Source organism: Peromyscus californicus, unplaced genomic scaffold, assembly GCF_007827085.1.
Source record: "Peromyscus californicus insignis strain IS unplaced genomic scaffold, ASM782708v3 Scaffold_20__1_contigs__length_68692818, whole genome shotgun sequence".
NCBI classification, from domain to species: Eukaryota; Metazoa; Chordata; class Mammalia; order Rodentia; family Cricetidae; genus Peromyscus; species Peromyscus californicus.
The window spans coordinates 42,676,363-42,816,605 of record NW_026294503.1 but is presented as its reverse complement, the minus strand read 5'-3'; the positions used below and the strand labels follow the sequence as shown (position 1 = coordinate 42,816,605).

Here is a 140,243-nt window from a genome sequence, read left to right as displayed (position 1 = left end):
CTGTCCTCCCAGCACAAGCAAACTGAGAAAGAGGCAGAAAAAGAAGCACCAAGGGACCCACCCTTCCCCAATCTGTCCCACATGATACCCAGCTGCACCCTGGAAGCCAAGGAAGACTGACACCCCCCCCCCACCCCCTGCACCGTCCCCATCAGTTGAGCAGACAGGCCCCACAGCCAACTATCTCAGCTGTCACATGACCTATCACAAGGGCTTCAGATGCCCAAGGAACACGAACTGTATCATAAGCCATTTAATAAGCCTGGTTGCCACCTAAGAGCACACTGACCGTATCCCAGGTGCATTCACTCTCAAGAACATTCACCGGGGTCTTGCAGGAGTAAGGGAGTAAGGCCTTGCCTTAGCCCCAGTTTGCCGATTGGAAAACTCAGACTATGGCCACTGTGGCCAAAGGCTTCGGGCCCCCTTGCCATTCCAGCTGAGGATTGAGCACGGTGTTTAAGTCCTCTGTGCTCTATTTCCCCGTCTGCAGCCTGTTTATGGAGCGCTGGATAGGGAAAGCGGTTGTGAGTGCTCAGTTAACGGTATCTATTGCTATCACTACCCCATGCTTCACAGGACACCTCTGTCTGCCCATGTTTGCTGACACTGGCCCCTCCCCTTGTGACTTTATGAACCATCGGCATGATAAGATGTTAAAGCCGGGCCAGCAAGATGGCTCAGAGGGTAAAGAATCTTTCCATCAAGTCTTAGGGCCCGAGTTTCATTCCTGGGACTCACACAATAAAAGGAGAGAACCAATTCCCAAAAGGTATCTGACCTCCACACCCAATCCTCGGTTCACTCGTACCCAAATAAATAAGAAATAAACAAAGTTTACAACTTGAGACAGCCAGGGCAGTGGTGGCTCACGCCTTTAATCCCAGCACTCCCAGCACTCCGGAGGCAGAGGCAGGTGGATCTCTGTGAGTTCAAGGGCAGCCTGGGCTACAGAGTGAGTTCCAGGAAAGGCTCCAAAGCTACACAAAGAAACCCTGTCTCCAAAAAAAAAAAAAAAAAGAAAAGAAAAGAAAGAAAAGAAAACTTGAGATAGTAATAGGAAGCTTCAGGTCTACCCTTCCATGTCCATCAATTCATGGAAACGCAAGATCAAGCCCCACCCCACGCCTCTCCCCGCCTCCCCAAACACACACACACACACCCCAGCATCTCAAGCTCCTCTCTCTGACCCCCCCCCCACCCCTCTTCCGCTGCAGGTCTGAGTAACATCATCGGGATCATCGTGTATATATCAGCCAATGCTGGAGACCCCTCCAAGAGTGACTCCAAAAAGAACAGCTACTCCTACGGCTGGTCCTTCTACTTCGGGGCCCTGTCCTTCATCATCGCCGAGATGGTCGGGGTGCTGGCCGTGCACATGTTTATCGACCGCCACAAACAGCTGCGGGCCACGGCCCGTGCCACCGACTACCTCCAGGCCTCCGCCATCACCCGCATCCCTAGCTACCGCTACCGCTACCAGCGCCGCAGCCGCTCCAGCTCCCGCTCCACCGAGCCCTCTCACTCCAGGGACGCCTCGCCCGTGGGCGTGAAGGGCTTCAACACCCTGCCGTCCACGGAGATCTCCATGTACACCCTCAGTAGGGACCCCCTGAAGGCTGCCACCACACCCACCGCCACCTACAACTCGGACAGGGATAACAGCTTTCTCCAGGTCCACAACTGTATCCAGAAGGACAGCAAGGACTCTCTCCACGCCAACACAGCCAACCGCCGGACCACGCCCGTATGAAGACCGTGGAACCGGGGGGACCTGGGAGGCTTGGCCCGCGGGCGGGGGAGGGACCGCAGCAGCCACGGGGGAGACCTTCCACACGCAAAAACAAACAAAAACAAGCAAACAAACAAACAAAACAAAAAAACAAAAAAAAGAGAAAAACATAGCAAGCAAATTATTTAAAAAAAAAAAAGAACAAAATACAAGAGGAACAAAATCAAAACCACAGGCTATGCGGGGGAGGGAAATATAACCGAGGGAAGACAAACTTTAAACAAAGCAAGAGGGATAAAATTAAAATAGAAAATAAATCTAAAAGAAAATGCATGATTTCCCATGTACCATTATTTTAACATTTAATAAAAACCAATTTAAATGAAAAAAAATAAAAGGGAATCAAGATAAAGTAAAGCAAAAAAAAAAAGACAAAAAAACAAAAAAAAATGAAGAAAGCAAGAGAGTATTTATTAGGGTTTTATGTTGCCTTTGTTTTTGTTCTTGTTTTGTTTTAAACTGCAGGGAGAGTTTAAAAATATAAACACATTCTTTTCCCTTTAACCCCAGAGGGTCCTGCCTCCCGGGGAGAGTAAGGGTAGAGACTCAGGGCCCCCAGGGCCAGGGGAGCAATGGTCACTGCCAAGCCCCTGGATCCCTGGCTGGGCCCTGGGATGCTGGGCAAGTTCAATGGCTCTGCAGCCAGCTCTACCCAGCACCAAGGGGGCAGTTGCAGGCCTCCGGGTGACCCAAGCCCTTGGTCCGCCCCTGTCCGTTAGGTGCCTGGAGGTGGTGCACTTGGGGCCACCCAGCCCCAGGTTCCCAGTCCTTAATGGTCCTTAACCCACTGTGATGACTTCCTAGGCCTTGGGGAAAGAGGAGGAGAAGGGATGTCTGTGGGAGGCTCCCGGAGAAGCCGGATCCCTGGAATCCTCAGGGGGGAGCTTTTGGGGGTCAGTAACTTGAGCTCCTGTCCTCCGAGGCAGGAGACGCCCACCCCCAAAGGATATAGAGCAGCCATCCCTTCTCGCCCCTCACCCCAGGGCCACTCGATGACCCTGGGGCGATGGTGGACCCCCACACTCACAGGCCCCCAGCCCCCTGGGAAGGGGGCTCTTTGACCCTTTGGGGGGTCTGTGGACTCACTGATGCCCCTCTGGGGGCTCAGTGAGTCCAACAATGACATTGCAAAAAGGTTTCTTTTTACAAAAGAAAAAGGAAAAAACAAGTGGTGATTTTTTTTTTAATAAAAAAACCACAGACTATAAATAAATGTAAATATATAATAAGTGAATTTACTTGCAAGAAAATCAAGTAGTATTTTTTTCTTTTAATTCTTTTTCCAGCTTTAAACTGTGAAAACAAAAATCGGGGTAGGGTGGGGGACTTAAAATTTAGCAGGGAACTTGTAAAGTCAAAACAGAAAACAAATATAGAAATCCATTAAAACAAACAAATAAAACCCATTGGGAGAGATGTGAGCTGGGCACAGAGCCAGAGAGAAAGGAGAAAGGGCCTACCATCTTCCTGGGGACTGCAGAAGAGGTCTCTTCTTGCCTGCAGGGAGGTGTGGCTGATGGAGAGAGGAGACACCACTACCACTCCCCTGCTTCCACCCACAGTCACTGTCCCCTGGCTCAGTGCTGCCCCAACTACTCATGTTCACACTCAATGAAAACCCTTCCCATCCAACACACAGTCAGGGGTGTGGCTCGAGGCAGCTGACCTATGCCCTCCAAAGCCATGGAAACCAGCCCAACAACTCCATCACTAGCCTCTGTGCTCCTGTGCGCCCCACACTGTACCTTGCATACACACTCCAACACATGAACATGCCACATTCTCGTACATAGAAGGGCTTCCATCTGTATTCCAGACTTCATTGCTGTGTGGCCTCTCGGGGCCTTGGTGTCTCACTGTCAGCTCATGCACAGACTGGCTTGAACTCCAAAGGCCCATTCTTAGTTTGCATGTGACTTCTAAGATCTGCCACTAGCCCAATCCAGTGGAAAATGACCAGGAGCAACCAAAGCACTTCTGATGACATTGAGAGCATTCCTAAATCTCTCTCAATCTCTCTCTCTCTCTCTCTCTCTCTCTCTCTCTCTCTCTCTCTCTCTCTCTCTCTCTCTCACACACACACACACACACACCATGTGCCTCCTCACTGTGTTCCCCAGCCCCCACCCCCACATCCAGTGTCAAAGCAAAAATTCACATATGTGAGCAACCTATCCTGCCATGAAGACAGAGGGAGACACACTGTCCCCAAAGTTCCTCATTCACCTTCCTTTTTTGAATGTTATAACCCCAGTCGTAGTGAGTGGGGGAGGCTTCTTTGAAAGATGGGTCCCCTGCTGTCTTTGGGGGTCAGTGAAAAAGCGGGTCTCCTGGGGTGAAAGATCTCCCTGTATGGAAATTGTTTGCAGAACATTCTCCCAGGCAAATGTCAGCCCAGTTAGGCTTGCACTCCAGAGTGAATTGAGGGAGCACTCAAGTTTCCCCTTCTCCTTCCCCAAGTGGCAAGGGCCAGATCAGACAATGAGAACCAGGCTAACCATTTCCTAGCAGCCCCAGTGAGAGGCTACCCCCCACCCCGAGTGAGAGTCCTGCTCCTCCAGGATCAACCAGCTTCCTGCTTGTCTTTGCTATGCTGACACGAGCCTGCTCTGAGTGTTCTCTGATAGAACTCTCTGGAATTGGAGGGCATGCTGAGGAAGGCTTCTATAGCTTCCTGTCTTGTGTCTGGAAGAGGAACATTCTCCTCTCAGGTCCACACAAGGCAGACCACCTGCTAGTCCAGCCCAGAAGTTCAGGGGAGGCCTCGGGCCCATGGCTCAGATCTGTGGGCCTGTTAACATGCAGGGAGGTCAGAGCACCTTCCAAACTGGGCAAAAACAGCACCTTATCCCTCCTCACTCAGCCCTGCCCAAGCCCCAGCAAATTCCAAACCACCCCAGATCAAGGCCTAGAGACACAGGAGAAGGCCACACAAGTAAGCACCTCTCTGTGGAGGAACTGTGGCCCCAGCTTCCTGAGCTCTGGCCAAGTATTTGAGCAGCAACTGGACTTCTTCCCAGGCAGTGAGACCTGGGGTCAGGCCACCCAAAGACTTGTGGGTGAGAGGTGACATCAGCTTGGCTGACCAAGAAAGGGCTAGGGGGCCTGGAGGGAAGGGACAATGCTTCCTGTGATGACTGACAGCTCATGCCCAGCTCTGCTCAATTCAAGAAACCAATTTCCATTTTATTTTCTTGGTGGGTCCTTTTATTTTTTTTTTCCAGACTGTTAACAGAAAAAAAAAATTTTAAAAAGAAGAAACCTAAAAACAAAACGAAATGACAAAAAAACAAAAAATCCTGGTACATGAAATAAAGATTTTTTTTATAGCTTGGTCCTCATGTCCATGAATTCCTTTAACTCCTCGCACCATACTTAAAGCAGTCCTCAGAGTGGCTATGAACTTTCAGAGTTGAGGGGCGGTGGACTTAGATGACATGCAGTAGGGGGTCCCAACTTCCAAAGTCAGGAATCCCCTCTCCTCAGCATTCCTTAGTGACAATTCATGCCTCCTGTGATAGCACCCCCGCCCCCCAAAGGTGGCGGAGGCCAGTGCTAAGCAGCTCTCTGGCCAAGTCCCTGCTGTCACTGTCCATCCATTCCCTTCATGCTCCAGCCACACTGGTCCTTTCCAACGTGACTGTGCCCTATCTTTAAAAGCAGAGCTTATACCATCTTTGAGCTCTCCCCTCTTAACAAGCCAAGTTGGTTTCTAGTGGAGCCATTAGCTTGCCAGCCAGAGCTCCAGCTACCTCACCGACAGCCATCATCACCAGAGACACAGGAACACTCCTTTGTTAAAACGGGTGGCACTCGCCGGCCTGTTTTATTAGTATCATTGGAAGGGGGCAAGCACGCACACCCTAAGCCCAGCTTTTACATGGGGATTCAAACTCGGGTCTTCGTGTTTGTGTGGCCAGTGTCTTACCCACGGAGCCATCTCTCAAGCCCGACCTGGTTATTTTAATAGGATCATTTAGAAAGCCAAGATGAGGCAGAGGAAGGGGATAGAAGTCACTGTAGACAAGCCACAGGACATCACCCAGCTCTGGGGACTATAGGGTGCCAGATGCTATGGTCCCAATGCTGACATGAACGGGGTGGCTGACTGTGGCTGACTGTGCCTGGAGTACCAGGAGGTCTTTGTGAGGCAAGCTACTGTCTAATGTTAGAGGAGAGAGCTGAGCCAGCATCCAGCTCCCAGGACTAGAGAGGAAGAGGATGAAATGGGAGCCACACCAATCCAAGTGGAGCAAAGGTCCCACACCCAGAGGCCCAGAAAGGTCCATAGGAAGAGCTACGGTTCAGAATGGCCTGCTCAATTCAGCCCCTAGGGCACACATTGTCAAGCCCCACCCCCATAAATCCCGGGCTCTTTGAGGTTCACCCTGAATGAGCATGGGACCCAAGGCAAGCTCACCAAAGAAGGTTCAGGGATCGGGGTTGGGGATTTAGCTCAGCGGTAGAGCGCTTGCCTAGCAAGCGCAAGGCCCTGGGTTCGGTCCTCAGCTCCAGAAAAAAAAAAAAAAAAAGGTTCAGGGATCATCATAAGCCAAATGCCAATAGCTACAAATCAAACTGAGAACCTGGCAACATGTTCTCTCTTGTCCTGACCACACATCTTCGAGGCAAGGGGAACTCAAGGTTCATTTGGAGAATTCTTAACACTGCCTGGTCCTGTGCCTCAGTAACAGCAGGGGTAGTCCTGAGCCTGGCTTCTCCACCCCCAGTCTGCCCCTCCCTCCAGTTCCCCACTCCACCCAACAGGAGCAGGAGACCTCCCACTGAGGGACACTCTCTCAGCCTCCTCAGAACAGCCCCTTCTAAAACAGCTCACCTTTTGGAGTACACATAGAAACCGGTTCCACAAGCCCTTTCAGGCAGGAATTCAGAGAGCTAGGCTCCAAAGTGGAGCCTAGAACATGGTGGGGCCTGGGGCAAGAGCATCTCCTTGGCCAGAAGTCTGTCCTCTTCTGCTCTAGACTGGGCTAAAGCAGTCCCTGAGGGCCAGCCAAGGCCCCAGCAGGGCTCCTGACTACCTAGTGTTAGCTGAGCCTCACCATGTTTTATAAGACACTCACTCTCCTGTGGCCCAGGCTGGCCTTGAACACCCTATGTAACCGAGGATCGCCTTGAACGTTTGATCTTCCTGCCTGCCTCCCAAGTGTACCACCACGGTGCTTATGGTTTGAGAACTGGAGCAGGGGATTCACAAAGCATGCTAGGCAGGAACTCCACTGATGCAAACTACATTACTGTGGGATGTTCTGTATGGCAAATGTGTTGCTGATTGGTCAATAAATAAATCACTGATTGGCCAGTGACCAGGCAGGAAGTGTAGGCGGGACAAGGAGGAGAATAAAGCTGGGAAGTGGAAGGTTGAGTCAGAGAGACGCTGCCAGCCGCCATGATGACAAACAGCATGTGAAGATGCCGGTAAGCCACGAGCCACGTGGCAAGGTATAGATTAATGGAAATGGATTAATTTAAGCTGTAAGAACAGTTAGCAAGAAGCCTGCCACGGCCATACAGTTTGTAACCAGTATAAGTCTCTGTGTTTACTTGGTTGGGTCTGAGTGGCTGTGGGACTGGCAGGTGAGAGAGATTTGTCCTGACTGTGGGCCAGGCAGGAAAACTCAAGCTACACGACATCCCCAACCTCCCTATGGCTTTGGAACAGAGAGCCCAACACTACTAACCCAGCCTCAGGACTCTGGCTCCAGAAGGTCCAGTCAAGGGCTATAGAAATTTCTGGAAAGTCCTGTCTCTTGTTGATGAAGGCCCCAGTTGGAGGCCAGAGAGAGAAGGTCAAGTGTCCAGCAAACTGGCTTTAAGCAGCCTAGGGCCCCAGCTTCTTGCCCCCTCAACCCTACCCACTATCCCACAGATAGAGGTCTGAGGTACACCTCCCTCCTCCTTCATCCCCACACCAAGCTGGTTCCTTTTCTGCACCCTTCCAGCCACCCAGCCACCATCTCTCAGCGCATCCATACAGTAAGGCAGAGAGTCGAGGCCAGCCTAACAAGGAGTATCAGTCTGGACCAACTTCCAAATGACAGGTAAAAAGCTGGCTGGTACACAGCCACCTCCCTCCTGTCCCACTAGCTCAGAGGTTCTGCATCTCCTGGCCAGCATGTAGACTTCTCTCTGCCAGCCACAGACAGGACTGAGCCCCGCCTACACTGGCCATGACAGATGCAAATCCAGTCCTCAGGTATTCAGCAGACTTACACAGCCCCTGTAGTCCAAACACGTACATCTCCTTCCCCTTCCCAGCTGAGAAGGTGCTACACACCCTTGGCGGCTTACTGTGACCCCATGGAAATGTTTACACCACAAAGGCCAAAGAGTAGAGTTGTTTTGTTTTTTAATGAAGAACCAGTTGTTAAACATTTACCTGAATATCACTGCCAAAATCCATAGGGGCGTGTTTGCCTCTGGGCTCAGTTGTATATGCCTTAGAGATACAACTATGCCCCCAAATCACATATACATGTGTGTGCATCCATGCCTGCAATGGTGCATGTACATCCTACACCTACACACACACATACATGCACACACACTTCTGGAATTTGATCCATTCACAGAAGCATGTTTGTTCAGACTGCAAGACTTGATCTCACTCCCACAGGAGCAGAAACTTACTGTGGCAAGGAAAGGAGGGAAGACTGGCATGGGACAGAGGGTGTGCCTGGCCCCCACTAGTGATTCCCTGCACTCCTCATCTCTGTGGCCCAGGTCACCTATACACTGATGTGTGGGGGCAGGCATGGAGACCTCACTATGTCACAGAGGTCGGGATCACAGGACACACACATACCATGCATCAAGGGTATGTGGCTATGTGTGTTGCGCTCCGTGTGTGCGTGTGCGTGTGCGTGCGTGCGTGCGTGCGTGTGTGTGTGTGACTCCTTCTCTTTCTCAGCCTCCCTCTCCTGTGTTACCCAGAAGGACAGAAAAGATACAGTAACACACATCAGTAGCACACATTGAAAGAGGATTTATTACATCAGCTTCCACGGCAGTCTGAGTAGTTCAACAATGGCTATCTTCACACTGGAGAGGCCAAGAAGCCAGTAAAAGGCCAGCTCACGAGGCTGGGTGCCCCAGTAGTCCCAAACTGATGATGAAGGCTTGGAGAATTCCTGGAGAGCTGCTGGTCTTCAGTCTACATTGGGCTGGGTGTTATGATACATGTCTTTAATCCCAGCACTCCAGGGGCAGGGGCAGGTGGATCTTGGTGGCTTCAAGACCAGCCTGGTCTACATAGAGAGCTCTGGCCCAGCCAGAGCTATACAGTGAGACTCTGTCTGAAAACAAAACCAAACCCACTTCTCATTCAGCCCATATTAGAAGTGGGAGGAAGCTGGGAACAGATGTAGAGCAGGCAGCTGTGACATGGTAGAGAAAATCAAGCTCGCAGCAAAACGCAAAGGCAAGGAGACAAAAAGCAAAGTTATTTCCCTCCTATGTCTGGGCTGCTGCATTTAGGGTGGATGTCTCTACTCAAATAACCCTCTGGAGAAGACCCCTCCAGATGGACCAGCAACGGATCTCTTAGTTGATTCCAACTCCAGTCAAGTGGACAACCAAGATCAGCTATCCTGCCCCCCCCCCCCCCCCCGCACACACACACACATCAGGGGTCTCCTGTGAATAGTCCCGGAGCTGAGATACAGGGTGTGAGGGTGTGATACACACAGCAGTATCAGGCCGATGGATGTGGTGATGAGGAGGGAGTGAACAGGGTGGGACTTGAATTAAACCATGGTTCCTTCTCACTCCAAAGCATTCAGCAGCTCCCCAGTGCCCAAGCAGTTCAGCCTTCGAAGCTTCCCCTAGCCACTCTACACTTGTTTCTTGTTTTTATCGGATCGAACCCAGAGCCTCATACATGCTAGGCAAGTGCTACATCCTCGGCCCATGTCAGGTTTCTTCTTCTTTTTTTTTTTTTTTTTTTTTTTTTTTTTTAATGCAACAGGATCTTCCTATATAGCTCAGGCTGGCTTTGAACCTGCCTTGTTTTCCTGCATGCTGAGACTGCAGTCATGTGATCCCATGTCCAGCCCTGCTACCTATTTTGTCCCAGTGAGCTGGGATTTACTGGAAGCTACAACATGCCAGGCGTTGTCAAACTACCTACTGTCACAGTTCTGGGAAGTGGACACTGGTATCCCCTTTGCAGAGATGAAAACTGAGTCCATAGGAAGCCAAGTGACAGGGTGGTTAAGGTGCATTCTGGAGCCCTCTGTCAAAGTTCAGACCAGGCCACTCCATATCTAAGCATGGTGGCACACATCTGCAATCCCGCACTCAGGAAGCCGAAGCAGGAGGATCAAGAATTTGATGCTGCCTGAACTGGTTCCGTAAGGATGAGAAAAAGATCCCCTCTTTGGATGGGAGGAGCGGCTTGCGTGTGAGACACAAAGAGAGTGAGTATTGGCTTCGAAGGGTCATCACCTCAGCTCTACAGGCAGAGCAGTCAGTGGGGTTGGGGAAACCCGTGGTGTGCTCTGAACTGCTGGCCATTCACTGAGAGTTGAAGGGTCAGGAGGACAATCCAGACCAAAGTAGGGTGTGGATGGTGTGGAGGATTCAAGACAGAGAAGGACATGGGCAGTAAGAGTGAGCGGTGTGCAAGCATCAGGACCCGAATCCTCAGCTCCCACAAAAAGGCTGGGTATAAGGACAAGAGAAGTGACTCAACAGCTAAGAGCACTGCTGCTACAGAGGACCAGAGTCCCAGCCCCAGTACCCACAGCAGCTGGCTCACAAGCAACTCTGAGTCCAGCTCCAGGACATCAGGCACTCTTCTGTCCTTCACAAGCACACTTATATGCCCAGACCCACAGACATACAAGCGCATGGACATATAACTGAACAGCTACATGTGGCCTCACATGCACCTATAAACCCTGTCACTAGGAGGGGTGTCGAGATGAGGATCACTGGGGTTTGCCAGTTGCCAGCCTAGCTCCAGGTCTGGTGAGAGACCCTGTCTCTGGGAAATAAGGCAGACAGAGATAGAGCGCAACACCCAACATCCTCCTCCGGCCTCCATACATGTACATGAGGGTGCACACTATCCCTCATACACACATGCACATGCACCATCCACACATACCATACACACACACATTCATGCACAATAAGTAAATAATATAACTAAACTTAAAAGAGCCGTTGCCCGCAACACCACAGAGAAAACCACCATGGAGCTTCCATGCAAGCTCAGCAAGCCAGAGGCAGAGCCAGACTTTGAGAGAGGGAAGGGCAGACACACTCCCATCCTGTCCCTGCAGCTCATAGTTTTGGTGAAGGCATTTCCTTGTGATTTATAATCGTCCATCTTCAGTTCAGCCTCTGCCCACTTCCCTCCTCTGTGAGTGGAACAGCTCACAGCAAAGGACACATAAATCATAAGGTAGAGAACACAAGCCGTCCAGAAGCAGGAAAGAAGCAACATGACAAAGGGCACACGCTTCCTAACGTGAGAGGCGAAAGGGGGAGAAGCATCATGACTTCTGCAGCGTTCACTGTCAAAGCTGACATCTCAGAGGTTTGGTTGAGCTTTCTGGGAAAAAGAGAAAACACAGAAAATAACCATTTTATTTTTATATGTATACAAGACCGTTTATGTAAAAGTTTCAACTTGTCATGAGGAAAACTATTCATGGTAACAAAAACCAAAACAAAGAAAGCCCAGAGAGGGCCCCAGATAGCCATCTGGATGGCTACCTCAGAGTCTTTGCATCTCAGAGAACTGAGTCCTCGAGAAGCAGCAATTTCTTGGCTTTTGAAAATGCAGGAAAGAATGGGAAATGGAGAAGAAATGTCTGTCTGCTATCCAACACACATACACATACAGAGAGAGAGAGAGAGAGAGAGAGAGAGAGAGAGAGAGAGAGAGAGAGAGAGACCCTGTGTGATGTCCGCACAGGACAGCCAGTCTGAGCCTTCCTTTCCTATGGTTCAACAATCCTCACACAGCATTAGGAGCCCGGATGCTCAGAGGAGACACCAAAAGTGAAAGAACATTCCCAGTTCAGTGCTTGGCACTGAGAACATGGCTCAGGGCATAAGAGACCTTACCCAGCATGCACAAGGCCCTGAACTTGATCTCCAGCACTATATGAACTGGACATGGTGCCACACATCTGTGATACCGATACCCAGACGTTCAAGTTTTATCTTCAGATATGTAGAGGGTTGGAGGCCAGCCTGGGCTATAGGAGACCCTATGAACAGGGGAGAAGGAAAGAGGGAGGGAATGAGGGAGAGAGGGTGGGCAACAGGGAAGGAGGGATACCATAGCACAACACTGCTGCACTGTCCCCTGCACCAGGCACAGACTGAACCACTTTAAGTGTCTGCCCTGACAGCAATGTTACACAATAGCTCTCAATACTGCTCCCATTTTTTAAATGGAGTTCAGAGAGGTTAGGCTACATGTCCGGGTCATACAGCAAGAGAATGGTGGCCCCGTAATGATAAGCCAGGCAGGCCACTGTCTCGGGAGCTTACGTCTTCACAGGACATCAGCCCTCATGGGTCAGAGGAGACCACACTTCTCCGGGAGTGGGCTCCTTGCCCTCTCGCTTGCCTTCGGCTCTCAAGTCATACCCACTCATCTCTGCTCACCTCTGCTTGACTTCGGCTCACAGCCCCTCCCCGCCTGGAGCCCAACTCCTGTTCTACTGGCTGCCCTCTCTCCTGCCTCAGCTATCTCCTACGGGGTTCATGAAGGCCAGTGCTCTTCCACAGGACAGCTCTTTCGAACCAAGGACTTCTGCTAAAGGGACCCGCAAATGGGTTAGCAGGGGTGTCGGTCAGAGACAGCTGTGGAGGATGGTGAGGTCTCTGCTCACTGGCCCCTGCACAGCACATGGTAAAGCCACTAATCCTAGGAACTCAATACAGGCAAAATGAATTAGTTGAACTGAACTGTGTTGAGTCTAACCAAACAATGTTGAATTGCAGGATGGATGGATGGATGAATGGATGGATGGGTGGGTGGGTGGATGGATGGTGAATGGACAGATGATGGACTGTGAGAGAAACAGATGGACCTACAGACGTCTGGGAGCAGATTTGATGGCCACACCTGCTAAGGAATTTGGTGACTGCAGGTACAGAGGTAAAGCTGCCTGAGACATTTGGGAACCAGGGCTTGTGGCTGGGAGATGTACTCACATTCCCTCTGGAGAAAGGCAGCGAGGGTACTTCCAAGTTGTGTGCTCAGTGGGAAGCTGAGGGGAAAGAGGGGTTAACAGCAGGACGGCTCCCCAGCCAGCTGTGCTCAGGGAGACATTGACAGATTACAGCGTGTCTTCGTACTAATAGCACTGCGGCATCCTCCTGCTGCCGCTCCAGCCAGCTCCAACCCCAGTGGATCAATACCAAGAGCCAGTGGGTGCAGAAGGGAGGGGCCTGGGGATCAGCTCATTGCCTGGAACTGGTGTTCCTTGGGACCAGGGCTCTGTCCCCTCTGCCTTGTGGTGCCGTCACAGTGCCCAGCAAGGAAATCTTCTCCAGAGGTCTGCTGGATAAAAGAGCCGACCTCCTGGCCAATGCGGAGACCTCACAAGGTTGTCTACATGGCACCTGTCTCCTTAGCCTCAGGCCTGCATCTCTCCAGCCCCCAGGAGGACCTTGCACCCCCCCCACACACACACACACCAGAAGCCAGAGCCGCTGGTTTAAATCACCATTTTGACTAAATTCCATCTCTTTTGCTTGTCCTTGGCCTTCTGCTTCCCAATCTCTTCCTCGTCGCCTGTTCCTGACCGTCCAGTAACCCAAGCCTCGCTTCTTCGTGTTGAGGCAGGTAACTGAGCCGAGACGCGAAGCCTCACCCTCTGAGTTCTTGTCTGCTGTAATCCTCAGGAGCATCCCTTAAGGGGCCTCTGCTACCCTCCTCTCAGAGACGAGGAGCTAGGGCTCAGAGAGTTCAAACAATATGCTCAGAGTCACCCAGAATCAGAGAAGGCTTGGACCCAACGGTTCTGCCTGCCGATCCCGAGTGCTGGGACTACGGGCACACGCCATCACACTCAGTTTTATGTGCTGCGGGGGATGGCTTTTCGCACATTTCGCACATGGCAAGTATGCTACCAACTGGGCTACAGCCCCTCCCATATCATCTTCCCAGCCTCGGATCTTTCCAGAAAGGACTTAATGGGTCTTCTACGGTTCCATACCCAAGGGAAGCAAAGGACTGGTTCCAGGCCACTAGACCCCAGGGACTGCCTAGATCTGGTATCCTCTCTTCTGCCACCAGATGGGCTCCTAAGCTGTATCACTCACGGGTAAAACCCAGGACTCACTGGAAACCAGAGAACCATTGGGCAAGGGCTGGGCCGTACCTCTGGTGTCAGGAAAAATAGGAGGACATTGGGGGAGCAATTTTTATCAAAAAAAGGAGAGGTGAGAATCAAGTGAAATAAAACATGTTACACTGTGGATGTGGTACCACACATCACATGTGGTATCGTGCGTGTATATATGTTTGTATGTGTGTTGCCCCCCCACACACTCTGTGTGTGTGTGTGTGTGTGTGTGTGTGTGTGTGTGTGCGCGCGCGTGTGTGTGATGCCTGGGGAGCCCCGGAAGTCTGTGGAAAGCAGTCCCTGACTGCAGTCCCTTTCAGCTCACAATTCAATCTTCCAAGTTCCCCTGTCCTGTCTCCCAGCCCCCAGCCCCCGCCTTCATGTATGGTACAGAGAAGAGCTGCAGGCTTCTGCATGGCCCTGACCTACACAGAAGCCTGGAGAGGGAAATGACCAGCTCAGACCTCCCATCATGCTCTAAGGCAGCCCTCCTGGTTCCTGAGCTCAGAGCACCAGAATGTAACCCAATGAGCTAGAACTGTTTCAGGTGTCCCCGTTAGACCCACACCACACCCAGCTGTCCTGGAAACTCCACAGAGGCCTCACCTCTGTCTCATCCCCATTCAGTACCTCCAGGCCCCATCAGAGTCCATTCCCACATCTCTACCCTATCAGCCACCAATGCCAGCCTACCATCAAATGCATGCATATGGATCCCCAAACATCCACGCCCCACCCCTGCCCTCCACCCCACCTCACTCCCAAGCTTTCTCCAATCAGAACTTTGTAATAGCACTCTCCAAAAAGTCAAGATGGAAACCCAACAGGCTCTTCCCCAAGGCCTGTCCAGGACTCATCACTCACTGTTCTCCTGTAACTTTCCTCCTCTTCTCCCAATAAAACTGCTGGAGGAGAGCACAAGAAAGGGTGCTAGTGTGAGGGGAAGGGGAAAGGATGGGGACACACACACACACACACATACACACACACACACACACACACACACACACACACACACACACACACACCAGAAAAATAACACCAAAGAAGAAAAAAGAAAGAGGTGGATGGGAAAAATGCCTAACATTTTCCATCTAATAGGCTCCATCCCCAGGATATCTATCTGTCTGTCTATCTATCTATCTATCTATCTATCTATCTATCATCTATCATCTGTTCTATCTATTCTATCATCTGTTCTATCTAGTCTATCTTCTATCTATCATCTGCTTTATCTATCTATTCTATCTATCACCTATTCTATCTATCTATCTATTCTATCTATCTTTCTATCTGATCTATCCATCCATCCATCTATCATCTATTCTATCTATCTATCTATCTATCTATCTATCTATCTATCTATCATCTATTCTATCTATCTATCTACCTATCTAATCTATCCATCCATCCATCCATCCATCTCTCCCTCTCACTGTCCCAACTACACCACCGCGAGCTTTACAACCTTGGACACCTTCCACCATCAGAGCCTCAGCTGGCCATCTACAAAGGGCGGTGGGACAGTATCCGCTTGCTGACCTTCAGATGTATGGTGGACATGCTTTGGCAGCGCTTTCCTGGGCACACACACGCTCTCCTCTCTGCCACCCTCAGGCACCTTTCTTCACCCGACGGCTCGCAAACAGGCCTCGCCCTTCCTCTGCGTGCTTCCCTCCTGCTCAGGCATTTAGACCCGCTTGTGAGAAGTCTGTCCCAAACTGTACTGTCAGTTACTTGTCCCCTGTGCAGGAAGCTGCGGAGCACTGGGCTCTGTTTACACCACTGGATTCCTACTGCTTAGTACGGAGCAAGCCCTGAGAGAATACTGGTTGCATGAATGAATGATTCATTCATTCATTCGTTCGTTCGTTCGTTCCTGGCCACTCCACCACTGGCCGCCTTCAGGGACCAAATTCCGGTGAGTCACCAATGCCCTATAAATGCCACATGGAGAACAGAATGACCTCCTCTTTGCAGTCTCTCCCCAGCTGCAGCCCAGAGGCTGCAGCTCCCAGCCAGCACACCCAAAGAGCCTTCCAGGCTGGCAGAGGCTGCACTGACCCGCCACACTGCAGCTCGGAAAGGCTGAGCACCTGGCAGGAAGCCCATACCTTCCCACCCCTGCCACAGAGGTCCTCCAAAGCCCTTGACCATGAACTGGGTTAGCAGTGGGAACAGTCCTTGTCCTGTGTCCTGAGGCACACATGGGCAGAAGTGTGGAGACACTCTGCCAGCCTGATTCATCTGCTGAGGACCATGTGCCCTCCACTCTGTGTTATCCTGTCACTTCTGTGTGCCTCAGTTTCCTCCTCAAAGAGCAGTCAGTGAAAAGAGCCGCGTCTAACAGACTTGAGCGGCATGGCAGATGGGAGCAGCTAAGCAGGCAATCTGATAAGGCAAGAAGCCCTGTATCAATGCTAATGCTATTGCTCATATTGAGATTATTTATATGTGTTAACACAGCAGTCATAAACAGCCAGTGACTCACTTTTAAAGGGTATCTGATGCACTGAATTGCAGCCCTGGAGCTGGCTGTGTTTTCCTGACTTGAGCAGCAGCGCCATCCTGTGGCCGCAGTGCAGAATACAAGAACCTTCTAATGGGCAGCGCTGAGGTACCTGGTAGGGAGAAGGCTACCGAGGTTCCATTAGAACAAACACCAAGTCAGTCTGACACCACAGAGTGAGGAGAGACCCCCTTCACCCCTGGAGATGGTTTTCGTCAGGATATAAGCAGGTATCATAGGCGTTTGAAGCAATATTGAGACCATTTCTCTACCTAGTTTAGGGGCAAAACAAGCACCCACGGGGCAGCCTGACCACATGCTCAGGTCTAGCCAGACCCTGCAGAAAATGCTATCCATTCTCCACCTAAGAAGACTTGAACTTGTCTCTGACATTTGGACACTGTGTGACCTTGAATACCATGACACTTGGCTCTTGATTTTTGTTGTTTTGTTTGTTTTTCTTTTTGAGACAGTCTCATACAGCCCAGGCTGACCTTGAACTCGGTATGTGGTTATCTTGAGCTTCTGATTCTCCTGCCTCCGTGCCCACTGCCCAAGTGCTGGAATTACAAGTGAGCATCATTGTGCTCGGCCTCCAGCTCTTACATCAAGCCCCACTGAAGAGGGGCTTGGTGGGCGTGTGACACAGAAGTAGAACACGCCTGTAGTCCTGACACCCGGGAGGCTGAGGCAGGAGGATCAATTCAAGCTGGAAGCTGGTGCGAACTACACAGTGAGATCCTATCTAAATACACAGACCAGAGAGTGGGCTATGGTTCACTTCCCTTGTGCACAGAGCCTTGCTTCTTCCCATCTCTCCCAGCACAGCTTTTGACCTTGGTGTCTCCTACAAGAGGGAGCCCTTGACCTCTGCACCCAGAGCCTTACTCACAGCTAAGCTTGGAGGATCAAACATGCTTTCCAAGGTCCAGGCCTAACAAAGGTGGTGTGCCCTAAGAGGGACCAGTCAGGCCGATGTGGGGATGGGGCCCTTTCAAGGCCTCTGTTAAACAGATGGCACCAAGTCTGCTAGAGAAGGTGGCTCTTTTCCAACTGTCAGAGTGACCCTCAAAAATCTAGTGTCCATAAGCCACTTTCTTGGTATTTGGCCCTTGTCCTATCAGAATGTCAGAATCCCAAGACCTATTGGCACAGGCAGACACCAGTTCAAAGAGAGGAAATGGCTAACCAGACGTCACATTGCCAGTGAATGACGGGCACAATCCTCAAGTCCAGGCCCCTAGACCTTCGAATCCCTAAGGAACCCAGAGCCAGGGAGGCAGGGCCCCAGCGGCTCCAGCACCAGCCTGTGCACAGAAGGCTGAGCAGCCACAAAAAAGCCACTGGCCTCAGCTCTGCATGCCGAGATCTGTGCCATCTCTGGCTTGGTGTCCTTGGTCCCTCTCCTTGGGCCATAAAGAGGAGGGTGTTCAGCTGCATCTGCAGGTTTTGTGGAGCAGCAGCTGTGGCTTTTCTCCCTTGAGGAGCTTTTCCCGACCGCCCTGGCTGAGTTACCATCCCTCTCACAGCGCCCACAGCATAGCACTCCAATCTATCTGCTAATCCCCCAGAGGGCCGGCCGGGGGAGAGCATGCGGGAATATGAGAAAGGCTGGGCCTGGAGTGATAGGGGGTGGCGGGGACTGCAGCAAATTTGTAAGCCCCAGGCTGAGGGGACAAGTCCTCTTCAGATGTCAGGAAGAGCGGAGCAGTCTGGCCAGATATTAAGGGAATCCCTATCAGGTAAGGTGGCGCATGCCTTTAATCCCAGCACTCAGGAGGCAGAGGCAGGAAGATCTCTGAGACCAGGCCAACTGGTCTACATAGTGAGTTCCAAGACATCCAGGGCTGTGTAGAGAGACCCTGTCTCCAAAACAAGTGAGAGAGAGAGAGAGAGAGACAGAGAGAGACAGAGAGAGAGAGAGAGACCCTAAATCTGGCTGTATGATTCAGAATTACAGAATTTAAATGTAAATTCAACATATATTTCATAGCTGGGAACATGACTTGGCAGTAGAGAATTCACCTCCCATGTACAAGACCCTGGGTTCAATCTCCTGTACCACAAAATAAACAAAGTTATAAAACATATTTCACTAAGTACCTTGTAAATGTCACATCCCAGCCCGACCACATCTCCTCCCTAGACTCTGGGCTGCTGGGGGCTTGAACTAAGTTACCAGTCACAGATGACCAATGACTGCTTTTAGAGCCTAGCCCCAGGCAAAGCTACCCAGGCTCCTGTCAGCCCATTGACCCGAACTCAAAGTCTGACTGCCAGACACCATCGTGAGCAGCCACCATCCTCTGACGCGATTCTCTACCCCTCCCTGAGCAAGAAGAACTGTGATTTCATGTGTTCCACAAACAAGGTTCTGAGGACTATGTCATCTGCCCAAGGTCACATGTCTACCGGAAACCTGGATCCAAAGTCAGTCTGACCCTTCACACATCTACCTGCACTACCTGCAGAGAAGACCCCTAAGCAAGCCTTGCAGTCACTCAGCCCCGGTGAAAAGACTCCGCACACACCCGTCAGGACAGTGGGAACCAGGTTCCAGATCACAACAGACGTAAGAGCAGCACAATGCTGCTCAAGGCAGGGCTGTGCTCAGAGGGGCCCCTCCCAACCCAACCCAACCCAGCCAGACGAAGCCAACAACAGTTCGTCTTTGGCCTCAGGACCCTGAACCCCATTTCCAACGGGGGAAAAAAAAACTGTGAAGTAGAGGAAGGAGCTAGGGGGAGGCCTGGTTATTGCTCACCCCGCTGAAACGAACTCTCGGTAAACTAGCTAAACGGCTCTAAAAGAGAAGGGGGTTCTATTTTGTCCCTTGTCGTCAGGGCTGCAAATCCTGATATATCTTGAGCAGAGCAGAGAAGTGGATGGCTCAGCACTTGGAGCGATGCCCACGAGGCAGGAAGTGGGGAGGATGGCTCAACAGGTGCCTCTCTATTCTGAGCACGGTCCTGTGATGGGTGAGTGTACATCCAGCTGAAATAAAAAATAACTTTCAATACCCGTCACCGGCACAACCGACCGACAGCCTCCCTCTCTTCTGAGGGCAAGGAGCTCGCTCCAAGGCTCAGATCCTTTTGGCTCGGCTACTTTGGCAGTTTTGCTGGGGTGGTCAGTCCCCCCTGGAGGCTGAGGTGGGCTGGTGAGCTGAAAGTTTCCCCTGGCGTGGATGCATCGTCCCAAAGAAAGGCTAAATGCTGCAGCTCTATGGAACGTCTGCCTGGGTACTGTGTCCTCAACCCTGAGTCTTCATCATCTGGAAGGACAGAATACTGAACGTGGCCTCAGAAGGACAGAAGTATATGGGGGAGGGAAGGAACAGAGTTTCTTAACTGAAGTCCTTGTGGTCCAATTTGCTTTAAAAATTTAAATTCATTCTTAAGGGGTGTGTGTGTGTGTGTGTGTGTGTGTGTGTGTGTGTGTGTGTGTACACGAAATACACATGTGGAGGTCAGAGGACAACTTGTTAGGAGTCAGATCTCTCCTTCCACCATATGGATTCTGGGGATCAAACTCAGGGTATCAGGCTTGGCAGCAATCATCTTAACCGACTAAGTCTTATAGTCAGCCCTAGATTGCTCAAATTCTTTGGATGGTGAACGTTTTCCAGTGGGCTGACAACACCATCTATGAATGCTCAGTGAGCCCCATGCAGACCTCCGTAAGCCTTGGGTCTTTTCTTCTGCAAACTATATAAACCGTCACAATCTGTGGGATTTGACATGGACTCTAACCACTGTCTACTTCATCTCAGGGCTGTAGCCAAATGCTTGCCCAGCCTTGTGAAGAACTCCTAGCTTCAGATTCTGGGAACGTTAAAGCTGCAAATGAGTAATGGCCTCAGTCCTAGTGTGTCCCATGTCTGTTCCTACTGTACCCTGACTAGCTGGTCTTGAGCAAGGACATTCTCTCTGAACCCCAGTTTTTTTTTTTCATTGAAAAATGACCCTGTGGTTTTAAGATGTGAAGAGGAGATGCAGGCTGGCTTCACTGGAGGTGGGTCTGCTCACATCAACAGTCCCACAACACGTTGGCGACTCCGTTGTAGACCCTGGCATCTGTCTGCATTTCAAGTCAAGCATAGAAGGCTGGCACATAAACAGAAGGTCTGTCAGTAACAAAGAAGAAACACAGCCACAGGCCAGCGGAGACACTGTCACCCTGACTAGTCCAAGAACCATGACACTCAAAGCGTCAGGAGGTTCCCCCAGACTCCCAGGGCTGATGAGGAAAGGGGTCAGATTGAGTGCTAGCGTTAGCTCAGGAAGTGGTTGTCCACAGACCAGCATGTGCCCTCAACCCCTGCAGAGGCACAGCCTTGCCCAGGAAACAATGATGCTGGAGCCATCAAAGCCCATATCCTAGACAATGGCAGCTGGCTCCATGACTGTCCCCTCCTATGTTCCTGCACTGAGGGACACCTCCACGCACATTGTATTGTTTTTCTCATTGTATTGTTGTCATGAAATACCTGACAACTTAAGGAAGGGAGAGTTTGGGTTTGGGTCACAGTTCCTGGGTGAACCACCGTGGAGTCCACCGTGGGGTGGGGGAGCCATGGTGGCAGGAGTTCGAGACAGCTCTCATATTACATCCACAACCAGAAAGCAGAGAGACATAAATGGTGACATTCAGCTCACTTTCTCCTTTTTATTGACACTAGGCCTCCAGCCTAAGGGAGGTGCCATAACCATTAGAGTGTCTTCCCATCTCAGTCACCCCAATCCAATAACCCCAACAGACACACCAGAGCATCCTGAGGCCCGAGATCCTGTCAAATTGACAATCAGCATGAACCATGACACATGATTTCTCTAAAGAGGGCACAAGCTAAGTGGCCTGAGCTCCCTGGATGAGCCCTGGTGTCCAGGCTCCTCCCCCAGGAGGAATTCCTGGTATCTGCTGTGTCCCAAACCACTCAGTCACACATCTACAGACAACCAAACTGACAATTCTTGGGAAAAAACCGAACTACATAACCCGAAGCAACACCTCCCGCTCCACCTGCCCTCCAGAGCCTTTTACCTTACCCAACATGACACCTTAGTCTCTTTTCCTGTGATAAAATGCTCTGGCAAAAGTAACTTCAGGGAGAAAGGGCTAACTTCGGCTCACAGTCCCGGTTATAGTCCATCATGCAGGGGAAGTCAAGGCCTCAGGAGCTTGAAAACAGCTGGGCACAGTGCATCTAAGGTCAGAAGAGAGCAGTGAACGCCCGTGTTAATGCTCAGTGCTCTTTCTCTGTCTCCTACAGTCCAGGATACTCAGCCCAGGGGTCAGTGCCACTCACAATTAAGATGGGCCTTTCCACAGCAATTAGTAGAATCCAGATAACCCAGGGGAGTGTCAGAGTTCATCTCCCCGGTGACTGGAGATTCTGTCGCACTGACAATGTTAAACTAAGCATTACACCACTGATCTTCATTCCTTTCCTTTGACTCTGGAAAAGCTTTTGACTCACATGTGAACTCAAGAAGCTGGGAAACTACAGAGGCTACGTGGCCGGGAGAGGGTGATGTGGCTTCTGGCTCTGACATCACCAATGTCCACATGAGTGAGTGGTCTAACCACCCAGGACGCCATGTTAAAGAAGCCCCAACTCCCCACATGGAGTCAACACACACAGGCAGACTCAAGACTAAGTGGAGAGAGAAGCATCCATTATCTGCCGGCTGTGCCAACTCCATCAAATCTAACCCAGCCGCACCAGAGACCCCAGGCCAGAGCCTAGCAGCCAGCCTTCCCCAGGCCCTAACCCACAGGAACTGAAAGACCTGGACAGGCTTGCTGCTGTTTTAGTGACTAGATTTGGGGATGGTTTGTTGCACAGTGTAAATGTCTCCATTCTGTGACCAAAATCCTAACAGAAACAATGGAAAGGAGGATCTGGGGTCATGGTTTAGGAGGTGTGGTGGAACAGCCCCATCCTCACGTGGAGGCAGGAGTGTGAGGCAGTGGCTAGTCACATGACTGCAGACCAGGAGGCAGTGTGAGCCAGCCAGAGAAGGGGAGGATCCGACCTTCAAAGGTCCACCCTCTGTGACCAACACCCCTCAGATTCTACTTCCTAATGGGTCCACAGCCTCCCAAAATAGTTGACTAGCATCCAAGACACGAGCCTGTGGAGGGCAGTTCAGGTTCACACACTCACACACAACAGATAACAGAGCCTAGGGTGACCACGTGCTGGGAGAATTTCCTCCATGGGGAGACAGAGGCAAATATCTACCCCCTCCTTCCAATGCCTCAATAACAAACAAAGTATAAATCCACCAAAGTCCACCCCGAGGAACCAATGAGTTTATTGGGCTTTCTTACAGAGCATGGAAATAGTAACCACTTACAGAACCAACCCCAAAGTGGCCACACCAGCAGGGATGACAATGACCCTATTGCTGCATAGATGGTGCCCGACCCACCCCTTTATCAACCTTCCACAGTCTATACAATCTAGCACCACCTGAGTCCGTGGAGCCACCGGCAGTTAGGACAGAATCACCTAGTGTCCAGGTATAGGAGGAGCAGCTGGTCTCTCAGGTGACGGTCCCACGACCCTCCCCATCGCCTCCTCCACAGTTAACAGCCAGGACATCGGGGGTCTCTTACAAGTAGTCACAGCTGCTCTGCTGCTCAGAAAAGAGCACTCTACACACCACATCCCACCACTGACATCTCCTCAACATGTTCTCATTTGGGTGATGCATTATATGGTCACCCTTCATTAGGCCAAGCCATTCCCCTCACAGCCCTGAATGATAGGATACATGACACACCTTGAACACAGAGTTCGAGAAACTGATGCTCTCGGGCCTGCCTCTGTGGTAAGTCCATGTGGGGATCCTGGGCTTCCTCATAACACGGCAGCTTTGAATGGTCAGATCACTCCTGTAGGTACCAGCAACTTCAGAGCTGGAGAGTGTATCACCCACTCTCTGCCATGGAGCCTCAGAAGTCTGTCAGCATTCTGCTAAATCCAAAAAACGAGTTCTGGTTTCTTTTTTTTTTTTTTTTTTTTTTTTTTTTTTTTTTTGGTTTTTCGAGACAGGGTTTCTCTGTGTAGCTTTGCGCCTTTCCTGGAACTCACTTGGTAGCCCAGGCTGGCCTCGAACTCACAGAGATCCGCCTGGCTCTGCCTCCCGAGTGCTAGGATTAAAGGCGTGCACCACCACCGCCCGGCAAGTTCTGGTTTCTTGAACCCTGGATGTGAGGCAGGAGGGAGCAAGAGGGAGGAGGGTGGTGAGAAAGGGCAATGGGGATGGAGATGATCAATGCACGCTCATGGGGATGTGTGAAAATGTCAGAACAAAAACCATAATCAGGCTGGACGGTGGTGGCACACACCTTTAATCCCTGCACTCAGGAGGCAGAGCCAGGCGGATCTCTTTGAGTTCGAGGCCAGCCTGGTCTATAGAGCGAGATCTGGAACAGGCACCAAAAACTACACAGAGAAACCCTGTCTCAAAAAAAAAAAAAAAAAGAAAGAAAAGAAAAGAAAAGAAAAAAAACAACAAAAAAAAGAACAAAAAACATAATTAGGCAAATAATATGCACCAGTTAAAATCTGAAATAAAAATTTCAAAGCAAGAATCCCCTTCTGTCATCTCTGCACTCTGAAGTCTGGGGCAAGAAGATTACAAGTTCAAGGCCAGCCTAAACCTCAGGAGTTGACTCAGCCCCTAAAAGTGTTCAGAATGTCTTTTTCCACTCACCACACATACATGACACCAATGGGACACTCCCACACAAACCCAGAGTGCCCTCCCTTTGAATTGCAGTCCCTGAGCCCAGTCCATAGGAAAACATTGGAATTTCTGCTGACACTCACAGTAAAGCGTCTGTGAGAGAGGGAGAGAAGGAGAGACAGAAGACACAGACAGAGAACCATGCCACCCAGGGACGGCCTCCTCCACCTTTAAAGTCCATAAAACTGCTATCTAAGCCGGGCATAGTGGCGCACACCTTTAATCCCAGTACTTCCAAAGCAGAGGCAGGTGGATCTCTATGAGTTCAACGTCAGCCTGGTCTACAGAGTGAGTTCCAGGACAGCCAGAACTACACAAAGAAACCCTGTCTCAAAAAAACAAAAGACAAACAAACAAATCTGCCATCTAATCCTGCCTCTGCTGCCTGCTCAGTGAGCCATCTACCCAAATGCCCCGAGTCTCCTTCCCCCTAACATTAATAGGAAACTTGCCCATCTTATACAACTGTCCTTTTTTTTTTTTAAAAAAAAAAAAAAAAAAAAAAAAGGGCTGGAGAGATGGCTCAGAGGTTAAGAGCACTGCTTGTTCTTCCAAAGGTCCTGAGTTCAATTCCCAGCAACCACATGGTGGCTCACAACCATCTGTAATGAGATCTGGCGCCCTCTTCTGGCCTGCAGGGATATGTTCAGGCAGAACTGTATACATAATAAATAAATCTTTAAAAAAAAAAAAAAAAAAAAAAAAGTCATTCATGGAAAGCACCTAGCATGTTGCCTGGCATAGTCAGCACTCAGTAACTGTTATATCACTCCTTAAGGCACTGTAGGTTCTCATTAGAACATGCACTTCTCTTATCTAGACAGATGTTTTATCAGAACAGGACAGTATAGCACAGGATGGGGCCTCTTGCTCTCAGATATGACTTGTGGGGACATGTAGGAGGGCCTGGCAGGCTCTTACGGTCACTTCCATCTACATGGGAGTTCTCTGAAACAAGAATCAGCTCTGTCCATCATTAAACACAAAGGATCCTGATGCAGGGGAAAGCTCTTAGTGATTCAGGAAGAGTTCCTCCTTGCCCGCTGCCTCTAGTCCTTTCATGCCTTTACTTAGTTGGCAAATCCTTATTAAGCACCCGCTCTGTGCCAAAGGCTCCCTGTGCTGCCAGAAACACGTGAATCGAGTAAGTACTCAGGTAACATGTCCTAGTTAGGGTTTCTATTGCTGTGAAGAGGCACCATGACCATGGCAACTCTTAAAAAGGAAAACATTTCATTGTGGTGGCTTGCTTACAGTTTCAAAGGCTTAGTCAGGAAGCAAGGCAGATGTGGTGCTAGAGAAGGAGCTGAGAGTTCTTACATCTTAACTCACAGGAAACAGGAAGTGGTCTGTCTCACTGGGTGTGGCTTGAGCATATAAATATGAGACCTCAAAGCCCACTTCCACAGTGACACACTTCCTCCAACAAGACCACACCTACACTAACAAGGCCACAACTCCTAATAATGCCACTCCCTTTGGGAGCCATTTTCTTTCAAACCACTACATAATACAAATGTCAAAATGTGGTGATATATTGTGTACCCTAATAAACTTGCCTGAGGATCAGAGGACAAAGCCTGCCACTAGATTAGACATAGAGGCCAGGTAGTGGTGGCACACACCCTTAATCCCAGCACTTGAGATCTTATGCCTTTGCTTGGGAAGCATACATGCCTTTAATCCCAGGAAGTAATGTGGCAGGGCAGAGAAAGGTACATAAGATGTGAGGAAACAGGAACTCACTCTCTTTAGGCTGAGGATTTCATAGAGGTAAGAACTAGTGGCTGGCTGTTCTGCTTCTCTGATCTGTCAGCTTTCACCCTGATATCTGGCTCTGGGTTTTTATTAAAAGACCATTTAAGATTCAAACAACATCAAAAAGAAAAGAGAGAAGGTACCTGCCTTGCTCACCTGTGTTCAACTCTTGGTCAAATGTCACTTTCTTTTAATGTGTATAGATGTTTTGCCTGCATGTATGTCCATGCATCACTTGCATGCCTGGTGTCCACAAAAGCCAGAAAAGGGGGCTGGAGAGATGGCTCAGAGGTTAAGAGCACTGGCTGTTCTTCCAGAGGTCCTGAGTTCAATTCCCAGCAACCACATGGTGGCTCACAGCCATTTACAATGAGATCTGGTGCCCTCTTCTGGCCTGCAGGCTGAACACTCACTGTATACATGATAAATAAATAAATCTTTAAAAAAAAAAAAAAAAAGCCAGAAAAGAGCATGTGGATCCCCTAGAACTGGTGTTACAGATGGTTGTGAGCCACCACGTGGGCACTAGGAACCAAACCTGGGTACTCAGTGCTCTAACTGCTGAGCCATCTCACCAGCCCCCAAATGTTACTTCTTAAGAGACACCTTTCCGTCTACCTCAGCCCCCCTCTCACATCACACTGAACACCCCAAGGGGATGGAGCACACACCTCTCAGTTGCTAGAAGAAACCCTGATGGAGTAGGTGGAGGTCTCTCACTAGCCATGTGAACTTGAGTTAGCATATGCACCTCTCTAAATTTCTTTTGGCCTGTGTAAAGTTGATATTGAAATACTGTAATCAGTGCTGGATGTGGTAGCACATGCCTTTGAACCTAGCACTGGGGAGAGGCAGGTAGATCTCTGTGAGGAGGCAATCTTGGTCTACATAGCAAATTCTGAGCTATCCAGAGATACATAGAGACCCTGACTAAAACAGATGGATGGATGGATGAGAGAGAGAGAGAGAGGCAGTCTGATACATATCTCCTTATATTTTGGGGGTCGTGCTATGGAGCCCAGGCTGGTGCCGGGTTTGCAGCAATCCTGCCTCAGGTTCTCAGGTGCTGGGAGTTCAAGGTCAGGTTGGGCAATTCAGTGAAACCCTGTTTCAAATTTTTAAAAAATTTCTTACTGAAGCTGGGTGGTGGTGGTGGTAGTGGTGGTGGCACCATTGCCATTAATCCCAGCACTCAGGAGGCAGAGCCAGGCAGATCTCTGAGTTCCAGGACAGGCTCCAAAGCTACACAAAGAAACCCTGTCTCAAAAAATAACAAACAAACAATGTTTTACTGTCAGTGAGATAGCTATTTTCCATGAAAGTGCCTTTTCTTGGAGCCTTCCCCAACTTCACCAGCTCCTGTCTGGCATTACGATCCTCCTGCCTCAGAGTACAGGGGTCCCAGGATGTGAGGCCACTCCTGGCTAGGAGCCAACTCTTAAAGACACAGACATGACAGGACCAAAGCAGTGACAGTAAACCTGCAGGGCAGAAAGAACAGCAAGCATAGGACCTGCTGAGGGTCACTTGCCACCCCCCCCCCCCCCCTCCAGGCGACGTTCAACCCGACCGACACCCAGACTGGAGGCGGCGACAGCCGCGAGGGACTGTGGGAGGCAGAAGGGTCGAGGCGGCCGCGAAGCATTGTGGGACACCGCGGGGCTGGCTCCTTCCCGCTCCCCGTCCCCAGCTTCCCTCGCACCGCGCGCGCGACCACGTTTGACTCCGGAGCCGCTCTGGGCGTCCCCAGATGCCGCTGACGTAATCACACCCCTCCCCTGGTGTCTGGCGTCTCAGAGGCCAAGAGCCGCGACAGACTTCCGGTTGTGTCTTCGCTTTACGGCTCGACGTTTTTCCGCTGACTAAGAAGGAAGTGGCGGGGGCCCGTCTTTACGACAGCGCTGGTCGCGCTTTACGGCGCCGGCCCCTGCGCGCGCAACTTTCCTCCTGTCTCGGGTCCCGGGAGCACGGGGCGTAATCGCAGTCTCTTGCCCACGCCATCTGTCGCCATCCGGGCCTGCGGAGCCCCTTGCAGGTGAGCGGCTTGCTTCGTAGAGCCCTGCGGACCTCGCGAGCCAGCCTGGGGGAGGCCTGGCTTCGGGGCGGGGGGGGGCCTCCCGGAAGAGCCCTCCTGTCGTCGCTGCTCCTCCGCTGGGCGGGGCGGGAGTCGGCCTGCGGTGGTCCCCAGGCGCGACCCTGTTCGTGCAGGACACCGGACACGGTGTGTGGATCCCTCACCCGATGCTAGCACGGCCGTGGGGGCCAAGTGTCCCCGCTCTGGGCGTTTTGAACGATTTCCTTCGCTGCTCCGAAATGGACGACTGAGGAGTAGGTTCCACTGTGGTCTGAAACCGAGTCCCGGGAGTTCATGGCTCCGTCTGTAGTGTCCACGGTGACAGTGGCCGGCCAACACAGCTGTCGCTTCGTCTTAAGTTTTCCCCTGCCAGTTACTTTCTGGTTCACATGTGCAGAAGCCAAAGGACTCCAAGCCCCTGCCCATCCAGGGAGGTGATGCATGTGGAGCCTTGAACTGTCTGGAACTTGTGACCACTAAAATCTTAGAGTTGCTTTTGAGACGGTATTGTGGGTATGGCTTACAGCCCCAGACTGTCAAGCTGCCACCTAACTACAGGATAGCCAAAGAAGGCCAGGCTTAGGCAGATAACCGTGGAAAGTGTTTTAGAGATGGTGGGCGGATGGACTGCTTCAGTTAGAGCCAACTTTTGTTTCTCAAAGGTGGTGGTATGAGGGAGCAGTGGTTCGAAACTCCCTAGCACAGAACCGACACACGCTGGGGCTCTTCTGTCATGTGAACTGTTTGAAGGCCACCACCCTCCCCCATGTCCTCTTCCTAGAGCTTAGGATAAGTTCCCATATGGGCATGAAGCTCCCAAGTTTATTCCTTGTGGCTGTCAACCTAAATAAATAGCTTCAGCTTCCCTGTTTTCAGAGCAAGGAGGAGAGATTACTAGACTCTCTGGACACTGTCAGACTTTTTTTTCCCGAGACAGGGTTTCTCTGTGTAGCCCTGGCTGTCCTGGAACTCACTTTGTAGACCAGGCTGGCCTCAAACGCACAGAGAGCCCCACCACCACCTGGCTATGTCAGACAGGTGGTTGATGCGTGGTTTTTGGGGTTTGTTGTTGTTGTTGTTGTTTTTGGTTTTTGGTTGTTTGTTTGGTTTTTTTTGGTTGTTGGTGGGAAGTGTCCAGCAAACCCCTGGGCTATACAGCTCTTGGTTTTTGTTTTTCTAAAATGAGCTGTAGCATTTATACAGACTGTGATTCTAAAGCTACACTGCCTGGGTTCAAATTTTTAAATCATCCAACACTGTAACTTTTATTTCACTGTACCTTTATATTTTTACCTGGGAAATGGGGGCAGAACTGGCCTCTGCCCCACAGGATCGATAGAAGGGTCTGATGAGGTGGAGTGTTGTAAGAAGTGAGAACGGTGCCCCAGTGCGTGTGTGTGTGTGTGTGTGTGTGTGTGTGTGTGTGTGTGTGTGTGTGTGCGCGCGCGCGCGCATTTGACAGCCGGCCGCTTCTGCAGCCGTCTCACCAGCCCTTACCCTGCTGATTTTGCTCTGAGGTTTACGGTGGCCTTGGTCACCAAGCAGTGCAGGGCAGTGCGTTTGCCTGGCTGCATGCACTGTACAGGATTTGTGCTGATGGGAAATTGGAAGAAACAGAAAGTCAAGTTCCAGGATCTGCTCGAGGCCCTTGGAAATGTTTGGTTTTAGTCCTTTATTTTTTTAATTTTGTTGCTGTGGGTGTGTGAGTATGCGATGTGAGTGCCAGCACATGCATGCCATGGCATTCACCTGGAGGTCAGAGGAGCGCATTTGGGAGTCACTTCTCTCCTTCCACTTCCAAGGGCCTTTAAAGCGCTCTGTGCTGGTGTGTTTGTGTATCTGAGTGGTGATTTTGTGGCGTGGTGATTAATAAGACTTTGACAATGGTCCCATGGTACAGGCTGTTCTTTATTTTAGAGCCTGGGGCTTAGAGAAATTGGGTGTTGGGTGCTTTGGTGAAGGTGTTTTTGAGGGAACTCATCATACCTTTACCATATTTCATGAATCTGAAACACCTTTATCTTACGTTATACTGAGAAAGAAAAGATGGGACACCCCATCAAGTATAAGGCACAGCCTCATTTCAAAGATATTCGCCAAAAAAGAACATGTCCTAGAGTTAATGAGACACAAGAAAATGTCGCTGCTATGGGCCATGTTCTGAGTTTCAAGTGTTCTTAGAGCAGTTAGAAGGAAGCCCTGTCCAGGCTGCTCCAGAGCCATGGCTCTGCTTTGTGTGCACCTCTGTAGTGCAGCTCCAGTGGAGGTCGGGGCTTGGGACTTAGTGGCCTTTCTTCATAAAGCCGCTCACAATGCTTGTTTTTTAAGGTTTTAGAAGATGGCAAAGTTCATGACACCTGTGATCCAGGACAACCCCTCGGGCTGGGGTCCCTGTGCCGTTCCTGAGCAGTTTCGGGATATGCCCTACCAGCCGTTCAGCAAAGGAGATCGGCTGGGGAAGGTACTGGGTCCCTTCAGCTGGGCCAGCTGCTCACAGCCGCCCATTTCCTTCTTACTCTTCATGGCTGTACTTCCTTCGGGGGCCACCAGCTGAGGAAGGCCTTGACTGCGGAATGAGTCAGAGGCGGAGTCATGTGCAGAAGCGTCAGAGGCGACGCCGATGCCTTTCTCACACCGTCTCCCTTGTATCTGGGGTTTCTGGGTCAGCAGAAGCTGCTCGCCTGACCTGTGCTCTTCCTTGTCTTCATTGCGCCTAACAGGTTGCAGACTGGACGGGGGCCACGTACCAGGACAAGAGGTACACCAGTAAGTGTTCCTTGGTGGGCTACCCACATCTGGGCCTTGGGAAGACTGTTGCTTTGTTCAGTAAGCTCCACACAACAGCTTTTTAGAAAGGAAATCATAGTTATTGGGGATCTATTCTGAAGTGTGTGCACTAACTAACCATGGTTTGGGAAATAGTCCCAGGAGTTCAAAGTTAGCTATTGTGGGGTGACAGCCAGACTCCTCTAAAAATATGTTGAGTGTGCTGCCATTTGCATTCTATTGCTTGGGACCTCCTGAAGCCACCAATTGGTGGACTCTAGGCTTTGGGCTCTGGTTTTAAGGTTCTGAGAAGGGAAAGCGCTTTTCTTGGTGCCAGTTAGATGGTTGGAAGTGGCTGCCTGGAATACTAAGTTAAGGTGGCGGAGGTGAGAAAGGAAGTCTGTCGTGGTCGATGGCAGTGTCCATGGCTCCGGTGATTCTTACTTGACTTGACCAGGCAGAGGTGAAGTGGGTTGGCTTGAGATTCGTGGGCTCTCTTGGTAAGTTTTTTAGACTCAAGCTCTTAAAACTTAAACGTGTGTATGAATCACCTGGGATCATGTTTAAATACAGGTTCCCATCTGTCAGGTCCTAGGCAGGGCAGTGAGTCTGCATACCTCACAAGCTTGTGGTCCTAAAAAGTACTGCAGGTCCCAGAACTACACTTCAGAGAGCAGGGCTCAAGGCTGTCGTGCACATGAGCAGTCTGTAGGGAGCACTTAGCTCGCTCGCTGTCACCTCTGCCTGCAGACAAGTACTCCTCTCAGTTCGGTGGGGGAAGTCAGTATGCATATTTCCATGAGGAGGATGAGACGAGCTTCCAGCTGGTGGACACGGCACGCACACAGAAGACTGCCTACCAGCGGAACCGGATGAGATTCGCACAGGTAGGCCTGAGCGCCTTGGAGCTCTTACCATTGAGAATTTCTGCACTTAGCAACCATCTTGGGAGCACTGATGAGACAGGAAAAGCTTGCAGGCCTCTGACCAATCCCAAGTAGCAGTTCAGTAACTAGTTGTATCGGAATACCTCGTCCAAGGATATGTTGGAGGGATTTAGATTTCTGTTCACGGTAGGTCAGACATCCTACACCTGTGCTGGGAACCTATTTTCTCGCTGAATTGCAACATGTAGGCTTTATTAACGAGGTGGCTTGGTTGGGTGCTACATAAAGATGCAGTCTTAGCAACTCCAGTAAAACTAGTAAGCCCACATTGGTGGAAAGAGTCCAAGCGCACCCAAGTGCTTCTCCCCTTAACTCACGTACTGGGGGTGCCGTAGAGCGAAAGGACAGGGACGTGAAACCTGGGCCTTCACGCCCCAAACTTTCTCTCAAGATATCAGTAAGCTATGACTCCTAAGAGGTTATCATGGGTTTCTTCCTGCTTCTCAGCGGAACCTCCGCAGAGACAAAGATCGCCGGAACATGGTGCAGTTCAACCTTCAGACACTGCCCAAGAGTGCCAAGCAGAAAGAGAGGTGAGCATCCCTTCCTGCCAGGTCAGAGTTGTGTTCCCAAATGGGCTGTATTCAGAAATCATGGAGCCAGAGCAGGGACTGGCTGTCTTTCACTATTGCAAAAGAAGCCAAAACCTCGTAGCCTGTTGCTGTCCGAGACTGGGTCATGGTGCCTGGTGGGAAGTAACTGAGGGAGGCATTTATGCTGTAACAAATCAACAACAACGGGTAGAATTGAAGTGGCCCCTGTAGCTTCTGGGTGCCTGGTTCCAGGCAGCACCATGTACACTGTATCCTATGGGTCCTTGGGGCTGAGCACAGCAGCCACCACACCCTAGCCAGGATTGCCAGTAACTGTGGGCTAAATGCACCCTACAGTTGGTTCTGGGGGTAGTGTGCCTCTGCTCTCATCCCCAGCATATGCCAACATGGTCTCTTCATCTCTGAGCCACCATTTTCTATCCTGGTAGCAGCAGGAAGGACACTGTGATTCAGCTAGAAGGAGCTACTGAAAGCACAGCATTCTGTCTGTCTGTCTGTCTTTGCAGAGAACGAATTCGCTTGCAGAAAAAATTCCAGAAGCAATTTGGAGTGAGGCAGAAATGGGACCAGAAGTCACAGGTAGTGTGTTCACACCAGAATTCCATTGGGAATTGGGTGGGTTTGTTTTCTTTTTGTCCTTCAAGATAGGAGCCACACAGTGCGGTTGTGTGGTCTCCAGTGTGCTCAGTTACTGCAGACAGCTTTATACCTGCATCACTCTTACAAAGAAACCTTGTGCCCTTAGGCATGGCCTGTCCTCCCCACTCCTAGCCAACACTGCTCTTGCCGTCTCTGGATTTCCTGATGTGTGCATTTCATGTAAATGGAATCATAAGCTGTGCCCTTTATTTAGTGTGGCATTTTTAAGATCTGTCCCCTGTCACAGTCTTTATTAATACAGTCTTTCCATTTTTCCTTCGTACTGTTAAGGGTTGATTCCAGGCACCCTCAAAGAGACCAAGATTTGTGGGTGCTGACTTTGTTTTGCATAAAATGGTGTGACAGTGCATGTATCTTATGTGCATCCCCTCATGGACTTTAACTCACCTCTGGGTTATTTATACGTGTTGATCTCACGTGATCCTCCTGCCTCAGCTACCCAGTAGTTAGGATTTTCAGCATGCAGGACTTTTCAGCATGCTGAGCACCCGGAATATTTTCAGTTCACACATGACTCTGGAATAGAGAACCCATGGGTATAGAACTTGCAGATATGGAGAACTGACTGTACTTACTCCATATTGCCAAGTAGCATTTCTTTGTATGAACTGCCACATTGCTTTCAGCCATTCACCATTCCACTTTGGCACTGTTAGGAATAACGCTAACACATTGTAGGAGCTGTGAGAATAGCAGACATGAACGACAGTGGAGTCTGGGCTAGGAGTATAGCCCAGCAGTGCAGTGGCTGCCTTGCATGCACAAAAACTTGGGTTCGATCCCCAGTGCCACAAGGAGGGGGAATGATGTGAAAGTTACACTTTGGTGAATTTGGTGCTTGTTGTGTCAAAAACTATGTAGTTGATACCCTGAGAGGTCCGTGTTGAGTCCCTGATCCCTTCTGTGAGCTTCTACAGATACCTTCTTAAAAAACAGCTAGGACTACACGTGCCTTTAATCCCAGTACTTGGGAGGCAGAAGCAAGCGAATCTCTTGAGTTCAAGGCCAGCCTGGTCTACAGAGTGAGTTCCAGGACAGCCAGGGCTACACAGAGAAACCCTGTCTCTCGAAAAACAAACAAACAAACAAACAAAAAAACCCAGCCAGGACCATAATGATTAAATAAAGGCCTTCCTGTGTTGGCCTCTTTTACTTCCTTGTGTGGGTATGAGTATCTTCCCTGTGTTCTCTCTACAGAAACCCCGAGACTCTTCAGTTGAAGTCCGCAGTGACTGGGAGGTGAAGGAGGAGATGGACTTCCCTCAGCTAATGAAGATGCGCTACTTGGAAGTGTCGGAGCCTCAAGACATGTGAGTAGCTTCTTCACTGCTGCCCACACACTCGGGCATGTGGACCAGCTGGGATCGAGGTCTCCTTAGGCCCTAGCAACTCGGATTTGAAGCCACTCATGGTACTACTTAAGACTAGTAGGTATGATTTTGAAAAATCAAGACCCACAAGAAAATGCATTAAGTTTACTGAAAGTTCCAATTTGTTCCCACTCTTGGTGTCTGCACGGAAGCACAGTAGGTCAGTCTCTAAGCTCTTTGGGCAGAAGAGGCATGACAGATATTCAGGAGACTCTGTTTTGTGCAGCCTCAGACACAGAACAGGGGCGTGGAGCTAAGACAGTGGCCAAGGTGCCTCTATAATGGGCTCTTCCCAGAGGAGGGTAGCTGGGGGAGGCGTGTTTCCCTGTGGGAGCTAAGAGGACAGGAAACAACTGGAGTGAGGATTTACCTCCTTTCCAAGGAGATTAATTCCATCTCTTTCATACATACTAGACTTCTGGGTGATGTTTCTTTCTGAGACAGGGCGCTTATTGTAGCTGAGTCTTAACTCAAATTTGTCATCCTCCTGCCTCTGCCTCTCTAGTGCTGAGATTATAGGTGTGCACCCTGTGCCCAGTAGATGAGACTTCTGATTCCATGGCATAAAAGAGCAGTGGGGAGGATCTCTGATTTTCCCTCTTCCCTCAGCGAGTGTTGTGGCGCACTGGAGTACTATGACAAAGCCTTTGACCGCATCACCACTCGGAGTGAGAAGCCTCTGCGGAGCATCAAGCGCATCTTCCACACGGTCACCACCACAGACGACCCTGTCATCCGGAAGGTATGCACTCTCTGCCCACTTTAGGGATGTTGCTGAGGCCCCAGAAAGAATAGGGTGTGAGATGTGCAGGTGTCCCTCAGTAGTCAGGGGGGTGATTCAGGACCACCCCGTGGATACCAAAACTCATGGGTGCTTCGGTAAGAATGATGTTGCTTACCTGTCAGTCCTGGCAATTTTCCGTGTTTCAGATCATTCTGGATTGCTCACAACACCTAAGACACTGGATACTACTACATAAGCAGTTGTAATACTGTTGTTGGGGAACCTGACAGAGAGAGGGTGTACGTGTTGATTAGGCACAATCTTCCCCCCCCCACACACACACACACACACATTTGGTGGATTTACTGGGAAGACCTCACAGAAACAGCTGACTGTGTGCGTGGTCCAGCCCTTGGATAAGGTTATTCTGTGTCAGACTTAGAATTTGATGGAAGTGGAGGCTCGTTGCTGGGTAGACTTAAATGTGCTGAGCAGAGGCATGCTCAACCCCAGCTCTGCCAGGCAGACTTCATTACACTGGAGCCTAGCTTTCTCACCAGCAAAGACAGGGATGAGCAGAGCATGGCGTGTGCCTCCACCACAGCCCAGCAGTGACTGAGCAGCCACGCCAGCCGGTTTGCTGCAGCCTTCTCGGGTGACTAAGGGAGTCCTTTCCCTTCCTGGTGACCTCAGCATCCTCACTTCACTCTCTCTCTTCCTCCCTTCTTGCAGCTGGCAAAAACACAGGGCAATGTGTTTGCCACTGACGCCATCCTGGCCACACTGATGAGCTGCACCCGCTCCGTGTACTCCTGGGACATTGTTGTGCAGAGAGTCGGGTCTAAACTCTTCTTTGACAAGAGGGACAACTCTGACTTTGGTAAGCAGCCTGTCTAGGGAGCAGCTGAGGCATAGGTATTGTTGGTTCCAAATAATTGCTTAGTCCTGAGAATGGGTCGTGTATCAACCCCTCCCAGCCTCCTGGAGTCCAAGGGCAGAGACCACTTCAGTGCTTCCCTGCTTCATCTCTGAGTCCTCACACCACTGCTGTGGCTGTGTGTGGTTCACTTGCACAGGACTGGCTTTTTAAAGGAAAATACGTATGTGTGTATTTTATGACACACACATATATTCACATTTAATGAATCACTCGCAAACTGCGTATGAAAACAAAGCCGTCTGATTCTGTTTGAGTCTTGAGCCTCATTTGTTAAAATGCCAACAGAGACACATTCTCTTGAGGAATCCAGAAAGAATGAGAAGGAATGGCCTTCTTACTGTGTGACTGGTGGTGTTAGGTCAGACGGAAGATTGTCCAAGAGCCACCCACCCTCCCCGCACATGCCACACATACACCTGGGAGAGACCCCTGTCGGCAGCACACAGTTCTTTGGAGATGGGCCCCTGTGGTCTAGGTCTCCATCCCTGTGCTGCTTTGCACACTGCCAGTGGCTGGTGGCTGCGTGAGCAGGTGACCGTCCATGCCTGGGCTTTTACAGATCTCCTGACTGTGAGTGAGACAGCCAATGAGCCCCCTCAAGACGAAGGCAATTCCTTCAACTCACCTCGCAACCTGGCCATGGAGGCCACCTACATCAACCACAACTTCTCCCAGCAGTGCCTGAGGATGGTGAGCACACAGGAGAGGGTGCCCCAGCCTGCTCTTTAGATGGGTTAGGAGGCCGCTGCTGCTGAGTCTCTGCTTTGCACTAGACTCAGGAGGTTGGCCAGGCATGGCCTCTCCTGGATCCAAGCCACGAACAGGTCTGTGAGCTTGGGCACATTTTCTCTGTGAGTTACAGTGTCAGTGCTTGTCTCACACAGATGAGCTGTGGAGGTGCCTTTGGCCAAAGTGCCTTTTTTTGCCTTGAGGATGTGATATTGGACATTGTCCACCTTTTACCATGATGAAGGAGGGTATGAAGGGCATTACTGTCCTGTTAGGTTCGCAGTCCGCCACCTGGGTGAAGAAGGAAGCAGGGAGGGGTGCTCACAGCATGTGTTGGTTTAGTCCTCAGTACAAGTGAGCCAGGCCCTCCAGGACGCACAGCAGTGCTGGGTCTGCTGACTTGAAGGCACAGCAGCTCCTGAAAGCTTTGTCACTCCTGCAGGGGAGAGAAAGATACAATTTCCCCAACCCCAACCCGTTTGTGGAGGATGACATGGACAAGAATGAGATCGCCTCTGTTGCTTACCGGTATGTCAGCTCTGATGGGGTGTGGCCAGACTGGAGCACAGGTCCTGTCCTCTGCTCTCTGGGATGGTCCAACCAGAGCGGCAGATCTTCTAGAACATGAATCTTGCCTTGTAGGTACCGAAGGTGGAAACTAGGAGATGACATTGACCTTATCGTCCGCTGTGAGCATGATGGTGTCATGACTGGAGCCAACGGGGAAGTGTCCTTCATCAACATCAAAACGCTCAACGAGTGGGACTCCAGGGTGAGGCACCACTGCAGCTGTGTCCCTGTTGTCTGTGCGGGGTGGGCTGGAGTAAGCTGACCGTCCTTTAAGTGCTCACAGAGCCATGGGGTGCTGGTTAGGGGTACCTGGGTATCTTGAGTTTCTTCATCCACTTAAGTCCCTGCTGATAAACAGTTCATTCTGGCTACCCATTGGCTCCAGCTCTCTACACATCTGATCTTGACCTTATCTTGTCTTGGGAAGCCTGGTCACTCTCTGGCCTCTTTCTGTACTCAGCCTCACTGCCACCTTGTGATCCCTTTGTCCAGCTCTGTCATCACTAACCTCAAAACTCTAAGATGGCAGTTCTCAACCTGTGGGTCATGACCCATTTGAGAGGCCACATATCAGATATCTACATCACGATTCGCAACAGTAGTGAAATTAGAGCTGTGAAGTAGCAGTGAAATAGTTTAGGGTTGGGGTCACCACAGCAGGAGAAACTGTGTTAAAACGTCACAGCTTTAGGAAAGTTGAGAACCAGTTCTGAGAGCTGGAGAAAACAGTGCGGCACTCTCTCTCTCCTCTTTCCATTGTTACCAGTGGACAGTCCACCAGGAGAGGCAGGTCTGGGGTCATTTTTTTCTCCCTGACTTTCTGTGTGGCAGTCTGTTGAAGTGAAGGGCGGGGCTGTTGTCTCTGCACAGGATAAAGAATGCTGGTAAGAATGATTCTGGGGCCCAGCCAGCTGGTGATGATTAGCTTGCCATCCAAATGTGGCTCAGAGAGCCCTTCTCTTCTGGGGCCAGTGGCCTTTTAGACTTCTACTGTGGCGTCTGCCTTCCCTGGTGTTTGTGCTGTTCTGAAATCACACGTCCCCGCCCCACTCACAGGTGAGATTGACCCCAGTAGAGCCTTAGGGTAACCCCCATGCGGCTCTTGTCCCAGAGTACCTTATACTTCACAAACACATAAAAAGAAATTTACTGGCCCAAAACAGTACCTACAACTGGATTTGGTGGGCAGACATCCAGCATGTTGTAGTTTCAATCTCTGTTGAGGTGTCGTGGGTGGCAATGACTGTCCCTAGAGCTCAGTGTGTTCCAGAAGAATGCTGGAAGCTCGTTCAGGGTGTTCAGAAGTCAGGTCCTTGCAGTGATAGAGCTGAGGCCCCTGTCCTTGTCAGCACCCAGGTACTCCTTCCCCAGAGTCCATTATCGTATTGCTCCATTCCTGGGTCTGCTCAGGCACTCTTTGTTCCTTGGGCCTGTCATTTGGCATCTAACTTCTGTCTGACTTCTGTCCACTCTATAGTCAGTTTGTCTCTGCCTGTGATTGTCCCCAGGATGGTGGCAGGGCTCTTCAGTGTCATGGCACTCTGTAGGTGCTACAGCAGATTTTCAAGTTTTAAGGGAAACAGAATCTGTCAGATACTCATTTTGGAATGGACCAAGAAAGTTTGGTGGGGATTTCCCTGCCCTATGACCTTGGGACTGCCCACATCTGTAAGTCCACATATGAAACATCAGGTGCTGGGCTCCTGCCCTCAGGCCCGCCCCCCCCCCATGGCTCGCCCACCTGCCCCTCAGATTCCAATCTTCCTTCTCTGCGTGTTCACCTTGGCACAGTGAAGCCCCTTGTCACTCCACAGCACCCTGGTCACTGAGTTTTACATGTCCATCATCGCCATCTGGTTGAGTGGCTACATCCAGAGATGGCCATGTCTTTATATCTGGGTTGATAATCGGTCTTCCTGACTCGGGCCTACTCTCATGTCTTAGTGGGCCCCTGTCTTCCGGGAGGCCCTGGGGCCTGGGGTGGGTGTGCCCCTCACCCAGGAACCGCCTTTCCTTCTGCAGCACTGTAACGGCGTTGACTGGCGGCAGAAGTTGGACTCTCAGCGTGGGGCTGTCATCGCCACTGAGCTGAAGAACAACAGCTACAAGCTGGCCCGGTGGACCTGCTGCGCTTTGCTGGCTGGATCCGAGTACTTGAAGCTCGGGTGAGACTGGTGTGGGTGCCGGGGCAGGCCTGGGGCAAAGGCTGCTCGCCCCTTTGCTTGAGAGCAGCAGGCCTGGCATTACCAAGGGACTGCACTGGCCCCGGGCATTGCCATCTCTGTGCGGCCCTGTATGACCACCACCGTCCTCCCCCACAGGTATGTGTCCCGGTACCATGTAAAGGACTCCTCACGCCATGTCATCCTGGGCACCCAGCAGTTTAAGCCCAATGAGTTTGCCAGCCAGATCAACCTGAGCGTAGAAAACGCCTGGGGCATCCTGCGCTGCGTCATTGACATCTGCATGAAGCTGGAGGAGGGCAAGTACCTCATCCTCAAGGACCCCAACAAGCAGGTCATCCGAGTCTACAGCTTGCCTGATGGCACCTTCAGCTCCGAGGAGGATGAAGAGGATGAGGAGGAAGAAGAGGAGGAGGAGGAAGGTGGGCAGAGTGGGCCTCTGAAGCCTGGGTGGTCTGAGGGCTGGTGAGGGAACCAGGCTGGTGCTGTGGTCACTTAGCTTCCTGGCACTTCCTGTGGGGTGGCACTGCCAGTCACCTAAGGAGACTAGGGAAAGCATCTAGAGAAGGCCCTGGGCAGCTGTTGAGAGGAAGCAAGGCCATGCAGATCATGACCGGAAAGCCTCACTGGTGGCTACAGAAAGTTGCTCAGCCCTAGAAGGGGCAGGAGGGTTCAGCAAAGAGGAGGCCTTCAGCAGTCCAGTTCCTCAGAGGGGAAAGATGCGTTGCATCACATGGTGAGGCTCACTTCTCTTGATGTTTTTGTCTTTCAGAGGAAGAAACTTAAATTTTGAGTTGGTTTGATGCCCACGTGTGTTCACCCGCCGTGCTTGGGCAGCGTGTATGTGGCTCCTACTCTGTGGCAGATGGAATAAAGTTTAAGTCTGTTTGGTTTCTTTCCTTCGTCCTGTGTTTCCCTTATGACCTGCAGCCCTTCCTTCTCCCAGCAGTTCCTGTAGCCTTCTGGCTGCCGTTCAGGGTTCCATCACTGCTGGAGCACTGTGAGAACTGCGTTCCCTGTAGAGGATGAGGCCTCTGGTGTTGGTTTCAGAACCCCATGACATGCCCCTTTCATGCAGTTTGAGGTGCCTTATGGAGGGAGAGCCCCCACAAGGAGTCCTCCAGCCCTAGAATAACCCAGCTGGTGTCTTCAAAGTTTACTGTCTCCAGGAGCAGGGTGTGGTGGGGTGGTGGCCCTTCTTGAAGAAGACAGCTTCAGAGTCTGCTGGGTGGTGACGCTAATGATTTCTGAGGTTGGCTTGAGCTGGAGAAAGTGTCTCCAGCCAGTCTGCACAAAGCAGTGTGTCACATGAGAACTGCATATGTTTAAAGGCAGTGTAGGCCTCTCTGTGAGTGCTGTTCTGAACACTTTAGTAATTGTCCCACCTGGGTAATCGCCCCAAGCTTTCTATAAATGGCCTCACCTGCCCCTTCAGAACTGGAATGTGGGTGGAAGCAGAGCTATGTAGATAAACAGGTTCAGTATTGGGATTGCCTTCCTGAAGATGCAGGTTACATCAACATAGCTGACCTTCAAGAATCCAGCAAAGGATGCTGGGTTGTCACCAGGGGTACCGGGAAGCAGAGCAGAAAACAGGAGTTTCTGAAAGTTTCACTGTAGCCCAGGAAAGTCTAATTGGCAGCATCTCTGGCTACAGGTTTTTAATGTAGGGTGCAAAGAACACAGAGTGGTGTGACAAGTGTCATGACCTTCTGGAATGGACTAGAATCCAGATCTTTAGCAGAACCCGTGGCCTAATCCACCAGCAAGAGCTCCCTAGGTGTTCATCAGAAGCTCCCATGGTTCTGCCCTGAGGGTAGTAGATCAATGGTTAGGAACCCAGCTCCGCAGCGCAGTCTGGTTTGAGGCTGGGGTCCTAGCCAGCATTTCATTTCCATCACCAAACCAACTTTCAGGTTCTAGTTCCCTCTGGCACCCGCACATCTCCATAGCAGCTATGAAAGGACATAGTCTGCCTTATTTTGGGTGCGGTACTTTGCCATAGCTCCGATAGACTGAAGTCTCCACAGTGACTACCAAGTAGTTTGTGCCTACCCCCAGGAGTTTTTCTTGCTTTGGTGCAGGCTGTAAAAAAAAAAAAAAAAAAAAAAAAAAAAGCAGCTGCATTCCTGGCTGTGATTTCATCAGGACAATCATAAAGGTATAAATTTTAAAGGCAAATGAGGAAAACTTCAGGTGGGCGGAGTTCCAAAGAAGGCCTCCAGAAGCACTGCTCCTTTTTAATAGGAAGCAGCTCCAGCCATGCAAAGCTGTAGAAAAGTCCTTCCCAGCTCTTTTCCCTAAGAAGCCTCGGCTTTGCTTCACTGCAGTCTGCGTCAGCCTGTGAAGGTAGGTCTCTGTTCTTCACACAGTCACATAGTATTCTTTCTAACCAGGTAACCCACCCTGAGGAGGCCAGCCTGGAGAATCAAATCATCTTCCTCCTTCCATTCTTCTTGCCTACACTGGGTTTCAAATTGAGACTTTGGTTTTAGGATTTAGAAACGGGATCTCCTCCCACTCGAGGCAATCCCCTAACTCATTCTCATGACGGTTGGGCTTACAAGAGTGAGCCATCATGCTGCCTCAAAATCCGCTTAGCTGTGGTCTTGTACAAACCATGTCACTTCTAAATGTGTATTGACAGTCAGTTACAAGGTGCTGGAAATTGATTCCCTTGCCCACCCCTCTGACAACTGGACGATTAAGTTTCTGTTTCAAATAATTGGTTCATCTGTCTTGGCCCCGTTATTCATCGGTCCCAAAACACTGGCCATTTAGTCTTTGGCTACAGTAATAAAGAGAGATAAATGCCAAGATTTTCTCATCTCTGGCACGTGGATTAGTACAGATCAAAAGCAGAGGCCTGGTGTCCCGTCACAGACCTGCTGTTCCCCTGGGTGCCTCTACCCTCAGGAACAGCGCTCTCAGCACGTGCGCGCACTCCGGCCCCGGCCACCCCACCGGTCCCGGCGTGCCGCGCGTGGCGCACGTGACCCCGCCCCCTGCCATTGGCCAGGAGGGGGAGGGGCGTGGCCGCCGTGGCGCGAGCCAGCCGGAGCTGCCCTCCCCTGCAGCCTGCGGTGGGAGCATCGCTGGGCCACCGGCAGCGGCGTGCGGGTCGGGAGCGCAGCCTGGGCACCGCGCACGCGCCAGAAGCAGCGCGGGGTAGCGGAGGCTGCGGCAGGTGTGCCGGGGCATCCTCATGTGATCCAGGGGGCTGGGGCGGGGCCTTAGAGGCCACACCTCCTTCAGGTTTCCCCCACCCACCCCCAGGGTCGAGGGTGGGTGTGCCTCTGCAGGGTCCTAGCTGGGGAGACCCCCAAAAATGTAGGGCACATCCAGAAGGCTTGGCAATTGGGGAAACTGCCTCTCCCCTGGGATGGAAGTTACCATGACAATAAGGGAGTCTTGGCGCCCTGGGAAAGAAGACTGTGGAGATGAGCTGTGGGGATTCAGGATTCCTATGGGCCCTTGATCCCACCTGGACGGGATGGAGGAATGATAGATGAGCCCCTAGGTCTCGGGGCTCGGTCCTGGCCCCGCCCCGGGTCCGTGGGAGGCTCAGGCGCGCCCCGGGTTTCTGGTTCCTCAGGAAAGTCGGCTGTCACCTGCTGCCAGCTACGAGGTGCGAGGCCTCCCCTCTGCTGCGCGGCAGGATGGGGCCCTCGGGGCTGCTGCTGGCCCTAGTCCTGCACCTGGCGGCGTGCTCCCGTCCGCACCGGGACTACTGCGTGCTGGGCGCGGGTCCCGCGGGCCTGCAGATGGCCGCCCTCCTGCAGCGGGCCGGCAGGGACTACGAGGTGTTCGAACGCGAGTCCGCGCCCGGCAGCTTCTTCACGCGCTACCCGCGCCACCGCAAGCTCATCAGCATCAACAAGCGGCACACCGGCAAGGCCAACGCCGAGTTCAACCTCCGCCACGACTGGAACTCTCTGCTCAGCGACGACCCACAGCTGCTCTTCAGGCACTACTCGCGGGCTTACTTCCCAGACGCCAGCGACATGGTGCACTACCTGGGTGACTTCGCGAAGCGCCTGGGGCTCCACGTGCTATACAACACGAACATCACCCACGTGACTCTGGACAAGGATCCACAAGCCTGGAATGGCCATCACTTCATCCTGACCGACCAGAACGGCCAGGCTTACCAGTGCAGGTAAGGACCCCAATTGACGGAGCTGGACCTCACCCAGAATCAGGACGTCACTGAACTGGCCTCGAGATCCGAAAGAATGGGAGAAAGGGGCACCACTTGCTCCCACTGGGGCTCAGTGCCGGGGTTTGGTACAGCGAGCACTTTCTAAGGTATGTCCTTACAAAGCTGTAGCTGAGTATGTCTGGAAAATTCTAACAATTGACCCTCTAGCATTTACCAGGCTTTATTGCCTTCTCTATGATCCTCTGGTGTTGGGTACTGCATATAAGCATAGCTTGTACCCACAAACCCTTGCAGGCAGGTCCAGCCTTTGATACTGCAACACTACATTGTCATCTTCATGATTCAAGTGCAAAAACCATGTCGTCAAGTTACAGAGCACACACACATACACAGCTCTCATGTTTTAAATAAGCTTTGCCAGTTACGTTGGGCCACATTCACAGCTATCGTGGACCCCATGTGGCCTAGAGACCATGGGTTAGACACACCTGATAGTTTCCTAAAATAAGTATCTCCAAAACCCATGCTGAGAAAAGCAGGGTGAAGTGTCCAGCCAGCATTAGACACTGGCCAGTCAGATTTCAGAACAGAACCAGAGCAGAAGTCCAACAAGCATGGCTTCCAGACACCAATGTTACCTTGCTTTGGCTGGGAGGCAGTATGTGGGCACCTCAAACTTGTTCAGGCCTCACAAGAGGATGTTCCCTAATTCCCGTTTTGCAGGAGCAGAGCTGAGGCTCAGTGACCTTGATCACCATGCTGTGTCACACCGCTAACATGGCGGGGCTACATTTGGGCTGGGATTTTGCTGACACCTAAGCCTCTGTTCTTTCTGCTACTCCAGGCTCCCTTCCTGGCTGTCAGCTTCACTCCTGACTCCAGACAAGGGTAGACCTTCTGTTCTTCTGTTCCTGCAGCCTGGAGAAGGGGGAGTGTCCCGACTGGGACTCTGGGGTTTTAGGTAGCTTCGTTAGGGTAGAAAGGAGTGAGGAGCAGAGAAAACAAGGGCCTGTTCCCTGTATGTGTCCCTTCAGTGGATAAGTTCTACATGAAAACTACCCCGTAGTCAAACTATTCTGCAGTCAGCAAAATCCAGAGAGCCGGCTGCCACACACACACACACACACACACACACACACACACACACACACCGCTGTAATCCCCACCAGTATAAAGAGCAGAGCTGGCCATGATGGCACACATGCCTGTAACCCCAGCATTTGGGAGACTGAGACAGGAGGGGTGCCAGATCCAAGGCTAGCCCGTGCGACATATCGAGACCATGTCTCAACAGCAGGACTTTGGGATCAGGCCCTTCTGTACTCAGATTGTGGTTCCACTGCTTTGAAGAGTTCTGATGCCCTGACCCACAGGGCCCTGTGTCTCCTCACCTGTGAAACAGGCGGGGACACCAGCTGAGGAGCGTACGAGATCGAGGAGTAGATAAGATGATAGGATGAACACACTGGCACAGTGGGGCTAGAAGGGGTGTGTGTGTGTGTGTGTGTGTGTGTGTGTGTGTGTGTGTGTGTCTGGCCTGCAAGTCAGGAGAGGAGACTTAATGCCAGGCTGGAGTGCATGCCCCCCAGGGGGAGAGGAACTGACCTCACTGCTGTGTTCAAAGTTAGGGGAAATGTTTTTGGTTTATCACAATATCAATGAGCAAACTTAATCCCCAAGTATGGTATTCTTCCAGTAAAGCATGAAGGACTGTGGCTAGCTTGGAGAGAGGCACACTGGGATGGGCCAGTAAATGGAGGAGGGAGTAAATGGGTAAACATGAGTGGACGTGTCTTTGAGGAGCCTGGAATCAGAATGAGGCTAGGGGAGCCCCACTGAGAGACTGTGTCGCTGAGGAACTGAGTCGTCTCTCTTTGTCCCCACCTGCAGCGTCCTGCTTGTAGCCACTGGTTTATCAGTCCCCAAACTGGTTGACTTCCCTGGCTCCGAGCATGCGGAGGGTTACGAGTCCGTATCCGTGGACCCGGAAGACTTTGTGGGTCAGAATGTGCTGATCCTGGGCCGTGGGAACTCAGCCTTCGAGACAGCAGAGAACATCTTGGGTGTCACGAACTTCGTCCACATGCTGAGTCGCTCGCGGGTTCGGCTCTCCTGGGCCACCCACTACGTTGGAGATGTCAGGTATGCTCCATCCCTGCTTGTGCGTTCTATGCTATCCATCCTGTACCAGTCTGTTTCCCGACACTGTAAGAAGATGTCTGAGGCGGGGCTTCATGCCTTCAGCAGTCCGGCAGTATGTTGCTCTCTCTAACAAGGGCTCACCAGCATCTACCTCAGAGCAGGTGCTATCACAGCAGCAGGCACATATGCCAGAGAGAAAGATTGCAGAACAATACCGGAAGCCAGAACAAGGGGGAGGTCGGGCTCCCTTCCTCTATAGCAACCCTCTATCTGGAACTAACAGGGGACACCAACAGAACTGTCTTAATCTCTTCAAGGGCATTACCCCAGTGAGTTGCCACTAGGATCTTAAGGTTCTACCTCCAAGGGCCTGGGGATATAGCTAAGTTTGGTAGAGTGCTCGACTCCCATGTACTAAAACCCTAGATTCAATCCCCAGGTCCACATAAGCAAGGTGTGGTGACGCACACCTGTAGTCTCAACTCAGCGCTCAGGAGGTGGAGGCTGGAGGATCAGAGTTCAAGGTCATCCTTGGCTACTTAGTGAATTTGAGGCCAGCTTGGGCTACATAGGATCTTCTCTTTACCAAAAAGAAAAAAAAAGGAGAAGAGAAGAATAAAGTTCACCACCTCCCAGTATTACCTACAAAGCCCCACAGGAGGGAGCCCCCCCCCACCCTCACCAGCATTAGACAGCCCCCCTGAACCTTCTTTCCTCTCCGGCCTGCTCGTGGGGCCCCCAGAGCCATCAACAATGGCCTGCTGGACACCTACCAGCTGAAATCGCTAGACGGACTCCTGGAGTCGGACCTGGAGGATCTGGCCCTCGTGAAGGACAGCAAGGGCAAGTTCCACATCACCCTCAGATTCTTCCTGGAGGAGGACAACAGCATCCAGAGTGCCGACTCCATCCCCCTCCCCCAGGATGACAACGACAACTTCGCCATGCGGGTGGCCTACGACCGTGTCATCCGCTGCCTGGGCTGGAAGTTCAACTTCTCCATTTTCAACCAGTGAGTCCAAGTGGGGTGGAGGTGGGGACCCCTCACCAGCACCTTTCGGAACTCCCTGGGGACTCGGTAGACTCCAGAAGAGCACTGCAAGAATGGAGGGAGACACCAAGGGCCTTGTCTCCAGCAACTCTTCTTATTCCTAACAACCCTCTCCACTGGCAGGTCCCTCCGACTCTCCTCAGGGACTGAGTTCAGCAAGAAGTACCCACTGATCAGAGCTAGCTATGAGTCCAAAGGAAGCCGGGGTCTCTTTATCCTTGGGACGGCCAGCCACTCCGTGGACTACCGGAAATCTGCTGGCGGCTTCATCCATGGGTTCCGATACACAGGTGAGCCTGGCTGAAGGACCACTCTCCCAGGACTTCCGACTTCCAGAAGCAGCAAAGGGATGTTTTCGTGGTCCGGGGATATGTCTAGGAAAAGCCTAACAGTCGGTGTCTCTAAGGGTAGCCTGTGACATGCTTAGTCCCACGCAGTTTGAATGGAGGTGTGTTCACGGGGATGGGTGGTCTCACACATGCCACTTTCACAGGGCTAAATAAGGCAGTACCCTAGTGTGTGTCCCTGTGAAGCAGATCCCACAGCATGTGGGAACACCTCAGTGAAAGTCCCAACGGGTTATGTCAATTCTCTTTTGAAACTTCCAGTACGGAACATGTTACTCTTCTATTATCTTGATAATGTTTGCCTGTAAAATACAAAAAAAAAAAAAATTTTTTTTCAGTAATTTGACGCCTGAGGACTAGCTCAGTGGCAGAGCACTCATATAGTGTACCTCAATATGATGATGATGATGATGACGATGATGATGATTCCATTTATTGCATGAGAATAATTCCCAACAAGAAACTGATGCTTTGTGACGTTAAGGATAAACGGAAAATGAAAAGGGAAGGAGAGGAGTAATTGCCAAATGTTGAGTATCTTCTAGAGGCTGAGGACATGCATCCCTGCAGGACCACTGGCACCCTTCACGGTGGCTAGAAAACCTTTCTTTTTATTTTCTTTCTTCTTCTTTTTTATTATAATTAGTGTGTGTGTGTGTGTGTGTGTGTGTGCGCATGTGCGTGTGTGTGTGTGTGTGTGCATGTGTGTATGTATGTGTGTGCATGTGTGTGTGTGTATGTGTGTGCATGTGCGTGCGTGTGTGTGTGTGTGTGTGTGTGCATGTGTGTGCATGTGTGCATGTGTGTGTGTGTGTGCATGTGTGTGTGTGTATGTGTGCGCGTGTGCATGTGTGTGTGTGTATGTGCGTGCGTGTGTGTGTGTGTATGTGTGCGCATGTGCGTGTGCGTGCGTGTGTGTGTGCGTGTGTGTGTGTGCGTGTGTGTGTGTGTGTGTGCGTGTGTGTGTGTGTGTGCGTGTGTGTGTGTGTGTGTGTGTAATATGCGGCATGCATGGGGAAGTCAGAAAATAACTTGCAGGAAGTCCGATCCCTCCTTCCACCATGGGATCAGTCCTTCAGTGTGCATAGCAAATGTTTTTATCCACTGAGCCATCTGGCCAACACAGCCTTTGTTTTTTCTGAGGAAACATCTGAGGGTCAGAGAGATCTGTTCGTGCTTGATTTGGTTTCTGGTTTTTAGAGAGTGTCCTTTCCTGCCCTTTTCTCCCCTCCGTGGAGGAAGCAGTGGACTGAAGCAGCTGAGTGAGCAGTTTAGCTGTTACCCACATTTTTTCGGGGTCAGGTGCCATCAGCTTGGTATGGATTTTACTTGCAGTGTTTGCTTTGAGTTCAGTGGATGGAGGGTCGAGTCTATAATCCTTCTTACCAGGGCTCCAATAGAAAGCTTTCACTCAGCCAAGCGGTGGTGGTGCATGCCTTTAATCCCAGCACTCTGGAGGCAGAGGCAGGCAGATGTCTGTGAGTTCGAGGCCAGCCTGGTCTACAGAGCGAGATCCAGGACAAACTCCAATGCTACATAGAGGAAACCTGTCTTGAAAAACTAAAAAAAAAAAAAGAAAGAAAGAAAGAAAGAAAAAGAAAACTTTCACTCAGGGGCCTGAATGTTGTTCTGTGTATCCTCCACCATGAGCCTAGGGTCCACAGTGCTGAGGCCAGAGAAAGAAAGATGACCTGTAAGAAGTAATGAATGGTAAGGGACTGGAGAGATGGCTCAGTGGTTAAGGCACTGACTGTTCTTCCAGAGGACCCGGGTTCAATTCCCAGCACCCACATGGCAGACAATTATAACTTACAACTGTCTATAATTCTAGTGCAGGCAAAACACTAATGCACATGAAATAAAATAAATAAATTATTTTTTAAAACAGGAAGAAGTAATGGTAGTAAAGCATTTGTATTAAGATCAGGGTATGGTAGCCCAGGCTAGCCTCAAATTCCCAATCCTCCTGCCTCAGCCTCCCTGGTACTGAGATCACAGATGTGCACTGCCACACCTGGTCTGTGTTTTGTTTTCTTCGTGAAGACAATAAGGCAGATGGTGTGGATGGAGAGCGATGGTGGGGCCGCTGTGAAGATCTTCATACCCAGCGGTTTTCTTTGTGACATAAAAAGAGGGAGTGGCAAACCCAGCGCAGACTCGTGGGTCCTCATGCCCTTCTGCACGTGGAGACTTGTGCCCCCACCTCCAGGTTAGGGTGGGCACTGTGGGGACAACTGAGCTGCCTCTGCTGGCTGATGCTTTAGAACGACAGTCTCCGGCTCTCCTGGCAGGTGGCAGTGGTAAACCCGTAAGCTCATCTGAGCATCCCTGGAGGTCAGCTGCCAACCCCCTGGCTTGCATCTTCAGAAGCAGAAAGGTGTTAGTGGGAGAGCCTACTTGCAGCCTCACATGTCCTCAGGTGGTGGCACCTAGCGTGACCCCTTAGCCCGTGGAGTGGGTGCCATATTGCCTGGCCACTACTACCTAGGCCACATCCAGACCCTAGGGGCCTTGAGTCCCCCAGCCTCCTGTTTCCATCTAGTTTGATGGCTTGCTATCACCTCAGGCCTCGGTTTTACTCTTTCTGACCCTCTCCAGCTGGCAGGGAGCACTACGTAGTAAGTCCAAGGCCAGCCTGGGCAACTCAGACCCTGTCTCAAAGTGAAAAGAGCTAAGAATGTAGCCTAGTGACAGAGCAGTTGTCTAACGTGCACAAGGCTCCCGGTTCCTTCCACAGTACCAGAAACAATGGGGAAAAAAGCTCGACGTTCTGAGTCTTGTTCTTGCATGATTTCTCTTCCACCTCCTGGAAAGTCCCACGCCTCAGCATGCTGTCACCCACTCTGCACAGGTCTTGCTTTCTCGAGTGCCAGGCTTGTTCTCCGTCCCAGGACCTCCCAGGCTCCTCCAGCGTCAGCTCTTACACCTTGCAAACTCAGCTTGACCACCCGTCTCCTCCAGGAAGCCAGAGGCCTAGAACAGAGGCCCACCGTGGCTCCCTTCTTATGAACGCCTGATTGTGGCACATCCTCATTGCGCTGGGGTGTTGGATTAGCTTTGGAAGAACAAGTGTCTGTGTTAGGCCATTCCGCGACAGGGTAGAACAGCCCCGGGTGGAAAGAAAACCACCTTGCTGCTGGTTCGGGCAGCCATCGCTTTCTACAAAAGATCTCAGGACAAGACAGGGACAGGTAGATTTGGGCTGAAAAGGAGAGAAGCAGCCTGAGTGTCCATTGGGCTCTAGAGAGAAATGGGGAGGTGGAACGCTCTGTGTCTGGGTTGGATGCACCCAGTGTAAAGGATGGCAGTTGGCCGGGGAATTTCCATGTGCAGATGGCCTCAAGCAAGGGTGGACCACTCAGACCCAAATCCACCCCCACCCATACTTTGCCCGATACCCAAGAGACAGAATCAGAGGGTCCCTGACTGTAGGTGACTGTGAAGAAAGAACATTTGTCATCGGCCTTTTACACACAGCTCTCCCTGCCACTGTTCCCCAGGCCTGAGCCTCCCTCCAGTGAGCCAGGATAAAATCTTGGCCCTTCCTCCCTCTGGCCATTTCAGTGCGTGCTGTCCACCGGCTCCTGGAAAATCGGCACCATGGCATCGCCTGGCCGTCCACAGAGCACCCCATCACACAGATGACCAGCTCCATCATTCGGCGTGTAAATGAGGCTTCTGGGCTGTACCAGATGTTCAGTGTGCTGGCTGACATCATCCTGTTGAAGGAGTGAGTGGCCCTTCCCACTCCATCTCCCCAGACCCCGCTTTACCCATATACCCTGCCCCTTACTTCTGGTACTATTCTGGGTGCTGAGTGGCCCAGTTGTTTCTTGTGCAAAGGAGGCCCGCAGAGGCTAAAAAATCTACACTGGCAGGGAAATCAGTGAGGTAAATACCTCAAGGGCCGTTATGGATTTCTTACTGTGTGGTTTGGGAAGTTAGTTAAGCTCTGTGCTTTCTTGCCTTATCTGCAAAATGAGCATAGCTCCCTTGCAGCATTGAAGGGTGAAGATAAGAGTCCCCTCAGGCAAGGACCAGGTTGTCCCTTTTAGATGAAGTGATTGCTGGCAAATCACGGGACACACAGAGCCCGAGGACGCAGTGCAGGATGTGTGAGGAGAGAGCAAGGGGAGACTCATAGAAGACAGGCAGGTGAGACATAGAGAAAGACCCCTGAGGCAGAGGACATGCCCTGATCCAAACCCTGGCCTCTCCACAGGAAGTTCAGGGACACAGGAAGTCCAGGAACTCAGCACACCACCTTGTTTCATCCTCAGCTCCCCATCCATGAGTACCAGAGCTGTCTAGAGCAGAGTGCGCTTGGCAGGACCCAGTGCGCAGTCGTATCCCAGTCCTGTGGCCCAGCAGCCTCCCACCACAGTCAGTCTGCCCTCAGTGCAGCCACCAGCCATCCTTTAAAAAGAGAGTCACACTGTTGTCCTTGCCCCCGCCGCTCCCCACAGGCCAACAGCTACCCTTCTCCATCCACTTAAACCCACAATCACCCCACACCTCCTTTACTCATGCCCCGTGACCTCCCTGACCCCATGACTCTCATCTCTACCTACAGTGACAAGCTCCTCCCCACTCTCCCCGGGTAGACCAGAAGGCACAGCTGCCACAGTGACATAATAGGGTGGGCGATTCCTGCTTAGTCCACACCCCTGCACCTGTGGAGAGCTGGATGTACCCACCCCACACCCAGTGAGCCCGCACCCCTCCCTGGTCCTGAGTTCCCCCTGGGGTCCCCCAACAGGAATGCTACAGCCTTTGAGTACCTGGAGGAGTTCCCCATGCAGATGCTGGCCCAGCTGGAGACGCTCACAGGGAGGACAGCGCGCCATGGGCTCTTTGTCATCAACATGGAATATGGCCAAAATTTCTCTGGGCCTGAGAAGGATGTCTTCTATTACGACCGGTCCGTGGCACACATAGAGGATGCCTGGCGTTCGAACTTCCTCCACCCTGTCATCTACTACTATAGACACCTCCCCACTGGTGAGCTGGCCTCCACCCTCCCTGAGCTCAGCCTCTTCGGAGGGGGCTCTTCTCGGACCACCTCTGTCTATACAGCAGTCACCCCAAGGCCATACATAACGTCTGCAGCTGACCAGGGGCACCCCAGGGGACCTACGGAAGCCATGCATGATCTCTGGGCACCATGTCATGAAAAGGGTGCAGTCATGTTGTGGTGTCTCCAGGTGGGGGGAGGTGCTGCAGCTAGTGGTAAGAAGAATGGGTGAGGGCAGGCAAGATGACTGGGTGGGTAGAGGCACTTACCAGGGAAGCCTAGAGACCCAAGTTGCAATCCCCGGAACCGACATAAAGGTGGAGGAAGAGAACCGACTCCACAGAGTTGACCTCTGACCTCCACACAGGCTCTGTGGCGTGTGTGCCCATACAAATAGCAACAATAACAATAACCAGACAAGGGCTAAGCAGGCCAGCACAGTACAGAAATGTCACACCAGATCCCTAGTTCTGTCCCCACAGCAGTATGGTCTTGGCCATTTTACTTAACCTCTCTGAGGCTTGCTTCCTGGTCTATAAAATGGGATGGTGATAATTATTCCATACAGGATCGCAGGAGGATATCCACAAAATGCCAGGAGGGCTAGGGCACAGCATAGGTACCATGCCTTTTAGTTCAGAGCTTGAAGGGCCTCAGGTTGAAGAGGGTGCACCAGGCAGGTGCTTGTCACCCCAGTCCTGGGGAGGCTGGGGCAGGTTTGCCACAAACTCAATGCCAGCCTGGGCTGTATAATGAGCCCCTGTCTCAGAACTGAGTATGGTGAGGCACTCCTCGGTAGTCCCAGCATTTGGGAAATAGAGGCAGGAGGTCAGCCTGGGCTACATGAGACCCTGTCTCAAAAGAAGAAAGTGGGCCCAGCTGGGGATTGTTCCCAATGGCAAGTGCAGCTTCATCAGGCAGAAGGCGGGGTGTGGGGAGTACAGAAGTCGGCTGCCCAAACACTGGCCTGCTAGGACTGGTCACCTCCTAGAGTCCAGTTTCCAGGGATGTTAGGCCAGTGGCCTGTGGGCTGAGCCCTTAGAGGGCAGGATCCACAGCAGGGGGAAGTGAGCCTAGATGAGCCCTTGTAGTCAATGGTTCCTGTGCTACACCCAGAAACCACAGGCAACAGGTCTGGTTCCTCTTCCTCCTGCTACATGAAAGTGGCTGGTGGCCAAGCTGACCACAGCCTGACAGAAGCACCATGAGAGCAGGGGGCGGTGCCGGTATGAAGGGCCTGGTCCTCATGCCTCCCTCCTCCCACAGAGCAAGACATGCGATTCCGGCCTGCACAGTGGCTCCTGCCTCGGCCCGTGGCCATCCATCACATAGTGGAGGACTTCCTGACTGACTGGACAGCCCCTGTGGGGCATATCCTCCCCCTGAGGCGCTTCCTGGAAAACTGTCTGGACACAGATCTGCGAAGCTTCTATGCAGGTAACCAAGTTCCCAGGAGGGCAGAGGGTGGGGCAAATGCCTTAGTGTTAGAGTGCTAGTATGCGTGGGTTTGAGCCCTAGCACAGGAAACGGGAAGGGAGGAAAGGGAAAAAAGAAGGCAGGAGACTATGTAATGAACTACAGACTATCAAAATTGATTGTACAATTTTGAAAAAGATGCAGATGAAACAAATGGAAATAAAATAGTCTTGAAATGAGAAGCTTGGTATAAGGAGCTGGTGGTGCATTAGACAGAGGTAAAGAGAGAATTGGTGAATTGGAAGGCAGATCTGACAGGGAAATACAAAGAGGAGCCTAAGGCAAGAACTCAAATGATCTAGAGGAGAAAGTGATAGAAACAAGCCAATATTCTTGTCCTTATAAACCCCTGGATGTTCCAAACCCAATGCCTTTTCTATTATTGAGAGGACATGTCAGACGCCTATCAAATGTGCGACACTATTCATACCAAGTCAAGTTAGAGACCGACTCTAGTCTAGCCCAAGAGCGAGCATCCTGCTTTATCCTGAGTCTACTTTGAAATGATGGTTTAGGAGCTGATCTGCTACTGAGTGACGTCCCGGCCCTGATCTTCCTATCTCCGTTGCCCATAGAGCCAGAGCTGAGTACCTTTGCCCTTCTAGCGGTCTGTGAGCAGCCAACCTTGATCATACACCAACCCCTGAAATGCCTAGAAACGAGAGCCCTCAGCTCCAAACGGCCTGCCCATTCCCCGAGGCTTCAGGAGTCCACAAAAGTCCGGTGGCATATTCCCACCCCGAGTCACGGTTCCACTGATGTATCCTCCCAGCTCTGTTACTGCCCTGAGCTGGGATGAATCCTTACAGCAGAAGGCCAGCTGCCATTTACCCATGGGACAGCTGCTAGCTCGGTCCTCAGCCTCTTCTGGGAATCGGGAACCCTGGGTCCCACAGAGAGGTGACATCATCAGAAGGTCATGCTGGCTAAATGGCCATGTGGCTGCCCTTGCATCTTTTCTCTTCCCTGGCAAGGCCTCTGTCCTGGGGGTCAGAGAGGAAGCAAGAAAGGATGCCCCATGTAACCCTCACAGTATCTTTCCTTTTTTTTTTTTTTTTCTTTTTGGTTTTTCGAGAAAGGGTTTCTCTGTGTAGCTTTGCGCCTTTCCTGGAACTCACTTTGGAGACCAGGCTGGCCTTGAACTCACAGAGATCCACCTGGCTCTGCCTCCCGATTGCTGGGATTAAAGGCATGCACCACCGCCGCCGCCGCCGCCGCCGCCGCCGCCACCACCACCACCACCACCACCACCCAGTTATAGTATCTTTCTTTGTATTGCGCCCCCCTTTTTTTAGCTAAAAATAATAGAGAAAGTGAAAAGTCTTCCCCCAAAGATGCAGAAGGACTCTATGAAGGCTCTGACACTCTGCCTTCCCGTCCCACCTCTAACTCCTTGAGGGACTGAGCCGGTGTCTGTCTCATCACCTGTTTCTCAGTCAAAGCTATGCAAGTGTTGTTGTGTTTCCCCTGCACACCATGGAGGCTATGGTCCAAGACCCCCAGTGAATGTCTCATAGATGGAACCAAATTTCATGTTTTCAGCCAGTGCCTTGGAGTCACTCACTTCAGGGAATCCCATACTGAAATCTCACCACAGACTTGGCGATTGCTGGCACAACACTTTGATGTTAGAATGTGTGTGTGTGTGTGTGTGTGTGTGTGTGTGTGTGTGTGTGTGTGTGTGCTTTTTCCCCTCTCATGAATTCCCAGATGGAAGGTGCATTTTACCATAGCATTTAGCAACTGCACACACAACACAAGACTCTGGTTGGGATTTTTGTTTTTGTTTTGTTTTGTTTTCGAGACAAGATTTATCTGTGTAAGACTTTTTTGTTTTTCTTATTCTGAATAGAACTATCAGCTTTTCACTTTAAGGAAGTACTTTATGGTTTCCCTTTGGCCTAGCCAAATTGCTGCATCTCTGCTCTTAAATTTTGAAGCCATTATTAAACAAGATAAAATAAGACAACTTAGTTTGCTTTCCATTTCTCTGATAAAACACCGTGACCAAAAGCAATGAGGGAGGAAAGTGTTTATTTTGCTTACACTTCCAAATTACAATTGATCGTGAATGGGAGACAGGAACCTGGAGGCAGAACTGAAGCAGAGGCAATGAGGAAACACCCTTACTGTTGTGCTCCCCATGGCTTGCTGAGACAGCTTTCTATGCAGCCCAGGACACCTGCCCACAGTGAACTGGACCCTCCCACACCAACCTCTAATCAAGAAATGCCCCCGCAGACTTGCCTACTGATGGCAGCTGATGAAGGCAACCCTTCAATTCAGCCAGCCTGGTGGCACACGCTTTTGATCCCAGCACTGGAGAGGTAGAGGCAGGCGGATCTTGAGTTTGAGGCCAGCCTGGTCTGCATTGTTGAGTTCCAGGATAACCAGAGATACGTAGAGAGACCCTATCTTTAAAAGAAAGAAAGAGAGAGAGAGAAGGAGGGAGGGAGGGAGAGAGGGAGGGAGGGAGAGAGGAAGGGAGGGAGGAGAAGAAAAAGTTCTCTCTTCCCAGATGACCCTACTCTGTGTCAAGTTGACAAAAAGACTAATCAGCACATAAAGGTTCCCTAACTCAGGTCCATCATGACATTGTGATGGTCCTGTTGATGGAAATGCTACTAAGTGTGGGTATACAATATGATAACCAAGATGGCTACTAAGTAACTAGTGGGTGGAAAGTATAATCAAAAGTGGATGCAGGAATGACTCCCATCCCTGTTAACCAGATGGCTACCAAGTAACTCATGGGTTGGGTATAGGAGGTGGCTACCTGGACTAAGAAATGATTCCCATCCTATAAATCAAGATGGTTACTAAGTAACTATGGATGGCTAGATGATTCTCATCCTGGGTGGGCTGAAACAGAAAGGATCTAGATTTCATCACACTACGGGATACACAGTTTAAGACCTGAATAGTTTATTTCTCCAATTTCAGTCCAATTGTCAGATGGTTGACTGTGGTGAATGACTGAAACCATGGGGCGGAGGGGGGGGGGGTAAACATGGCACCGGAAGCATGACCACCCAACTTAGCTGAAGGCTTTCTTCCCACCTCCCGACTTACTACAAGGAACTGCCTCTAGCTTTTGTGAAGGTTCTTCCTGGTGCCTTCGCTTTGCTCAAGGATTCTTTTAGTGGTTTCTTCAGATTTCAGAAATAATACATACCCATAGCTATTTTGTCACTGATGAAATTTAACACGTGCATCGGTGTTCTGCTGTGGTTCAGATAAGGATTTTCCCGTTTTATCAGTTTTTCTTCCCACAGTTGGGAAGAGGACTCGTGTGTGTGTGTGTGTGTGTGTGTGTGTGTGTGTGTGTGTGTGTGTGTGTGTACACACGTGTGCATGCTAGTGTGTGTATATGCAACATCTCTCAAGAATTGAGTCTCTTCTTCTGCCAGTACTCAAACTCAGATCGTCAGACTTGGTAGCAAACACCTTTACTATTGAGCCATCTTACCAGCCCATGAAAAGGACTTTGTGTGTAGTGTTTGCAGCTCAGATATTGTTACAGGCAGTGCTGAGTGGGGCTGACTGCTGAGCTCCCTCCACACAAAGGCCAGCTTCCAGATGGACAGCTGAGGGTCATCTCTGGAGAGGTGGCTCCTGCCCTCTGGTTCCTTGCCAAGTTCTGGGACCCATCATTTCTGTGGTTTGCTTCATTTTGATATCCTGACCCATGACCTCTTCAGGTCATATGTCCCCAGCATGGCCTCTCCATGCTTCTCTCCACTACCTGACCTGACAGCTTCTTTTGCTTTTTTTTTTTTTTTTTTGGTTTTTCGAGACAGGGTTTCTCTGTGTAGCTTTGCGCCTTTCCTGGAACTCACTTTGGAGACCAGGCTGGCCTCGAACTCACAGAGATCCGCCTGCCTCTGCCTCCCGAGTGCTGGGATTAAAGGCATGCGCCACCACCGCCCGGCTTCTTTTGCTTTTGTACAGAGTCCTGTTTCCTGTTCACCCTCACACGCCAGAGGCTGCCCCCCTTTTGCCAGCAGGGGTACCTGAAGATGCAGGGACTTTCAATCACCAAGAGCCTTCAGCAACATGGTGTGGAAAGCAGGCTCCTGCAGGACTACACAGCCATGGAGGACAGCAGCGGGTGGCCTGGTGACCACCCCTCGGCTCCAGAGCCTCTGACCCAGTCCCTTGACAGCAACAAGGAGGAGCTCTGAACATCCTCGTCCAGGCTATGGAGTCTGGCGCCTCCCCGGGGCCCTTTTCCCAGGCTCTCCCACCTTTCCGGCTGCTGAGGACCATCAGAGACAACAGACGACAGGACAGGCTATGGAGTGCCGAAGGCTGGGACACGGTCACACAGTGGCGTCCCTTCCTGTGCTGGCCCCTGGGTGCTAGATGCAAGGTTAAGAGGGGGTTATCTTCTGTCAGGTATGAGATGCCTTCCACAGCCAGCCTGTGTCCAACTAGGAGCATCACTAAGTACCATGTTGGTCTGGTGTGTCTGCTGCTAGGACCAATCTCCTTTCCCTTCTCGTTCACTCTGCAGATGGGCTTGGATCTGCCCGGGGAACAGCTCTCAGCTGAAACCCCCTCATTTCCATAGCGGGGATGTTAGAATGAAAACTTGAGGTCTTCAGCCATGGGGGTAGACAGTTGGGATCTCTGCTCCTCAGCACAGCTATGGACCCAACTCAGATGGCTCTCAGCAGAACTCCAGTCAAGCTGGGCATCACGGGCCCAGAGCGCTGGCATAGGGTAGAGACAGCCAACTCCTGCAAAGCTGTCTGCCCAGCTGGCTTCTCAGGAGCAGGGCACCTCAGAGCTGTCCTGTGCCCAAGATCACACTCCCGGGGATCAGCAGCCTCTGTGTCCCTCTCCCACATCGCTGTCTGGCATCCTGAGCCATGTCTTCCTTGAGACCTGCCTGGGCAGGTTTAAGGTGTTGTTGTGCCTGCTGCCTTGGGCGTGGAAACATTGACACCTGCCGGCTCCTGAATGCCTTGATGTTCCTCTCTTCCTCCTTGCCTTTCCTTACCAGAATCCATGCTCAGCCCACAGATTAGTCTCACTGATGAATAAGCCATGAGGGAAGCATTGCCCACAAGGGCAGATGGTGATCACATGATTTCCGACAGCCCCCGAGCGCAGGTACTGTTTCTCACCAGCCCTCTTATTCTTCATGGAGTCCACTCAGACATCCAGGGACATGTCAGCCCAAAGCCCCTTCCTGAGAGCGTCCTCTTCCCCACGGAAGAGTCTTGTCTGGGTCCAAGCCCTCTTTTTTTTTTTTTTTTTTTTTGGTTTTTCGAGACAGGGTTTCTCTGTGTAGCTTTGCGCCTTTCCTGGAACTCACTTGGTAGTCCAGGCTGGCCTCGAACTCACAGAGATCCGCCTGGCTCTGCCTCCCGAGTGCTGGGATTAAAGGCGTGCGCCACCACCGCCCGGCCGGTCCAAGCCCTCTTGACCACCTGACCTGCCTGCAGCCACCCTCCTCTCCGGTGCTTACCAGATTCTAACAGGGCAATCCAACAACTTCATGCCATCAGGAGCAGGAGGAGCTGTGTACCCCTGTACCTACTTAGGGTAGTTTACATGGAGCCAAACCTAACTGAATCATCCCTGACCCAGGATGTCAGAGTCCCCATATTTCACCCAGGTTGATTGACAAGCCAAACTGGGACCCTGCCATCCCACCCTCTTTTCCAAAGCATTTTTAAATGAGTCATTGATTCAGTGCTACCCCATGAAATCGAATCCTGTTCCTCACATCTCACCCTCCACTCACCAAGGCTGGCTGAGCCACTAGTTCAGTGCCTTCGCAAGCAGCTAGCTGGCTGACACCCTTGTATGTGACATCTGCTGCTTCCTGTCATCTGCCAGATCGTTGATTCCGTCAAACTATCGGGCAGGCTCATTTGTTTTTAACACGGAGTTTCTGTTCTTGCTCAGTTGACTAGAGATGGCTTCTACTCCCCCCCCCCCATAGGGTTTCACCATGTCCTGGCCTAGTACTTATTACATAGCCCAGCCTGCACTTGGACTCATAGTAATTCTCCTGCCACCGCCTTCCAAGTGTTGGGATTATAAGCTTGAGCCACATAAGCTTTTTTTAAGATTTATTCTTAATTATGTGTACTTGTTTGTGTCTCTGTGTGGGTATGTGTACATGAGTGCAGGTACCCAGAGGCCAGAAGAGGGTGTCAGAGCCCCTTAAAGCTGGAGTTACAGGAGGTTGTGAGCCAGCATATGTAGAGGCTGAGAACTGAGTCTTCAAGTCCTCTAGAAGAGCAGTAAAGCGCTGAGCCAATTCCTCCGGGACCCCTCCCCCATAACTATATTAAAGAAATGATTAAAAATAAGGCAAACTGGATGTGGTACACACCAATATCCCGCACTAGGGTGGCCAAGGCAGGAAAATGAGGTTCAATCAAGGCCAGCCTGGAATACATGGAGAGTTCCAGGACAGTATGAGCAACTTAACATGATCCTGTTTCAAAAAGGAAAATTTTAAAAAGGCAAAAATAGGCTGAGTGTGGTGGTGCATGCCTTTAATCTCAGTACTCCCAAGGCACAGGCTGGAGAATCACTTGTGAATGAGTTCAAGGCCAGCCTGGTTGACCTGGCAAGTTCCAGGCCAGCTAGAGCGACATAATGAGACCCTGTCCCAAAAATAAATGAATAATTTTTTTAAAAAAAGCATGAGCAAGAATAATTATGGTGAAGGGACTAGTATAAATAAGTGAGAAATACTAAGTAATTTTTCATGATCATCTCTTAAATGGGGCAGGGAAGGACTGATGATGTGCCTATACATGTGACCTTACATGAGACAGGGCACCAGGTGAGAGGGAGCAGCAGCTGGAGCTGCTTGTGGCTGTGAAGATAGGAAACCACAGGGCCTTAGCAGTGGCGCTGCTGGGGCTGTGGGACAAGGTTCTCTTTTCCTCTTTTGATCAAGTTTGTGTTTATTTTTCAAATGTGATTATATACTACTGAAGTAAAAATACATTTATTTTTAAACCATTTTTTCTGCTCTTGAATTTTGGGATTTCTGGGAAGGAGTGGACATGAGAGCCCTTGCAAGGGGCTGTGTTCTGGTGTGATGGTCTGGGTGGTGCCCCGGGTGGGTTATCCTAGATGGAATCACTAAAAGGAAGGAGCACCACCCATCAGGATGTAGGCATGCTCGGAGGCAGAGTGTGGTAGACGCACCTGTAAACCCTAGCACCTGGGAAGTGGGAGGTAGAGGCAAGAGGACCAGAAGTCTAAGGTCACCCTGGGATACACAAGACCCTGTCTTTAAGAAAAGAAGAAACAGCACATCCCAGCCCAGGCACAGGCAGAAGCAGGCGGGTATCTGTGAGTTCAAGGCCAACCTGGTCTACATAGGGAATTCCAGACCAACAAGCTACATAGTGAGATCTTGTCTCAAAAAAGGAGATGGGGAGCTGCCCAAGCTAAAGGAAGTGAGAAGTTAAGCCATGTGCTTCTCACATGGAGTCTCTAAACTAACCACTGAGCACAGCATGGCCATCCTTGGAAACATCTCCCAAATGATAAGAAATCAGGCAAAATTCCTCCTCTGAAAGAGGCTCCTCAAGGCTGATCTACAATGCCTTGGATAGCCCCAAATTCCTTCAGTCTGATAAAAGTGGGGGTGTCCCTGAAGTCTGCCTGGAAACCAGTGGGCTAAAAAGTGAATTTGTGGCCTGGGGATGTGGATCAGTTGCCTAAAATGCAAAATCAGTTGCCTAAAATGCAAAATCAGTTGCCTACAAAAGCCCTGAATTTATGATTATCCAGTATGGTGGCACACAGCTGGAATCCCAATGCTTTCAGGAGGCAGAAGCAGGAGAATCAGAAAGTTAAGGTCTTACTCAGCTATATAGTGAGTTTGAGGCTAACCTAGCATACATTAGATATTTTTTAAAAGCCCACATAAACTAGATATAATGTTAAAATCCTATAATCCGCACTTCGGAGTTGAAGGGAGAGGAATCAGTAGTTCGAAGCCAACCTCAGCCACATTTGAGTTTGAAGGGACTACATAGACTTACCTCAAACCACACACACAAGAAACCACGTGGCAGAGACCTGAGACCTGCCTGCAACCGCAGGAGACCTTAAACCCGGACCTAGGCACACCAGGGAAGTATAAGACCTGCGTGAGTAATTAAGTCCCAGTCACCAATAATGCGTTGGTGTCACTTTAAGGAAAGGAACCAAAGCACATCCCCTCAGTGTCATTTCACCAAGAGTGAGATTGATTTGAACTCTCGACTTCATGCTCCCTCTGTCTTCCGTCCTCTGTCTGTCTGTGGTATGAGTCTGGATCTGTGCCTGCCTGAAGGCTGTCTCTCTCTGAGTGTGTCTGAGTGTGTGTCTTTAAGGAAGGGCTTTGCTCTCTCTTTTATTGGATAGTGCAGAAAGCTGTTTTATGGGGGAAGGAACGAGGCGCTTTACAGAAATCTTGAACAGAGTTTTCCAAGGGATTAAGTCACTGGCTCCCACTGACACCAACTGACCCAGACCACAAACACCACTACAAACATCACTGTTTATCAAGCAATATCCGTGTGATGCAGTCAACATTTATGGATATTTTTATAAGACTGCTTCCACCATGTATTTGTTGTTTCCAGCAAATGATTATAGTAACATACATACACTACTCTTGGATCAGGGGCATGGAAAAGTACTTAGTTTAAGATTACAGCCAAGCATGGGTTTAGGTTGTAAAGGTGGATTCCACCGGAAATCCAAGACAAGTAACGTTGATTGTTACATTGTTCTCTTGAGGGCAGGTTAAACAGGCTGAGTACATAGAGGGACAGCACTCTTAGGTCTTAAGCGACTGCAAGGTGTGAGATACAGCACAAGTTCCAGTTTCTTAGAATGTAAGAGGCATTTTTAACATAATGCATTGCCACAGCACAGCTCCACCCCAACAGAGCCTGAGAGGCCCTGAGCCAAAACCACCCAGGCAAGCTACTACAGATTCCCGAATACAGAAACTTAGGGGCAGTGTTTGCCGCTTAGGCTGTCAAATGGATACGTTGTTACACAGCATCTGATGACTATACATGCTTTACACGGATTCCATTCTCACCAAGACCACCTGAGTAGAGATGACTGTCCTCACTCTAGAGTTAGACATTGTGAGCTGCTGCGTCAGGCACAGAATTGAACTGGGGTCCTCTGGAAGAGCAGTGCTCTTACCTGCCGTCTTTCTAGCGTCAAAGGTGTTTGGTTTTGGCTCACAGTTTGGGGGTACAGTCAGCCATGGTGGAGAAGGCGTGGCCTCTGGAGGGTGAGGCTTCCGGTCACATGCATCCCCAGTTAGGAAGCAGAGAGAACTGGTTCTCAGCTCACTTCCTCCTTTTGCATTCAGTTGAGGAGCCCGGCTCATGGTATGTTTCTACCCACATTCTGGGTAGCTCTTCTCTCTTCCTTAAACCTTTCTGGAAACTCCTTCATAGACATGTTATGTTTCAAGGATGACTCTAAATACAATTCAATTGACAATGAGGATTAACTACCATGGATGGGCGCCTAGTCCTTACCATCCTCCACACAGGCTGCCTTCAAGTGAACAATGAGTGACAATGCTTTTTCCTTTTGTTGGGGTGCTGTGGTTATGCATGCCTGTTTCCTTTCAATTTTTTATTAATGTTTTCTTTTCTCACCAACTTCCATGGGTTTTGTTTATTGGGGGTTTTTGTTTTTTTTTTTTTTTTTTACATTTTATTTAGTGTGTGTGTGTGTGTGTGTGTGTGTGTGCGCTCACCACAGCAGTCATGTGGAGATCAGGACAACGTGAGAGAGTCAATTCTCCCTCCTACCATCTAAGTCCCAGACACTGAACTCAGATCACCAAACTTCTCAGCAGGCACCTTTATCCACGGAGCCATCTTGCTAGCTCGAGAATTCTCAAACCTAGAAGGACATACAGTTCCCACGGTGGGGTTGGGGGAGGTGAAGGAATAGCTGAGTGATACTGATTACATACCAGGTACCGACTGAACCCCCTCCTCCACAAAGGCATGGCTGGTGACTCTGAGTGGGAAGGGGACCCCTAGACATCAGCCCTTGGCAGGTCCCAGTCTCAGTGCCCTCTGCTCCACAGCCAATCAGAACATCAGCCACCAAAGCCAAACTGGATTCTTCTCTCAAAAATAAGCCATCGACGGCATCTTTCTGCTGCAGATGCTTATTTTTAAAATACGGGGGGAAACGCTGACTGGATAAAGATCTCTGTCAGACTGCGGGCTTTAAAAAAGCATTTCGTTCAAGCTGGCAGCCCAGACGGAATGTAAATCTGCTACAGAGCCAAGCTGATGGGCAAGTAGGAGATGCTGCAGTCCAAGTGTCTAGTCCAAGTGCATCATACGACCAATCCATCAACCCCAAATAAAAAATAGCACGCAACAGATGTACTTCAGCAAGGAAGAAAGGAACAACAGGCGAGCCTGTCTCGCTCCCTCCCCTGGTCTGCATAAATAAGTCTGCTTTGCTGGCTCTTCCTCAGAAGCCCCATTGCAAAATCTTCCACACGTCTGTCACCTGCTTCTTCATTTCTCTCTGAGATGCTATCATCGCTAACCTAGTCTCTCAAGTTGTTTCAAATCATCGGGAAATAATTGGATGCGGAAAAAAAAAAAAACCACCCTCAGGAAAAGACGACAGTGAAATATCTCAGAGTGTCCAGAGTGTGGCGTTATCGTCTGGCCTTGCGGTTTTGAAACAAAACAACCACCAAAACGAATGAGGTGATCTCTACCACCAGCTGCACTGAGGTTTAAACAAGTGTGTTGGGAGATGTACCCAGAAGCCTTGCTCTAAGACACTGCCATAGATTACAGACGGTCCCAACTCTGGCCACCACGGGGGGGTGTCCGTGCCCTCCTGTTGAATCATGGTGGGCCAAAACAGAGAGGTAGAAACAGCGATGCCCCAGGTACCCAGCACAGCCTTAGGAGATGGACAGCTCCCGCAGTGCCACCCTGTGAGGAAGACTCATGGAGAGAGAGGCCCACGAGCACGGGAGTGAGACACCTGGCTGGGCTGCCAGCCGGCTCCACAGCAGCCCTGCGAGTGAGCTACATGGAAACAGGTCCCCTGGCTTACTTGATTATCCCTAGTGCAGCATTTGGCAAACCTCCATCTAAAGAAATATTTCTATTAAAATTCATAACAGGAGCAAAATGACAGTCATGAAGTAGCAAGGAAAATGATTTTATGGTTGGGGGTCACCACAACATGAGGAACTGTATTAAAGGGTCCCAGCATTGGGAAGGTTGAGAACCACTGAGTTAAAGGGTACCGTGTGGAACAGAGAATCTCAGCAATTACCAAGTACTGCCCAAATTTCAGTTCTCTCTGAGTCCCTCAGCCTCCCCCCCCATGTCTCTCTCTCTCTCTCTCTCTCTCTCTCTCTCTCTCTCTCTCTCTCTCTTTCCTATACTCTCAGCATCTGAGAGACTGAGCATAAAGATCACAAGTTCGAGGCCATCCTGGGCTACACAGCAAAATCCTTTCTCAAAAATATTTCTAAAATTAAAAAAATAATGATAAAAATAAGGGCTAAGGACGTGACTTAGTTAGTAGGAGGGCCGGCCTGACATGCAGGAGATCCCAGCCCCACATAAGACAGGCTTGTTGGCGCCAGGAGTTCAAAGTCACCCTCCACTGTACAGCCTACTTGAAGCCAGCCCGGGCTCCATGACACTCTGCCTCAAAATTAATACCTAAATAAAGATAAAAAGCCTCATTTTACTCTTGGTGGGTTCTCTGCCTTATTCCCAGTGGGGTGGCCACTGCTGCACCAAACCTTAGACTCCAAAATAGAAGCCAAGTGACCTTGTGGGCCAGTGGTTCCTTTGAACAGAATGCCAGTCATCTCTACAGAAAGGAAGCGGGTCCCTTGAGAATAAAAACTCTTTTTTGAGATAGGGTTTCCCTATGTGCCACAGGCTGGTCTTTACTTATTTCGATTCTTCTGCCTCGGCCTCCTGAGTGCTAGGACGACAGACGTATACCAACATGCCCTCCTGGCCATGTTACCTCTTATTTTAGACATTTAAAGATACACAGAGCGGAACTGTTAGGTATAACCTTTTGGGGGGAAGGGGTGTATCCGAGTTTGAGTTCCAATTCTGCCACCAGGTTTGACTTTTAATCTTGGGCTCTCTCGGCTTTCAGTTTCTCTCATCTGTAAAATGTTACTAACAACAGCACTTCACGTCCTCTGAGATAAAATGAGTTAAGCTAGGTGTGGCGGCGCACCTCTGTAATCTGGACACTTGGGGGACAGAGGTAGAGGGATTGCCACAGGCTCAAGGTCAGCCAGGACTATGGAGCAAAACCCTGAAAGCCCTGTCTCAAACAAAACAAAAAGAATTAGAACAGGTAATGTGCCTGGACAGGGAGCCTGAGGTGAGGACCGCAGAGGGCTGCCCCTTGTTCGTCACCCTGAAGCTCCAGCCTTTCTGTGATACCAGCATTGCTATAGAGGAGGACTGATGAAGCATGCTGAGGTGGCCTGAGTCACTCCCTGAGGCAGAGGAAGAGAAGGGCCCTGGGTGGAAATGGCTCCCACTCTCCAGCACAGCCCTCCTCTGCCCACGGCTGCCTCCTGCTGAAGGACCAGTGAGGAGGAGCAAGCTGGGCAAGATTTGGCAAAGAGGAAGGAGCCTGCGTCCTCTTCTCCTCACCGCTGCAGGTTTGCCTTGCCCTGCAGAATCCCTGCAGCCACCAGCCCTGACCCCCAGTAACACACAAGCAGCCTGGCCCCGGAATTAGCCTGCTGCCCAGGCCACCTCCCTCGTGCATGGAACTGGAGGGGACGTTGTGCGCAATCGCTGGAAACAGGACAGTATGCAAGCCACAACTGGCACGAAACTGACTTAGATTGTTCTGCCGTGGAGCTAGAAACATCAGAGGTTACCAACAAGATGGAAACCGGGCCAGGAGAGGCACTCGTCTTTGATTCCTTCACTCTAGAGGCGGAGGCAAATGGATCTCTGTGAGTTCCAGACCAGCCTTGTCTACATAGAGCATTCCAAACCAGCAAAAACTACATAGTGAGACCCCAGTCTCAAAAAAAAAAAAAAAAAAAAAAAAAAAGTAAAAACAAACATCAAGCAAAAAAATGTCCTCTAGGGACACCCCTGTGGGTGTGGCCTGCCACCCCATACTTTTGTTGGCTTGTTTCCTTTTCTCAAGGTGCCTCCTTCATACTCTGACGTCTCCAGTGTCCCAATCGCTGAACTGCGACTGTCCTGCAGCCCTTTCCTCTGCAGCCCAGCCCTGCAGGGTTTAGGGAGCCTGCGCCCCCGACTGCCAGCGTCTCCGAGAGGAAACTGTGAGTACCACAGCGCCATCGTGCGGAAGCTTTGCTTAGGGCATGCTGCCAAGCACCCTCCTGGCTTGGCCTCAGATGGCCTGTGCGGGCTGGCTGGCTGGGAGAGGAGGCAGCACTCTAGAGCCAAGGCAGATTCTTCTGGGGGCGGAATAGCCCCATTAAGATGCCACCCCCTGTTCTCTGCGTGTCCCAAGAAACCTCTCGATGTCCACGTGCCTCGGTGTCTTCCTCTAAGATGAAGGCCGGGGCTTCCAACGTTCCTGCTTCAGCGGGTGGTGGGATGTGATGAGTTAAACAAGCAAGAGGCCAACAACAGTGCTGGCCATTTCTGTGGTAACGCTGCAACATAGCAGCACACTTCGAACCCTTCGGCCACAACCGGCAGTAAGAGAAGCATTTAAAGGCTGTCACCTCGGCATTCAGGAGGCTAAGGACACAAGACCATCCCTGAGAAAGATTCTTTTTGGTCACGCAGTCATGTACACAGTAACAGTAACAGACGTGGAGCACTGCTGGGAACACCTGGCAAGTTCTGGCATTTTCAACTCCGTTCTGTTTCGTTGTTTTATTTTGTATGAGACAAGGTCTCCTGCAGCCCAGATTGGCCATGAACTTGATATGTAGCCAAGAATGATCTTGAGTTTCTGATTCTCCTGTCTCAGTGCTGGGGATCTTGTGCATGCTAGCTGGGCAGGCACTCTACCAACTGAGCTACAATACACCCCAGGCCTCTATTCTGATCGGTCTTCTTCCTCCTCCTCCTCCTCCTCCTCCTCCTCCTCCTCCTCCTCCTCCTCCTCTTCTTCTTCTTCTGACAGGGTTTCTCTATGTAGCCCTGGCTGAATAAGCCAGACTATATAAACCAGACTGTCCTTGAACCCACTAATACACTTGCCTCAGCCTCCCAAGTACTTGGATCAAAGACACGTGCCACCATGCTGAGCTAATTTTGATTTTTTTTTAAAAAAAAAAAAACTGATCACAGAGAGCTGGGAGACAGCTTGGTGGTTAAGAGCACTTGTTGCTCTTGCAAAGGTCCCGGGTTCTGTTCCCAGAATCTATATAGCACCAGTTCTAGGGGAGCCAATGCTTTCTTCTGACCTCTGCAGGCACCAGGCAGCAATGTGATGAACGTACATACATGCAGGCTAAACACCCATATATATAAACAGTAAATCTAAAAAAAAAAGAAAGAAAGAAAAAAATTTAACTGATCACAACATTGATTTCCCCAATGCTCATAATTCATGTGAAAGACAGTGTGACTGCCTGTCCTGAGTCCTTTCCCTCTGCTTCAAGCTTGTGACCTGAATCTGACTGATGAATGTGCCAGTCCCAAGACACAGGTACCACCAGGTACCTTGAGTGGCTGGTTGGCAACCTGCTGGGAGCTTAGCCTGTGTCATGGGCAGTACACCTGCTGGAGGAAAGGGAACTGACATCACACCAGCTCCCATATTCTGTCCTTCCCACAGGTTTTTCGAGACAGGGTTTCTTGGTGTAGCCCTGGCTGTCCTGGAACTCAATCTGTAGACCAGGCTGGCCTCGAACTCACAGAGGTCCACCTACCTTTGCCTCCCAAGTGCTGGGATTGAAGGCGTGGGCCACCATCACCCGGCTCACGGCCCCTCTTTGAGGAAGGCATATTGTTCTCATTTCTCAGATGAGAAGCCTGGGTGATTATAGAATAGACACAAACAGGACTGGACCTGCTTTAGAATTCAGAATGCGCCTCAAGCAAGGGAATTTGCTCTCAAGAAACTGCTCTGAAAATGCTGAATAGGAGGGGCAGGTGGCTGGGGAAGAGAAAGTGCTGGAGACACAGAAAAGCAGATATGGAAGTAAGTGGGGCAAGAGCACCCTGCCAGATGGTGCCTGGCATCATCAGCAACAGCTGCAGCAAGGGAGGCTGACCTCAGGAGCCCGGGACGGGGAGGGAGGGAATCTGGGTATCCCCTCATGGGTTGTCATCCGGGATGAGGACAGACCCTAAGACAAGAGAGCCGGCGAGGTAGAGGGACCACTCTGCCCATATCTGACCTAGTCTTCGGCCTTCAAAGGGGAAAAGACTCGACTAAGTGGAAGGCTGGCATGGGCAAGTAGACTTGCTTCCCTCAGTCTATCCTGGAGGGAAAGCCCTGCACCGCACTGGGACCTGCCAATTGGACAGAGGACAAATAAAAACAGGATGTGGCCAAAATGAGCTGGATGAGAGCATGACGCTGGATTTGGAAGGGTACAGCGGAGCCATGAAATGTGGTGAGGAAAATGGATTTGAAGTTAGAAGATTCAATTTGGGTCGCTGCTGCACCTCCTAGAGTCACTGGGCGCCTCCTGTGATTTCAGATCCTGAGGCAAGTAATGAAGACAGACCCTGCAGTACAAGGGGCACAGAGGTTCTTGCGTTCACAGATGAGCGCTATGGAAACCAGGAATGTTAACTCACGGTTGTCTCTTCAAAGGGAGAGAGGTATAACCTGTTTTCTACCCAGAAGGCTGCAAGTGGAGGTGACTAACAGCCTGGCGACCTCTGTGCTATCTTTATGACCGAGACCACACCAGATCCTCCCCTAGACCCTTAAGATGTCACATGTAGTCAGTCTAAAAACCCATCTTTATGGGAGATAGCACACGTACTTTGCGAAGAGTTTCCATGTGCTCATGTCTTAAGCTTTATGGTGCACATGGGATTAAGTTAATTGTCACCAGGGAACTTTTCTCCAAATTGTGCTGTGCTTAAACATGCCTATAATAAATGACCCAAGCCGGGTGGTGGTGGTGGTGGTGGCGGCGGCGGCGGCGGCGGCGGCGGCGGCGGCGGCGGCGGCGGCAGCGGCCTTTAATCCCAGCACTCGGGAGGCAGAGGCAGGCGGATCTTTGTGAGTTCAAGGCCAGCCTGGTCTACAGAGCGAGACCCAGGAAAGGCACATAGCTACACAGAGAAACCCTGTCTCAAAATAAATAAACAAACAAATAAATAGATAAATAAATAAATAAATAAAAATAAATGACCCAGTGTCACACTCTCAGAGTTTGAACCAACACTAGCTACTTAGTCATGTTGAACTGGGCTCCCTTCTTGCCTCACACAGATCGCAGGTCATTACTCTGTTGACTGTGGTATTTGCAGAGACACCACACACACACACACACACACACACACACACAGAGAGAGAGAGCAGTGTTGACAGTAAAGTGAAGAATAGACCCTGGGGCTGGAGATGCAGCTCAGTTGGTCGAGTGTTTGCTTAGTTCAATCCCCAGCATAAAACCTAATCTGAGATAAATGAGACTCTAAGAAAGAAAGAGAGGGGGAGGTAAGAGGAGGAGGGGAGATGGAGAGAGAATGGAGGTAGAAAGGGAGGGAGGGAGGGAGTGGACAAGAAGCAGGGATGTGGAGAGGGAGGGAAAACAGAAAAGAAGGGACCAGACAAGAAAACAAAGCATGGATCCGGGCAGTGGTGGCGCACACCTTTAATCCCAGCACTCCGGAGGCAGAGGCAGGCAGATCTCTGTGAGTTCGAGGCCAGCCTGGTCTACAGCCAAGGCTACACTGAGAAACCCTGTCTTGAAAAAAAAAAAAAAAAAAAGCAAAAAAAAAGAAAGAAAGAAAAAGAAAAGAAAAGAAAAGAAAAGAAAGCATGGAGAATGGTGATTGACAGCTGCAGAGAGGTGGTCCTCCCCCCACTGGAAGAGACAGAAAAGGGATCCAGAGACCATGTGGAACCTAGTGCCTGGAAGTATTTCTCTCAAATGGGGAGTTCTGGGAAAGCCTTCCCGCAACAACTGCAAATGCAGAATACCAGAGATACCTCAGCAAACCACTAACTAATCAGAGAGGGGGTTGAAACGGCGTGGCAGGTAGAGTCCTGCCAATCTGCCTGCTTCTGCTTGGACACATCACATAACCCTTTGACAGAAACCACTTGCTGAGATGTGCAAAGATCCTCAATTTAGTGAGAATCTACTGAACAGTAAGCATCTACTGGCCTCTCCAGGCCGGGTGCTGTACCAGGTTGGCGCTAAGTATATGCAGATGAGTGACAGACACAAGTTCCTACTCTCAGAAAGCACAGACCTAGTGGAAGAGACACTGTAATGTGTTACGAAGAGTTACAAAGCAAGCACTAGACAGAAGACATGATGGGCAGGTGTTCTAAGTACCGGGAGACAAAGTTCAAAGTAAGCAAAGGTGTGGAAGAGGATATGAGCAGCCGTGTGTTCCCAGAACCGTAAGGGACTGAAATACCAGTCATAATATGCAGAAATAAGGTACTGAGACCTCAGTTACTCATGCCAGTGAAAATGGAGGGAAAGCCCAGGCCCAAGGTAACACTTCGGCTTGGGTCTCAAAGGCAAGCCAGCTTCCCCAACAATTCTAAAGAGAGAAGCTTGAGGGTTTAGAAGCACCACCAGCCATTAGGGGCAGGGACTTGCTCGTGACCATAAGACGTTACGTTGGGCAGACAAGGCCAAGGACCACAGAATAACCCCTTGAATCCCACGTCTGTGTGTGTGTGTGAGGGTCTCAAGTATTCCCTATGTAGTCAAGGATGACTGAAATCTTGAGCCCTCCAGCCTCGGCCTCGGGATTCTGGGATTACTCCTGTGTGCTATCACACCCGGTTTAGGTGGTACTGAGGATCGAACTCAGGATTCATGTGTGCTAGGCAAGCACTCTACCAACGGAGCCACAACCCCAGCCAGGGAATCTCTCCCTCTAAACACTAAGCTTCTGCGGGAACAGAGCTTCCTTCTGCGGTATTAAGGTGAACACAACATCCAGCACTTTCCCGAGCCAAGATACAGGGCTGAGCGGTGCCAAGAGGGCGCAACACAACAGGGATTTGATCCAAAGCCACGCCTTCGTCTCCGCCCTCCTCCCGCCCTCTCATTCTCATTGGTCCCAACCCTCTTCCGGTCCCTCCTCCAGGATCCCATTCCTTCCGGTCACGCCCCCCTCGCTCGTACCTGTTTTCGTCATCCTCATTGGTGGAAAATATCAAGCCGCCCCCAAGTTGCGGAGATACGCCGTCCGGGTAGTCTTTCCCGGAAATGACGCTAGACCCGCCCCTGAGGAAGTGACAACAGCAGTGCCCTTGACGGGCAGGCCGGCCGGGCTGTGCATCCCTCCGCTCGAAGTGCCGGGAGGTAGGGGCCCCGCGGGGTAGGCTGGGCGGCAGAGGTGGCGCGCTGCTGTACAAGCTGGCCACCAGCGGAGGGAGGACCCGAGAAGGGGGACCTGGCCTCGGCAGCCTCACGCCCTGTGCTCCGGGTCTCTCCGTTTCCCTCCGTACACACGTCCCCCTTCTCTTTGGTACCCCATGTCTAGTTCCTAGGCTACTTAGTTCCTCCTTCCGTAGTTGGGATTCTTCTTGGCTCTTCCTTCGACAGCTCCCTTTTCCCTCCTTAATTTTCCATGGAAACGCATTTTAAAAGAGCGATCGACGACAGAGTAAAGATTTTACAGACGGGCCTTGGGTTCCAATTAACTGTCCTTTAACAACTGGGTTGCTTTGGGCATGTCATTCAACCTACCTGAGGCCTGGGTTGCCCTGATTTTGGACGGTGTTAAAACGGTTTCTTCAGAGTTGATCTGGGAGAACCAGTGATGTCACACGCTTGAGCTTTGGTCCTCCTTCCGTCAACCTTTTAGAAATTCCACCTGAGTCTTGTTGTTGTTGGGTGGAGGGTTTAGAGACGGGGTTTTATTATATAGCCCAAATGAACCTTGATTTATATGCTCCTGCCTCAGCCTCCCAAGTGCAGGAATGACAAGTCCTGGCCCTCAAAAATCATATATTACAGTATTCCCATGCATTTTTACTTCCAGCTCTGCATGTTCCCAACTCCTCAACGCTTCAAAATACTTTGCTATCCTAATGTGTTGACTTTCTGTTGTGTACCCCAGCTCTTCCTGCCTCTTTCCCTCACAGATGGCTCAGCGGCTTCTCCTGAGGAGGTTCCTGATCTCAGTCATTCCCAGGAAGCCACCTCAGGGTGGATGGGCTTCCCTCACTTCTAGAACTCTGCAGACCCCAAAGTACAGTCCTGGTGGTCTGACAGGAACACCCAGCCCAGCCCGGACATTACACACCACCAGAGTCTGTTCAACAACCTTTAACGTCCAGGATGGACCTGACTTCCAAGACAGGGTTGTCAACAGTGAGACGCCGGTTGTTGTGGATTTTCATGCACAGTGAGTACTGGGAACAGGGAGAGGCGGGGGTCTTCCTTGAACAAGTATTTATCGGGTGGCCACTATTACTCCCAGTCATGTTCAATGCTTCTCGTACATAAACTCATTATAAAGACTTTTGAGACCTAGTACCTGCCCTTAAGAAGCATACAGTGTAGTAGGAGACGGACTGACAGACAGTCTTCAGAGCAGACCAGGGTGAGTGCTGCATTGTGCCTATGTCTTGTGTCTTACTGCCTGAAAAGCTCAGAGTCTTCTCTAGTGTGGAATAACATCATTTTATTTTAACATCTTGCCCACTAAAACTGTGGGAGGGGGGCTGGAGAGATGGCTCAGAGGTTAAGAGCACTGACTGCTCCTCCAGAGGTCCTGAGTTCAATTCCCAGTAACCACATGGTGGCTCACAACCATCTGTAATGAGATCTGGTGCCCTCTTCTGGCCTGCAGACATTCATACAGACAGAACACTGTATACATAATAAATAAATTTTTAAAAAAAAAAAAAAAAAAAAAAAAAAAAAACTGTGGGAGGGGCTGGGCAAAACATTATCAGTGCCACCATAGTAGTACCCAAGTGTGGTTGGGGCAGGCAAGAGGTGTGTCTTCTCGGTGTAGTAGGAGTGTGTTTTAGAGATATATAAACACCTGCATTTTAGCCTGGTCTTCATTTCCAGACCTCTAGACCTGGTTCAACCCAAAACCAACAGACCCCATAGAACAAAACCAGTGCGTCTGATTAACATTAGGGGGTTTTCTAGACACGTCTCACAGGTTCTTTGTTTTCTTCCTGGTCCTTTCTCCAACTCACCAAGTTGCCTCGGACAGGCCAGTGGGTGTCCTTGTCATCTGAGATAAGGCCTTGCAAGCTGGCTTTTTAGGTATTTAGGTTTCTTCATTGATTGAAATTTCTGAATGGAAGTTTTTGGGGTAGCCCAGGTCAGACTTGAGCCTCTCCTGCCTCCACCTACTACATATAAGAGATGACTGGCATATGCCAGCTCATAGAAAAGGATAAAATGGGGGTTGACAGCCAGGGATCTGTGGAAGGCAATTACTCCACCTTTCTGCTATGGTGGAGGGCTTCTGAAAGGAATGGGCAGTGAGCTAACCTTTTTTTTTCTCTCCATGGTAGTTGCTTGCATGATTTAGGTTCATTCACTTAGTGCCAGGCGCATCTCTGGCACCACATACAGAGAGGATAGCTGATAGATAGCACAGCATCTGTCCTAGGGGAGTTCCCACTCCCCAGCCAAGGAGGGATCACTCACGTCCATTGCAGTGTGAGCCTCAGCAGGTGACACAAAATAAGAAATCAGGGAATCCTAGAGTGAAAGGGTTACAGAGAAACCTTGTCTAAAAAAAAAAAAAAAAAATCCTAGCACTCGAGAGACAAATGCATCTCTGAGTTTGAGGCTAGCCTTGTCTACAAAGTGAGTTCCGGACCAACAAGGCTACATAGTGAGACCCCGTCTCGAACCACCACCCCTCCCCAAAAGGAGGAAAGAAAGGAAGATGCCTTTAGCAACCTTGAGGTGATCCTGGCTCTGCTCTGCTTGCTCTATCAAGACCAGGCTTCGCTATGTAGTCCAGGCTAGCCTCAAGTTCCTATTCCTCTTTCTTCCTGTCTTAGTTACTTTTTTGTTGCTGTGATAAATACCCTGACTTTCAAGGGAGAAAAGGTTTTTGGCTCACAGCACTAAATGCAGTCCATCGTGGCAGAGAAGTCACAGTGGCAAGGGTTTGGGGCAGCTGGTCACATTGTGTCCATCAGGAAGAAGCAGAGAAGGAGGGATATTTGTGCCCAACTCCCTACTCCCCCCCCCCCCCACCTTTTAACATTTATTTATTATGTGTGTGCCTACACGCATGCTCGTGCCATGGTGTACACGTGGAGGTCAAGGACAGCCTTCTGGAGTGATTGTTTACGGCCATGTAAGCTCCCAAGATAAACGGGGTAGTCAGGCCCAGCAGCACGCGCCCTCACCCGCTGAGCCGTCTTGCACACTCACTACTTCCTCCTTTTTATACAGTTCAGAATCCTAGCTCAGAGAGTGGGGCCGCCCACCCACAACTGGAGGGTCTTCCCACCTCAGTTTGCCTCATCGAGATAATCCCCCACAGGCATGGCCAGCGAACCCTCTCCCTAGTTCAGGAATTACTGGACTGTACCCCCGTGCCAGGCTGTGCTTCTTACCGTGTGTCATCTGTAAGAAACTCCACAAGCCTCAGTTTCTCTAGGGGATGCCTTCGCTCTCTGAAGGGTCTGCACATCGCTGAGCAGGCTCCAACACACAGACTGGCCGTCGTACATGCTCCCGGGTTACGCTCCCTTTAGCTCTGCCATCAGAGTCCACGTGGGCCCCAGGGAGGCTCTGGGGAGACAGGTGGGTCAGCGAGCACTCTCAGGACTGACTGTCCCTTCTCACCTCCTGAGGTGGTGTGGCCCCTGTAAGATCCTAGGACCACGGTTAGAAAAGATGGTGGCCAAGCAGCATGGGAAGGTGGTGATGGCCAAGGTGGACATTGACGACCACACGGACCTTGCCATCGAGTACGAGGTATGTTTTGGCAGGGAGTTGCCTCAGGGAAGCCAAGGTGGGGATCACCCAATAGCCAGTGTATGGCATGTCTGGTGTTCTTCTAGTGCTCTTAGGAGGAAGGTCTCGGGGCCTTGCACACGCGGCTCTGTTGATCCTCCGACACTCTTCGGGAGTGGGTTACACGGCCCAAAGCACTAGCCATTCTCTGTTGTCGGTTTTTTTTTTTTTGGTTTTTTCGAGACAGGGTTTCTCTGTGTAGCTTTGCGCCTTTCCTGGATCTCGCGCTGTAGCCCAGGCTGGCCTCGAACTCACAGAGATCCGCCTGGCTCTGCCTCCCGAGTGCTGGGATTAAAGGCGTGCGCCACCACCGCCCGGCTGTTGTCGGTTTTTTAAGACAGGGTTTCATATCACCCAAGCTGTCCTCGGACTTCGGACGCTTCTGCTTCTGCCATTCAGTTGCTGGGATTGTAGGACTCCCGCCACCACGTCTGGCTACCCGCCTCACGTGCAGCCAGCCATTGCTCATGAACCCTGGCTGACATGCCAGGCATGGGTGGATCTGGCACGGGTAAGGGGCATGCTGGGATGCTCATTGCAACCTGGAATGAGAAGTTGTGTGAGAAGGGGCACTGCAGGTTAAAGGGGGGACGTGGCCAGGCCAGGGGAGGCTTCACGTTCCAGAGCCTCTGACCTGAAGTGTGAGCGAAGGATACACAGAGGGAAGGAAAGGGCTGAGAGCCACGAGCAGAGACCTGAAGGAGCTGGAAGTGGGGGCTCACCCCTGCCATCCAGAGACAGAGTCAGGAAGAACGGCACAAGGTCGAGGCCAGCCTGCGTACAGAGTGAGCCTTAGACTCAATACAAAACAACAAAAGGACAGGAAGGAATCGGCTTGTTTGTGTGGGCATTCAGCTCCAGCACGAGTCCTGGTGCCAGGTGCTAGATGTGGCAGCAGACAGCACTGACCTTGGGCTGGAGAGATTACTCAGCAGTTAAGAGCACAGGCTCTTCTAGAGGAGCGGGGTTCAGTTCCTCACACCCACAGGGCTGCTCACAATCAATCCTTACAGCCTCAGAGGCTGTGACCCTCTCTTCTGGCCTCCTTTGGCCCTGCATACACAAGGTGCATTTGACAAACATGCATGCAAAATACCCATTCACATCAGATACAAGTAAAGGGAAAAATTCAAAACAAAAGACACTCTGACCTCACCAAACAGCATTCGAGAGTGTTGAGGGACTGGAAAGATGGCTTAGCAGTAAATGCCCTGGCTGCTCTTCCAGAGGATGTGGGTTCAATTCCCAGCACCCACATGGCAGCTCACAACTCCAGTCTCAGAGGATCAGACACCCTCTTCTGGCCTTTGTTGACAAAATTCCCATACCCATTTTAAAAAAAAAGTAAATAAATAAAAACATTTAAATAATATCAAAGTTCAAAAACAAGTTTGCGAATACTTTTTTTTTTGGTATTTTTCAAGACAAGGTCTCTCTGTGTAACAGCTCTGGCTGTCCTGGAACTCACTCTGTACACCAGGCTAGCCTCAAACTCACGGAGATCCACCTGCCTCTGGGATCAAAGGTGTGCACCACTACCACCACCCGGCAAAATACATCTTTTTTTTTAAAAAAAAAAAGAAAAAGAACTTTGAATCCCTGAAGGAGCGGGTAGTTAAACACATGAGGCGTTGCAGGGCAGTGACCCCTGCAGCAGCTCAACTGTCTCTTAAATCCACGGCCACAGGACAAACTAAAGGCTGTGGCATGTTCCAGTAGCTCTGTTTACAGACATGAACAGCAAGCAGAGTTTGGCCTGAGGGCCATGTTCCACTTGCTGCTTCCAGGTAAGGCCTCCCAGTACAGAGGCCTTGGCAGTCACAGGTAATCACTATGGCTTGTGGAGGGTTTCAGAGGTGAAAGTTTTGGCTGGGGGGACACTCGGCCAATGATGTCTGTATAAATCTCCAAACGCTGGTGGGCTCTGTAGAAAGACAGAAACAGGGCAGGGGCCGGGGACTTCCTTTGTTTTCCTTTTGGTTTTGTTCTTCGGTTTGGCCTTTTGAGGGAGAGTCCTCCGAAGCTCAGGTTGGCCTTGGTGTCACCACGTAAGAGTGACCTTGCATTTCTGGCCCTCTGCCACCTTCCAAGTACAGCGCTTCCAGGTGTGCGTCATCAAATCTGTCAGAGGACTGTCTTTTCTGAGGAGGGACCATGAGAGCAGCGCCTGAAATGGGTAGTGAGTGAAGTGTGCATGTCTCAGGAAAGAGCCCCCGGCTGGCCACAGACCGTACCCAGGGAGGTGGGCTGTTGTGGGCCCTGGACCACCACAGTTGAGGAAGGAGAGAGGCCCTCTGTGGCTGGGTGACTGCATGAAAGGAAGAGCAGGGATTGGGAGGCCCAGTGGCTGGGAAAGCAGACCAGGCTGGGACAGGCAGGGGGTCCTAGGGAAGCTGTGCTGACAGTGACACTGTCCCAGAGCCAGGGGTACACCTGGCTGCCTGGGGGCCAGCTCTGCTTCACAGGCATGCTTGGTCTGGCTCTCAGGAGTGTTTTAAGAAAGGGGAAACCAGGGGTTGATATTTAAAACTCAGAAGGATTTGTGCAAGCCAGGCATGGTGGCACATGTCTGTAAACCCAGCATCAGGGCAGCCTGGAATAGACAGCAAGACCTTGTCTCCAAATAAAGTTCTTGGCCAGGCGTGGTGGCACATGCCTTTAATCCCAGCACTAGGGAGGCAGGCAGTGAGTTTGAGGTCAGCCTGGTCTATAGAGTGAGTTCCAGGACAGCCAAAGATACTCAGAGAAACTCTATCTTGGGGGAAAAAAAAACGTTCTTGTGAAAATCCACATCTCCTGAGTTCTTGAAATCCCAAGGCCAGGGGAACCTTTCCCTCCCTCTGGATGCAAGAGACTGGAGGAAGTGTGTGTTGGAGGGGGTCCTTCTCTCTCAAAATTCAAACACCCAGGCTCAGTTAACCATGCTTACCTCCCCCAGACCAGCTGAAGTATGCTTACCCATCCTCTGATCAGAGCCCATGGTGGGAAACAGAGGGGTGGGCAGTGTGAGAACTGTCACCCATCCCTTGAGCTGAACAGAAAGCGGAGTGGTTAGTCAAAGGACATCAAGCTGCCTGGGGCAGAGGAGAGGAAATGAATTGTGGGAGACAGGCCATTGATGGCTGCTGCTGATGTAAGGCCATCCTTGAGACTTCATAACCCAGGTCGCTCAAGGGCATGGGATGGAGGCAGTTGCTGTTTTTTGAGCCCTCCCAACAATTGCTCAGTCGGAGGGGGCCCTCCACCTTTGAGACACCCCTGACTTTCCCTAGCTTACGCACTGCATACCCCAGGCCTCAGCAGGTTCAAGTGTGAATGTGTGGCCTTCTGGTAGGAACTCGAGGCTGCAGTCACACAGGGCAAAGGTCAGCCTAAGACTTCCAGGCTACCTCCCGAGACCTCCAGATGCTACCGTGTCAGCCTCAGCATCATGTCTTTGGCAGAGAGCTGCAGAGCAGCCATGTGCCAAGGCCTGGGAACTAGTAAGATGCAGAGCACACCTCCACCAACAGGGCTCCCACAGGTGCCAAGTTCCCAGCACCACGACTCCTTACACTCCAGTGAACGTGGGTTGGCATGAGTGTGGACAGCCCGTGGCAAGGCAGGAAGGTGAGGGAGTCTCTGGGACCCTTGTACTCCCCCCCCCACTCCCTCCCCCCAAGTCCACACAGTGCCCTGGTCACAGGGAAAGGCATCTGGACAGCAGCCTGCATATCCCCCTCCTGGCCTCCTTGTTTTGTCAAACCCTGGGTTGGGTCACTGAGGGCCCAGGAATCCCAACAGGATCGTCCTGCCCTCTCCTCGCCATCCCTTCTCTCCCACCTGTTCTTTCTAAAGAGAGTCCAAGAAGGAAGTTGCCACCAAGTGACCCCCAGTCCCCTGGGAAGCCTCCTCTAGGTCCTCAAGCCCTCCTGACTCTCTCATGCTTCCTCCATACCCATGCTGACTTCCACTGCCCCTGGAGGACAGGGAGGAAAAGTCCTAGAGGCTTTGGGGGTTTCACTGACAACCCCTACTCCTATTCTGCATGGGGTGCAAGGCTTTCACTTGCCCATCTCCTGACCATTGAGACCTTGCTAGTTCCTGGGGGGCAGGGCAGTAGGAAGGAATGGGCCATCCGCTGTCCCCCGAGGTTTCTCTCTCAGCCTTACACTTGAAGGTTGGATCCTGATGAGCTGGCGTCTCCTGTAACCTGACCAGCTGACACAGCCACTGTCACTACTTGAGTGACTTTGTCTGAAGCTTTTAATTAATTTTTTGGAGACAGTGTTGAGGGGGAAGGTGTTCCAGACTGGTCCCAGTCTCAGTGCATAGCAGAGGCTGGCCTTGAACTCATCTTGCTGCCTCCACTTCCTGAGTGCTGGCGTTAGAGGCACGCACCACCACTCCCACTTTACACTGGGATGGAGCCTGAGGCTTTCTGCACACCAAGCAAGCACTCTAACAACTGATCTGGGTCTGCAGCTTGGTTTGGCTTTTCAGTTTTGTTTTTTTGTTTTTTTGTTTTTAGCATGTATACCCCAATAGGAAAATCGTTAACTGGCTTAAAATATGTGGCATTTTAGTCGTTTTTAATTGCCTTGTTTGGAAATAAGTGCCTCTCAGACTTGACTATGATTGGGTTGTTGTTTGTTTTTGATGATCACTGTGCGTGCATGGGTCCACATGCCATGACGTGTGTAGAGGTCAGGACAACTTGTGGGAATTGGTTCTCTCCATTTTGTGGGTTTCAGTGATTGAACTCAGGGTATCAGGCTTCATGGAAGGGCCTTTACTCACCAAGCAACCTCACTGGTCCTCCTGGAATATTCTTTTTTGTTGTTGTTGTTGTTTCTTTTTATTTTTCTTACGTGGGTAATGCATGGTTTTGCTTATGGAGGGGCGGGGTCTGCGTGCATATACCTGTGCATCCATTGGAGGCCCGTGGTAGATGCTGGGAATCATCCTTGTCAATCTTTTTGTTTGGTTGGTTGATTTGTTTTGTTTTTCAAGACAGGGTATCTCTGTGTAGCTTTTGGACCCTGTCCTGGAACTCACTCTGTAGACCAGTCTGGCCTCGAACTCACAGAGAGCCGCCTGGCTCTGCCTCCCAAGAGCTGGGATTAAAGGCGTGCGCCACCACTGCCCGGCCATCCTTGTCAATCTTACACCTATCCACTGAAGCAAGGTCTCAGACCTAGAGCTTGCCAGCCAGGCTGCAATAGGGATCCCCTGTCTCTGCCTCTTGAGGCTGAATTACACCACACCTACCTAGCATTTATGGAATTCTCCAAGAGCAGACTCTGGGGTGAGGGTGTAGCTCAGCGGTAAAGTATGTGTCTAGGGCACATATACCAAAGCCCTGGGTTTCTTCCTCTAGGGTCTGTGTTCTCTCTGGCTCTGATCCTTCACTCTCCGGCAGAAGCAAAGCCAAGCAGACTTTGTTTCTTGTTTGATCCCCGCTTGGCTTTCTGAGTCCTCTTGGGGTAGGTGCTTTGAGCCTTAGTCTTCTCGTCTCTAAGATGGTGGGTAGGAGGGTTAGGATGTCGCTCAGTGACAGCACTTGTGTGCAGGGAAACAAAATGGACCAACCTGGGGACACCTAAAAACATCCTCCACCCACTCACTGCCGTTTTCAGTTAGCCACAGAGGTCACCAGCTTCCTGTGGTATCTGTCAGCTGTGCTGTCCTTTGATGGTTTCTTAGCCATGTTGCTGGTGGGTGAGACGACGTTGCGGGTCAGTGGGGAGAGGCCTCATGAGCACTCACACTCCTGACAGACTCCTCCAGGGTAGGAGGCCTCGGGTGGCTTCTTGGAGCAGGACAGGCAGCATGTCTGAGCATGTCCTTTCCCTAGGCCCTGATTCCTGTTGTCCTGTCAAAACTGAGGAGGAAACCAAGGTTGCCTCTGTGTTCCCATCACCTTCTCTTTTTTTTTTTTTGGCAGCGGGGTGGAGGCGGGGGTTGAGACAACCCAGTCCCCATCGCTTCCTAAGACCACATACAAGGACCTGAGCATTAACACTGCTGGCTGTGTTCTAAACACCAAGCCTCCTGATTAAGGAGCAGCCAACACCTTGGCCTCCTGTCACAATCCAGATAACCCCACTAGAAACAGTGCTCTGGAGCCTGTGTGTGCGTGTTTGCATGTGTGTGGCTCAGACTTCTGAGAAAGCGCCTGATCAGAAGTGACCAGAGCTCAATAACCATGGACACCAGCCTGATCTTTGTGTGTCCCAGCATGCACAGAGGCTTGCACACACAGCAGAACCTCGCAGGAGGAAACTCCATCCACTGTGAGCTGTCTCAGGGAGGGAGAGGAGAGGCCTGCTTAGAGCGCCAGGACAAAGGGAAGCTGCTTGTTTGGATTTTTGGTGCTGGGATGGAGCCCGGGCCTCATGCCTGCTGGGCAAGTACTCTACCACCGAGCCACACCCTCAACCCTAGACCACATCTTAGAAACAGAGTATTTGTTTTAAAGGGATGGAATGTCCACCAACAGAATGTTTCAGCCAAGTTGAAAAGTTAGTGGTTGGTTGAGCTTGTCCTTTAATTTCCTAGCCAGCCTTCGGGTGCTGCAGTTCATTCATCAGCCACTAGATGGTGCAGGAACACCCCAGTGGGGCTCCCTGGAGCCTGTTCGGCTGGACCCTGCCTTTTCCTGGAGACCATGCAAGCCTGGTGCTGGGCTGTTAATGCCACCACCCGTGCCAGAGTCTAACAAGGACAAGAGCCAGCAGGGAGGCTGTGACAGGGACACTCGTGGTCAGCCCAGTTCATCGTGCTGGCACATACCTTGGGCCACCCACATCTCCTCCAGGACCATCCTTAAAGGGGCCAGAGGCACTAAAAAAAGAGCAAGGACTGTGTCCTCCATGCTGTGTTTCCCATTAGGAATGGCTTCAGGGCCTGTCACGTAACAAGGGAGGGCTGTATGACAGGGCCAGAGCGGCCTTCACTTCTCCTCACCTCTTTGGGCATTAACTCTGATTAACTCTGGCCTCTGAGATGGCTCACCCCACAGCCCTCAGGCTGTGGAAGACCTAGTAGGTTTCTGGACATTGCTCTCGTTACTTTGTAGTTAACTTGTATGTAAATTAAGCCTGGTTTATCTTCCTCTGTTTATATAGGTTCTCAAATGCCACCAAATACAAGCACTGGGCAACACACCATGCCAGGCTTGCCAGCCCCATCTATATTTCATGTAATCTGACTATACGGGTCCCCAGAGCTGTGGAAGTGGTGCCTCATGGACCAGGAATGCCCCTTCCCCATCTGCTGCCAGCCCTAATAATCATCAGATCACATATGGCTGCCTTCCTGCCATGCTGTGCCAGGAAGAGCCTCTGAATTTCCGGTCCCTGATACCATTGACTGCAGCCCACCACAGTGGTCCTCATGGGGTCAAGCTTCACACCCACTGTGTGCCACGTGCCCTGTGCTGAGTCCTAGAGTCGTCACTTGGCATTCCTGTAGTCCACTAAAAGTACTGATAGTGTCTCCGCTTGCTGAGGAAAGCTGGCACGAGGTAATAAAGAGGTCACCAGGGTCACCCAGGATAGGAATGAGCCCCACAGTGGGACTCTGACGTCTCTCCCAAACATCCAAGGTAAACCATGCCATGCCCAGTGTACAGAGAAGGGCTGTGAGGCTCAGAAAGCAGCCCGGCATGCAGCGCGCGCGCGCACTGGTTATTTTCACCTCATCATGGAGGAGGGTACTGCTGGGAGCTGGCAGTGGAAGACGCTCCAATGGGTGGACCTCCAGGCCCTGCACCCAGCGAAGACCCATTTCCTTTGGCACAACCTGTGATGTTGGCCTTCTCTACAGAGGCTTGGGAAAGTGCGTGGGACACGTTCCCCTCCAAGTGATTTGGTCTGTGGTTCCCTCACCCAGGTATCGGCTGTGCCTACAGTGCTGGCCATCAAGAATGGAGATGTGGTGGACAAGTTTGTGGGCATCAAGGACGAGGACCAGCTGGAAGCCTTCCTGAAGAAGCTGATTGGCTGACAAGCAGGAAAGACTCCTGGCTGCCCTTGCTTCCTGAGCCTGTTTGGGGAGGAGCCTAGTAGAACTCCCAGCCCTGAGCAGTCATCCTTCCTGCCCCACCCCTCTGTTTTGTCCCTGTGGGTCCGGCCTTTGGCAACAGACCTCCAAACCTAGAAGCCACCGGTGCTTCCGAGCCAGCCCTCGGCCAGGGTGGCCAGCAGACAAGCATTGCCACCCCCGGTGTGGGCCATCCTGTGCACCTCCTACTGAATGCTCCTTCTAGGGCCCGCCACTCTTCCCCGAGATGCTGGGAGAGCCTGGGCCAGCCTGTAGCCTGACTGCAGGCTCAGTCCCCATCAACACGGTCCTCCGATCTGAACCACCAGCCCCTCTCTTGCCTCTCACTGCCCTCTCCTGCCCCTGTTTGAAAAGCTGAACAAGCAAGAGTGATGTGTAATTCTCTCATTTCTTGTAGGTCTGTAATAAAGAACTTTATGTGACCCCTCTACCTTTGCTGTGAAGAACAGAGCCCACCCCACACCCTGTAGCTGTCCCTTCCCTCCTTTGTCCCCTCCCTGGCTTAGCCGGGCCTTGGTTCTGGTTCCCTGAGCAGGATGAGGAGCTGTGAACAAACAAGTCAGACCAATAAAACCAGGTTTGCACTGCCACCAGTGTCTGTTGTGTGGGCACCGAGCGCCCAGGGTGGACGGGTGTCCTGGGCCCACTGCTGTCCCCGGGGCCTCTCTTCCTGTCCATCATGCCCTCAGTCACATCCCCATGCCCTCTAGGGCCCAGAGGGTAGTGTGCTGTTTCCCAGATGTGGACGCGGGCTCAAGGAATTCGGGCTGGGGGTTCTACCAAAAGTGGTTGTCTCAGAAACCTGGACTCTGAGCCGAGTGGTGGCGCACACCTTCAACCCAGCACTCGGGAGGCAGGGGCTGGTGGATCTCCGTGAGTTCAAGGCCAGCCTTGTCTACAGAGCAAGTTCCAAGACAGCCAGGGCTACACAGAGAAACCTTGTCTCGAAAAACCAAACAAATTAAAAAAAAAAAGACCTGGACTCTGACCATTGACCCTCCCCCCCCCATCAGCCCTCCTGGGGCCTTCTTCCCAGAGTGGCTTCTGGCCCCTGCCTGGATGGCACTTCTTCCCATGTGTGCCCACAGGAAGTTCTAGTCCTTGAGACCGGACTCTCCACCCATCCTGTTCCCTCTCCAGCTCCCTTGGCTATGAAGAGTGCCAGGCTGCCCAACCAAGAAAGCCCAGCCTAACACCGTCCTGGGCTAAGCAGCCACTTCGACTCGATGCCCGCTTTCTACCAGTCAGTACTTGACGACAGAAGTCCTGGCACCCTCCGGACCGGGTTTGCAGTGTCCTTTGGTGTGTGTGCATTCTTCACAGTGGCACACGTTGTTCCATTAGAACTCGGAGACCTGCAGACCGACAAGAAGCTTGCCATGGCTGAAGCAGAATGGAGGGGCAGGAGGGTGTCCCAAAGACCTCAGGTCCAGGAGAAGGCACCTGACCTAGTGACTGTTGAGCTAGGTAAATGGACAACAGCCATTGGTCAGTGTCTTCATTTGTAGTAGCCTCTAGTACGTTAAGGTCAGAGGTTAGAGGGCATGGCCAAGGTCATGAAGTCCACCAGTGGCCAGGCATTTCTCTTCTGTGTCTTTGTGTTGCTTGGGGACAGTCTCGTGTACACCCAGCTAGTCTTGAGCTTGCTAAGGATGAATTTGAACTCCTGATCCTCCTTCCTGCCCGCGCTGGGGTTCTGGGGTTGCAGGCATGCACCAGCCCTGGTTTTATTCGGTGCTGAGGATTGAACCCGGGTCTTCATACAGGATAGGCAAGGTCTCTATATCCCCAGTCCTCCATCATCTTGTAAAAGGTGTGGTCTTTACCTCGCAAGCCAAGAGGGATTGTGGGCTTGTTTTACGGAAGAGGAGCCCGGCAGAGGTGAGTGACTGAAGATACCAGGTGAGGAAGAGGTGTGGTCAGAACTTAGAGGCTGCCCTACTATACCCCACTGCCACCCCTTAAAAGGTACCAATCACCAAGCACTTTTTACATATTATAAGAGAAGGAACCAATTCAGAGAAATTGACCTGCCCCATGTCACATCTTTAAAAAAAAATGGTGTTACCAGATATGAACCCAGGTAGGAGTCTGACTTGTCCTAGATAGATGTGGAGAGCTGGCAGAGGGAGAGAAACCAAGTTCCCCCTCCTTAAAAGGTGCTTCCACAGGCGAGGTGAGCCCAGGGCTAGGGACACAGCTGTCCCAGGTTGACAGCCTCTGTCAGTGAGGATGTGTCCATGACTCATGGGCTGTGAGCACAGAATGCCCCAGGTGATCTGCCTAATTCTGGGTGCTGATCTCACCAGGGATGTGGCAGTCCCTCAGTGGCCTTGGTACCCCATGGGGCCTCGGGGCTATGGAGCTGAGGTAGGCAGCCCAGCTGCAACATGGAGAAAGATGAATCACCTTTCCCTTCACTTATTGACTTGAGATAGGGTCTTATTCTCTAGCCCAAAGTGGCCTGGAACTCAAGACCATCCTCCTGCCTCAGCCTCCTGAGTACTGGAATTATAAGCGTACACCACCATGCTGGATGTTACTAAAGGCCTTTGATCACCAGGTGGGTAGTCTAAGAGAGACAAAGGGCCACCACAGGCTCCCCTGCACACTAAGCCATTTTAGTGTTGGCCTGCCTGCAGGTATTCTCCTGCTGAGGCTGGCCTAGAGGCTGGAAGCAGAACGGAAGCACCTTAGCTCCTACAGCCTTTAGCTAGACCCTGCAGGCAGGCAAGAGCCTCCCTAGTGACAGGACACCGAGCACCGAGGGACAGTGGAGGACACTGAGACTGCATTCCACAGGGAAGGCCAGCCACCAGGAGCCTTGGCATTTAGCACAGGCATCTGGGATGGCTGGGGAGGTCACAAACAGATTGCTTTTACTGCACTGCTGTAAATGAGATCCATGGCCTCACACATGCTAGGCATGTGTTCTACCACTGAGTCACATTCCCAGTACATGAGGTCCCTCTAATGGTCAGCCCAGAAAGAGGACTGCCCATGCTAACTAGAAGCTTGCATTCCAAATACCCCAGAAAAGGCTGTGTGCCATCTCCAAGCTGGTGTTGGGGCACAGTGGGGGCTCGGGTAGCATCCAACCTCCCTCCTAAGTACTTAGGAAAGGGTAGGCTAGGACTGAACCCTGGTATCCTGACTCCTGCCACCCCTAAAACAGTGCTTTTTCCCTTGACTGTAGGAGAGGTGAGTGTGTAGGTCACTGTCTCCATGGAGGTATCCTCCAGGCCCAGAACCTGGAAAGTTAATAAGATGTCCACAATGTAACCACAGTCGCACTTATCCAAAGTCTCTGCCTGGCCAGGGGAACAAGGCCTGCTCACCCCCATACAAATGGCTACCCAGCTTTCCCAGAAAGTGAAGACAGTTTTGGCCAGGCTTCGGAAATTCCTGACCTGTGGGCCCTTGGCAGGCAGGGTCCAGAGAACAATGTCAGGGCCATGTCCTCATTGGACAGGATGCCAGGCAGCAAGCAAGACTTCCAGGCATTCTGCTGTGGTTCCTCGCCAATGCCTGGAGCACCCACTGCAAGCCTAATCCTGAGCCAGGAGCTGAAGGCTAGAGTCTACGGTTGCACAGGAAGTCTGGGCTGATAGTTGTTCCAAGGAGTGTCACCTTCCGGCAGGTCACTCACTCCACGGTGCAGGAAGAATCGGGTCTGGGTTCAAAGCCTTCCACTGTACCTACTCGTAGCACGGCCTTACGCCGGTTAGTTTACCATTAGCCGATCAGTTCTACATCAGGAAAAATTGGGTTGATGATGATGGCCCATGCTCCCTGAGTGATATGGCCATATCATCCCACCCAGTCCTCACAATAACCTTCAATGACTGGGACTATTGTTATTGCCATTTTACACATAAGGTAAACTGAGGATCCCACAGGGTAGCATGACACCAAGTGTCAGAGCTGGGATTAGAACTCAACAGGTGTCAGATTCCAAAGTCTGTGTCTTACCTGCCAGGCAAATTGCTTTCCCTCTGGGGCAGGTTTTCACCATGCTGTGCCCCAAATGCACTCCTGTAAATTGGGGCTCACAGCAGTGCTGACTGAGGTCCTGGGTAGAACTAGGGGCCATAGCAGGTTTGAACACTCATCACTCAGTGAGAGCTTCAGAAGTATTAGGTAAACTTTCCCCTCCCCAGCTCTCCCTGCTCTAACCCGCTTCACACCTAGACCAGGCTCTTGGGCTTCCCTCGGGGCTTGTGTCCACCCTGACATCTGACACTGCCCCCTCCTGCTCTGGACTCTGTGGCCCTGGGAAGCCAGAGGTGACCTCACCCCTGGAGAATGCTCAGTGGAGTTCACCCTGAGTCCTCAACTTGCCACACCTCCTGCCAATTCTGACTGCCTCTCTGGGCACCCCATGGGAGCCTCTCTCAGGAGGCAGGACACCCTAGCTTCACAGCTGCTGGTTACTGCCTGGGAGTGTGCCAGGGCCCTACCTGCAGCCAGCGTACCCGGTAAACACTGGCAAGTGTTTCTCTGACCCACTGATTTCCTCGGCCTCCTGTGGGTCCTTTGGTGCCCACACCACCTCTATGCCTCCCCTATACGTCTTACCACACCCACCTGAGCTCAAAACTGCTGTTCCTATTTCATACATGAGAAGACCTTAACCCAGGGAGGTGGTGTGGTGTGTGAGCAACTCCCTGGGCTTCCTGCTGCAAATGAGAAAAACATACTCCCTCTGGGCAGTGATGGTCCTCTCCTTTAATCCTTATACTTGGGAGGCAGAGGCAGGAAAATCTCTGAGTTCAAGGCCAGCCTGGTCTACAGAGCAAGTTCCAGGACAGCCAGGGCTACACAGAGAACCCCTGTCTAGAAAAACTGGAAAAAGAAAACAGAGAGAGAGAGAGAGAGAGAGAGAGAGAGAGAGAGAGAGAGAGAGAGAGAGAGAGAGATGAAAAGCAAGAAAGGAAGGAAGGAAAGAAGGAAGGAAGGAAGGAAGGAAGGAAGGAAGGAAGGAAGGAAGACATTCTCCCAGGAGGAATGGGATCCTACCCAAGAAGGCAGGGTCGATTGCTTCTGAGGTGTCTGTCCTTGGCCTGTATATGACTGCCTTCTTGCTATGCCCTCGTGTGGATTTTTTTCCTGTGCATACACACACACATCTTCACTACTTCCTTGTGTATACATTTTTTTCCTATTTTTTGTGTTTTATTTGTTTGGGGAATTTTTGTTTTGTTTTGATTTGATTTTTGCTTTTGAACCAGAGTCTGACTTTGTGACTATCCTGGAACTTGCTTTGTAGCAGGTCAGCAGGTCTTGAACTCACAGAGATCCTCCTGCCTCCACCTCCCAAGTGCTGGAGTTAAAGGCATACATAACCATGCTTGGCTGGCTTCCTTCCTTCCTTCCTTCCTTCCTTCCTTCCTTCCTTCCTTCCTTCCTTCCTTCCTTCCTGTGTGTGTGTGTGCATGTGGGTGCATGGACCTATGCATATGTGGAGGCCAGAAGAGGACGTCAGCTCTCTTCCTTGATCATTCTCCACCTACTCCTTTGAAGCAGTGTCTCTATGAATCTGGGGCTTCCGTTTTCTGGGCTAGGCTGGGAGTCAGCCAGCCCTAGAGGTTGCTCTCTTTTGTAGAATATTATTTTAAGGTGTGTTACTTTTGTTTATGTTGCATTTGTTTAACTCTGTGAAGCTGTGTTACTGTGCCTGTCTAAAACACCTGATGGTCTAATAAAGAGCTGAATGGCCAACAGCAAGGCAGGAGAAAGGATAGGCGGGGCTGGCAGGCAGAGAGAATACATAGAAGGAGAAATCTGGGAGAGAAGTAGCTGGAGAAGGAAGAGGACTCCAGGGGCCAGTCACCCAGCTACACAGCAAGCCATGGAGTCAAAGTAAGATTTACAGCAATAAGAGACAGGTAAAAGCCCAGAGGCAAAAGATAGGTGGGATAATTTAAAGTTAAGTAAAGCTGGCTAGCAACAAGCCTAGCTAAGGCTGGACATTTATAATTAAGAATAAGCCTCCGTGTGGGATTTTTTTGGGGGGGAACTGGGTGGCGGCCCCCCAAAAAAGAAAAAACAAACAACGACAGATCTCCCACTCAAGCTGAGTTCCAGGCCTGTGATGGACACCCAGCTTATTACGTGAAAGCTGGCATCAGAACTCTGGTCCTCATGACTGTGAACCACTCTTAACCACTAAGGGAACTCCAGCACCCTCTTTTTGGCTCTTTGAGGTAAGGTCTCACTACAGCCTAAACTAGACTCAATCTTGTAATCCTCCTGCCTCTGACTCAGGAGCCACCACACCCAGTTCTTGTTTTGTTTTATCCTTTGACACAGAGTCTCACTATGTAGCCCAGGCCTGACCTGGAATTCATGATCCTCCTGTCTCTGTGCCCTGAGTGTTGGGATTATAGGTGAGCGCCACATGCCTGCCAGACCAAATTTCTTATAAGGACATAGGTCAGAACAGATTAGGGCCCTCTTAATGGCCTTTTTTTAAAATATAATTGCATCTTCAAGGGGCCTCTCTACGAGTCCAGTCACATTCTGAAGTACCTGGAACACAGAGCTTCCACAGATGAACTTGAAGGGGACACGATTTCATGCCTGCCTCATGTTACATAGTTTGTAATAAAAGGACTCTTCCCAAGCCATTCTAATGCTCTCCATGAGGTGAATTGCTCACACAAGCCAGGAGGTCGCTCTTATGACCTTTATACTAAAGACCTGGAGACAGCCAGGCCTGTAGGTTGTAGCCCTAGAGAACACAGCTCGGAAGGACCAGAGCAGGACCTTCCTCCAGCTTCTGACACAGACCCCTGGGGTCTCCCTGTCAGTAGCTTCACTAACCATCTCCGGTTCAGTGGCTTTACCTCAGCCCAGGGCAGTGCTTCTGCTGACCTGCCATCACCCCTTCAGGGTGTCTGTCCTTCATGGAGGGAAGCCAGTTGGCCAGGGTCACATTGCTGACCTTGGCTCTCTGGTGGGATATTCAGGTATTTTTCAGTTAATTGCTTTTCCACTATAAACAAGGTTGAGACAAACATATCCGGACACAGCTTTTAGATTTTTATGGACCAGGATTTCCAGGGTAAAGGGAGCCTGTTATTGTCCTCAGAGCGTGGAAGGAGTGTCTCTAACCTGAAACTGGAGGCGCTGGCCTCCACCTGCACCTCCCACCTGCCAGTTTACTTTGGGGGAGGGGAGGCTGAGTAAAAGGAATGTCCTTCACTTGGCTCAGCTCGCCCCACAACCAGCCACTTTTTTTTTTTTTTTTTTGTCTCCTCCACCTCTGCCTTAGAAAGCTCCAGGCTTCCATTCGGGTGGTCCTGGGAGCCCAGAGTCCAAGTGCCAGTTCATACACTCTGGCCCAGGTTGGGGTCTGGGCGGGGAGCTGAGAAGGTGTACTTCCAAGGTCTTGGTGAGGCAGATCCTGAAGCCTTGGACTCACCAGAGCAAGGTCTGTTCCTAAGGTTCCAGTCCCGTCTAGCAGGCCGTTTGCACCTGTGCCCTAAGCACCATTAGAGTCCCTTCTGCCCAGGACCAGGCACTGAAGGGACACAGTGATCAATCCAGGTGACATATCAGTTCTCATCTCACTGGACCCCTGTGGCACTGAGCTGGGAAAGGAAGCCATGAGGCTTGGACCAGGAGAGGGATTGGAAACCCAGAGGAGAAGGGGGTGAGGGAGCAGCTTGCGGGGGAGGGAGGAGGGAGACATGGGGGGGGGGGGGGACGGGAATACACATTGCCTGGCTTATCCAACAAGAGGGAGATTCCAGACATGACCTGAGCTCCTGCCTCAAGCTCCAGGATCGTTCTTCCCTGACCTTGCCAGTGAGGTTGAAGGAAAGAAATTGATTCTAACGGACAAGAACCAGTCCTTTCCCCTGCCATGTCCAGTGCAAGCACTCAGCCATGGCCGTCCTGCTGCATTGGCCTAAGCTTCCAGAACTCCCCACAGCCCAGGAACGACTTGAAAGTGTCCATGGTTGGAGAACTGTGTCTAGTGATCCTAGTGACCACCGTGTTGAGCTGGCACTTGGCCCTGACCACTGACAGCAGGGGATCCATCCTTGGGTCCAGAGCCGCCTCCTCAGCAAAGGGAGTAGGGACTCTGGAGGGCTAGGCCCAGCCCTCCCTGCCTAGGCCTCTGTGGGCTGTAGGGACAAACAGAGGCCAGCTTCCTGGACAGTGACCCAGGAGGATGTAGCAGGCCAGCAGCAGCTGGGGGAGGCAAGGTCCTGTGCAGTGAACTGACCACCCCCACCCACTTAGCAGCGTTTAGCCTTCCAGCTCCTCTCTAGAGGCTGCATTTCCCAGAACTCAGCTGCCCCAGATGATTGGTCATGACCTTCTGGGCAGGAGGCCCCCAGAGACCAACTCCTACTCACAGAGCAGGCCCAGGCTCAGCCGGGATTGGGGGTGAGGGGTAGGGGTAGGGGTGGGGGGCTGGGTCAGCTGATGAGTGACTGAGTCAGGAAAGGTTTCTCAAAAACTCCAATTGACCAGCAGCTTGCCTAAAGAGGGGTTAACTGGCCCTGCGAAAACACGCAGAATGTCTAAAACTCAAGTGCTTGATCAGAAAGGTTAAGTAATGGGTAGAAAAGTCAGAAAGAGGACATTGAGGGATGAATGGGGGCAGGGACAGCAGGTACAAAGATTGGAAACAGGGAACAGCATGGTACAAACAGAACAGCACGTTTGTTGGCACATGCCTTTAATCCCAGCACCCTGGAAGCAGAGACATGTAGTTCTCTATGTCTCTTATGAGTTCCAGGACAGCCAGAGCTACATTGTGAGATTCTGTCTCAAAAACAAACAAGCAAAACAGCCTGGCAGTGATGATCATCCAGGCCTTTAATCCCAGCATTCACTGGGGAGGCTGAGGCGGTTGGACTGGTCCAGCCTGGTCTACAGAGTGAGTTCTAGGACAGCCAGGGATACACAGAGAAACCCTGTCTCAAAAAAAGGAAAAGAGAGGGGAAGGGAAGGAAGGAAGGAAGGAAGACAAGAAAGATTCTTAGGCTTGTACCCTGAGCTAAGGGATGTGAAGGAATTTAAGGAGAGGAGTGGAGGCTGTAGAGAATCAAACAGACAGATCTGTGTTTTTAAGACGCTGAGGAAAGCTTGAAGGGAGAAGATTAAGATATGGTGACCAGCAGGGAGCTTCCGATGGACTTCCCCTGTGATTAAAGGCTTGACCCGCCCGAAAAGGACCAAGTTAACCACACACTTCTGATGGAGCAAGGTCCTGGGCTCAATCTAAGTTTAGACACTTCTTTGCGCCCTTAGAGAAAGTCGCCCCATAGGGCCAGTACACTCTGACTGTGGAGCTCCAAGACCGAGTCCTTAGTCCTGCCCCAGCTGCTTAGTAAGGACCCTGGCTGGGGGAGGAGGAGGGGAGGCGGTGACAGTTAAATTAAAAAGCCAGTCAGCTGCCAGGCGGTGGTGGCGCACGCCTTTAATCCCAGCACTCGGGAGGCAGAGCCAGGCGGATCTCTGTGAGTTCGAGGCCAGCCTGGTCTCCAAAGCGAGTTCCAGGAAAGGCGCAAAGCTACACAGAGAAACCCTGTCTCGAAAAACAAAAAAAAAAAGCCAGTCAGCACCTTAGCCTGGCCGGGAGAAGGCAGGCACCAGGTTTTTCTGGAGATTGAGCCCCAGGGTGGGCGTGGCATGGGCGGGACCAACAGGGTGGGATGCCCCGCCCTTCAGCCCTGCGCCTGCCCATATTAGGCGAGCGGCCCAGCAGTGCCTCTTCCCAAGGCCGCGCCCCCCACCACGCCTTCTTGCTGGAAAGTGCAGCGAGGTCCCACTTAGGAGACTCGGGGCGCAGGCTCGGCACGGGCACCTGCACCTGCACAGGACCTGAAAACCCTAACCAGCAGTGGGCAAGAGTGGGCAGGGTAGATGCTGGACTGCCTGAGAGCCTAGGGTGGGGGCAGTCAGCGTTCTGCACCGTGGCATTCAACTCGCCTCTTTATTTTGTATTTGTTTTAGTTCTATTTCATATGAATGGATGTTTTGATAGTTGTGAGCCATTGTGTGGATGCTGGGAACTGAACTCCAGTCTTCTGCAAGAGCACAGCCAGTCTCTTAATCGCTGAGCCGTGTCTCTCCTCACCCCCTCCAGGCTGGCCTTGAACCTGCTATGTAGGGGAAGCTGATCCTAAATCCCTGATCCTTTCCACCTCCTAAGAGCTGGAGCTCCGCAATTGGCTCTGGTTCTCCCTCTCCTCTCTCCCCACCCTTTCCTCTCCCCCCACATTCAGGAGAACGAGGAAGAAGAGGAAGGAGAGACAAGAGAAGGCTGAGAATTCAAGGGCACACTAGGAAGCTTGCTGTGTGCACCCTTGTGGCTACCAGCCATGATCCCTGCTAAGAGAACAGGGCGCCTCACCCCTTCCCATCTGTGGTGGGGAGGAAAGAGCACCTGGACCCTGGATCTGCCTCAGTGGCACACACCTGCTGCACACAAACGCTGAGGCACCAGAGCGCTCCTCTCAGCTGCGTCTAGACACCTGGGTGCTACAGCCTTGGTTCTCACTGCCCACCCGGCTCCCGGCATCCACACCAACACCAGAATCTGAGGCATTCTCAAAACCAAAAATCTGACTATCCTGAGTCTTCCATCTTTTAAGCCCTCCCATGGTTCCATCACCTGCAGGAAAAGGACCATGCTCTCCCCAGGGCACACCTGCCTTCTGTGGTATGCCAGACCCTGGGTCTGATGCCTCTTGGCTGCAATTTTAAAACTATATGTATTCGTTTATTCTTGTGTGTGACAACTTGCAGGAGTCAGTTCTCTCCTCCCAACCTTCCATAGGGTAGGTCCTGAGGACTGAAGGCTTTGTAGCAATCACCTTAACACAGTGGGTCATCTCTCCATGCTGTCTGCTCCATCCTGTACACTTTCCAGACCAGCCCTTCCCAGTTTCCTGAATGTTCACTGGATAAAGTTTTTGTTGTTGGCGGTGGGTTTTTGAGACAGGGTTTCTCTGTGTAACAGCTCTGGCTGTCCTGGAACTTACTCTCTAGACCAGGCTGGCCTTGAACTCACAGAGATCCGCCTGCCTCTGCCTCCCAAGTGCTGGGGTTAAAGGTGTGCACCACCGCCACCTGGCCACTGGATCAATTTTTAAGACACTAGGACTTACAATGATGAAGGAGGCATGGTCCAGGCCTTTGTGAAGGTTATAGGATAGTGAGTCCAAACAGAACCGTAAGACAGCTAGGCAGGTGAAACTCCATTGTAGGACTCCTAACTCGGCATGCACAAATCCCTGCATTCAGTCCCCAGCAACACACACACACACACACACACACACACACAGTGGCATGAGCGGTCAAGGTTACAAAGTCTGTGCCAGCACTTGAGAGGTGGAGGCAGGAGGATTACTAAGAGTTTGAAGTCATTCTGGGCTACATAATGAGTCCCAGGCTATCTAGCACTACTGACAAGACCTGTCTCAAAACGAAGGCAGCCAGTCCCCTGGCCACGGCAGTGCAGCTTCAGTCAGTTCGTCCACATCAGAGCCAGCTAGCTCCACCTCCTCTCAGACCCTGCCCTGGACTGCTGGGCTGTGGCACACAGATTGCCGTGTTTGGAGACAGGGACGGTCACCATGTTTTGGTAGGCCTCCCTGGGTGAAGGCAAGGGTGCTCTTAGGCTAAGGGAAGGATTTTGAAATAGACAGGCCTAAGCATGTTCAGCTACGTGGGCTGCACCTGAGCAGGTGGTCAGGGGTGTGAGGAAGTTGGGCTGTAGCCGAGTGGGAAGGCCTCTCTCTCCGCGGGCTCCCTTTGTCCTGCGGATCTAAGGCAGTGACTGCTCAGGGTTTGTGACCATAACCAGGCATAAGAAACACATTACATCACAAACCTGGCATGAACCATAACTTTGAAATAAGTGTCATCAATTTACTCCTACTGCCCAGGATGCATGCTGGGATTTATTGTCCCATCTGGCCTCTGGTGTCACCACATACTCCAGTGGCAGTATGGGCCATGGACACCAACACTGTTCCCCGTGGCAGCCTGGCCTGCAGGCATCAACATGATTTCAGGCAGCAGCACAGACCATGGCTGTCCGAATGGCTTTTGGTGGTAACACACCACAGACATCAATGCATCAACGTGGCCCTCAGCATGGTCTCCAGTAGCACTACAGACCATGGACATCACATGGCCCTCTGCCACAGCTCAGGCCAGAGACACCATCTTAGCCCTCAGCCAAAGCACAGGCCACAGATGTCAACACTGTCTGAACTGCAGCCTGGCCCACAGACCCAGACATGGCACCCAGAAGCAGCATGGATTATGGACATCAACATGGCCTCAGGTGACAGCACAATCTACAGGCGGATGTGAGTTCGAGGCCAGCCTGGTCTACAGAGTGAGATCGAGGACAGGCACCACAACTACACGGAGAAACCCTGTCTCGAAAAAAAAAAATCATCTCAAGCCTGAGATCTCTATCTCTTAGTGGCTATGAAATACTTCCTGGTTCATCCAGTCTTTTAGGGTCTTGGGAGGTGGCCCTTCACCCCACACCTATATTAATTTGTAAAGTAGCCTAAAGGGTGAGGCACGGGTGAGGGTGAGATGGGGTGGAAAGACTCCCCCACCACTCCCTTCCCAGCCCCCATCCTCAGAAGGTCCGGGGTAGACCTGAGGGCCAAACAGAAGGAAGGTATGCCATCAGGACATTGTCCTTCTCAGCCCTCCACCCCCAGCTCAGCCAAGCTTCCACCTGGCCATCAGCCCCGGGTACAGACTATCTTTGTCTGCTACCAGCTCTGTGAGTAGGGCAGGGTGGGAGGGAAGAGAGTAATTTAAGTCTATCCTCAGGCCAGACCTGCCTACTCCAGCCACCTCGCCTGCAGGCCTGACATCCGCTTCACTGGGGCTGCACACGGGGGTCAGACTCCCTACCCTCACCCCAGTCCAACTCCCTACCCTCACCCCAGTCCAAGTCTCTGTCCGTTCTTTTTCTTCTGTCTGGAGTCTTGGGGTCAGAAGATCCCTTAGTAACGGAATCCAGCTGCCGCCTTTTATCGATGTGGAAGCTGAGGTCCAGAGACGGGAGGAAATCACCCGGCTCACATGGGAGTTGGTCTCAGGTGCAGCTTCTCTACGCCACTCTCGCGTGTGTGGTTCCGCGTTCTCGGTCTGAGGATAAGAGGATCTGGGGGTGGCCAGGGAAATAATCCATCTGGGAGGGGCTAGGTCATGTGCCCACCTGCCTAGGAGGACAGCACCCAGAGATACCCTCCTTTCGTACTCCACATGGGCCGCAGAACCACGTGCAGCCATGTGTCCTGGAGTCCTTCTGGTTCTAAGCCATCCCCAGCCCTCACTCCCGAGTGTATGTGTGGTTGGGTGGGTGGGGTGAGGGTGAGATGGGGTTGGGGTGAGATGGGGGTGAGGGTGAGAGAGGGGTGAGGGTGAGATGGGGGTGAGGGTGTGGTCCCTTCCGACTGAAGGCAACAGGAGGAAGATGAAACCTGTGGGAACTTGTTTTCTCTCAGGAAGCAGCTGCTTCCCTGGGGCCTCACGGTTAGGATGGTGGGTAGCTTCCAGGCTTTTCTTTCTGTAGGCTCTAGGTAGGGCCTGAAATCCAGGCAGAGACATCTGCTTCCCCCACTCCACCCCCACCCCCCAGTCTTCCTGGTTCCTTGGAAGATACTCTGTCTTCCATGTGAGTATCTGGGCCTGGGGATGTAGCCCAGGCTCCCCTTGAACTCATGGCAATCCTCCTGTCTCAGTTTCCTGAGTGCTGGAATTATAGGTGTTTGCCACCACACCTGGCCAGGCTTTTTCTTCCTTTCTTCCTTCCTTCCTTTCCTTCCTTCCTTCTTTTTCTCTGTCTCCCCCATGCCCCTTTTTCTTTTTTCTTTGCAGTACTGAGTACCAAACCCCAGGCCTTGGGCATACTAGGCAAAGGCTACATCCCCTGCCTTTCCCTGATGATTTTAAAGCCACTGAGTGTGCGCTGATTGGCGGCAGTGGCAAGAACACCTTGTCCAGGACCCTGTCTTGGGGAGGGGGTCGGAGGGGGTGGGACTCAGATGAAGCCGTCTGTGTTGCTCCAGCTCCTCAAGCCTGTTGACTCAACAGCCAGCCAGGGTCAGGCACCAAAACCACTTATGCAGAGAACTCCCCCCCCCCCCCCCCCCCCCCCCCCCCCCCGGGGAAGACAAAGAGGGAATTTTGCTGTTTTTAAAACACTAAAGAATCATTATGGGAAGACCAGTGCTGGCCAGGAGCAGCAGTTTCCATATTTGGGGCAACTCCAGTTGGTGAGAACTGGCTGCCTGGAGCTCTGCGGAGATGAGACGAAGCCAAACCCAGGCTCTGAGAGAAGTGTACTATGATAGATTGGCAATGCCTGCTCTGGGCGGGCAATAGTGCCCTAGACTCACTGGGCTCTGATTCTGGCTTGCACACCTAACACACACTTCCTGTTTGAGGGAGGGAGAGAGGGAAAAGGGGAGCTGGGAAAGAGAAACAAATTGGTGGAATCTGGATGAGAGCCCTGGCTGAGTCCGAGGAGGGCTCTTCTGCTCTGTTTCCTAGGCATCTCCAAGCACTTTCTTGTTTGTTTTGCAGAGAGCACGCACCCCAAGCCACCGCACACATGCGGAGGTCAGAGGACAGCCCTCCTTCCACAGTGTCCCCCCTGGTTAGAACTCAGGTTGCCAGGCTTGGTGGCAAGCACCTCTACCCCCTGAGCCATCTGGCCAGTCCCTCTTCTGACCAGAGCAGCCTCTCCCTAAGGGACTGTTTTAGCCCACTCAAGCTGCTGTAACAAATTCCCAGAGACTGGGTGGCTTACAAACAGAAGGTGTGTTCATTTCTCATTGTTCACCGTTCTAGAAGCTGGAAGTGTGAGATTAAGTATCTGAGGAGGGCCCCTTCCTCCTAGGCACGGGTCTTCTCACTGTGTCCACATGGTGCAAGGGAGGGGGCATTCAGACATGTCTTATAAAATCACTAATCCTACCACCTTCGTGACCTTTTAATCCGAAAGTCCCATGTGTGAATGTTGTGGGGGGCACAGGATTTCAACATAGGATTTTTGAGAGGACACAAACATTCAGTCTATTGCAGAAGTCATCCCCTCCCTTTCCCTTCCTGTTCTATTTATTTATGATGGGACTTCCCCTCCTATCCCCTCTGCAGCTCAGGCCTGTGACCCATGGCAACAGAGTCTTTTTCCCAGGGACTGGAAAACCTCAAGAGACTCAAAGATAGAAGGCGGTGGGTATGATGGTGTCATGTCACATCCTGCAAAGACTCACAAAACTCTTCTAGCCCTAAAAGCTCTACAGCAGTGGTTCTCAGCCTTCCTAATACTGCGACCCTTTAATACAGTTCCTCGTGTTGTGGTGACCCCCAACCATAAAATTATTTCACTGCCACTTCATAACTATAATTTTGCTACTGTTATGAATCGTAATGTAAATATCTGTGTTTTCCAGTGGTCTAGGTGACGCCCGTGAAAAAGTTGTTCAATCCACAGAGGAGTCACGACCCACAGGTTGAGAATCAAGGCTCATCTCTTTCAGGACCAACTACCCCAGGCACAGACAGCATTCAGCCTGGGATGCTGAGTGGAGACAGCAGCCCTTCCTCCTCTCATCCAGCAGCCAAGCTAGATAAATCCCTACCAACGCTTCCACCTCCACCTCACTGTGCTCAGTCAAAAGAGCCCACGCTGACATGACAGTCTTTCTAGAAGAAAGAGCAGGCCAACTCACAGTCGCTCGGCTCTGTGAAACCTCGTCAGGAAGGATCTGAGAATCCCAGGGAGTCCTTTCAGTGTCTGAGCCTCGGGGTCCTGTAGGAGGCACCAGGCAGTGGGCACAGACTAAGAACTTCACACAGTTCAAAACTGAATTAACAGATCCGTGCAACACTGCCACTGAGTACCTGCTGCATGCCAGGCACAGCAATTCTGATGTGTTCAATACAGTCCCTCGCTCCTCTTCCAAATTCTGAGAATTATGAGCACAGAGAAGCTAGACAAGATTCCCTGGGGCCAGCAGCAGGCCTGCAAGGTGTCCTGAACTCAGGCAACCTCCAGATCTTTTATGTTGGCCTCCAATGCTAGCCTCAAAACCACAATCCACCTTCCCTGTCCCCTGAGTGCTGGAATCAAGGTATGTGCTACCATACTTAGTTTCAGAACCCCCATCCTAGTACCACTCCTACATTGAAGACACAGGCTTTCAGCTCGTGCCCAAGAAGTATGACTCAGAGTAGGGACCGGACATAAACACTTGTAGCCCCGACTGGCCTCAAACTTGCTATATCATCCAAGATGACCTTGAATTCTTGATCCTCCTGCCTCCGCCTCCCAAGTGTGTGCCATGCAGTGCTATGCATCAAACCCAGACTCTCGAGAGTGCCAGGCCAGCACCCTACCAACTAAGCTATATATCCCAAGTCCCTGGATGCTAAGTTTCATGGGAGACTTTGGTGCTCGTGGGTGTGGATACCAGAGAGAGCCTGGGAGTCCCTGGGCCCTTCATGTCACGTCTTCTCTTCCTTTGGGCACTCTCTATCTGGTTGTGGTGATGGGGCGGGTACCCTTGTCTGACTGTAGTGGTGAGTTGTGTTGTGTGTGTGCAATTTCTTTACAAGGTGAGGTTTGTGCTCAGTGTCCCAGGCTCTGTGACACCCACACCTCCTAGTTTTCTGAGGTACCTCCTTACACTCAGGAGTTGACTCAGGGCCAGCAGTATCTGAGACATGGAGCAGCTTGTTAGAGTTTTGTGAGACCTGGAACAGAGGCTGACCCCAGGCCCCACAAGTAGGAAGCTGGGACATGGGCTGCACACCCAGGCAGAATCTGTGCTCTTCCAACATCACCCTGTATCCACCCGGGCCCCTCCCATTTCACTCCTCCCTGGACACAGAGCCCAGGGCCAGCTGCTGCAAACCCTGGGATCACTCCCTCCTCACCCATCCTGTGTCATCTTGGACAGGACCCTGAATGCAGCTGTCAGTCTTTCAGAATCTAACTAATTCACACTCAAATATAAATGACGATAATAACTGGGGGGTGAGGGGTTCCTGTTCCTTTTTAGGACATATTCCTGGGAAATAGGAGAGAAGAGGGCCAGCAGTAGGATTTCAGCATCTTGTCAAGGCCATTCTGAGAAAACATGTGAACGCCTTGGACTCCTCAAGTGTTTGGCAAAGTGGGATCATAGAGATGGCTAGACTCGGCTTCGAGAAGCTCTTTGTGATACCACGTGAGTTACCAGCCCTATAGGAGGCAGTAGGGGCTGTGTAGAGCCCAGAGCTAGCCTTGGCTTTGCCTCTAATTGGCTGCACAGTCTCTGCTGCTCTCTGGGCCTGAAGCCTTACCTAGAAAATCAGGGTAAGATGTGAAGCTGTGCTGGATATAGTAGCACAAACCTTTAATCCCAGCACTTGGGAGACAGAGACAAGAGCTCTGTGAGTTCAAGGCTAGCCTGGTCTACATAGCAAGTTCCAGAACAGCCTGGACTATAGAGAGAGAGACAGTCTCAAAAAAAAAAAAAGTGAGGCTGTGTCCCAGTTTGTTCCCTGCAGCCTTGCCTGTTTCTCAGACACAGCCCTGGGGTATAGCCACAGGAGTCATACCCTAAAGCAGGGCTATTTTTCACCTCCACGTGACTGTTAAGTACCCCCTGTTCTGCCTACAACCCTGAGCTCCACACACCACTGTACAGACAGCACCTGGGAATCCTGCTTGGCTTGGCTCAGGAGAGCATTTTTTCCTCCACTTTCCAGCAGGTGGACACCATTATTCAAGGTCCAGCTGCTACGGAGCCAGCAAGAGATGCTTCAAGAAGAGCTTGCTAGAATGTACTTCTGTTCCACCCTCTCCCTCCTTTCCTTAGATTGGCCTTAGCTCATGATGATCTCTGCCTGGAGTTCTGTTCCCGGCTCAGCCTACACACTGTCCTCGACAGGAAGCCCTTCCCCCACGCTCCTCCTGCCAATCAGAGCTGCACAGCCCCCTTCTCTCCTTGGTTTAGGGAGCTTTCCTTTTAGATAACCAGGGTGCTGTTTTCATTGCTCCCAGTCCAGGGCCTGGCACATCCAATAAATGGGCATGGGATCCTCTTGACTGATAATCAATCCAAGGCCAGCAGGAAAGGGAAGGCCTGCACATGACAGACAGCTGAAGGCTGGGGTGGCCGTGACTCACCCCACCCCTACAGACCACCAGGCAGCTACAGAATGGCTGAGTCAGGAGTCGGAGGCCTCCAGGAATTCTGATAAGGATAAGACACAAACACTGGGGTATTTCTAGAATGCAGAGGTTAGGGGGCGGGGAGCTGGGTCAGGACAAAACTGCTCGGTTGTATTATTTTTTGATTGGATGAAATATTCACATTCATAGAATTCACAATTCGGAAGGTGCAAATGGGAGGTCATGGGTGGGGCATCCTCCATCCGTCCCTGTACCTCAGCCTAGGTCCTCTCTCCAGATACAACCTGCCTGGGCCTTTTTCTCTCCTTTCCAACATAGGTAAGCCTGCCATTCACACCATTCTTCACTTACTTTTTTCCCCCTTAATATATCTTTGAGGGGCGGGGAGAGATGGGCCAGTGGTTGAGAGTCCTGGCTGCTCTCACAGAGGACCCGGGTTCTGTTCCCAGCACCCATATGGTGGCTCACACCACCTGTAACTCCAGTTCCAGGCCCTCTTCTGAGCTTTGCAGGCACCAGGCACACACCTGATATGTCTGGTACACATACATCCATGTAGGCACTCACGGACACACATAAAATAAAAATAAGTCAGAGCCGGGCGTGGTGGCACACGCCTTTAATCCCAGCACCCAGGAGGCAGAGGCAGGTGGATCTCTGTTGTGGTTTTTGCTCTTTTGGGGGGCCTGCCACCCAGCTCCCACATAAATCACATACGAAGGCTTATTCTTTTTTTTTTTTTTTTTTTTTTTTTTTTTTTTTTTTTTTTGGTTTTTCTCGAGACAGGGTTTCTCTGTGTAGCTTTGCGCCTCTCCTGGAACTCACTTGGCAGTCCAGGCTGGCCTCGAACTCACAGAGATCCGCCTGGCTCTGCCTCCCGAGTGCTGGGATTAAAGGCGTGCGCCACCACCGCCCAGCTACGAAGGCTTATTCTTAGTTATAAATGTCCAGCCTTAGCTTGGCTTGTTTCTTGCCAGTTTTCTTTAACTTAAATTAATCCTGTCTACCTTTTGCCTCTGGGCTTTTTTCCTGTTCTCTTCTGTAAATCTTACTCTTACTCCATGGCTTGCTGTGTAGCTGGGTGGCTGGGTGGCTGGGTGGCTGGGTGGCTGGGTGGCTGGGTGGCTGGCCCCTGGAGTCCTCCTCCTTCTCTGGCTGCTTCTCTCTCGTTCCTTGATCTTTTTCTCTTCCCAGATTTCTCCTTCTGTTTATCCTCTCTGCCTGCCAGCCCCACCTATCCTTTCTCCTGCCTCACTATTGGCCGTTCAGCTCTTTATTAGACCATCAGGTGTTTCAGACAGGCACAGTAACACAGCTTCACAGAGTTAAACAAATGCAACATAAACAAAAGTAACACACCTTAAAATAATATTTCCCAACAGATCTCTGTGAGTTTAAGGCCAGCCTGGTCTACAAAGCAAGTTCCAGGATAGCCCGGGCTGTTACACAGAGAAACAAACAAACAAAAAAAATGTATTTGCAAATGCTGGTGTTGAGTGTCCCTGGCCCCTAAGTTTATATATGCAACTCACTCCCCAGTATGTGACCATTGAGTTTAATGCCTTCTATAAGAGCTTGAGGGGGCTGGTGAGCCCCTGACCCCTTCTGCTGTGTGTGGTAGAACCTGGGAGAGGCACTGTGTGCGCTGAAGGAACCATAATCAGATACAAAACCTGCTGATGCCTGCATCTCTGACCCCCACCTCCAGTATGGTAACTGACTGGTTTATGAATGACCTGGTCTAAGGCATTTCACTACAGCAGCCTAAATGGAGGGGCAGAGCACATGTCATGGCAGCAGTGAGAGCATGCTTTCATTAACTGTATTCAGGGTTGCCAGACAGAATGCAGGATGGGTGCAGGGCTTGGGTCAGTGGCAGAGTGCTTTACTAGTGTGGCCAAGGGCCTGGGTTTCTTCCTCAGCACTGAGAAATGAAGGGATGAATGAATGAGGATACAGGATGCCCAGTGGCATTTGAATTATAAGAATTTCTGGTAAGTAATTTTTTTGGTTTTTTGTCTTAATCTGTCTCATTTAAGATTTAGGATAGAGCCAGGTAGTGGTGGCGCACACCTTTAATCCCAGCACTCAGGAGGCAGAGGCAGGCGGACCTCTGAGTTTGGGGCCAGCCTGATCTACAGAGAGAGTTCCAGAACAGCCAGGGCTACATAGAGAAACCCTGTCTAACCACCTCCCCAAAATTAATTCAGGATAGACCTAACCCAAAGCTGAACCTCAAGTTTAACAATGTCCTGTAATTTTATTTGTTAGATGTCCCTTTCCTCATTGTTCTGGTAAGGCACTGCCCTGTCTCCTTTGGAAAAATCTTTGGGGAGGGGGCTTCAGGAAATAGGTGCCTTAGTCTGTGGGGTGGGGTGGGGTAGACACACACACATACACACATACCCTAGCCTTCATTTTCTTTCTTCCTTCTTTTTTTTTTTTTTTTTTTTTTTTTTTCAAGACAGGGTTTCTCTGTGTAGCTTTGGAGCCTTTCCTGGATCTTACTCTTTAGACCAGGCTGGCTTCCTTCCTTCCTTCCTTCCTTCCTTCCTTCCTTCCTTCCTTCCTTCCTGTCTTCCTTCCTTCCTTCCTTCCTTCCTTCCTTCCTTTCTTTCTTTCTTTCTTTCTTTCTTTCTTTCTTTCTTTCTTTCTTTCTTTCTTTCTTTCTTTCTTTCTTCTTTTTTGGTTTTTCAAGACAGGGTTTCTCTGTGTCGCCCTGAGTGTCCTGGAACTCTCTCTGTAGACCAGGCTAGCACCCAACTCAGAGATCAGCCTGCCTCTGCCTCCTGAGCGCTGGGATTAAAGGTGTGCACCATTAAACCCAGCATTTTATTTTTTCATTTTGCATTTGTATATTTCGAGTGAGTGTGCATGTGTGTACATGTGCATGTGTATGTGTTCACACACCTGTGTGTGGGCTTGCACATGCTACAGTGTTGTATATGGAGCTTCCTAGTCAGGATTTCTCAAGACTAGACTGATTTTCAGGAGACTGGGGTAGTGATGAGTGTAGCAAATACAACAGCAGCCTCTCTGCGGTTCTGTGAAGATCTTCTGGTCAGTCTTGTGCTCCTGAGCTGGACTCTGAGGCTTGGGGGTAGGCCATGTCATTGTTCGCCAACCTGTTTCCTAGTTGGGAAGTGGTGGTGTTGCGATTTTAACCCAGGCATGTTTAGCTGCAAGCCTCAGACCCTTCCACCGAGATTACAACCCCCCGTGTGGTGTGTGGTGCGTGATTCTCTGATGAGAAACCAGGCGCTGTGACAAGTCATCTACCTGTGACCGCTTTTGTTTCATTCAGACTCACAGCAGGAGGACTCTGGCCCTGTGGTGCACTGGATGAAGGCGGGGTGGGGTGGGGGGGTAGGGGAGGTGTCCTTGCTAGTCCCTCCTTACTTGACCTTAACTCGCCCACAATTACTCCACAGCCCCTTCTTCCTGGCTCCCCCTGCTGTTCTGGCTCCTCCTCCAGTGACCCCCCTTTCCTTGCCTCCACAGCACCATACTTAGTTAGCCATTTTGGGTCAAGTGGGAAAAGTCAAATAGAGGAAGTAGAGCCAATATTGATTTAAGCAGTTACTAGTTGTGTGGCCTAGACTAACTCACTTAACCTTTCTGAGTCTCACTCAGCCCGGTGGTATAGCCTGAGGAGTGCCCATGGACTGGGAGAAAGGCGCTAGAGGGGGCCATCTCCTGGCCCTTCCAGGTCTCCCCAAGCCCACCTGGGAAGGGAAGAGGCGGTGGGTGGGAATGAGCGGTCTGGGAGCTGCACTGGGGGTCCCTGAAGGACGATGCCGTCATGAGACACTTTGTACCTTTTCAGTCTATGCCCTCCTATGTCTGTGTCTGTTCCCTCCTCACTGCCAATGCAGGGGGCCAGGGAACAGGGGACAGAGGCTCAGGATCCCCAGCCACAGCAGGCAGGAGTCCCCCAGACCAGCGAGCTGCTCAGCCTCTCCTCCCTCCACACAGCCAATCTCAGCTCTTGCCACTAGGTCACCATTCTGGCCCTATCACGATGGATGGCCTGCTTCTGTGACTGCCCCTGCCCCATGTACGGTCTTGGTCAGGGGTAGGGCCGCCATTGTGCCCTCTGTTTCCCAGCCCTCAGCACAGACCATGCCCGGACAGGTGAATGGTGAAGGCTGGGAGTCCTGGGGACTGTAGTGGATACAATCATGGTCCAAAATGCATGAGTCCTATCCCGGAACCCTATGGGTGTGTTGTTACGTTAGGTGTGGTAAAGAGGCTTTGCAGATGGGAGTAAGTGAAGGACCCCCTAGGATGGGAAGAAATTCTGCGGTGGACAGTGTCTGCTCAGGCCTGGGAGTTCCTCTTGTCTGTCCACCCCGTCCAGTCCTATATCACATGCTTCAGTTCTTTGCATTCTCTTTCTCTGTTCCTCTACCCTGATCCCCGATCCCCATCTCTGCCTCTGTGTGACGGACCTACCTACTGGTTCTCGTGCCTGCTTGACCCTTGACTGATGCATGAGTCCCGGGAAACTGACCTCTGAGATCTGTATTTGGGAGACTACATAGAATATTGCCATGGTGGGTAAAGGGAAGGCAGTCCGAGAATAGTCCAGAAGGCCTGGGCCCTTGGGTTAGGACCTGTGTTGCAAGAATCCCTCCAGGGAGAGGAGGCTAGCCCTGCTGACCTTGGCTGTGGGTCAGAGGCAGTAGAGAGCAGGCTCCCCACCTCCTTGCCCCAGGCAGCTGAGCAAACACGGGAGTCTGTACTGGAACAGCAGCTGAGTGGGAACTGTTGTGGGGGGGCAGGCACGGGACTTGAGGGGGGAGCAGACATGGGACACGGGGACCAGAAACACAGAAAGGCAGGGACAAAGCCTGGAGCTTGGGACTCAGGGTGAAGTCTCTGGGGAAGAGAATGGGTCCAGAGTTGCTGGAAAAGCAAGTCACCTGATGAGCCCTGAGGCTCCACTGGGCTCTAAGGACCCTGCCCTCATGGAGCACACCTTCCCCCCTACACACACACACACACACACACACACACACACACACACACACACACACCAGGAAGTGGGATAAGCACAGCCCCTGGCACATATAAGGAGTGATGATGAGTGATGGGGCCTCAGTTGCCAACAGAGGCTGTGAAAAGAGGCATGTGACTAGTGAAGCCTGAGGCAAGAGAAGCTGGAAGAGAGAGAAGACTCTTGGGAAAACCAGAGTCCCAGCAGTCTGCACGCTCCAGACCAGCCCACAGCCGGGAGCCCGGCTGTCCCTCCTATCCCTTCTAAGCATCCATTCACCCCCCTGGATAACTTCCTTGATTTCCTCCTCCACCACCAGTCAGACCCAGGAAACCTGCCCAGTTCCCTAGACCCCCTCAGTGCCATGGGACCTCTCTGTGGTTTCAGTAAACAATTTGGCTCCTTCTGGAGCCTGGGAGAGGAGGCTTCTGCCCCTTCCTTCTTAGTGGTGTTAAGAAATTCTTAGCATTCCGGGTGAAGAGGGCTGGGCTTTTCTTTTTGGTCAGCGCCAGAAAGACCCAGAGGAGCCACATGAAGTGGGAACTTGACACACACACACACCCCAGGCTCTCAACTCCCACCCTACACCCCTCCCAGCCTCTCAACTCCCACCCTACCGTTGGTCAGACAAGCCCCTCAGAACGGCACAGGGCAACCTGGGGCTGGCCAGAAGAGGTCTGACCCCACCCAGCCCTGGGAGCTGGGAGCTGCGGGATGCTGAGGAGGAGGAGGGGTCATCCACAGAGCTGGCCTGGCCTGTTTTTCTCCCCCAGATGCCCCAGCCTTGCCTGGCATTAAGGAGACATTCCATCCTTACCGAGTGGTTGAGGGAGGGCAGCATCAGGGAGTGGGATATAGGGTCACATCGAGGTTGTGACCTCAGCAAAGGGAGATTAGAATTCAAGCACAGGGTGGGGCACTGCCTAGGCCGGCCACATCCCCATTTACTCTTCACACAGCACAGGTCAAAGGGCTGAAGCTAGAGAGGGTAAGTAACTTGTCCAAGGACACACAGTAGGTAAGTGTAGGAGCTGTATGTGGACTCTAGAATGCCCTTTTTTTTTTTGGTTTTTCGAGACAGGATTTCTCTGTGTAGTTTTGGTGCCTGTCCTGGAACTCACTCTGTAGACCAGGCTGGCCTCGAACTCACAGAGATCCACCTGCCTCTGCCTCCCGAGTGCTGGGATTACAGGTGTGCGCCACCACCGCCCGGCTTAGAATGCCCGCTTTTAAGCAGGAAGTTCTTTACCTCAAGAGAGAGGGGAGGAAAAATGTAAGTGTGGGTGGGTTAGAGCAGGAGCAAGCTATGTAAGGGAGACCAGAAGGCCCGAGCTGTGGGACGATGTGGCAGGGGAGGGGAGGACACAGAAAGGCAGGACACCAGGCAGGTCTGCCGGGCCAGGCCAGGCGGGTTCCAGAGGACACAGCGACGAGTGTCCGCTTTCTCATGTCTGGTTTGCTGAGCTTCTACACTATGGAGAGGCGGTTTACTAATGACAGGCTGACTGAAAAGATCAGCCATCTTCTAAAGCCCTTCTGTAAGGTTTCAGGATGGCCCCCTAGCCAGGCTGGGGTCAGTAGGTACTCAGGTCTACAGTGAGATGCAGGTCAGCCTGACTTCACAATCCGCCAGCACTTGCTGACTCATCCCAGTGACCCAGAGCCACGCCCTTTGAGTCTGTTCCGGGGCTCTTTACCATCCGCAGAACACAATCCCACAGCTAATGCTATTTGATCCTTACACAAACCCAGAAGCCAGGAGGGCAGGCATGGTTCATCGCCTACTTGAAAAGATGAAGAAACCGAGGTTCTGAGTGGAGAAGCCACTTACTTAGGATTCACCAGTCAACCAGGGAGCAACAAGGCTCCCACGCTGGTCTTTTGGCTCCCTGCTCAGGCTTTCTACCTCTCACACCCAGGGTCTGTTTTCCAGTGTCAGTCAGCACCATTCAGCTTGCTCTGTGACCCAGAATTCTGGTTGGAATCCAAATAATAAGATAACAATAATTACAAACAGACACAGCGGGACAGCCTGTGATCCCAGCACTTGAGAAGCTGAGTCAGGAAGACCTCAAGTGTTTTATTATTATCATTATTATTTTATGTGCATGAGTGTTTCACTTGCATGGATGTCTATACAGTATGCACGTGCCTGGTGCCCACAGAATCCAGAAGAGAACACCCCCTAGGATGCTTTAGAATCTAGAGTTTAGATCTTAGATGCTCTAGATGCATTCGGATCCCTTAGGAGAGAGTTACAGACAGTAGTGAGCCATCTTGTGGGCACTGGGAATCAAACCCAGGTCCTCTGGTAGAGTCCTCTCTTTAGCCCAAGGTTCTCAAGTTTGAAGCCAGCCTGGGCTACATACTGAATTCAAACAGCACAACCCTGGCTCAAAAAAAAAAAAAAAAAAAAAAAAGCGGTGCTGGGGCTGTAGCTCAGTGGCTTGCCTCATATGTGCAAGGTCTTGGGTTCAATCCCCAGCACTTCTAAAGAGATAATTATAATAATTATAGCCGGGCAGTGGTGGCGCACACCTTTAATCCCAGCACTCGGGAGGCAGAGGCAGTTCCTGTGAGTTCGAGGCGGGTCTGGTCTATAGAGTGAGTTCCAGGACAGCCAGGGCTACATAGAGAAACTCTGTCTTGACAAACCCAATAAATAAATAAATAAATAAATAAATAAATAAATAAATAAATAAAAATAATAATTATAAAAGATCTAACTGCCTTGGGAGCTCTTACTTCTGGTACCTGCTTCAGGCTTTTCCCATGCTATCGATCTAACTCCACATGGCAAGTCTATCCAAGAAGCGGGTGATGTCAGTCTCATTCTGCACATGAGAATGGAGAGTCTCATTTCAGGACCCACGCCAGGGAAACTGAAGTTCTCATACCAGGAGCCTAAAGCACCCCAGAGACCTTTCTCAGTGTCCCCCTCACCCCAGTCCTCCCACAAAGTCTAGCCCTAACAGTCCTCACTCTGATGCCCTGAGGACCCTCCCACAACCCTCAGCATTTCGTGCTGTGAATAGGGAGGGCTCCACAAATTAATAAAGGGAATTAAACACCATTTTGTTTTTATACAGTATCCTGGGAGTTGTGGGAGGACTGTGATAAAAGTGAGGTCAGACTGGGACTCCAAGGCCAGCTTCTTAAGGTAAGGGTGATAGTCAAAGGTGACCTTGATCTCCCCATCTGTAAAATGGGTTAACAACACTAAGTGCCACTACACACACCTTCCCCAGACATGTATGTTGGGAAGATCAAAACGACCCAGGGCCCCAGCCTTTGAAAGCTTTCTGAGGAGGCTATAAGGCCCCCAAAGATGGCCATGTCCTAGTCTCTGGGACCTGTGGGCCATCAGAGGAGAAGTAGGTCAGATGAACATGCCAAGGGGGCATCAAGGCTGCCGGTGAATTGAGGCTGCTAATCACATGGCCTTGTTAAAATAGGGGGATTTCCTGGGTTTTCTGGGTGGGTCCAGTGTAATCGCAGTTCTTCTGTTTTGTGTGTTGTTGTTGTTGTTTGTTTGTTTTTTGAGACAAGATTTCTCTGTGTAATAGTCCTGGCTGTCCTGGAACTCGCTCTGTAGACCAGGCTGCCCTCGAACTCAGAGAACCACCTCTGCCTCCCAAGTGCTGGGATTAAAGGCGTGCACCACCACTGCCCGGCCACAGAAGTTCTTAAGATGGTCATGGTGGCATATGCCTATACTCCAAGCGCTGGGGAGGCTGAGGCAGGAGGACCATGAGTTCAAAGTCAGCCCAGGATACATGGTGAGACCCTACTTCAAACCAGACAACCAGAACCCTTAAAATTGTAGGAGGGAGGGAGAGGAAATCCAGGGAGGTGTGATCACAGAGGATGGGTCAGAGGGGTGCAAGGCTGCCTCTGGCTTTGAAAATGGGGGCGGGTATCTCAAGAAACTGGTTCTCTCTAGGACTTCCGGAAGAGCCCAGTCCTTCTAACACCCTGGGCTTCTGCCCTCCAGAGCTTCAAGAGATACATCTGCGTTGCCTCCGGCCATCCACATCATGGCCGTTTGTCACAGCAGTAATGGATCCATACATGCTGGTTCCTCTCTTACCACTCTGTTGTGCAGGCTTTACCTCGTGTTTGACACGAAGTTTTGTGGCTGGGACTCGAACCCAGGGCTAAGCAAAGGCTCCCACACTGAACTCCACCCCCAGCCCTTTGCTTCTGTTCTACACATGAAGAAACAGCCTGCGCAGGTCCGCGATCATACACTGGCTAGAGGTTACGCGATGGCAGTCTAGACCTCAAGTGGTTCCTAATATTTTCCTCCATGAGGCTTCCTCTAAGCGACAAAAATATCCAAGAGTCCTTTGTGCCGGGGGGCGGGTTCCCAGGCTCATTGGTCTGTTAGTGGCGATCGCAGCTTTCCCACCAAGCCCCCATTCTTACTGCCTCCACCCCAGCCCTTAGCCCCCATTTGTCCTTCTGTCTCAGAACTGTCCTGGGAGTCCAGCGCTCTGTGAAAATGGGGCTCTCCTCCCCTGTCGCGGTCCTCCCCCACCCCTTCCTGGTAAAGCACTCTTTTCCCTGCTCTGTGCTGTTCAGAGGATGGGTGGGTGTAAGGCACCCTGAGGCCAGAAGACGGTTCTGAGGAGCTGCGGTTCCCACCGGCCTGGGGCCCCTGGAGAAGGAGGCCACAGAGAGGGGCAGAGGAGAGGAGGAAGAGGGTGTGGAGAGAGGAGGAAGGATGAGTAAGGGGAGGGAGGCAAAGACAGAGGGCTCGAAAGAGATACAAGGAGACCCGAAGAGAAGAGAGGATAACCGTAAAATGGAGAGCAGAGGACGGGCAGAGGCACCGGGCTGGGTCAGCCCAGCCCAAGGGATCCTGGGAGGAAGGTTAAGGGTCTGCATCTCTATCCTCTAGGTCATCAGCCCCCTCCTGGGATCTACCATCTTAGTTGGGAGCGAAGGGCTGTAAATAACATGTTTCCTCGCCACAAATCATCTTTCCTGTCACATGTCAAATGGGCATACTAAATCGATGTTCTTCTCCCTGCCCCGTGGCTGCCTGACCTATTTGGATGCCCTTCCTATGGTGGGCAGGGACCTCTCACATTGATTCCCCTCGCCTTGCCAGGGGCAGAGCAGGCTGTGTATGCCATTCAAAAGAATATTCAGCTGAGTTAGGTACCCGTGCAGGGGCTGAAGCCTTCAGGAGCCACAGTGGTGGATCGGCTTGTGTCTAGTGTTAGGGCTCTTTTGGCCACACACCCAGCAGCAGCTTGGTGGCTCTGCCCCTGAGCTGGCGGGAGTGTGCCTTGGGGTTGTCCCTTGCTGGCTCTGTAATTTCCTTAATACCATTTCTCCAGCGGTTCTGAAAGCGTGATCCAGAGACCCGCAATTAGAATGCTGTTAGCAATACAAAGAGCGCATTAGAGCCGTGGACACGCGTGTCCTCCTCCCTTCCCACCGCCCCCATGAACTGGCCTGCTACTTCCTGTTGCTGCAACACTGTTCCCGGGATTAACGATGGAGGAGAGAGGTTTGTTTCAGACTATGACTCTGCAGACCGGGATGTCCAAGAGCTGGCACCGGCGTCTGCCTGCCTTCTGGGGAGGGACCTGTGACACTGCTTCAACTCACTTAGAAAGCAGCTTGACCAGCATGTGGGAGTGAGACCAATGGGTGGGGGAGGGGTGGGGCGGGGAAAGGGGGGAGGGGCGTTTTACTAGAGAACAACCATCTCTGATAGACGTGAATCTGGCTCCACACCTTGGCCCTAAACCCTCCAACTAGGCTCCGCCCCTCAACACCTCTTACTAGGCTCCGCCCCTAACAGCTCCAACTAGGCTCCGCCCCTCAACCCCGCCACTTGAAGAATTCTAGTTTAAACGCAAGAACTTTTTTGGTCTCTCCTTCAATGCTAGGAATTGAACCAGAACCTCACACGTGCTAGGCCAGCAGCACAGGAACTTCTGATGTATACTCACACCAGAGTATCTACTGGCTCAGTCAGAGACTGGGGACAGAGCCTCGGGTTCCGTCAACAGCACCCCATAAACCCGATGTGGAGGTGCACACCGGTAATCCCAGCACCCAGACGTGGAGGCAGGAGATTCAACACTTCAAGGAGATCCTCAGTTATGTAGAGGGTTTGCTCTCAAGACAAACAACAAAACTAACCCAACAAAAACCAGGGAGAGGGTCGGGGAGGAGAGCAGTCTGTTTAATAAAGTACAGCCCTGGGTGCAGCTCAGTGCTGGCTGCCGGCCTCGCATGCACAAGGCCCAGAGTTCCACCAAACAAAACAAGCCACCCAGGAGAAGTGAGTGGTACCTAGAGTTTGAGAAACATTGTTCTAGTACATTCTCTCAATCTCTCTCTCTCTCTCTCTCTCTCTCTCTCTCTCTCTCTCTCTGTCTCTCTGTCTCCCCCCCCCCAACTAAACCATAAGAGTTCCCTTTGTACCTGAGTCCCCTAACTAAAAAATGCGGCCTCAATCGCCTCCTGGCCATTGCAGAGGCAGGGTGGGGACTGCAGGTGAATGGCCCAGTGTTTGATAAGGTCCCACACACGCTGGTGTTCAGTGTTCCCCAGTGAACTCCCTTGCTTTGGGCCATCTCTTTATGCAGTTTGACTCAAAAGGTACTTTTGGTTTGGTCTGGTTTGGGTACATACCAAACACAAAAATACAGGTTTTTATTTTATTTTTTTTAATGTGCACTCGTAGGTATGATGGGGTCAGAGGACAGCTTGCAGGAGTCAATTCTGTCGTGCTACCATTAAGATTTGGAGTTAAATTCAAGCTGTCAGGCCTGCATGGTGAACGGTGAGCACCATTATCTGTTGAGCCATCATGCTGGCACGTGTGTGTGTGTGTGTGTGTGTGTGTGTGTGTGTGTGTGTGTGTATGTGTTTAAGATTTCTTTTAAAATATTTAAATTAGATTTATTTATCTTACTTTATGACTGCTTTGCCTGCATATGCATACCACATGCGTGTGTGTTTGGTGCCTGTAGAGGTCAGAAGAGAGCATTGAATACCCTCAAACCAGAGTTGTGAATGGTTGTGGGTGGTGGGAATTGGCCTTGGGTCCTCCACAAGAGCAATGAGTGCTCTTAACTGCCGAGTCATCTCTCCTGCCTCAAGATTTATTGGTTTTATTTTACGTGTATGAATATTTCATGTGCATGAGTATTTTGCCTGCATGTATGTGTATGCATATACATGTACGCATGTATGTGTGTGTACCACCTGAGCACCTGGTGCCTGGGGAGTTCAGAAGAAGGCATTGAATCCCTTGGAACTGGAGTTACAATTGTGAGTCATCATGTGTGTGCTGGGAATTGAACCACTGAGAATCCATTTTTCCAGACCCCCCCCCCCTTTTTTTTTGAGACAGGGTCTTATGTAGGTAGCCCTGGTGGGTCTTGAACTGCTGACCCTCCTGCTTTCACCTGATGAAATGCCTGTCATTCCCTTTCAAAGAGTGCTTCAAACCTTGCTTGAGTTGAAAAACTCAGGTTTGAAACGCTAAAGACCAGGAGAGGTGGGAGGAAGCGGATGCTGAGTGGAAGGGATAGACATAGGGAAGAGCCACTGTGGGCCAAGGAAGGTGACCCTGAGGAGGGCCTGCTGGTTAGACACAGCTAGAGTCATCTGGAAAGAGGAATCTCACTCTGTAGACCAGGCTGGCCTCGAACTCACAGAGATCTGCCTGGCTCTGCCTCCCGAGTGGCTGGGTTTAAAGGCTTCAAGAGGAAATCTTATTTGAAGGGTTGCCTTCCTCAGATTACCTGTAGGCAAGGCCTGTGGGGCATTTTCTTCATCAGTGATTGGTACAGGAGGACCCAGCCCACTGTGGGTGGTACCAGCTCTGGCACGCAGTCCTGGGTTGTATAAGACAGCAGGCTGAGGCAGCCATAGGAGGCATGGCAGTAAGCAGCACTAGGCATCTGCTTTAGTTCCTGACTTCGTACTCCTGCCTTGAGTTCTTGTGCTGCGACTTCAATCAGGAGTGTGGCCTGAGCGTTGTAAGCTTTTGGTTATGGTTATGGCTTTTACCACAGCAATAGAAACCTAATACAAGGGCTATCACTGGATTTTATATTTATTTAGAGAGACATGTGCACCAAAGTGGACTTTCTTTTTTTCATCTGCCAACAGCGACTAGACTCAATAAGCTCAAAGAAACAATGGGATGCATTGTCTTGCATCAGGGCAACATCCTGGGGTAGATCTCTACTTTCAGGCATGATGGCATCCAGGTGCTCCAGTGAGCAATATCGTGAGACCTTTGTCTCCCATATCTGTCTCTATTCACTTTCCCTTCTATGGGGCCCAGACTAAGGTGCATACATACATCCCCCCTCCACAGTAGCACAAATGACCTGGAGATATGGTACTATAATCTATCTGTTTAGCAAATGTGGGAGAAAGTCCAGAGTTAACTCTGAGAGCACAGCTTGGGCCACCTGCTCAGCCTTGAGCCGCTCAATCATAGCCAAATGAATGAAGACTTCTGATTGATGGACTCCAGGGTCATGTGTCAAGCCCTGGATTTCCCAGAGCAAAGGCAGCTTCATAGGGATAAAATGTACCAAAGTAGAGCAGGGGGACTGGTTTCCCACTTGAAAATGGAGTATGTAAGAAGAAAAAGAAAGGAATTCTGGGAAAGCCAAGGGCAGCATGCCTACTCCACCAAAGAAGATGCATCCAGGTAGTTAAATTGGGAAGAGGCTGTTTAAAGAGGATGGGATGATGGATCCATGGCTTTAAGGCAGGTGGGATGATGGACCTGTGGCTGTGGATGGGATAATGGACCCATGTTTTTTTTTTTTTGGTTTTTCGAGACAGGGTTTCTCTGTGTAGCTTTGCGCCTTTCCTGGAACTCGCTTTGGAGACCAGGCTGGCCTCGAACTCACAGAGATCCGCCTGGCTCTGCCTCCCGAGTGCTGGGATTAAAGGCGTGCACCACCACCGCCCGGCTGGACCCATGTTTTTAAGGAGGATGGGATGATGGATCTGTGACTGTGGATGGGACAATGGATCCATATCTTTAAGGAGGGTGGGATGATGGATCAGTGGCTTTAAGGAGGATGGGATGATGGATCTGTGGCCAGCTGCTGCAGAATAGGTGGCCACAGCCTTAGTAGCTTAAAACAACAGATATTTGCTAACTCACAGTTTCTGAGGGTCGGGACATTTTGTGAGCACAAAAAGTTCAGCCAGAAGCCCTCCTGTACCATGGGACCTCACAAGGCAGTAAGCACAGTGCTAGTCATACTGGCTGGGGCTGCAGTCTCACCTGGGGCTCAACTAGGGAGGAGAATCTTCCTCCAAGCTCACAAGGCCGTTGACAGAATCCAACTGTTAGCCAAAGGCCTCTCTCACTTCCTTGTCCCATGGTCTCTTACTCTTTGGATGCCTGCTTCTCTCAGGTCAGCAAGGGCTCCTCTCACGATGACTGTCCCACTTCATGCGACATAAACCCACACACGCTGTCACCTTGGACATCCTCTGTTGGTTAGAAACATAAGAGAGCACAGCCCTACTTGTACTTTGGGGAGGATGTCACCCAAGGGTGTGGCCACTAGATGAGGTTTGTGGGCATGCCCTAATACTCAGCTTCCACAAACCCAGGTGCCGTAGCATTGAGCTGAGCCACACCTAGAAGGGGCAGAGAACTCGCAGGAGTGGATGCATGGCTTGAAAGGAGGTCTGTGTGGGACTGCTGTTGCCTGTCTCTCTCCCTGTCAGCTCTTCAGGGCACAAGCTCTACTTTGTCACTTGTCTTCCCCAAATCCAATCAGCTGGCACATTATGGGCCCTCAGCGATGCATCCTTGTACTGAACATCTGGAATAGATGACATATCCGAACCCTCATTTGTTCCCTCATTCACCTGGTCACCATTCATTCATGCATTCATTCAACAAGCAAGAACTGAACTCTAACCATGCATCAGGCCCTTGCCAGACTCTGGGACACAACTGGAGTAAGGACAGGGCTCTGGCCTCGAGAGCCTTAGGAATCACAATCAGCACTGTTGAGTATAGTCTGTGGTCTGTGAAGCCCTGGCATACCCTGTGCCCTGACCCTGGTGAAGGACATTCTGGAGGGACACAGAAGATATCCACAAGGACAGTGATGCTGGGTGAGGCCCATCATGTGTCGACAGCTGGACTCACTCCCTAGTGCTCTCCAGGACCTGCTGCCTGGTGCTCTTTAGGGCCTAGTGGAGGCAGGATAAAATGGCAGGGGAGGGAGTCCCCGATCCCAGGGTCTGGTTGAAGTCTGGTGCCATTGGGAGTTAACAGTTCCAGCACAGGGGCTGGAGAGATGGCTCAGCGGTTAAAAGCACCAGCTGCTCTTTCAGAGGACCCGGGTTCAATCCCCAGCACCCACATGGCAGCTCACACATGTCTGTAACTCTAGTTCCAGGGGATCTGGCACCCTCACAAAGACATATATGCAGGCAAAACATCAATGCACATTAAATAAATGAATGAATAAATAAATAATAAATAAATAAATAAAAAGAATGCCAGCATAATTAACAAAACTTGACATGAAGTTTGTCTATGGAGAGATGGTGATCCTTTTATATAAAGATATTTCAAATAAGAATGTTGAATACTTTACCTGGCAGGGGAGATACCATGATCACAAAGGTGGTTTTCCCAGGGCGAGGCTTATCCATTGCAATCCAGATGTGCTGACCCCTGTGATTTCCCCAAATTTGGGGAAACTCGACTGCATAATTTGTGGTAGTGGGGGACTGTGTTTGCGCTCTCCCCTGAAGAAAAAAAAAAAAAAAAAAGACTGTTGAAATGTCAATGAGCTGTGCCCAAGAGTCTACAGGTCTATGGCCAATAACGTTTTATGACCAAGTATAGCCATCCTCTTTTCCCACCTGTAAATATGTAATTTCCTCGGAATCTCACAAGCCAGACTGTAAACTCCATTTATGGTAAAAAGGCGTGCCTTAACCCCTTGTATAACCTTTGTGACCAAGGGTTTCTCCTCATCAAGTTGCAATCCTGTCCAAAGCACCTAAGGAGCCACCCTGTAATTTTATTTTCTAAAAAGAGAAAGTGAAAAAAAGGCCCCTTAGGAAGCTCTGAGATGTGACTTTAGAGGCCACAGAAATCCTTCACATGGCTACTGGGAAGGCCCTTAAGCAGGACTCAGAGCACAGCAGAACCTGGGTGGGACTCATGCCCCGTCTCCTTTTCCATTAACCCCCGTGTGCTTAAATCTGTGTTAAGATCTCCTGTTAGGAGCTGGTGAGATGGTTCAGCAAACTCTAGCAGAGGATCTGAGTTCAGTCCCCAGCACCCACCTGGTGGCTCATAGCCATCTGTGCCTCCAGTTCCAGGGGATCTGACATCCTCTTCTGACCATATGTGCAGACAAACAAATAAAAACAAGGAAATCTTTTTTTGTTTGTTTGTTTTGTTTTTGTTTTTGTTTCTGGAGACAGGGTTTCTCTGTGTAGCTTGTGCCTTTCCTGGAACTCCTTTCCTGGAACTCACTCTGTAGCCCAGGCTGGCCTCAAACTCACAGAGATCCACCTGCCTCTGCCTCCTGAGTGCTGGGATTAAAGGTGTGTGCCATCAAAGACTGGCTCAAGGAAATCTTTTTTAAAAAACCTCTTCCTAATAAACTCCAGTTCTATCCTCATACCAACGTGTCCTGAAACTTTTTTCCACGGCAAAGTCAAGAATCCTAGCTTCAGCCGTGCAGTGGTGGCTGAAAATTTTCATCCCAACACTCAGGAAGCAGGCAAATCTGACAGCCAGGGCAACACAGAGAAACCCTGTTATAGCGGAAGTTTTCTCAGGTCCCTCCCGGCCCCACGGTCCCGAATTCCTCTGGTCCTGCCCCGCCCCAAGGTCCCTCAGCCAGTTATAAAATAATCATTCAGAGGCTTAATATTATTTTCAAACTGTATGGCCTATGGCAGGCTTCCTGCTAGCTGTCCCTTATATTTTAAATTAACCCGTTTCTGTTAATCTGTGTTCTGTGGCTTTATCGGTCTGCTGGAATGTTGCTCCCCTGGCTCCGCCTTTCTCTTTCCTGTCTCTCTCTTTGGATTTCCCACCTGCCTCTAAGCTACCTTGCCATAGGCCAAAGCAACTTATTTATTAACCATGGGAACAACATATATTCACAGCGTACAGAAAGACATCCCTCAGCACCCTGTCTCAAAAAACCAAAATTAAAAAAAAAAAAAAAAAAAAAAAAGGAAGAAGAAGAATCCCAGCTTTACTGAACAGAGATCTCTGCAGAGATCTCAGGCAGCAGCAGGAGGCTGTATTTCCAGCCTGTGTTCTACTGCTGATGATGACATGGTCTCAGGACACTGTTGAGTCCCATCACCTCCATGACTCCCTGGTTCAGGTTTGGGAGCTACCCGGAGTGGTCCCTAGTGAAACTGGGATGTCCTCCTTAGGGAAGTCACTTGGGGCCCTGGGAGCTGGAAGGGCCTGATGAGTGTCCACTGCCTCCTCCACAAGCATGATAAGAAACTGACCACAATCCTTATTAGGTAACTTTATTACTCAAAGCAGGAAGAGTCTGGGGTGAAAGGTGAAGATATGGCCTTGGTCATTGTGGAGGACAGAGACAGAGAACTGTCGCCTGAGGGTTCTGGGTCTTGTGTCTGGGGTCAGAGACTCCCCTCTGGTTGTGCTTTCTTCTTGCTTCATACAGGTAGGATACTTGCTTCTACGGCTCTGGAAACTCCGCTCAACAGTATAGCCACCAACACTCTGTTCCTGGGGCCACAGCCGGGTTTTTGTTTCTCAAGCCCTGGGGCTCTGACTTGGTTTAGAGGGACGTGGACCTGGAGATGGGGATTTGAATATGTGGAGTGGAATTGGGCTGTCAGCCTGTGCACCATAGGGAAGTGAGTGGCAGCACTGCGTATGCTCCAGCAATTTTCAAGGCAGCTGCCCTCAGCTCCACTCACGGGAGCAGAGGACACAGGACACACAGCTCCTTGTTATCAGTCCTGGTGACCTGAAGGTTGAGCTCTGAAGTGCCAAGAAGAGTCAAGAGCTGCTTCCGGAGGACAATAGTCACAGTCCACTGCCTCTTTGAGCAGGGGGAAGCTAAACAAAGGGTCATGGGCACTGGCGGTGGAGAGTCCACCCGCTTCAGGGTGAAGTTAATACAGAGTTTCCCTATCAAATAGAAGGAGCAGAAAACTCGTGACCAGGCCAGGGAGACGGCTCCGTGGATAAAGCGCTTGCCCCACAAGCACAAGGATTCAAGTTCAAATGCTCACAGACCACACTTAGGGCTATGCAAGCCTCAAGGCTAACTGTAATCCCAGCACTCGGGAATCCAAGTTAGGGAATCCCTGGGGCAAGCCGTCCAGCTAGACCAGCCGGAATCAGCGAAGTCCTGGTTCAGTGAGAAACCCTGCCTCAATCAATAATGGAGGACACCCAGCATCAGTGCTCAGGGCCTCTAGCTGCACATGCTCACATGCACACTTTCACCTACACAGGCACTAACACATGTTCAAACAGGCGTATGCACGTGTATGACCTCCCTCTACATGTCCGCCGTGGCACGTGCACACACAATAAATTAATGTAATTAAAAAAAAAACTCGGGCTGGAGAGATGGCTCAGAGGTTAAGAGCACTGACTGCTCTTCCAGAGGTCCTGAGTTCAATTCCCAGCAACCACATGATGGCTCACAACCATCTGTAATGAGATCTGGTGCCCTCTTCTGGCCTGCAGACAGACATACATGCAGACAGAACATTGTATACTAAATAAATAAATCTTTAAAAAAAAAAAAAAAAAAAAAAAAAAAAAACTCAAGCAAAACAATTCTTTGTTTTGATTTAATTATAGACACAGGAAATGGCAACGTACAAGGCATAGTTGGATGAACAGTGAGCTCTCAACTCAGCCTCCCCCAGTGGAACAGCCTGCAGAGCACAGAAAGATGTCAGACCCAGAAAACGGACACACTGCAAGCCACAGCCCTTACTCGGATCTGGCCGGTCAAGCATGCATTGTCTGTGTGTGTGTGTGCATGTGTATAGCTGTGTACATTTTATCACATGTGTGTGACCAGCTGCCTCACTCCTGTGCCTTCTGCCACTCTCCCCACCCCCACAATGCCCAGAAATGATGATGTGAACTTTGAACTGTGAGCTGAACTAAAACCCTTTTTCCCGTAAATTGTTTTTCTTGTTGTTTTTGGTTTTTGTTTTTCTGAGGCACGGTTTCTCTATGTAGCCTTGGCTGTCCTGGAACTCAATCTGTAGACCAGGCTAGCCTTGAACTCACAGAGATCCACCTGCCTCTGCCTCCCTAGTGCTGGGATCAAAGGTGTGTGCCACTACCACCCGGCCATAAAATGGCCTTGTCAGGCTGTTTTATTGGCAACAGAAAAGAAGCTAAGACAGTTACCTATATCATTCCTTTTCAACACAAGAGGGGACTGTACTGGGGCATGAGTACCAAGAACCAAAGATCACTTTGGGTCGGGCCGTGGTGGCGCACGCCTTTAATCCCAGCACTCGGGAGGCAGAGGCAGGTGGATCTCTGTGAGTTCAAGGCCAGCCTGGGCTACAGAGCAAGTTCCAGGACAGCCAGAGCTACAGAGAGACCCTGTCTCAAAAAACCACCCTCCCTCAAAAACAAACAAACAAACAAACAAACATCACTTTGGACAGTCTCTGGGGCTGGCCATGTTGCATTTTCGACAGAAAGGCAGTAGGTCACCTGCATTCTTCTGTCTGTCTGGATGACAAACAGATTGTCCTTTGTGTCTTGAGAGTGTGTGAGCAAGCAACAGGATATAAGGATGCCTGGAGCCCAGCACCCCAGTGCCTCCGTGCCAGCCTTGTGTACTACCCCAGGCTGTACCACTGGAAAGGCAGACGTCTCAGTCCCAGCAAAGCGAAGACACCCCCCACTCTTGTCACAGTGGCTTCATCTGTCCTCATTGCTGGTCCAGTGGCTGTCCCCTCCCTCACTCCCAGCTCCTCGACCTCTGCGTCTATTGGAGGCTTGTTGAGGGAGGGTGCTGGAGACTGAACACGGGCTCTTGTTGCCCCATCAGCTTCTGTTCCTGACCCTCCTGTCACCCAGGCAGGCCCAACAGTCTGGAAAACAAGATGAACAGCCTCCCTTAGGCTCCATTTTCACCCCCCAAAGGGCCTCATCCCTTTCCACACCCAGCAGATCCGCTGTGAAGAGCTTCATTCCTCCAAAGCTGCTGAGAACCATAGGCTGAAACTGTCCTAGAACAGGCCATTAGCACCATCCTTCCCCACAGTCATGGCTGCCTGCCCAGATGCACTTGGCAGTCTAGGAAGTTTTTCCTCACCAGTCCATTTGCTCATCTCAACCTGAAAATAATCTTGTAAGTCCCATTTTCTGAATGAGGAAGGCAAGCCTGAAGCAGAGCTGGCTGATGAGGGGTAGGGGAGGATGTAGGGGATCAAGGCTCTGGTCCCCAAATGGCAGCTTTCTTCCTGATCACAGCCCTTGTTTCTCTGTCCAGCACCTCTGGTCCCCATGGGTCTCTCTGTCCAGCATCTTTGGTCCCCATGGGTCTCTCTGTCTAGCATCCCTGGTCCTCCTGGGCCTCTCTGTCCAGCATCTCTGGTCCCCATGGACCTCTCTGTCCAGCATCCCTGGTTCCCATTGGCCTCACAGCAGGGTCTTGATCTTAGTGCTGAGGAGGGTTGCCCATGTGAGCCACTCACTCTTCATTCGAACAAAAGGATGGATGTGGGAGACATTGGGAAGGTAGCTGGGACGTGCCTGTGCCTTCTGGGGGCCATGGACCGCTCGTTTACAGACTTATACTGTAGCAGAGAAGATGGACAGGAAGCTAGCAATGATCAAAACAGTGAGCTACAACTTCAGACCCACTGCAAACTAAAAGGTATAATACTTGCAAGTGTTGGAGACAGTGCAGGGAGAGGAGAAGCGGCCGGGACACTGTGGAATCTTAACAGATATTCTGGAAAGCAACTGGGTGGTATTTGAGCTGAAGAGTGAGCATGTCTCAGGACCTAAAGTTCCACTTCTGGGGGAGCCTGGGCAGAGACACTCACTGCAGCACTGTTAGTGACAAAGTGAAGCAGCCCCACTCAGAGCGGGGTGACAGTGAGACAGAGCAACTAGCACAGGTAGAGCTCCAAATAGATTGATAGTGTGCGTGCGCGTGTGCATGTGCGTGTGTGTGTGTGTGTGTGTGTGTGTGTGTGTGTGTGTGTGTGTCTGCGTCTGCGTCTGTGTCTGTGTGCATGTATGTCTTTGTTAGGGTTTCTGTTGCTGTGATACAATATCGTGACCAAAAGCAACTGGGGGAGAAAAGGGTTGGTTTCAGCTTACAATTCCCGGGTTATAGGTTATACTTCATTATGAAGGGAAGTCAAGGCAGGAACTCAAGGCAAGAAATGAAGCAGAAGCCGTGGAGGGGTGCTGCTTACTGTCTGCTCGTTATGGCAATGTCTCTCACTGAATCACTAGCTTTTGGATTGAACTGCCTGGCTAATTAGGCCCCAGGGCCTCCCTCCCCTTCCCAGTCCTGGGACTATGAATGAGTGTTGCTAAACCCCTTTTTACATGGCTGCACCCACATCAGGTGGCTCACAACTGCCTATTGTTACAATTCCTCACAACTCTGACCTCTGTAGGCACTTGCATTCATGTGCACACACCTCCTACACACATGCACATAATTAAAATAATAAAAACAAATTTTTTTTAAAAAGTGAGGCTGGAGAGATGGCTCAGCAATTAAAAATAGGTTCTGATCTTACAGAGGACCTCCCAGCACCCACGTTGAGTGGCTCACACTGCTTTCAACTCCAGCTCCAGGCGGTCTGATGCAATATCCCACTTGCATACATGATTAAAAATAAAATATTTAAGAACAATTTTTTTTTTTTTTTTTTGGTTTTTCGAGACAGGGTTTCTCTGTGTAGCTTTGCACCTTTCCTGGAACTCGCTTTGGAGACCAGGCTGGCCTCGAACTCACAGAGATCCGCCTGGCTCTGCCTCCCGAGTGCTGGGATTAAAGGCGTGCGCCACCACCGCCCGGCTTAAGAACAATTTTTTTTTTGAGACAGGGTTTCTCTGTGTAGCTCTGGCTGTCCTGGAACTCACTGTAGACCAGGCTGACCTCGAACTCAGAGATCTGCCTTCCTCTGCCTCCAAGTGCTGGGATTAAAGTCATGAGCTACCACCACACAGCAGATTTTTTATTTTTGTTTTGTGTGTATGGGTGGTTTGTCTGTGTACCACATACATTCCTGGTGCCCATGGAAGCCAGAGAGGGCATTGGATCCCTTGGAACAGGAGTAACAGACAGCTGTGAGCCACCATGTGGATGGTGGAACCAAATCTAGATCCCCTGCAAGAGCAGCAAGTTCTCTTAACCACTAAACCATCTCAGAGAGAGAGATGGGGGGGCGGGGGGGGGGGGGGGGCTATAGACATAAAGTGATGCTTCTCAAGGTCACTCAGCTGGGGCACTAAGATCCAAACACACCAGGCTGGCTCCCAAGTCCACATCTTTGATCACAACAGGATGGCATGAAACTGGCCTTGCTTGTGAGTTAGTGGGCACAACAGCGTATGTGGAACTGCAGCAGGCAGGGAAGGCATGGGCTTAGCAAGGGCTCTCAGCCGACGAGGCACCCCAACAGTTCCTTGTTTGTTGTTGTTTGAAATTATATATATATATTTATTTGTGTGTGCTTGTGTGTGTATGTGTGTGTGTGTGTGTGTGTGTGTGTGTGTGTGTGTGTGTGCTGGGTCACACGTGTGCCACAGAGCCGGCTTGGAGGTGAGATGACTGCTTTCAGGAGTCAGTTTTCTTCTGCCATGTGGGTCCTGGGCATTGAACTCAGGTCGTCAGGCTTGGTGGCAATTGCCTTTATCCACTGAGCCATCTCTCTGGCTCTGAACACTTTTAAGGATGGGTTGGCACTTGGGAGGCAGAGGCAGGTGGATTTCTGAATTCGAGATCAGCCTGGTCTACAGAGCGAGTTCCAGGACAGCCAGGGCTACACAGAGAAACCCTGTCTGTCTAGGGGGGGGAAAAAAAGGTAAGTTGGAGCTAAACTGTTAACCTGAGGATGAGCAAAGGTAACACAGTAGTCCTCCAGAGCAGAGGGACAGAGACAGGGTCAGTGGACAGGGACCCTAGCTCATGGAACATCGCCGGGGTTGGCTCAGGTTAGGTGTCATTGGGTGTGCGAGTGTCAAGGACTCCTGGCTATGAACCCACCTGCGAATCAGAGAAGGCACCAGGAAGGGTCCTCCAGGGTGGAGTCCTGGTCCTGCCTGCCCTGGCCCTAGAAGCCTTTGCTTGTCCCTGCAATTTGTGACATTCCAGCATGTCCCCAGACATGTGGCTTCTATACACACAAGCCCTTGCGGTCAGCCTGAAGCAATGCTCTCTCATCTCGGAGTAAACATGTTTGGGGTTTTATTTTCTCTCCTTCTTTGTTTATCACTCCAGGCATCTCCCTGACCCCCCAGCTGAGATGAGGGCAAAGGCTCTTCTGACAACATGAGAAGCCAGGGTGGCCTTTTGTTAAGGACTTTCATCCTGGTCACGAGGACCAAAGCGGTAGTCCTTGGAGACAGCTTTTTTTCTGGTCCTTTGCAGACTAGCAACAGCCTGGGAAAGGAGCCAGCACAGCTCAGGCCCCCAGCCCTAGTTTCATGAAAGAAGGTCGGGACAGATATGCAAAGAGCCTAGCTGTGGTCCCTGCTACTGATTCTTTTAATCCTGACTTCTGCCTGTAAGATAGGAGGAGTTTACCTGATCTGTGGACAGGCAATACGAGTACAGAGAAGTACACTGACTAGTCTTTTTTTTTTTTAATTTTTATTTTTTGCTCATTGATGTTTTGCACATATGTCTGTGTGAGAGTGCCAGATCCCCTGGAACTGGAGTTACAGACAGTTGTGAGCTGCTATGTGGCTGCTGGGAAATGAACCCAGGTCCTCTGGAAGAGCAGTGAGTGCCCTTAACCACTGACCCATCTCTCCAGCCCCCACTTACTGGTCTTGAGTCACACAGCGTATGGAGTCTGGCTGACTGGCTCTCTCGTTTTTTCTCCAACCCTTCCCTGGGCCCCTGGGTTGGTCAGTGCTGGGGGAAACACTGGGACCTCAGAGAAGAGTAGGCAATTGTTTTCCCCTCTCCCGCCAGCCTCACTCCAAAGAAACCAAGGTGGAAATAATAGTAGGTGACGGCACTAAGGGCATGCTTTGTCCTGGGTGCTGCCAGCATCCTCAGTGCGTGGAAGAAACGACACAGAGAGGGAAAGCAACTCAGCTAAGGCCACACAGCCTGTGAGCATCAGAGGTAGGATTTGAGAGTAAGGAGTCCCCGAAGACCGCTCTGTTGTCTGAGACAGAGTCTCGAACTGTAGCCCAGGCTAGCCCTAGGTCTCTCGCTCCTATTGCCCTGGCCTCTGGAGTTCCGGGATTACAAATGGGCGTCACCGTGCCTGTTTGAAAGGGAGATTCTTTGTTATGTGTGCACTACCACAATTCATTAAGCTCTGAAAAAGAATGGTTATGGGGAGAGAGTGCAGCTCAGCTGGTAGAGGGCTTGCTGAGCACACAGCAAGGCCTGCATTTGATCTCTTCAGCACTGCATACGATATGGGTGGGGGTGGGACCGATGGTCCATGTTCATAATCCTGGCACTGAGAAAGCAGCGGCAAGAGGATCGGGAGTTCAAGGTCATCCTTAACTACCTAGTGAACTAAAGGCCAGCCTGGGCTACAGTTTTTGTTTTGTTGTTTTGTTTTTTAAAGTGGTCTTTCTGGCCTTCCGGAGGCAGAAGCAAAAAGATTACAAGTTCCAGGCCAGCGTGAGCTACACAGAGAGACTCTGTCTCGAAAACAAACTGATCACCTTTGGATGTCTAGGGGTCCCCTGGCATGGGAACTGCACACTGTCACTAACTGCCACTTCATCTGTCTCCAGAATCTGCTGAGCTTACAAACCTGGATCTCACTGTGGGTTGAACAACGGGCCCCAGCCCCGCTCTTCCCCCCCTGGAGTTCCCGTGCTCCCTCCTGTCCCCGTGTCAACTGTGCTGCTTTGTATTTTCACATCATCTCCCCCACGTAGCCCTGGCCAGCCTTGAACTTACAGCAGTCCTCCTGCCTTTCCTGTGTTGGGAAGATTGTTGACTATTCTAGGGACCCCAGTACAGGGAGAACCGTGGCGTGTGTCTTTTTGTGACTAGCTTATTTTTCTTAGCACACTTGTCCTCAGAGTGCCCCCACACTGTCCCATGTGTGAGAACGATCTTTCTGTCCAGGCTGACAAAGCTGGGCGTGGTGATGCAAACCTTGGTGTGACGCTGAGGTGAGGAGAAGTGAGTGGACTTCGGGCAGAGATAACCATACTTCCCAGTTTAGATCCTGGGGAGGAGACCCAAGACCCTGAGGACCGAGAATGCTCTTTGGATCGTTGTTATAGGCACCCTTGTTGCTGGTGGCCCCAGTTTGAGAGAGACAGGGTCAGCATCTTACACTTGGCCTTCCCAGAAGCCCTGTGATAAACATGCATCCTCTGACTGGTGTTGCCTTGGACTTCAGCGCTCTGTCTGTCCTCAGCTGTTTCCCACTGTGAGGCGAGAACCCAGTGCCAGGAGGCCAGAGAGGAGTTTATTGGCTCGCAGAGAGAAAAAAATCCAGGATGAACTGGACACAAGAATCTGGATGGAGTCCCAGCCAATGTGATGGGAGCGAAAGCAACATGGGTCAACGGACAGTCAAGTCCCACACTGCAGCCTCTGTCCCCTGCTTAATGAGTGATGTCGCACAGACTGCTAGTTTTATGGCAACTTGATACAAGCTAAAGTCATTTGGAAAGAGGGGAACCTCAATGTAGAAAATGCCTCCATCAGACGGGCCTGTGGAAAGTCTGTGGTGCATTCTTTTTTTTTTTTTAATTGATGATTATTGTGGGAGGGTTCAGCTCACTGCGGGAAAAGCCACTTGTGGGCTGGTGGTCCTGGGTTCTATAAGAAAGCAGGTTGAGCAAGCCATGTGAAGCAAGCCAGTAAGCAGCACCCTTCCATGACCTCTGTTTCAGTTCCTGCCTCAGGTTCCTGCCCTGTTTGAGTTCCTGCCCTGACTTCCTTCAGTGATGGACTGTGCTGTGGTACTATAGGCTGAAACAAACCTTTTCCTCCCCAAGTTGCTTTTGGTCATGGTGTTTCATCACAGCAATCATAAACTCAACAATGACGCAGCCTAGCCTGCAGGGTACCGTGACAGGCACAGGGAGAAAGGCTGGGACTTGGCTAGCATACTTCCTTCCCTCCCTTGTTTGGTGGAGTATGGTCCCTAGTGTGGAGTATGGCCGCTGGGCTGACTCTGGGGCCGGGTGAAGGAGAAACCAGAAATTTGTCCAAGGCCAGCGGTGTCCTGGAACAGCTGGAGGAATGTGGAAGTGAGTGGTTCCTGGCCGGTGGCGTAGATGCCCATGTAGGGGATTAGGGTGAAGGGAGAGCTGTTGCCCCTTCGGGAGCCTTCTCCTTACCTTACTGGAGTGTCAGGGAAAGCCCAGAGGGGAGGAGTGACTCAGCCCTGAATAGCTCTGATGCTGGGGAAATCCACTGCAATGCTTCCAAACAGCTCATTTCCTTCCATAGCTGGTGACTTCAGAAGCTTGGGGAGTGTTTACAGCAAGGCATGGTCAGTCCTCCAGAGGTGACCTTTGATGGAGCTTGAATGTTTTCCTCGTGAACCTGAGAACAAAACACGAGTCTAGCTTTCTGTGGGTGAATTCCAGCCCAGGAGACAGCAGGTCACATTTGGTCTCCTTGCCCAACTTACGAGATGGAAGATTAACCTTGGTTTAATACACCTTTATTATTCTTTTTATTGTACTTACATTAATTACATTGATCGTGTGTGTGTGTGTGTGTGTGTGTGTGTGTGTGTGTGTGTGTGTGTGTGTGTGTATGCAGGCATGTGTCCCTGGCATATGTATGAAGTCAGAGAACAACTTCCAGAGGTCAATTTTCTCCTTCCATCCTGTCAGTCTCAGGTTTGAACTTAGCTTGCCAGGCTTGGCAGCCAGAGGCTTTACCCACTGAGCCAGCGCACGGCCTTTATATTTACATTGAAAACAATAGTTTAAAAAACATGTCCATGCTGGGCAGTGGTGGCACATGTCTTTAATCCCAGCACCGGGGAGGCAGAAGCAGGCGGATCTCTGTGAGGCCAGCCTGGTCTACAGAGCGAGTTTCAAGACAGCCAAGGCTCCACAGAGATATCCTGTCTCGAAAACAAATAAAAGCATTTCCACAATAACACCTTTCTTTCTTTCTTTTGTTCTAGACAGGGTGTCTCTGTGTAACAGCCGTGGCTGTCCTGGAACTTGCTCTGTAGACCAGGCTGGCCTTGAACTCACAGAGATCCACCCGCCTCTGCCTCCTGCGGATTAAAGGTGGGCACCACCATCACCGGGTCACAATAATACTTTTAAAAATTATTATTTATTTGTTTATTTAATGTGTATGGGTGTTTTGTCTGCACCACCTGAGTGCCTGGTGCCCAGGGAGGTCAGAAGACAGCATCACACAGATCCCCTGGGACTGGAGTTATGGACAGTTGTGAGCCCTCAAGGTGGGTGCTGGGAATTGAACCCTGGTCTTCTGGAAAGCAGCCGGTGCTCTTAATCGCTGAGCTATCACTCCAGCCCCCACAATAACATTTTAAAGGTGCAGAGGATGTGTGGTGAGAGACAGATGATCCCTTCTCACCACGTTCCTGCTCTCAGTTCCTGCTCCCGCACAAGCAGAGGCTCTATCACTATCTCTATCACTAGAGGTCTCTGTCTCTGCCGGAGGCTCAAGAGCTCTTTCTAGGAGGCCAGGGAAGCCATACCTGGAGCTGCAAAGACAGGTGAGAGTGTTTGCCATAGAGATGCAGCCCCCAAAGTTTTCCTAAAGCTTTATATATTTTTGAGACAGCCTTGCTACACTGCCCAGGCAGAACTTGAACTTGGAATCCTCCAGCCTCAGTCTCCTGAGTAGCTGAGATTAAAGGTCTGTGCTACCAGGTCCACTTTTGTCTTCTTCTTTTTTTTTTTAATGTAGAAAATACTTTTAGTTCATGGACCATAGAGAAATCCATGGTAGTCTAGATTCGGCCTGTTTGCTGAGCAAACCCCAGCTACATGTGTGCAAACCCCAGCCCTCTACTTACACTTTTAAATTTTATACAATGTCTATAAAATTTAGCTCTAAGTTTTAGTGGTCAGGACCTCTACTACTATCTATATTTTAATTTTTGCACGATTTGGAGAGCTTGCAGATTCCCAATATTACTTAAATTGTGGAAGTAATAAAACAATTCTAATTCATTTTGGTTTAGCTCAGGCTAGCCTTCAACACATTAGTAGGTGAGGCCAGCCTCAGTGTTCTTAGCCTCCAACCTCTACCTTCCAAGTGCTGGGACTACAGGCATGCATATTCCACACAGCTTCTACCTCACTTTGAGTAGGTTGTGTGAATTGTCCGTTCACTTTCTTGGCCCATTAAAAATTGATTACTTATTCTTCTGGGAAAACTCTGTATAGCTTGCTCATAATAATTCTTGAGTTAGTTTCTAGTGTACAATTTCTCCCACTTTAAATGTCTTTAGAAATTATAAAATAATCTGAAGCGTATTTACAAGAAAAAAATTGTGGTTGGGTGTGGTTGTATATACGTGGGAGGTGGAGGCAGGAGAATCACAAGTTCAAGGCCAGATTTGGCTACAAGAGAGCCTGTCCAAAATAGAAGGAAAAGAAAGAAAACTGTGAAAGAAAAGATTAACGAGGGATGAAAGAGTCCGTTTCTTCTGACACATTAAATGTATTGATGTGTGTGTGAGAGTGTGTGTGAATATGTGTGTGTCTGTGTGTGTGAATATGTGTGTGTCTGTGTGTGAGAGTGTGTGTATGAATGAGTGTCTGTGAGTGTGTGAGAGAGAGTGTCTGTGAGTGAGTGTGAGTGTGAGTGTGTGTGTGTGTGTGTGTGTGTGTTGCTAGGAATCAAACCCAGGACCTCGCACATGCCAGATAAATGCTCTACTACAAAACTATATCTGTAACTTAATTTATAAAAACATAGTCATTACACATTTTTTTCTTGTTCTTTCAAAAAAAAAAAAAAAGATTTAGGAAGATGTATTCTGCTAGTAAAAGGTAGCTGGCCCAGGGTTCGTAGCCCTGGAGGCCCTGTGCTCAATTTTGGAAAGCACCTCCTGCAACACCACAAACATCATAACTGCCCCTCCTTTGGCCTTCTGGTCAAAAGAATGGAATACTTCTGGACTTGGGTGGAGAAATGACATTCTGATCTGCTCTAAAGATAAAAACACTACATTATGTACTGTGTCTCCTCCCCTCAGAGTTAATCTAGGGGTGGTGAAAAGGTTTAGTGGGTAAAGGTGTTTGCCAATAAGCCTGGCAACCTGAGATTGACCCGCAGGACTCACCTGAGGGAAGGAGAGAACCGATTCTTCTGTTGTTGCTGCTGTTGTTTTTCAAGACAGGGTCCTGCTGTGTAGCCCTGGCTGTCCTAGAACTCGTTCTGTAGACCAGGCTGGCCACGAACTCACAGAGATCCACTTGCCTCTGCCTTCTGAGTGCTGGGATTAAAGTCATGCTCCACCACAGCCTGGCCTCTTGTGGTTCTTGCAGAGGACCCAAGTTCAATTTTCAGCACCCACAGCATGTAACCATCTGTAACTCAGTTCCAGGGGATCCAACACCCTCTTCTCTCTTCTGCAGGCCCCAGGCAACACGTGTGGTGCATATACAGACATTCAGGAAGAACCCTCATACCTGTAAAATAAATCTAAAAAGAAATAAAAGAGATGGGGAGGTTAAGCCAGCTGGCTGGCCTGTCAGTCACCAGGACAGGAATCAACTCCCCCAGAAGCTGAAGGCATGCTAAGGAGACGGGCGGAATAATTACCCCCTTAATGAGATGATGTACTTGTTCTTCCCAGAAGCCTCTCTGTCAGTGCAGCCACCTACAGAGCCTCTGCCATGCAGCCTTCCCCCCTTCCTAGGTTCTGCAGAGCAACTGTTCCTTTTACTTTTTCTCTCTCCTCTTCTCTTGGATAGTGGCCAAAAGCCTAAGCATGCTTTCTCTGACACTCTGGGCGTTCTCACGCTTTCTCTGAAGCCCCCTTCCCCTTCCGTTGTATGGCTACTTGCTGACCCTCATTGCTGAGCATGCAGGGCTTCTTGGATATTAACTCAAGGGTTATGACTTTCTTTCTTTAAAAAAATTAATATTTATTTATTGCTGGGAGTGACATGAGCATACGGAGACATATGTGGATGTCAGAGGACAACTTGCAGGAGTGAGTTTTTCTCCTACCATGTGGTGCCTGGGAATTGAACTCAGGTCTTATTAGGCTTGGTGGTGAGTGCCTTTACCCGCTGAGCCACCTCACTGACCCGTTACTTTCTTCCTTGTCTCCATTTCATTTCACACGCCACTTACTGAGATTTACAGCTTGCCTGCCCTATGGCTTTCTCTCAAACTCTACCCAAATTATCTGCAAGCTTTCTTCTGAGTGTGTTTCTAGATTCATTTATTAACAAGACTAAGTATCCAAAAGGGATCCCTAATTCTCTGATAACACTAGCTTCATGGGCAAAGTGCCTGGCACATAGTGCGTGGTTAATGAATAGCTTCAATTACTAAAGAATAAAGGTTTTACGTCTTTATGCCACCTGCTAAATGTGAGTTGAAATAGAATCATTTATTATTAATTATTATTATTATTAGTAGTAGTAGTAGTAGTAGTAGTAGCAGTAGTATTATGAATGCTTTGCCTGCATGTGTGTCTGTACACCACGTGTGTGCCTGGTACTCACAGAGGCCATAGAGGGGCACTGGATCTCCTGGAACTGAGTGAGGTTACAGATGGTTGTGAGCCACCGTGTGGGTGCTGGGAACTGAGTCCGGGTCCTCTACAAGAGCATTCAGTACTCTTAACCACTAAGCCATCTCTCCAGCACCCTGAAGTAGGATCTTAACTCCACTGAGTAGGAGTAGCAAGGAAACAACATACTAAAGAAAGAATGTCTATTAACTTGTTAAAGTCTACTGTGTGCTGGATGTGGTGTAGGCGTTTCCTATACTCCATCTTTTACGGGAGAGAAAAAAACGGACCCTCCAATGAGTGGAATAACCTTTCCAAGGTCATCCACAAACAAGAGGATGAACTAGAGCCAATATTGATGCTTTTCCAATGAGCCAGCCATGTCACACTCCACTAATTAACATCAGGGTCATGCTTTTCTGTTTAAAAATGTGTCTCGACTCACCTAAGATTTTTGACCACCTTGCCAGGCATGTGGCATCTGAAAGATAGATGAGGAAATGGAGCTCTGGGAGGCCCCTTGGTCCTAGCCACACTGGTCCTGGTCCTGTGCCAGGCCTGACAGCAGCTCCTGCCACTCTCCCTTCAGCCCTGGAAAAGCAAGATTCAGAGGGGAGTATGGTGTCCCTCAGGTCCTACCACAAGCAGCTGGCAGCACCGGCATTCACATGCTGGGTTGTCTAACCCCAAAGACATGCTGATACTGTTATGCCAAGCCTTGAACCCAGGATCTCACCTATGGCAGACAAGCTCTCTACCACTGACCTACTACAACCTAATTTTCTCTTTCTTTCTTTTTTTCTTTCTTCTTTTTTTTTTTTTCCACTACGTAGCCCTGGCTGGCCTGGAACTTACTATGTAGACCAGGCTGGCCTTGAACTCATAAGATTCACCTGCCTCTTTAGTGTTGGGACTAAAGGTATGTGCTACCATGCTCCGGTGGGCTTCTACTTTCTTTCCATCTTTCTTCCTTCCTTTTTTCTTTCTTCCTTTAGTCAATTTATTCTTTTACAATTTTACACACACACACACACACACACACACACACACACACACACACACACACACACACACATGCACAATTACACTTTGATCACTGTCTGTCCATTCTCTTCTCTTCTCCCTCCCTCTGAAGCCCTACTTCCCAACAAGTCCCTCTCCTACTTCATGTCTTGTGTGCTGCCCATTGTATTTAATTAGAGTTGCCTGGAGGACATGGATGATTTACTTGAACAAGGGCAACTTACCTATGACTACACCACTGAGGAATATAACCTCCCTCTCCCAGTAAACATTAACTGTAACATAAACATTAACTCCTCAGGGAGGGGTGGGGCCTTATGAGCCCCTGCCCCATCGAAGGGAATGTTGATGGGCAGGAGTCTTGTGCTGGTAGCCACTGCTGCAGTGAGTTCATGGGTGCAACAGTCACTCATCCATAGGTAACTTTTTTTTCTTAAATTCTTTTTACAATTGTGTGAAGGTCAGATAACAGCTTTAAGAAATCATTTCGCTCCTTCCACCTCCACGAGGGTTCCAGAGATCAAACTAGGACATCAGGCTTGTCCACAACCGCCTTTGCCCACATCCAGTCATCAAGAGATGACCGACAAGCAAACACAGTGGTCTGCAAAAGTGGAGCTCCCCAGCATCTTTCATTTGGAGCCTGCCCACGGTTCCTCACGCACGGGCTAGGAGAACGTTGTTAGTCCCTTTTTCTAGCTTCGGAACTGAAGCTTCGAAAGGTCACACAGTTAACCTGCAGACAGGACAGCCACTGAGCCAGGTCCACCCATGAGCGCATGTGGCAGAAAAGGGGCGGGGCGAGGCAGCCAGGCCGACCCAAGGTCAGGCAGCGGCCTCCAGCCTCTTCCCCATCTCCCTCCTTGCTCCAAGGGCTTCTCTCCTGCAGTCCCGGTGTCTCCGGCTCCGGGATCTCTCCTTGTCCTCGGCGCGAATGTGCCCAACCGCGCCAGCGCGCTCAGAGCGGAAACCTAGAACCTGGCGGACCTGTTGAGCCTTCGCAGTCATTGGTGGCCGTAGGAGCGGGGTAATTTACATGCACGTTCTCTATTGGCTGGTGGGGCGGAAGTAGGCGGACCCAGCCAACTTCACCTGCCTCGAGTGGAACGCGTAGAAGTTCTCCGCAGAAAAGGTGCCAGGGCGCAGAGGGCCACGGCCCAGGAGTCAGGCGGGAACCGTGGGCACTGCACCCTGGCCGCTCCTGGTGGGTGTGAACCGCCTGGAGCAAGACACAGCCGTTACTTGGTTACTTCTAGGGCCTGGAGGGTAGGCACAGGAGTCAGATTTCATTTTTGAAACATTTTGTGCCCGAACTAAACCATGGGGGCCGACCAAACCGTGTGTGCTTGTGTGTACACGCGTGTGTTTATACACTTGATAGTAGCCAAAAGGCCTAGGAAATGGCAAAGATATCGAGATTTCCTTAGGATCGTCTCAGATTTTTGTTGTTGTTGTTTCATACTTTTGTTTTTGTTTTGAAAATAGGTCTCACTATATAATTCTGGAAAGCATGGGTGGATGCCATGTAGCCCAGTCTGGCCTCAAACTCACAGAGACCCTCCTGCCTGTGCCTCCCAAGTGTGGGGGTTAAAGGTGTGCACCGACCACCACAACTCTTCGTTTATAAATTGCAAACGTAGCCTGTGATTCAACACCCTCTGCAACCAACTCTCCCCTCCCTCCCAGGAACCCTGAGCCCAAGGCTGTGGCCACATATGCTGGTCACTGTGCCCAACCCACCTCCCCTGTCCCTGCAGCCTTTCCCTTAACTTTGCTCTTGTGGGCCCTCCCACCTGGAGTTCTCATCTCCAGAGATCTCTTGGGTGTCTCTCTTCCCCCATTCCTCGCTAGAATGGTCTCTTCCCTGTATGCAGGTGAGGACAGTTGTGAAAATCCTATCAACGTAGCCTCCCTGCTTCCTATTAGTTCTTCAGCCCAGTTCCACACACAGCCTCCTGTCCCTGATATTTCTATGTGTGGATGTGTGTATGTATGTATAGTATGTATGTGTGTGTGTGGTTATATGCACAGTGTGAGTGTTGGTGCACACTCATGTAGAGGCAGAGGAAGACTTCAAGTGCCCTGCTCCATCACTCTCTGCCTTATTACCTTGATCCCTGGTAATGCCACTGAACCTGGAATTAGGCCATCAAGCCACATTAATCAGCTCCTAGGAGTGCAGTAAGGCGACGATGCTTGGCTTTCCACGTGGGTACTGGAGATTCGAACTCAGTTCCTCATGCTTGAGCAGCAAGGGCGCTTATACACTGAGTTCTGCACTAGAACTGGACCAAGGAACCGAGGCTGGAAGCCCCCCCCCCCCCCCCCCCCCCCCCCGAGTTTACAGTTTAATGAAGACAAAGTGGATAGATACCTTGGCAGAGACCACAGTTTGTCAGGCAGTGACTGGAGCAGGAAGCAAACGAAGGGCCAAGCTGCCGCAAAGCCTCCCCCGGACAGCAGTGGTGGCCCCGCACCGGGGTTAGGGGTTTAGAGGTGACTTTTTTTTTTTTTTTTTTTTTTTTTTGGTTTTTCGAGACAGGGTTTCTCTGTGTAGCTTTGCGCCTCTCCTGGAACTCACTTGGTAGCCCAGGCTGGCCTCGAACTCACAGAGATCCGCCTGGCTCTGCCTCCCGAGTGCTGGGATTAAAGGCGTGCGCCACCACCGCCTGGCTTAGAGGTGACTTTTGAGTGGAGGTGGTATTTTAGGAGTGACCTGAATGATGTAAGGGGAATCACCAGTTGAGACAAGAGTGCTCCTAGCTAGAGATAGCAAGAAGGAGCAGCCCCGGGTTCCCTGTGATAGCCCAGAAAATAGATATTGAGGGAGACAGAGAGCCCAGGAAGGAGTAAGTGTGGGACCTTATATTTCCCAGGAGTGGCCAGCATGGCCTCTACTCTGGTTACTGAGCTGAGCTCTAACCAGCAATGCCACGGTTGGAAGCCACGCCCAGTGAGTTTTGCTTCTGTGGGAGGCAGCTCTGGAGTTCAGGAAAGGGGATTCTTGATCTGGCCCTTGTCAATGTGACCTGAGGAGCCACTTGGTCTACGAAGCCTACGTCTCCACCCAATAGGTAGGGTGATAACAGCCACCGTGCTGGTGCGTTGTGAGGACTATATGTAATATGATCCTTTAATAAAAACATTGGATGTGTGTACAAGTGTCTGTGCATGCTATGTGTGTACAGGTGCCCACAGAGGTCAGAATAGATCATCATATCCCCTGGAACTGGAGTTACAGGTTATTGTGACCTGCCTGACATGGGTGCTGAGAACAGAACTCAGGTCCTCCGGAAGAGCAGCAAGAGCTCTTAACTGCTCCATCTTGTTAGCCTAGATTATTACACTCTTAACTACAGATGTGATGTCGGGCTGAGCTTTCACATACCTATCTCACTCCCAGGACATGCTGTCATGCTCAGGGAATAATAAGGAAAATCCCACGTGTTCAGTAGACACCTTACTTTGTAGTTATTTTCAGCCCTCAGTTGGATACCTGATGTAGACCCTGCAGACAGGAGAAGCCAACTCCACATTCTGCTAACCCTGTTCATATCAGCTGCTAATGCCCCTCTGAAGCCATAGGGGGAGAGACTGTAGGCGGAGCTGGACTCTCCTGCCCCGGGAAGCACCGCAAGTTGAGTCAAGGGTATTTACAGGAGGGTTGTCTCTGTCCCTTGGGTCTGCTCCAGGCAGCTTGATACTTTGACCCCTGTTCACTGGGAGACACTCAGCGTGAGCCTCCTGCTGCACTGCCCGGCACCTCCCTCTCTTACCCAACCGCCCCGGGGATGTTTTGTCTCATTTCCGTGGTTGAGGGACTTCTCTTGGGCAACAGGGGTGCTGTCTCTGTCCCTCTTCCTCCGGGGCCCTCCCTCCCGAGCCTCTGACCTCCAGGATCATGCAAGTCACGAAAGTCACTCTTCGATGTAGTCAAGATAACTCCGGCCTCCTCAGTTTGTAAGCTGTGTTCCCACGGATCTTCCTGGACGATCAAACCAAGTGTGCTATCTTGGTGAGGTATAGCACTCTATTGCCATTGCTTTTCTCCTTCCTTCCTTCTTTCTTTCCTCCCTCTTCCTTTCTTTTCTTTTTTTTTTTTTTTAGACAGTCTCATGTAACCCAGGATAGCCTCAAACTTGCTATGTAGCCAAGGCTGGCCTTCACCTCTTTATCCATCTGCCTCCTCCACCTCTCCAATACTAGGATTAGAGGTACTTGGCACACCGGGCTCACACTATTCTTCTAACAGATGAAGAACGCTAAGGCGCAGCGTAGTCATGTGATTAGCCTAAGATCACACAGTTAGGAAGTGGCCTTCACATGTAACAACCTCAACCTGGTGTTCTGGGTTCCTTTCTTTAAAAAAAAAAAAAAAAAAAAAAAGTTTGCTTGTTTGTTTGTTTTGAGACTACGTAGGTCTGGAGCTCACTATACAGACTAGGCTGACCTCAAATTCACAGAGATCTGCCTGTCTCCCGGGGACACCATCATGCCAGGCCATGCATGTGTCCTGGGTTTCTTACCTGGGTAATTTTAATGTCACCCAGCTAGTAAGTGGTGGAGCTAAGATTCCAATTCAGATGTTGGGGTGCCAGGTCTGGGCTGCTCTGGACTGGGGTTCTGTTCCCTCCTGTGAGTTCACCCACCCAGCCGGGCTTGGCTGGTAAGGCAGCATGGGATGCAGGTTTCCTCACGTTGGAAGGGGCTTCACACCACCTGGCCCATCTTCCCAGCAAACACGACCATACCTCCAGCTCTATGCCATGAGGAAGTGGTGTGAGGCCATATGTAGAAAAGTAAGTCTCCCAGGGAAGAGTCCGAGAGCCACTGACATCGAGTCATCCATGCCTCATATAGTGATGGCTCAGGGTTCTGTGCTTAGCTAGCCACGGGCTGTGGGGTAGGAGAAGCAGGCTGCGAGTTTTCACCTTCAAATACCCTTGCTATAGAACCAAGGAGAACATCTTTATGTTGTCTTTTCTTTCTTTTTTATTGACATATCATTCACATGCCATAAAGTTCACCAGCTAGACTGTATAATTTCATGGCTTTCAGGAGATTCCTGAAGTCCCACGACTCCCTCCATGATGTAATTCCTAAACATTTTCATTACCCTAAAGCAACTTCAGGGCCAGCAAAATGGCTCAGCAGGCAAAGGAGCTTGCAGCCAAGCTTGGCAACATGACTTTGTTCCCTGGAACCAACATGGTGGAAAGAGAGAACCAATTCCCTCAAGTGGTTTTCTAACTTCTACATGCCTTGGCATGAACACACATGTGCATACATACACACACACACACACACACATGTAAATAAATGTAATTAAAATCATTTAATCAAAAAAGAAACTTCTGGAGGCTGGAGAGATGGCTCAGGGGTTAAGAGCACTGACTGTTCTTCCAGAGGACCTGGGTTCAATTCCCAGCACCCAATGGTAGCTCTTAACCATCTGTAATTCCAATTCCAGAGGATTCAACTCCCTTTTATGGCCTCCGGGGGCACTAGGCATGCACATGGTGCACAGATAAACACACAAGCAAAATACTCATACACATTATTATATATGTATATATATTTAAAGTCAGACGTAGTAGCACATGCCTTTATTCCCAGTACTGGAGAGGCAGAGGCAGGCAGATCTCTATGAGTTTGAGGTCAGTTTGGTCTACAAAGTGACATCCAGGGCTACAGAGAGACCTTGTCTCAAAAGGAAAAGAAAAGAAAGAAAAAGTTTATTTCCCACAGTCCTTTAAGGTAGGTAGTTCAAAATCAAAGGGCCAGCACCTCAGGAGAACTTTTTGCTCTGTCACAATGTGGAGGGGGCACATCAGGCATCAGGAGGGCTGGGAAAACCAGATTCCCTTTCCAGACAGTGAATTCTGGAGATAACTCACCTCCTCCTCAGATAACGGTCTCAACCCATCATGAGATCTCGATCTGCAGACCAGGCTAGCCTCGAACTCACAGAGATCCATCTGCTCCTGCCTCCTGAGTGCTGGGATTAAAGGTGTGCACCACCACTGTTGGGTGTCTACTCAGGCCCCACTATTCCCATTCCAGACCCCGCCCCTCAGAAAGCCTACCAGGGGCCTGCTCCTCC

The 140,243-nt window shown here is 50.8% G+C and overlaps 4 protein-coding genes, 2 long non-coding RNA genes and 1 other non-coding gene across 18 annotated transcripts in view; 5 read left to right on the top strand and 2 right to left on the bottom strand.

Moving 5' to 3' along the window:
- Cacng2 (calcium voltage-gated channel auxiliary subunit gamma 2) overlaps positions 1 to 5,126 on the top strand; it is a 127,904-nt gene extending 122,778 nt beyond the window's left edge. For all 3 annotated transcript variants that reach the window (XM_052748255.1, XM_052748256.1, XM_052748254.1), the window contains one exon: positions 1,218 to 5,126. In XM_052748255.1, coding sequence (XP_052604215.1) covers positions 1,218 to 1,753 — 536 coding nt within the window. In that variant the 3' untranslated portion in view covers positions 1,754 to 5,126. The remainder of the gene's footprint in view (positions 1 to 1,217) is intronic.
- Positions 5,127 to 9,773: 4,647 nt separating this feature from the next.
- LOC128116289 (uncharacterized) lies at positions 9,774 to 22,036 on the bottom strand. Its single transcript, XR_008220425.1, has 3 exons — positions 21,682 to 22,036; positions 16,616 to 16,745; positions 9,774 to 11,369 (listed from the first exon to the last, which is right to left on the bottom strand). It is a non-coding gene; the product is annotated as an uncharacterized LOC128116289 (long non-coding RNA).
- A 6,020-nt stretch (positions 22,037 to 28,056) lies between these two features.
- On the top strand, positions 28,057 to 40,563 carry Eif3d (eukaryotic translation initiation factor 3 subunit D). The gene is made up of 15 exons (XM_052748253.1): positions 28,057 to 28,186; positions 30,554 to 30,686; positions 30,946 to 30,991; positions 31,742 to 31,878; positions 32,386 to 32,471; positions 32,999 to 33,071; positions 34,350 to 34,462; positions 35,132 to 35,264; positions 35,979 to 36,126; positions 36,746 to 36,876; positions 37,358 to 37,443; positions 37,558 to 37,687; positions 39,508 to 39,650; positions 39,807 to 40,090; positions 40,441 to 40,563. Exons 2-15 carry the CDS (start codon positions 30,564 to 30,566, stop codon positions 40,452 to 40,454), a joined length of 1,647 nt encoding a protein of 548 aa, XP_052604213.1. The 5' UTR covers positions 28,057 to 28,186; positions 30,554 to 30,563; the 3' UTR covers positions 40,455 to 40,563.
- A 2,124-nt stretch (positions 40,564 to 42,687) lies between these two features.
- Foxred2 (FAD dependent oxidoreductase domain containing 2) lies at positions 42,688 to 67,187 on the top strand. Of its 2 annotated transcripts, XM_052748248.1 has the most exons (9): positions 42,688 to 42,855; positions 43,264 to 43,827; positions 45,721 to 45,972; positions 46,715 to 46,984; positions 47,147 to 47,313; positions 50,935 to 51,100; positions 52,130 to 52,371; positions 53,651 to 53,821; positions 57,812 to 60,853. In XM_052748248.1, the coding sequence occupies exons 2-9, from the start codon at positions 43,328 to 43,330 to the stop codon at positions 58,042 to 58,044; spliced, it is 2,001 nt and encodes a 666-aa protein (XP_052604208.1). In that variant the 5' UTR covers positions 42,688 to 42,855; positions 43,264 to 43,327; the 3' UTR covers positions 58,045 to 60,853. The 2 variants fall into 2 exon arrangements, with proteins under 2 accessions (XP_052604208.1, XP_052604209.1); XM_052748249.1 differs by lacking the exon at positions 57,812 to 60,853 and adding an exon at positions 67,055 to 67,187 and having other exon boundaries at positions 42,688 to 43,827.
- LOC128116705 (uncharacterized) lies at positions 47,340 to 132,157 on the bottom strand. 7 transcript variants are annotated; one of them, XR_008220558.1, is made up of 5 exons: positions 131,714 to 132,156; positions 128,766 to 128,973; positions 117,844 to 117,997; positions 116,508 to 116,719; positions 75,957 to 76,531 (listed from the first exon to the last, which is right to left on the bottom strand). It is a non-coding gene; the product is annotated as an uncharacterized LOC128116705 (long non-coding RNA). The 7 variants fall into 7 exon arrangements; XR_008220557.1 differs by lacking the exon at positions 75,957 to 76,531 and adding an exon at positions 95,894 to 97,181; XR_008220556.1 differs by lacking the exon at positions 75,957 to 76,531 and adding an exon at positions 121,953 to 122,335 and having other exon boundaries at positions 114,023 to 116,719; positions 131,714 to 132,157.
- Positions 72,224 to 84,625, top strand: Txn2 (thioredoxin 2). Of its 3 annotated transcripts, none has more exons than XM_052748251.1 (4): positions 72,224 to 72,344; positions 73,130 to 73,392; positions 75,827 to 75,950; positions 83,865 to 84,625. In XM_052748251.1, exons 2-4 carry the CDS (start codon positions 73,130 to 73,132, stop codon positions 83,976 to 83,978), a joined length of 501 nt encoding a protein of 166 aa, XP_052604211.1. In that variant the 5' UTR covers positions 72,224 to 72,344; the 3' UTR covers positions 83,979 to 84,625. The 3 variants fall into 3 exon arrangements, with proteins under 3 accessions (XP_052604211.1, XP_052604212.1, XP_052604210.1); XM_052748252.1 differs by having other exon boundaries at positions 72,229 to 72,344; positions 73,105 to 73,392; XM_052748250.1 differs by lacking the exon at positions 72,224 to 72,344 and adding an exon at positions 72,457 to 72,648.
- LOC128117259 (U1 spliceosomal RNA) lies at positions 117,835 to 118,000 on the top strand. The gene has a single exon (XR_008220749.1). It is a non-coding gene; the product is annotated as a U1 spliceosomal RNA (small nuclear RNA).
- Positions 132,158 to 140,243: the final 8,086 nt, after the last annotated feature.

Excerpts from the sequence above, each read along its gene's own strand:
- Eif3d (XM_052748253.1), top strand. The coding sequence starts at position 30,564 with ATGGCAAAGTTCATGACACCTGTGATCCAGGACAACCCCTCGGGCTGG. Across the intron at positions 37,444-37,557 it reads ATCGCCTCTGTTGCTTACCG|GTACCGAAGGTGGAAACTAG; the intron begins GTATGTCAGCTC and ends CTTGCCTTGTAG. Across the intron at positions 37,688-39,507 it reads TCAACGAGTGGGACTCCAGG|CACTGTAACGGCGTTGACTG; the intron begins GTGAGGCACCAC and ends TTCCTTCTGCAG.
- Foxred2 (XM_052748248.1), top strand. The coding sequence starts at position 43,328 with ATGGGGCCCTCGGGGCTGCTGCTGGCCCTAGTCCTGCACCTGGCGGCG. Across the intron at positions 43,828-45,720 it reads GGCCAGGCTTACCAGTGCAG|CGTCCTGCTTGTAGCCACTG; the intron begins GTAAGGACCCCA and ends CCCCACCTGCAG. Across the intron at positions 47,314-50,934 it reads CCATGGGTTCCGATACACAG|TGCGTGCTGTCCACCGGCTC; the intron begins GTGAGCCTGGCT and ends TGGCCATTTCAG.
- Txn2 (XM_052748250.1), top strand. The coding sequence starts at position 72,613 with ATGGAAACGCATTTTAAAAGAGCGATCGACGACAGA. Across the intron at positions 72,649-73,129 it reads AAAGAGCGATCGACGACAGA|ATGGCTCAGCGGCTTCTCCT; the intron begins GTAAAGATTTTA and ends TTTCCCTCACAG. Across the intron at positions 73,393-75,826 it reads GTTGTGGATTTTCATGCACA|GTGGTGTGGCCCCTGTAAGA; the intron begins GTGAGTACTGGG and ends TCACCTCCTGAG.